Below are 143,489 nucleotides of genomic sequence, written 5' to 3'. Positions count from 1 at the left end.
TCCCCTTCCCCCACTCTCACCCTCCCTGGCTCTCACCTACCCCCTCCGGGGAAAGCCAGACAGACGGTTACCAGACAGACGGTTACCAGCACGACTTCCTGCTGGCCCTCAGGAGATGTAGCCTGAGCAGTTCTTCCTTTTTTAAAAAAAATTTTTTTTTATTTGGCTGCCCTGGGGCTGAGTTGCAGCATGTGAGATCTTGTTCCCTGAGCAAGGATTGAACCCAGGCCCCCCTGCCCTGGGAGCACAGTCTTATCCACCGGTCCACCAGGGAAGTCCCCAGTTTTTCCTATTGTCCGATAAATTCCCTGGCTGTTTCAGTTCTCTCTCTTGCCGGGAACTGCTTTGAATGGAGTTACTGAGGGAACTCAAGGGCCATAAGCAATCTCTTCCTCCCACCCACTCTCCCGTGCCAAGGTTGGGGTTGTGGACACAGCCTTTTTCTCACTGAAGTCTGTTTCCAGGGGGCAGTGAGGAGAGGTGTCCCATGCCCCAAGAAAAAACAAAAGCATGGAGAGGGGATAGGGCTCAACCGAGGTCACACACCTAGGGACAGCACAGCCCCTGCCAGGTTCCTTTCTGGAGCCCATCTCTGCTGGCGGGAAGAAGTACCCGAGCATCACCAGGACGGGAAGGCGGTGTGTGTGAGGAACCCTGGGGAGGAGGCCATGTTTCAGAGACACGCAGCTGGCTGGTGGTCTGGACGAGGCAGACCCACAGGCTGAGAGGAAGGGCTCTGGAACATGGCCAGCCACCTTCCATTCAGCAGGCTCAGTCCCAGGTGTGTCTGCAGACCTTAAAGTACTCCAGAGTGGCCATCTGGACTTCTGGTTATCCATCCATCCATCAGGGAGGTGAAGCTGTACTGAGAAGGGTTATGGTGCTGGCAAGAGCCCTGAGTCTAGCCTGCCTGCCTGCCCCTGGTCCCTCTCCCTCACAAGCCAAATCAGCATGCCTAAAACGCTGAGACTGGAACCACTGCATTCAAGGAGATTGCCTCATGATGATGAAGACAGAGATCAGGGTGAAGCTTCTACTAGCCAAGCAAAGCCAAAGATGGCCAGCAAAGCTTAGCACTTGGGTGAGAGGCCAAGGACAGAGTCTCCCTAAAAGAAACTAATTCTGTTGAAACACACCTGGACTTTTAGCCCCCAGGATTTTGAGACAATACATTTCTCTATTTAAGCCACCCCGTTTGTGGTTCTTTGTTATGGCTGCCCCGGTAAACAAATATACCAGTGAATACCTCTCCATAGAGATCATTCAATATTCTGGCTTCTATTACCATAAGGTGAAGTCGCTCAGTCGTGCCTGACTCTTCGCTACCCCGTGGACTGTAACCTACTAGGCTTCTCCATCCATGGGATTCTCCAGGCAAGAATACTGGAGTGGATTGCCATGTCCTTCTCCAGGGGATCTTCCCGACCCGGGGATCAAACCTGGGTCTCCCGCATTGGAGGCAGACGCTTTAACCTCTGAGCCACCAGGGAAGCTAGTTTTATCTGTTCTTGCATTTCATGTAATCATACTGTCTGTATCATTTGTGCCTGGTTTCTTTTGCTCTCCAAAATGGGCCTAAGATCCACCTCCATCGTTGTATGTATCACTGGTTCATTCTCTTTTTTTACTGCTGTGTAGTTGTTCACTGTATACATTTTAATATATATTTATTATACAATTTGTTTATCCATTTTCTTTTTAATGGACCTTTGGGCTGTTTCCAGTTTGGGGTTAATAGGATAAAACTGCTATGAACATTCTTGTACAGATCTTTTTTGTGGCATATGTAGTGAGATTGTTTCTGCTGATTTTCTCTTGTTTTTTTGACAGTTAAACTGTGGTGTTAGAGAAGACTCTTGAGAGTTCTTTGGACTGCAAGGAGATCAAACCAGTCAGTCACAAATAAAGTCAATCCTGAATATTCACTGGAGGGACCTATGCTGAAGCTGAAGCTGCAATACTTTGGCCACCTGATGTGAAGAGCCGATTCATTGGAAAAGGCCCTGATCTGGGAAAGATTGAAGGTAGGAGGAGAAAGGGATGACAGAGGGTGAGATGGTTGGATGGCATCACAGACTCAATGGACATGAGTTTGAGCAAGCTCCAGGAGATGGTGATGGACAGGGAGTCCTGATGTGCTACAGTCCATGGGGTCACAAAGAGTCAGGCACAACTGAGTGACTGAACAACCTGTAGCTTAATCATGCTGCTGCTGCTAAGTCACTTCAGTCGTGTCCGACTCTGTGCGACCCCATAGACGGCAGCCCACCAGGCTCCCCCATCCCTGGGATTCTCCAGGCAAGAGCACTGGAGGTAGCTTAATCACAGAACACTGTTAATGAGAAGTTGTAGAGGCTCTGTATGATGTAAACTTGGTCTAGCAAGTATTTCTTTTTCTTCTAGAAGGCAGTTAGAGAAGAGAGATTGGGATCATCTGGGGCCAGGTTTCCACCTTCTTAAGACCTAGTCTAGTTTGGTTTGTCCTTAGTCCCCGTGTACTGTAGAGGGTCTCATTTGAAAGTCTGGGGGATTTTTTAGCAGGGTGCCCCTCTTCCCTGGTTGGACCTAACCTCCAAGTTTGGTCTCCCAGCACCAAGAGACAGCCACATCCTCTGCTGAGCCTCTTAGCCTTTGAGCTCTTGCATTTATTTGGTTCCTTGGTGTCTCATTCCTCCTGCTTTGAGACCAGCAGCCATCTTGAAGGTAGAACAGAATATGAGCTCACTTCTCTGCATGCTCTTTTATCCAGGTGCTTAGCTTGAGAATTCCATGGACTGCACAGTCCATGGGGTCACAAAGAGGCAGACATGACTGAGAGACTTTCACTTTCACTTGGCGTCTCAAGGGCTGAGTCCCAGTTTGTGCCTCTGTCTGGGGAGACCCTTGAGAATCTCGGTGGTCACTCTTTGCTCAGCCTGCAGGCCTGCATCACTTTCAAACCAGCAAATGTCTCACAAGGAAGAGGGGTAGCAAGTCAGACTTAAATAAATGGGCTTTCCTGGGACTTCCCTGGCAATCCAGGAGTTAGGACCTCCTTCCAATGCATGAGGTGTGGGTTCAATCATGGTTCGAGAGCTAAGATTCCACATGCATCATGGCCAAAAAGAAGAAAACAGCCAGAACATAAAACAGAAGCAGCATTGTAACAAATTCAATAAAGTCTTTAAAAATGGTCTGCATCAAAAATAAATCTTAAAAAAATTAAAGTAAATGGGCTTTTCTTTTCAGTGGGGTCCTGGCCCCTCAAGTCTAGCTGCCTTGTTGCTCTCCAATATCTTCTAACAAATCTTTTGAAAAACCTACCATTTATAATTGCTTTTAGTGGGAAGTTAGTCTGTCACCGCCTGTTTCATGGAGGCAGTTGAAATCTCGTCATTGATTATTTGTATCAGCTCCCATTCGTTGAGTTCGACTCTGTGTTCCAGGTACCATATCTAAGCTTTTTAATGCTTTTCAAAAAAGGAATCGTCAAAACAGACCATTGAGGTGGGTGCTATGGCTGTCCCCATTTCACAGGTGGAGAACCTGAGTCAGGAAAGGTGAAAAGATTTGTCCAGGATCAGGCAATTATAAAAAAGATACAGAACTTGAATCCGGATACAACTGACACCAAAGCCAACCTTTAACTGCTAGACAACCAGCCTCTCCAGTCTAGCCTTGAGGTTAAGAGCTGGCCTAGGGACTTCTTTGTCCACGAAGCCCTCCTAGAATACTCCAAGTGTCTCTCTCACCTCTGCTCTTCTATTGCAACGACTGTGTATGCCAAGATCTCCATGTGCTCCCACTGAGAATGTTGGCATCCTGGGTATCCTGAAGGTACAGTCCCTGAGGGTGGGCCTCACACACACGCTTGGCACAGCTGATGCTGATTGGACCTCAGAGAGGGAGAGCACATGGAGGAGATGGGACACAGGGAGATAGCTTGGTTCATTTCTGGGGCAGGTATAGCTCCCGTCTCTGGGGGAGCCCCAGTGGTTGTGTCACAGGCTGGGGTGGGCAGGGATGGATGAATGTTTTCAGAGCTCTCTGTTTTTCCTTCCTACTAATGAAGCAAACAACTTGCTGAGAATAGAGGGTGCAGGCTAGGAGTCCTGAATAGTACCCACAGAGACTTAGCCCCAGTGTGCGGCCTGCTGAAATCTCTGGGGCCACAAGGGTAACATGAGGAGGAAGTAAGCAGTGGGCCTGGGGGTCAAGGAGGCAGATTGGAGAGACACCCGCTGGCTGATAGGAGTGGCCCAGCCTACAACACTCACTTGTATAATCTCTAAGAATCCTCAGGATAGCCAGGGTTTGATGGGGAAAAAGTGAAAGGACGATGTTGTTTACTTGTTCTGGGACCTTGGACCCCTTGTTCGCCCCCTGTATAAGATGGGCACATGTCTCTTGCCAGCTTGGCTAGTCGGTGGGTACAGTGGAAGGAAGGCCACACTGGCAGACTAGGTAGAACTGCACCAACTGAAGGGTTACACTGTAGTAACACTGGGGCACTTGCAGGATGGCCAGGCCCCACAGTGCTGCACACACACCCATCTTGGTCTGGTCCAGGCTGCTCCCAAAGGCCAGCGGGACTGACTCCAGATGGGTGGACATGGGGGGGCCCTCCTGCTGTCCTACTGCGGGAGAGGCCGCCCGCTGTGAGCAGCCATTTTCTCCTTCCCTGGAGGCCCTCTCCTTCCCTGAAACACTCAACGGACCACCATGCCCCCCACAGCTCCCTTGGCCACCACCAGTCCAGCCACAGCGGCCCCCTCACAGCCTCCCACAAGCAGTGGGGATGCCCCTCACTGGCCATCTGTCCAAAAGGGCTCCCCTTTCTAACAGGTCTGGGATGCCTTCCCCCCCGCCACCCCACACCTGGCAGGGGAGAAGAGGAACTCAGCCGACACCCTGGAAACATTCTCAAGGTCCTCTGGCCTGCCGAGATGAAACCCAGGAGGGAACTCCGCGGCTTCTCCTAGCCACGGTCCCATGGGGTTTTCAACCTCTCAGCAGCGGGGTTGCACTTCTGCAACAGGAGATTACACTTCCAGTTTCTTTCCTAAAGGGAAAAAGGAAGAGAGCAACAGAGTTGATGTGCATGGTGACGTATATCACCTCCCCAAACCGCAGTTGTCATTGCCATCTCCAGGCCTGCCCCAGCCCAGACTCACATGCCTCCCACCCTCGGGGAGCTCACAGCTGCTGTCCCAGAGCTAGATGCACCCCGGGAAGTAAGGTAGGTGGAGATCAGAGGGGCTTGAACTTAAACTTGAGGGCGGCAGGACGGGGAGCAGGGCCCCTGCAGGCTCCTTGCCAGGCATATACCCCAGAATAACTGGAGATAAGAGAAGAGCTCTGCAAGGCCAGGGGGATTGCTATGGGCTCTGGGGTTCCCAGTGAAGCATAGTAAGGTCACAGGAACAGTGGTGAGCCCTTCTTTCCAAGGGACTCTCTTAGGGTCCCTAGGCCATGGGATTGGTTCCTAGAACTGAACCCCAAGTTTCTGGCCAGGCCTGAGGACTTGGACATCCAGCTTAGCTGTTCTTGTACTTATATAAATGAAAGTAAATAGGGCCGGTGTACACACACCTGAGAGAGAGGCTTTCTGCAGGAATTCTGGGGCCAGACGGAGGATGTGAATGGGTGTGTGGGGGCGGTGTGTGTATGCATGAGGGAAAATGGGGTGTCCTAAGGCCTCACCACTCACTGTCAGATTGAGAGGCTCTCACCATTACTTCACCAAAAGATACGGGGTCCTCCAGAGTTTGTAGGGGATTGAAGCCTGTCCCACAGCCTTTAAGGACCAGACTCTCACATGGGGTTGCTCTGGACTTGATTTCACATGATTTTCACGTGTGTGAGCCTCTTCTCATTTAGCTATTTGGCAAATGTGCCTCCAGACACTTGCTGTGGCCCGGTCCTGTCTGTGCTGGGCAGTGGGACTCGGGGCGTGGAGGCAATTCTACCCTCAGGAGGTCTCAGGGACAACAGAGAAGATGGGACAAGGACCCACATCACTGAAACACAATGGAAAGGGGGCAGCCCTGGGGGGAGTCTCCTTGTTGTGAGGGTCAGAGTGTAGGCAGAGGAAAAGAGCTTCATGGGAGAGGTCACATATGACCCAGGCCTTTAAAGATAAGCAGTTTGGGATGGAAGATGCGTTTTCAGGAAAGAAAGTACTGTAAGCAAAAGCCTGGAGCTGGAAAAAGCATACAGTTAGCTACTCAGATCCACTCAGCCCTCAGTTCCTGCAGAAGGTGGTGGCAGGACCTGGGCCATCTGGGGTTGGTACACATTCCAGGGAGTTTATGTTCCTCAGCTCCGTGGGGGAACAGAGCCTCCCTGCATGTTCCAGTTAGATTCTGAACGACAAATTTCTGGCAATGAAGTTGCTGGGGCAAGGGACATGTACATTGCACGCGGGCAGATATGGCCAGTCGACCTCCAGGGAGCCGCTATCAGTTCTGAGAGAGATCTCAGCTCTTGCCAAGTGCATCCTCAGGACCCGTCTTCTGCCCCAGACTGAGGAGCAGATGTTCACAGCATTAGCATCCATAGGAGCACTTGGAATGTGCTTGTTGCTGTTGTTCAGTCACTCAGTCCTGTCCCAACTCTTTGAGATCTCATGGACTGCAGCACATCAGGCTTCCCTGAGCCTGCTTAAACTCACATCCATTGACTCAGTGATGCCATCCAACCATCTCATCCTCTGGAATGTGCTAGGTGTTTTGTTCTTCCTTGGTGTGTCCAGGCAGCCTTTCCCATCTCCCAGGAGCAGGCAGAGCTTCCCTCTTCTGGTCCCTCCTTAATGCTGGGAACTAGAAGCCCCTTCTCCTTTTGCAGCTGGGTACTCCTGTTGATCTGCTCATTCTAGCAGCTGGTCAGTGCCTGGCTCAGAGGAGGGCTCGGCAAGCGTTTGTCATGTGACTGTCAGATGCAAGGAAAATGGATCCTATCTTCCATCCTTCCTTTCCCAGGAAGCCAGGCAAATTGTCCCCAAATGCCAATATGTCACCAAAACCCCACCACAGTGGCTGGTGTGCCTTGGACTTTGCAAGGACAAGGATGCGCATACCTATGTTATGTTAAAGAGAACTAAAATTTAGAGAGTGAGCGGCATGCCCCACTAACTCACAGAGTGTGTTATGGATGAAGTTGAGGCTAGAAACAGTGGGCCTGAGCTTCACCAGCTCTGGCCATGGCTGCAGCCTGGCTGGAGCAGAGTGACCACATCCACGCTCAGTGCCGGGCTCTGCTTGGCTGGAGGTGACTGGGGACCCCTGAGGGCGGCAAGCAAGTCTGGGCTCAAGGAGTCACAGAGGGAGTGACTGCCACCGCTCAGGCCTGTGCCTCTGTGTTCCATCTTTTCCAGGCTCCTGTCCATGGAGAGGCCCCTCACAGTCCTTCGGGTGAGCCTGCACCACCCCACGCCAGGCTCTGCCACCTTTGCTTATGTCCCTCCTCAGGTGGAGCACGACGCCAGCCCACTGCTTGTGGGCAGGGGACCGGACGCCCACCTCCGGCTGCAGCTCCCGCGCCTCTCCCGCCAGCACCTGTCACTGGAGCCCTACCTGGAGAAGGGCGGCGCCCGGCTGGCCTTCAGCTTGAAGGTCCTGAGCCGCAAGGGCAGCGTGTGGGTCAACGGGCTGACGCTGAGGTTCCTGGAGCAGGTGCCCCTGGGTGCCGTCAACAGAGTGGCCTTCTCTGGCATCCAGATGGTGGTCCGCATCGAGGGAGGCACCTCCCTGGAGGCCTTTGTCTGCTGCTTCCATCTCAGCCCCTCGCCTCTGATTTATAGGCTCCGCGCCGAGGAGACGGACGAACGGGAAAGCGTGCCCCAGGAGCAGCCTCCTCCAGGTTCCGGGCAGGGGGCTCCAGATCACCTGGGGTTTCTCCACAGCCCTCTCCAGCCCAGCCCTGGAGGAGCGCCAGAAATACCTCTCCAGAGGGAGCCCCTAGATGGTGCGCTCAGCTAGCCCCGCCGGCCACCCTGGGGCACGCCTCGGCTGAAACGGGACTTGAAATATTCAAGCTACATCATGCCAGGTTGACAGGCCAGGCCCGCATAATAATGAACCGATTCTGCAAACATGAATGGCGGGGGGTGAAGGGAGCGCCCTCCACAGCCACAGCTATGCGAGGTAACAGGAACTTTATATACTTTTAAAGGCCCTGAGGGATTCTGGGAGCCTCCCTCAGTGTTTCCCCACATTTCCCCCTCTCCTCTGACTAGGAGTTACTTTATGTCGCTAATTTTGTGTGCCGTTTAAGAGTTGGAGTTTGAGGTTGCACCAGGAATGCAGGGACACATGTAACAATTACGTTTGTGGTAGCTCGGGGTTACCTTGGGCTTTCAAATACCCACAGGCTCTCGGGGCTTAGGGAAGCCTGTGTTTAATAAACTGCAAGTATTTCATTAAGCTGGCATGCCCAACAGGATTCCCTGATCCCCTAGATGGGCCGCATGCAGCCACGTCGTCACGCAGAGGTGGGGGCGGGAAACAGAGAAGAGGTGTAAGAGGAAATTGGAGAGGTGGGGGCCCACATCTCTGGAAAGGACGAAGGTAGAGTCCAGGGTTTCCTGGGGATGGAGAGCTGGGGGCTGGGCCTGCGTGGGAATTCACCGTCGCCATAACCGCCTCATCCTCACGGTCCCTCACTCTCACCTGAGGATGGAAGTCTTGGAGAGCTAGAGAGCAGAGGCCTCCAGGGGAAGGCAGCTTCCCGCAGCAGTGGGCTCCTCCAGGACTAACGCTGTGAGGCGGGGTGGGAGGCTGCGGTAGGATGCAGTGCAGCGGTTATTTCACTCCCCGGCGGCTCATGTGCCCAGGCGGGTGGACTAGCAGGGGATCAAGCATGGGCTCATTTTCTCAGCAAATGTTGGGAAGCAAGTGCTGGGGAGCAGAGCATAAGCAGCCACACTCCATGCCATCCTGGGGACAGGGAGTGTGGTTTAGAAACCATGTTCACCTGTGTAATAAAAGGAGGGGCCTCAGAGTCAGATGGTTGCCATCAGCCTAGACCCTGCTCTGTGATACCCAAGGCCCTGAAGCTGCCCATTGGCTGGCTCACATTCCAAGTCTGTAACCACCTTCAACAAGGTTTTCAACATTCTCCACTTCCTGCCCAAGAAGAGAGATCCTTTTGTACCCAGGCTGCAAGGAATTTCCATTATACTGCCAGGTGTGACATCATCTCCTTGGGAAAGATAGCAGTGGGCAGGACCCAGGCTGCTCTGACTTGAGAAGATTCTATTCTACAGGGGGTGAGGCAGAAAGACTCAAGTCACAGCCACAAGGCAGGAGAGGATGAGTGATGTAAGAGAAAGGGGCTGTCCAAAGCTGTGAATGGCCCAGGGGGCTCCCAAAGCAGTCTTTCACTCAGTCACTCATCAGACTTTGACCAAGCCCCCACCTTGTGTCAGATGCTGTGCAAAGCCCCAGGAACCAGCAGTGAACAGGCTGACCAAGCCCCTGCCCTCAAGGAGTTTACAGGGGACTCAGGAATGTCATGCATTCTGGAGTTAACGCACTGTAGGCAATGCTAGAGACATCGTGTTTTCTCTCTCCTCACACGGGTTATTAACCTCAGCTCTGCTCTTAAGTGGCCGTGTCTGGTGACCACTTGCTATGTGCTCAGCACTCTGCTAGGTGCTATGTGCATTCCCCCATTCAATCTTCACAACATCCAGAAAGACAACAGTGTTAGCCACACTGTACAAATGAGGGAACTGAGGCTCAGAAAGGTGAAGTATCTTGCTCAACATCACACCACTCGCAAGCTATGTGATCTCAGGCAAGTAACTTAGCCTACTTTTGTCTCTCCATTTATCCTGGAAAACGGGTAAGATGATAGCACCTCCCTGCTGGAGCCATTGCTAGGGTGTTAGGAGGTGGCATACATAAGGCCTTTAGGGCAGCACCGGGCACACAGTGGGTGCTCAGTAAGCGTTAGCTTCTATTGTGAGACCTGAGAGAGGGCAACGTAGGTCCTGACCCAAGGGCTCACTTAGATAGGTATATGGAGTGAGAGAAGTTTATGAGCTAGGCAGACTGACTCCAGAGCCAAAGGACTTATCCATATTCTGTGATTCCCTAGTGAAAAATTTTGTCTTAGCCATGGACTAGTGGGCAGTCAGGAGCGGGTTTAATATCATAAATGTTGGCACCAGAAGTCCCACTCTTTGGAGTTTGTAGAATGGGAAACACAAGGGTCAAGGCTGGTGAGCAGCAGAAGCCATGTGTGGTGTGGTTGGATGAAGCCCACTGTTTCGGAACCGCCTTTATTTTTCACACAACAATCCCTCCGGAGACCAAAGTGTCCCTCAAACTATGCATTAGGGAGCAGCAGCCCCTCTCGTGCAGCACTGAGAAGCCACTGCCTAGAGACTGAACATCAGAGGTGGAAGAAGAGCAGACGCTGGCGGGTGGCTCCCCGGAGTCCCCAGGGTGCAGCTACCCTGCTCCACCAAGGAACCTTTGCTGAACACGGAGAGTCCTCTGCCCTCCAGGAAGATGTGAACCCCTTGCAGCTGGGGGCCTAGGAGAGGGAGCAGCCTGCCTCCTCCCTTCAGGAGTTTCTGAACTGGGGTGAAGTCCGTGAGGCCCTCTGGGCCCCAGTACGGACAACACAGTGGGCCGGAGGAGGGCAAGACCAGAGACAGGGTGGAAGGGAGCCAAGAAACACGCAGCTTGTTGTTTTCAGACCCCACCTGTTCGTGGAGTCCCTTCCAGAAACTCACTGCCTGCCTCCTAGCATGTTTCCAAGGCAGCAAAGCTCCACTCCGTGCAAGCCTCCATTTTTCTTGGGTAGAAACCATTTCAATCACCAGAGCCCGACACTCACCCCTTTCTCATCTAGGTGTCTAGTCTAGCTATCTCATCTAGCTAGTTAGAGCCGTCAGGTTGGCTTCAGGCCCTGGTCCATGAACGTGATACCCCTTTTCTTTGCTGCTCAGACTGAGCAGGGTGGTGAGTCCCTCTCAACAGTGTGCTCTGCATTCTCTCATCTTTCATATACAGGGCAGCCCATGTGGCTCAGAGGCGGGCATGAGCGCGCACACACACACACACACACACACACACATTCACACTGCGCTAGGTCCAAGCTGGGGCTCTGCAGTCAGGCTGTTGTCTGGGTGAGAATTCTTTCTCCACACTTACTACCTCTGTGATCTTGGACAAATGACTGAATTACCTGGTACCTCAGTTTCTTTTTCTGTAAAATGGGGAAAATGAGGGCTCCGAGAAGGTAAAATGAGGCACAGCATATGAAGCACCTAGTGCAGTGTCTGGCGCACAGGAAGTGCTCGGCAGGATGGCTTTCATTGTTGGATCTAGTGAAATGAATGGAATGCATGTAGAACCATGGACTCAGCTTGCACACACACACATCTGCCCCTAAGTGCTACATCAATTATATTCAGGTGTATCCCAGAGTGCTGCAATTCTCTAAGACATCTGGAAATTTAGAAATAATTCCTTGTGCCCTTCCAGGCACTGTAACCCCTACATTCCTCTGCTTTTCCAAAAATGAGAGTCTCCTCAACCCATCTGTTAGTCACTGCACCGCCTCGAGGAGGGATGACACAAGAGGAAGACACAAGAAGTCTCCATAAACAGCCCCGGTGTGGGGCTCCGAGGCACGAAGAAGCCCGGGAAGCTGTCGTGGCAGCAAATGCAGCAGACAGTGTGGGCCTGGCCGTGGCCCAGCACGGCCATGCTCTCCCTGCAGCAGAGTGCTGTGCCCACGGAGTCCATACCTCTCTCCTGTGAGAGCCCAAGCTCTGTACAGACAAGAACCCTGGGTTGTTGCTGCTGATTTCCTGATGGCCATCACAGAGCTGGGCAGGGAGGTGTGGGCAGACAGGCAGACGTGGTCAGGAAAGCAGTCACCTTGAGCCTCTCAGGGCCAGTGAGGGCAGGACCAAGGCCTGCAGTGGGTAGGGCTGGGGCAAGAAGGCCACCAAGCTGAGAGCAGACAGTAAGTCTCACCTGCTAGGCTGGTGAGAGAGACCCTCTGGCTGGGACAGGACAAGGCTGGTTCTTCTGCCTATTCTTGAGCCTCTGTGCCCAAACTTAACCCAGACTCTGGGTTTTTGGAACTGTGTGTGATGACTACAGAGAAGGTTGACTGATTTGACAGGACCCCACATCACCAGCAGACAGCTCTCATCCAGCGCTTCCTGTCCAAAACAGGGGCACGTAGGTGCCCCCAGGAGACACCCTGGGTGGGCACCCAACCACAGCACCATAGCAGGCAGGGGTTGGGCTAGCTGGATTGAGTCTGGGCCTGGGGTCCACACAGACCTCCTCTCCCAAACATACACTAGGAAACATGGCCTCCCTGAAGCAAGACTCCTCACAGGCCAGATTGTGTCATAAAGAGATTCCCTGTAGTGTGTGTGTGTGTGTGTGTGTGTGTGTGTGTGTTGCTCAGTCGTGCCCTACTCTTTGTGACCTCATGGACTCTAGTCTGCCAGGCTCCTCTGTCCATCGAGAGTCTCCAGGCAAGAATACTGGAGTGGGTTGCCAGTTCCTTCTTCAGGGGATCTTCCTGATCCAGGGATGGAACCCAGGTCTCCCATATTGCAGGCATATTCTTTACCATCTGAGTCAGGGAAGATCTCTCCCTTCTGGAGGCATCTACGTTGTCAAGGGAAGGATTGGGGAGGGCAGGGTTTCCCAGTGGTAACCTTACCCATTAAAGGCCAATCAAGGAAACAGCTCCTTTCCCTTCCATTGGATGATGACTTTGTAAATGTGTGAAGTAAGACAGGGACAGGGGGCTAGGCCAAGTTTGCCACGTGACCAGAGAGAGTTGAAACAGGACCTGAGAATGGCTTCTTCCCGCAGCAGCCCACTGAGTGGGCAGGCTGTCCTGTAGGCAGCAAAGAGACGTGCAGAAGCAAGTAAGCTCCATGCCTCAGAAATGGCTCGTTGTCACCTCCATGACCTTTGGCGGTGCTGATGCTGCTGTCAGGTTAGCTGGGCTCTGAATCACTGAGGCTCCTCTACCTGCTCAGCGCTCACCCCATGCCCCAGGCAGGCACCAACCATACCAGGCTCCCAAGCCAGGCAAGGCTTTGGGGCGTGGAGTAAACTAAGCTGGCTCCTCCACCTTAAGGAGGAGACTTCGAAGTTAATAAACTCTGTTCACATTGCAGGTTGTGGTCCCTCTTACCTTGAAAGTGAACTCACAGGCAGATTAAAGTGAAATAAAATCTACCATTTGAGTTCCATTCTCAGCTGATTGGAAACATGCATTACCTCCCCGTGACCGGTCCGTGAGAAGGGAAGTTATTATCTTTCTTTAGAGTCTGTAAACTCTTTATGGCTGAGGCAGCTTTAATCCTGCAGTTGGGGGGTGGGGGGAGTGATCCGGGAATAAATTGCTCTCATTTACCTTTGTTTTCCAATCATACGCTCCAGTGGGAACAAAACATCCTAAGTGAATGGATGGGGGGAGCCAGGTGATCCTTGACAGAAGAGTTTAATTATTTTCTTCTTTACTCACATGAGTTGAAAGGGCTTTATATCGCCATTTGGCAAGGGGGGCTTGAGCCACAAAAATGTGTGTTCCCGCAGCAATGTCAGCACAATCAAGCTGTTCCTATCTCTGCCTCCATTTCCCCATGATGCCTGCTTGTTTAAGGGGCTCCGTGCCAGTCACTGGGGAGCAAGAAAGAAGAGGTCTGAGAAAGGGCACTTATGAGTCAAAATCAAACCACAATCCGGAAAGGAGGGAGAAACCGTGGGATCTGGAGTTGTGGAGGGGTCTTTCCTTCCCCCTCTGTTGTTCCTCTGATCCCCTCGGTGTTACCTGACACAGAGCTTACATAGAGCAGGTACTGGGCAGCGCCATCAGGATGCCCTGGATCTGAGCCAAGCACTCCAACAGCTGCAAGGAACCCCAGCTGGGCTGTCTGCCTCACTTTCCTTCAAAGATGTGGGGGCAGGGGGTAGGGGGTGGGGAATCTTCAGAATAAAGCAGAGACAGGGGCCTTTGGAGAGAAAGCTCAGCAAGGCAGCCATACACGGGGTTTCCGTAATTGCTTCTCTGAGGGACGAGGATGCTGTGATATCATTCTTTCATTCATCGGCCTCTTGCTCACACGGGCTGGGAAGATGGTCCCTTATGTTCACCTTGCTTGCAGGGGAGGTGGGGAGAGAGTGCCAGGGAGGGTATCAGTCAGGATCCAGACAAGAAAAAAAACAAAACAAAACACTCTTGAGTGTTTAAAAAAATTGAATCAGGACGTTGGGCACACGGGGAGTGGAATGGCAGAAATGCCACATGGGCACTGCAGTTCAGAGATCAAGAGGAACAGGAAGTGCTACTGCTGCTAGCCCCCATCCTGGGGCTGCATGGTCACTTGCAAGAGACCGTGTTGCCAGAGAGGGTGCTGTGCAGCACAGAGCTAGGACTGCCTGAGAAGCTGGGGACTTGGAGACAGAAATTGTCCAGAGGAAGCTGAAGCCCCCGCCAGACACTCTTCCCCAGGGTGCCCAGAGAAAGTGCAAAACATGCGGGCTCCTCCCTCTCCTATGGGAGACCGGAGGCTAATGAGTAGCCTAGGATTTGCAGCCTGCAGGGCCCACTTCACTGCAGGACAGAGCAGAGGAGGGAAGGGGGAACAAGAAAGCTCACTCAAGGAGTGTGCCCATTGCACTTCCCTCAGCCCCCCACCCTGAAGCCCTAGTGAAAGTGAGAGTGTTAGTCGCTCAGTCGTGTCCAGCTCTTTGCAATCCCATGGACTATAGCCCACCAGGCTCCTCTGTTAGAAGAATTCTCCAGGCAAGAATACTGGAGTGGGTAACCATTCCCTTCTCCAGGGGGATCTTCCCAACCCAGGGATCGAATGTGGGTCTCCCCCAATGCAGGCAGATTCTTTACTATGTGAGCCACCAGGGAAGCCCTGGAGCCCTAGGGTGGCCACCAAAAATGGAGAGGAGACGGGGGTGGGAGCACAGCCCAGAGGGCTCCCAGGGACGTCTTGAAGGCAACTGAAAAATACAAATCCCCCTCCACCACTGTCACCCCAACGTGTGTGACCTTCAGAGTCTGCAAGAAAGGAAGGTGAAGGGCACAAAGGACATGTCCAGGACAACTGATGTGGCCTGGCTTGGACCACGCAGTCCTGCCGGGGTATCTGCTTTGACATGCCCCCTCCTCTCCCACCTGAGAGGCAGGGCAGTAGAGGAGGGTCCAGACCCCCACTGTCCTCCACTTACAGACCCTGAAACTGCCTTCCTCCCCCAGGTCATTTTCCTTCATGTATAACATGGAGACACTATTAGTACCTACTCATCTCTGTGAAGACTGAAACACAGTCTGTACAATATCTCATATCTTCCTTGGAAATGCTCAGTAAATGCCAGCCATTTCTTTTTTTTATTTTTTTATTTTTTTTATTTTTATTTTTCAGCCATTTCTTATTCAACATGAACCACCACCGATCCCTAAACATTCTTCCCTCCCAAAATCCTCCTTGACTTTTCTCTACAAAAAGCCAGCTCCCTCCCAGTTCCAAGACAGTGTTGGGACACTCAGAGGGGATTTCCAGGTGTGATCCACTGAACAAAAGGTATTTCCTCAGCTGGGCACATGTGTACTTGCTGTGTGCTCTGTATTATGCCGGCACCACCCCCAGCAGAGCCCGGACAGCAACTGTCTGCAGATCAAACAGCCATCTGGCACACAGTAGGTCCTTGGTAAGTGTCTATAGACGTCAAGAATTTGCCTGGGGTAAAAGCAGACTTTTAGGGAAAATGAAGCTTTGAGAAACAGGTCAAACTACAACAAAGATGCTGGTTAAAAGGTTAACATGCATTTTAACAACTAATTGATCAGAATGAGAAGAGTCCAACAGGTTTTTCTGTTTCTAGAAGCGTCCGTGGTGCAACGAGACCACTAAGCCTTTTGCTTCCCGGAAAACATACACATGCAGTGCAGGGCTCCCACGCTGGAGCTCTGACCCAGGAACCCTGGAAGTGGGCAAGCGGGACGCTTGACGCTGGAGGCTTCCAGAACCGGTGCTAGGCCGCATTACTGAGGAACACATGGTCCCCCGTGGCACTCGCTGGAGGCTAGAGAGGGAAGCTAGTCACCAGGGGGCTTCATCTTTCGGTTTTACATTCCTCTTCCCCTAGGTCTGCGGTTGCTGCGCAGACTTCAAGCTGCATCATCAGGAAAGCCTCCTGTGGTCTGACTTCTCCTTCCCCAACACACACACACACACACACACACGCACACACACACGAACGCACGCACGCATGCACACATACTCGCACGCACAAGCCTGCCTCTGGGCTTTGTCAAGCGCTTCAGGTAATGTGTTGGTTAGAAAACTGAGGGATAATGATGAGCTGTGAGTTTTGCTCCTTTCAGTTAAAGAAAGAGAAAATACCTTCAAGTCTCAGCATGCTTTACAAACCAGAGTGGATGTTTTGGCTCAGTTCAGGAGAAATTCAGAAGCCAAGGGGATCTCATAAGAGGAATGGTAGGGGATATTCGGAAAAGACCAGAGTGTTCTGGATAACGAAATGCTGTACACCCTGGACACAAGGTCCTGGGAATGCTGAAGAGCTAAGTCTGATGGAGAAAGCAGTGGGTTGAGAGGAGGACTTTCATTGTGGCTGTGAGAGTCACCAAAAGCTCCACACGCCTCACTTTGCCAATCTCAACAATCGGGGATGTGCTGGTTAATGTTCAACAACCGGCTCTCTGAGTGGTTCATGAAGTCTGGGTGTAGTGTTGACTGATCTCTGATTTCCATGATGTACATTCTCCAACTGTGGTCAGTTTCAAGGTATCAAGATGACATCACTGAACTTGGATTTGGAAAGAGATGCACAGTGAGCACACTCTTTCATAGCATTTCCATCATACAGATACAATTTACAAGAGCATATAATAAAATACAGCAAAATAATTAGCAAGCTGTGAGTTTTGATTATTTATTAACTTTGTATATAATATGGTTTATTTAACTGTGAGTTCATACAATCGAATTTTTAACAGTGTCTTGTTTAACAATGATTTCTTAGAAGACAGCATGAGACAGCTCCAGCACACCATTGTATGAAAAAAGTGCCAGTCTCTTGTGCTTAACTGTGTGCCAGAGACACAAAATAACTGACGTGAAAACGCCTTGGAAATAAAGATGCTACTGTACAGAAGCTGTAGAGGGGTTAGAGTAACTATCCTAACAAAGTCGTACAATGCTTTGGTACTTAAAAGCATGAATGTTTGAAAACAAAACAAAGAAAAAAAGGTAACATAGAGCTAGATGCTTCTACTATAGCTACACCCACAGACATATCAAGAAAAAATCAGCAAAATGCAGTTTGTAAAGTCAGGTTAAAAAATACAAAAGCAAAACTTTAATATCTGTTCATTGATTTAAAATGTGTAGTTTCACATGAAAAGATGCTCAACCTCACTCATTACCAGAGAAATGCAAATCAAAACCATAGTGAGGCACCATTTCACGCCAGTCAGAATGGCTGCGATCCAAAAATCTACAAGCAATAAATGCTGGAGAGGGTGTGGAGAAACGGGAACCCTCTTACACTGTTGGTGGGAATGTAAACTAGTACAGCCACTATGGAGAACAGTGTGGAGATTCCTTAAAAAACTGGAAATAGAACTGCCTTATGACCCAGCAATCCCACTGCTGGGGGATACACACCGAGGAAACCAGAATTGGAAGAGACACGTGTACCCCAATGTTCATCCCAGCACTGTTTATAATAGCCAGGACATGGAAGCACCCTAGATGTCCATCAGCAAACGAATGGATAAGAAAGCTGTGGTACATATACACAATGGAGTATTACTCAGCCATTAAAAAGAATTCATTTGAATCAGTCCTAATGAGGTGGATGAAACTGGAGCCGATTATACAGAGTGAAGTAAGCCAGAAAGAAAAACACCAATACAGTATACTAACGCATATATATGGAATTTAGAAAGATGGCAATGATGACCCTGTATGCGAGACAGCAAAAGAGACACAGATGTATAGAACAGCCTTTTGGACTCTGTGGGAGAGGGAAAGAGTGGGATGATTTGGGAGAATGGCATTGAAACATATATAATATCATATATGAAATGAATCACCAGTCCAGGTTCGATGCAGGATACTGGATGCTTGGGGCTGGTGCACTGGGACGACCCAGAGGGATGGTATGGGGAGGGAGTAGGGAGGGGGGTTCAAGATGGGGAACACGTGTATACCTGTGGCAGATTAATGTTGATGTATGGCAAAACCAATACAATATTGTAAAGTAATTAACATCCAATTAAAATAAATAAATTTATATTTAAAAAAAAATTTAAAATGTGTAGTTTCTGTACAGCACTGTTGGATCCTGTATGAGAGTCAAAGAAATAATCTAAACAGAAAGAATGAAGGATTTAGATACAGCCACCCCCCCCAAAAAAAAAGTGAATATGTGTTTAGATTTAAAACATTAGATATTCAAAATAACCTTATGAAGATGTTAAACCATTCTGTGCAACAGATGAAGAAACCAAGGCTGAGAGAGGAGATGCAAGCCCAAGTGACTTCAGCTGGTCAGTGAGGGAGCCAGCATCTGATTTCTAGATCCTTACTCTTCTCCCCACCCCCTTCCTCCATGTACACTCACTAAGGGGCACCCGATCTGCTCCGGTCAAGCTCAGGTTGCAGAGCCCCGTTGTCAATGCCCATCTCGCAGATGTCATCAGATATGGTTCACAACTCGAATTCTTGTGCTGGGGCTTTGCAACAGGGGTGATAAGTAGGAGACCAGGCTCAGTTCTTTCCTGGGAGCTCTTTAAGAGTCTGGGGTGGTGACGGATTGCCTGGCATTTAGAGGAAGGAAAGCACAGCTCTCTGGGCCCCACCCCATTTCTCATCCCCTTTAGACAAAGGATACTGGAGTCTCTGGTTTACTGATCAACAGAGGGGTTTCCCACTCAGTCTCTGAGCTGTAGGCAAACTCCAAGGCCTGCTGGATGCTGACAGTGGGGCATGCCTGGTTGGTCCCCTAGGCAGTGTGTGAGCATTACTCAGCAGCCCCTTGGGAGGCTCCAGACAGGCCACCCATCAACCCAGAGCAATAAGCAGTGGTTTCTAGATGGCATCAAGACCTCCAAACTCATATGTGGCTAGAAACCTGTCCCTACAAAATCCTCCAGTGCATCATGAGTCTCTCCCACCTCTCACCTTCTCCCAGCTTGACTACCACGTCTATGGCTTTTGGGTAGGAGAAAATCAGGTTATTTTGAATATGGCCCCATTGCCCAGGCCATATCCCCTCAATCCTGTGTCATTCCAAATTTTCTGACATGTAGGTTTGGTATGCTTGGCCCTTTTAAACATCACGCTTTATGGCCTTTTGCAGTGTAATTTTGTTCCTGTCCTGCCATTCAATTTGAATTAAATATCAAACAGATGTGAGTCATTTTTTTGCTCTTTATAAAGAAAAAGTTTAATATTAGGGAGCATGCCCTCCTATATGATCAGGAAAGCCATTCGGAGAAATAAGCCCCTTCAAATTAAAAAAGAATCACATTGGTTAACGTTAAGATGCTTTCAAGTGATACATTTCGAAGTGCTAAGGGAAGGTGTTTCCAGCAAGCTATAAAGCAGCCAGGAGAAAGGAGGAGAAGATATACGGCCCCAGGCTGATGGGGAAATTGGAGCTCAGAGAGGGGGCAACCCCACCGGGGCAGGAAGCCCTAAGCTTGGAGATGAGGTTCACAGATGATGGTGGGGGAGGCCATCTTCCCCAAAGGCCTGGGGGGTGGGTATGCTCTCTGCAGCCTGTGTGGTCAGCGTGGGAAGGGAGTCAGGAGGAGCTCTATTCTGCTCAGAGAGCCGACCTGACCTGGGTACCCACTCCCCATCCACACATACTTGCACCAGCTTGGCACATCTCCCCTCACCAGCTGTGCCAGGGATGGGCTTATACATTTGAGCATGCTGAATGGTGTAATCCCTTTGTTCTTACTACAGTCTTCTTGGATAGTGTGGTCTTTGGCCTCTTGCGGGTCTTGGATACCTCTGAAAATGCAGAGAAAGCTGTGGCTCCTCTTCGGACACAGAAACCTACATAAAGCTCCATACAGTCACAGAGGCCTATGGTCCCTGATTAAGACCCTCCATCCCCCAAGACGGTCAAAGTATATGGCATTTTATTGTTATCACCAAGACCCTCAGCCCACAGGACCTAGGCCCTTTTCTAACAGAGAACAGGAAACTATGTTCCTGAGTACCTACACGCCCAGCACCATGCAGGAGCTTGGCATGCAATGTGAGAGCTGGTCAGTCTCCAACCCCCTCTGGTTTCTTGGCAACACTCACGCCTGGAGTTCAGCATTATTGGACATGCCGCCATTCATGGCCATGAGCCAGGGCTTCTCCAGCGCCGGCTCAGGCTAAAGTGATTCCATGTGGTCCTTTGACTCACTGCACCTAAAAGGCAGTTCTCCAACTACAGCCGCTGACTACAAATGACATTTCCATGTGGTGGGGAGAGGGGCCAGAAGGCCTCTGACTCCAGCTAGTTCTGGACATTTTGGATCCTGAGACGAGGCTCTGCACACCCAAGGTTCCCCTCTAGGGATGATGTGCAAATGCCCAGAGACCCTGCTTCATGGGGAGCGGGAGGCCCTGCTGATGAGAAACAGAACCGACACTTTCCTAGAATTCCACAGACAAAAGAGAAGGTTCAGTGAAGGGATTTAGAGCAAAGAAAAGCCTAGACTCTGGAGTCAGATAGCCAACATCTGGATCTCAGCTCTACCACTTACTACCTCTCCCAGCCTCAGTTTCTTCCATCTGTAAAGCAGAAATACCTGTCTCCTAAGGTGTTTGGGAGGAGGAAATGGGTGGAGGCAGCACTTAGCATGATACTTGACCTACAGCAAGTGTTCAACATTTGGAAGTTATCTTTTTTTGCCTTTCTTTCCAAGATGACAAGCCTCCTATCTGATGGCGCTTGTGGGGTCTGAGGTCTGGAAGGTAGGTCAGAGCCAAGCTTACTGCCTGCAGTAACCATCCTGATAACCACAAGGTGCAGGAGATGCAAAGGGAGGGGTTGTGAATTACTGTCTCGTAATTCCTGTCTGTTGGGTGGGGTGGGGTGGGGAAGAAGAGGTGGGAGGGAGAGGGGAGGAAAGCTGCAGAAATATTTACAAGTGGTTTTAGAAGAGGAATTGAAATTCACAAACCGTTGCTGCTATTCCAACCATTATTTTGCATCCAAGGCAATTCAATAAGAATGAACTTAGGTCCATTAAGAAAGCCTGGAGGGATACAGAGGTGCAACAGAGAAAGGGTGAGGGACCCAGGACCACAGCCAGATTCTAGAAGGGCTCTGAGCTCAGACAACCAGAACTGGACTGGTCAGGTTTCTGCTGGGAGGATGAAGCTGTGACTTGAACTATGGGGAGCCTGTTGAGAGAGAGAGACGCCCACCCTCTGTACCTTGCAGCTCACCAGGCAGGGGCCAGAAGATAAGGCAGGGAGCTCTTAGTTTAGGCTCCCTCCACCTTCCAATCCTCTTGGTCCCACCCAGCAGCCATTCATTTATGCTTCACTCAAAACAACAAGGTCCTTTCCATAATGCTACCCAGACGGGGAACGCGGAAAAGCAATGAAAATGCAGTTCCCCACCCTATCGCTAGGGGCAGCCGCGCGTCGGTCGGAATCTTGAGGACCGGGCCCAGGACCCTGTCTAAGCGACAGGGGCAGGGGGTGTATGTAGGGATCTTGGGCAGTGAAAGGAGGCTGACTGATGAGGGCTCAGCCCCATTTCCCTTAGGACTTCCTGCCTAACCCTGGAAGTTCACGCGGGTGGCCACACACATTCTCATGAGCCTGCTTTTTGTGTTCTCTGCCCCAGCTGCAGGCTTTTCTCCAGCCTTTGTGATCACATACTTTGTGTTCTGGACTTCTGACGTAGGCTCTCATACTAGAAGAAACTCGGTAACGTAGACACATTCATATCTATCTCTGTTCTCATTCAATTTTCATTTTTATTATGCATTTAAATATTGAATGACTTAAATATATTTAAATAAGCAATTACTCACATCTCCCTTCAGTCTTCTTCATACCTGTCATGCATTTTCCCACAGTCATAATTAGCGGTGTAGACTTGCTTTCTTCAGTTATTTCCTGAGCATTTGACTTGGTTTCATACTCGTCATACTGATCTTATTGGCTGTTCATTAATGACATACCTCAGTGTATAACCAGTGATGGGCATTTTCATTGGTTACATTTGTGTATGTGTGCTTAATTATTGTTGTTCGGTTGCTAAATCATGTCCAACTCTTTGCAACCCTACTAATTACAGCAGGCCAGACTTCCCAGTCCTTCACTGTCTCCTTGAGTTTGCTCAAATTCATGTCCACTGAGTCAGTGATGCCATCCAACCATCTCATCCTCTGTCATCCCCTTCTCCTCCTGCCCTCAATCCTTCCCAGCATCAAGATTTTTCCAATGAGTTGCATCTTTGCATCAGGTGGCCAAAGTATTGGACCTTCAGCATCAGTCCTTCCAGTAAATATTCAGGGTTGATTTCCTTTAGGATTGACTGCTTTGACCTCCTTGCTGTCCAAGGGATGCTCAAGCATCTTCTCCAACACCGCAATTCAAAAGCATCAATTCTTCGGTGCTCAGTCTTCTTTATGGCCCAACTCTCACATCCATATATGACTACTGGAAAGATCACAGCTTTGACTACATGGACCTTTGTTGGCAAAATGATATCTCTGCTTTTTAATATGCTATCTAGTTTTGTCATAGCTTTACTTTCAAGGAACAAGTGTCTTTTAATTTCGTGACTTAAGATAATACTCTAAACTATTTATAAAATAATTTTCCTTTTGAATGATTCCCTTGGACAAGTTCCCAGGGGCTAGAGCCCAGTTGAGAGTGGTGTGAATATTCTGTGTGCTAGTTACCCACTGTGGGCCCAATGTTCTATGAATGGCCTCTTATTTATCCATGTGCCAACCCAGCAGAAGACCCTGGGTCTTATTCCTCATTTTACAGTTGTGAAAACTGAGGTGCAGGGTGGGTATCTCCCGTGTCATTTCCCAGCATGTGCTTTCCTCCCCGCTGGGGCACTCTGAGTTTAACAGGAGCCCTGAGTGCCTTTACCCAGGGTGATGAATGAGTAATGGTGGAAGTGTCCAGATGGCAGAATGGAGATAATTATGGGATGAAGAACACCACTTCTTCAGCCTCTGAAAGAAGCCTGCAGATGGCTGTGTCTGACCAAGCCCAAGGCCGCCCTCCTCAATTCCTCCAGGGACCCTTTAAGCAAGGGAAGGCATGCTTTTTGGATCTCTAAGCCCTTCAGAAGATGTGAAAATGGGGGCAGGTCAGCCACATGAAGTGCTGGCTACAATGTGTAAACACCACCTCAGGGCGCTGCTAATCTCCCAGGTCAGGGCCTGGTGCCACCAGCCACCCACTGCAGGCACAGGGGCCGGGGTGGCTCTCACCAAGGTGCCGATGCGATCTCATGGCAGTGGCAGGAAGTCTTTGGGCCCTTAGGATGAGTTGGGGACCCATTTGTGGATAGCTCTGTCTGCCCTGTGGCCCTGATCATCCTGCCCAGCCTTCTCTAGATGCGAAGCTGCCACAGCTGCCGCACCACAGAGGCCCCCGGGCTCACGCAGGCATCCCTGGCCCCCAGTTGTGCCCCTGGGTGAGGTGCATGGGGCTAACCAGAAACACCTGTGTACATGGAATTTCCTGCCCCAGTTCAGCCTTCATTTCCTCCGCCAGTAAAAACCCAAGGCGTGCAAAGGTGAAAGAAACCAGCCAGTCAATCACCCAGACGACGGCCACCAGGGCCGCAGAGACGGGACTGTCTAAATTAAATTTTAATTTCCACCCGATGGCCTGGCCGGGACAGCCATGATTCAAACTGCGTAACGGCCACCGCAGCCAGGCACATCCCCACACGGGGCCTTGAGAGAATTAGCCTCACCCCTGGGCCAGTGGACAGGGGCATCTGCCATGGCCATCAGGGTGTGGAATGAGACCCCGAGAAGAGAAGCACCCCCTTTCCCCTCAACCTCATCATGCAGCTGCAAGGCCTGTCCAGCTGGTTAGCTGCTCACTGCCCCAGGCTGTTTGAATTATTAGGTGCTGGAGAGATCAGAGCCCACTGGTGACTGGGGGACATTTACTAAGAAAACATCAAAGCCAGGGGCGGCCGGGTCCAAAGTGTAGGGTAATGGTCAGAGCCCAAGGGTCTGTGCTCTGTCCTGGCCCAGCGGGTTTAGGTGAGGAGAGAGTCGTAAAAATGCCTCCGTTTTTCCCAAGAACGTTTTTCCAGAGATTCCTGCTGGTTGGAGGAGGTAGGGCTTGAAGCAAGAGATATTGCGCTACCTGTTGTATGATTAAACCCACGGAAGCAGCATCAGAGATAATGGCTCGCCTGACATGATAGCTGGCTGGGACCAGGCTGCCAGACTGAATCCATCACTGGAGATGGAGTCACGACTCCCCTCTTCCCACGTCAGCCAGCGATGAAAAAGGTAGGGGAGCGGCCTTGATGGGGTGATCCTGGGGTCCACACAGACCTGAGCTCAAAGCCCGGACTGGGCTCTTACACAAGCTAACTTCTCTCCATTTCAGCCTCATGGTGATGAAATGGGAACTCATGATAGCCCCACCTTTATATGGCTGGTGTGAGAAAGTGCTCATGGGGTGCTTGATGCTGAGGACTGTGACAAGCCAGGCAGCCAGATGAGGCTGCTTTTGCCAGGAAACTTCTGATTTTCTGCTGATGGCATGTCAGCCATGGTCACTTCAGGAACAGAGGTGAAGACTCTCCCTTCAGGAGGCCCTGGCCCCATCCTGGACACCCACGGCCCCACTTCCTGCCATCTTCAGTCTTGTGCAAGAGACACACGCCCCCTTCCCACCCACCCTGTCTTACTGGTTTCTTCTTCAAGGAATTCAGACACCAATACATGTCATCGGTGATGGCAAGTGAGCCAGGGTCTGGTGGGACTGTCAGAGATCCATCCAAGACCTGGAGAAGCAACTGGGGAGAGAACTTTCAGGGGAGTGGGCTGGGGGCTGGAAGACATGACCAACTTCCTAGAAGAAGCACTGTAGAGCCCTCACCAGGAAGTGAAAGCATTCAGATTTTTAACAACGTCCATCTGCCATCTTTTAACAAATAGCTTTATGATTTAAAATCTCTATATGCTCATTATAATATACTATAACTAGACTCCATAATGTGGGTGAATCTCACCAACAATGTTGAGCAAAAGCAGCTAAACAGGAAAACAGGTCACACTGCATGCAAAACCATCTCTATAAGGTTTTAAAATAGGAAATGGAATCTGTGGTGTTTAAATCAGGAAGCAGGTCATCTTTGAGAGCAGTGGTGACCGGACGGGAAGACAGGGGGACTTCTGAAGGGCTGCTGACGTTCCATTTCTTGAGCTGAGTGCTGGTTACACAGGTGTATTCACTTAGTGACAATCCACCAAGCCATACGCTTGTGATTTGGGCACTTTTCTGTGTGTCTTTTGTTATATTCCATAATAAATTTCATTAAAATAAATTGCCAGGTCCATGGCAAAACTGTGTTAAAAACTAATATAAAGCATTCATGTTCAGTGTAGAAAAGGTTGTGGAAACTTGGAAAAGATCCCTCATCCTACCATCCTAAGTTGCTTCCGCTTATCTTTTAGTCTGTTTCCTTCCCACCTCTTGCCATGTATGATGCATGTGTATTGTATATATTTAGTATTATTTTTTATCTTAAAAGTACAGATGCGACTTTTGTTTTCTCAATATGGTACTGTAAGGACTTGCGGACATGTCCTTAATGACTCTTGAAAGCTATCCTATGACTCTGTACATGCCACCAAATGGACATACTATCCTTTAACCGAGTGATTCTCAAAAAACCGAGTGATTTTGCCCCTCCCTTGGGGAGTATTTTGCAATGTTTGTGGACATTTTTGGCTGTCACCAATTGTGGTGAGTGGTGGCTACTGGCATCTAGTGGGAAGAGGCTAGGGATGCTGTTAAACATCCCATGATGCCCAAGATAGTGCCCACAACAGAGAATTATCTAACCTCAAATGTCAATAGTGCTGAGGTTGAGAATCCATGTAGGTGATAGTAATTAAGTAATAATAAGTTATTAATAAGGCTGTTGTGCACCTCTGATTATGTCCTTTGCATCAGTTTCTGTGAGAGAAACTCCATATTATAACCACTTTGAAGAGCTGGATATGTACTGCTAGTCCGTCCTCCAGAAGGGAGTTTTTGTTTATCCACACCATCCTGATTCTTCCCAGGCCTCAGCCTTTAAGAGGCTCATGGACCTCCCATCCCTAATGATATACTTCTTTGCCAGGACTCCCTCTCTCACCATGGCCCATTTTCTGGTGCCTTCTCAACAGAGTTTCCTGAAAGAGCTGTCCATATCCCTCATCCTTCTCTCCACCCAGTGCTCAGGGCACCACAAAAGGACTCCCCACTCCCATTATTCCACTGAGACTATCCTCAGGGTTACTGCAGGCCCCTTGAACCAAATGTCCAGGTTGGTTTTTGATGCTTGGTCACCTGACCCTCAGACACCTAGGCCACAGGCACCTCTCCCCCATCTCTCTTAGAAGATTGCCTAAGAGTTCCGTGCCTGCCACCTCTCAGGACTGGTCCTTCCCTGGGCTCAGACCCCGTCCTTTCTCACCTAGAAACACAAGAGATGATCCCAGCCCAGCCTGCTCTCCTGAATTTCACACCCGTATTTTTAACCAAAACAATGCAGCTTGGCCTCTCTCCCAAGCCAGGACACTTGAGCCTTTCAAACTTCACCTTCTCTAGTGACCTTTCTGAAACAAAGTCACAAATGTAATATGTGGGCCTGATTGGAATCCTGAATCACACAAATCAACCTTAAAACAAAAACATTTTGGGGACCATCTTAGCAATTTGAATATGAACTTCATATTTGATATTAAGAAACTACTGTTAATTGTGTGAGATGTGATAAGGCAGTGTAGATGTATTAAAAAAAAACTAAAGTTCAATTTCAGTATGGGTTCATGGGAGGTTCATTATACTCTTCACTTCTTACAAGATTTTTCAAACATTAAAAAAAAAAAAAACCACTGCAAATCTGACCACATGGCTCTCTTGCTCAGAGTATTCTGTTATTCTCCACTGCTTAGAAGATACAGTCCGGACTAAAATGTCATACCAGCACTCAGAACCTTGTCTTGTATTCTTCTCCAGCCTGCACTACTCCAGAAAGGCTCTTCTGCTCAGTCTGGCAAAAGCCAGGAGCAGGGGATGATTTGGGTTCCAACCATCTCCTGGAGTTGTGAAAGCTGTCTTCTTTCACACCAATATTCCTGCTGCTGGAAGTTACACTGCACAGTGAATTGGCCATTGAAATAACATAAAAGATAAAATAATGAAAATAAAAGACGACATTAAAAGAGACATAATGAAACGTGAAAATTAATAACAAAGATTTTAAAAGATTTTATTGTGGGAAATGAAAATACAACTATTTGAATACATTTAAAATGTGTGTGCGAGTGTGCTAAGTCGCTTCAGTAGTGTCTGACTCTTCGCGACCCCATGGACTGTAGCCCTCCAGGCTCCTCTGTCCATCAGATTCTCCAGGCAAGAGTAATGGAGTGGGTTGCCATGCCCTCCTCCAGGGGATCTTCCCGACCCAGGAGTGGAACACAGCCTCTCTTCTCCTGCATTGTCGCTAGGTTCTTTACCACTAGCGCCACCTAGATAGGCCAAAATGTGTGTAGGTTTATGATTACAGTTGTACCTGGGTGTATCTTAGAGATCGTCCTTTCTCAAAGTTGATCACTAAGGGCTCAGGATCTAATGTCAGATGTATGCAATTCTTTACAATATGAAATAATCTGCCATAAACCTCTTCAAGTTTCCCTGGAAACAAATAGGTAAGAGTTTCTGCAATTTCTCAACCAATATGTGTAGCCCATATAACTGATAGTACTATTGGACTATATTTAAATGCTTCATCACATGTACAGTCTTTATGTTTCACCAAATCACCTAAGGCAAATTCTGTGCTAGTACCAAAATTCTGTCTACATCATGTTGAAGTGAAAGTCCCTTAGTCATGCCCAACTCTTTGTGACCCCGTGGACTGTAGCCTGCCAGGCTCCTCTGTCCATGGAACTCTCCAAGCAAGAATACTGGAGTGGGTAGCCCTTCCCTTCTCCAGGGGATCTTCACAACCCAGGTCTCCCCATTGCAGGCAGATTCTTTACTATCTGAGCCACCAGGGAAGTCCCTCCATCAAGTTGCTGCTGCTGCTGCTGCTGCTAAGTCACTTCAGTCGTGTTCGACTCTGTGCAACCCCATAGACGGCAGCCCACCAGGTTCCCTCGTCCCTGGGATTCTCCAGGCAAGAACACTGGAGTGGGTTGCCAGTTCCTTCTCCAATGCATGCAAGTGAAAAGTGAAAGTGAAGTCGCTCAGTCGTGTCCGACCCTCAGCGACCCGATGGACTGCAGCCCACCAGGCTCCTCCATCCATGGGATTTTCCAGGCAAGAGTACTGGAGTGGGGTGCCATTTCCATCAAGTTACCTACTATCAAATAGCAAAATTTTCCCCCACCATTTTCAAGAAACTTATACCAAATCATGTAACCGTTTATGAGGGGGTAGGGAGGTAGGAAGTGCTCCATTCTTCTTTTGCCCCCAACTTCTAATATCGCAAGAGAGGGAATGCCCTGACTGTCCAATAGTTAAGACTCGGTCCTTCCACAGCACGGGGCCTGGGGTCAGTCCCTCATGGGGGTACTAGGATCCCACATGCTGAGTCCCACAACCAAAAAAATTTGCATGATAAATTTGATAAAGATGGTATTAGGAAACAGTTAATCTAAATTAGCCAAAAGAATCAATTATCAGTGCTCTGGAAGACCGTTATGAATGACAAGCGGCCTCATATATACACTACCTTTTACGACATTGAAACCAGTCACTTAGTTGACCTTACTTACTTTACGGCAGAAGTGCCTAACGGCCAACCGGTGCGGTAAAATTTCTCACGCGAAAGAGTTTACCGCAAAGGTAACCAGACGCGGGTCAGATTCTAGGAACTGAGAGTACGGTTAAAAAGACACATCTTGGGACGTAACCTGGACTTATTGACTCAAGTCTGTGAGTGGATTTCAGGAATATGCATTTCAGCAAGCTCTTCAGGTAATTCTTAAAGCAAAACTGTGGTAAATATATGTAACATAAAATATGCATTTAAACCATTTAAAAATAATTTTATTTATTCACTTTTGGTCACACTCGGTCTTGTTGCTGCAGGGGCGTTTCTCTAGTTGTGGCGAGATGGGAGCGACCCATGGCGGTGGCTTTTCTGTTGCCGAGTGGGCTCTAGGGTGCACACAGCCTGCAGTAGTTGCGGCACGTGGACTCAGTAGTTGCAGCTCCCCGGGCTGTAGGGCACAGGCTCAGTAGTTGTGGTGCACCCACTTAGTTGCTCCTAGGCATGTGGGATCCTCCCAGGCCAGAAATGGAACCTGTGTCTCCCACGTTGGTAGGTGGATTTTTTACTACTGAGTCACTAGGGAAGCCCAACATTTATACCATTTCTAAATGAATAATCCTGTACACGCATTAATCACATCAACACTGTTGTGTAGTCATCACCATCTGTTTCCAAAACTTCTCTATCACCCCAAATGGAAGTTCTGTAGTCATTAAGCGATGACTCCCCAAACTTCTGGTAATCTTCTCTAATCTACTCTCTGTCTCTATGAGTTAGCCTTTTCTAGATCATGTAAGTGAGATCATACAATATGTGTCCTTTTGTGTATGACTTGTTTCACTTAATGTAAGTATTTTCAGTTTCATCCACAGTGTAGCATGTATCATAACTTCATTCCTTTGAATGACTGAATAATATTCCATCTCATGGATGTATCACATGCTGTTTTCCCATTCATTTTTCTATTGATTGACAAACACTCCACCTTTTGGCTATTGTGAATAATGCTTCTATGAACTTTGGTCTTTGAGTATCTGTTCAAGTCCCTGTTTTCATATTTTTTGGTGTATATACCTAGTAGTGGAATTGTTGGGTCATAGATGATTCTATGTTTAACTTTTTGAGGAAAGAGTATTTTCTACCACGTTTCATTTTACATTCCCATGCACAACGGTTCCATCCCCGGCCTCACCAACACTTGTTATTTTCCATGTGTGTGTTTTTTTAAATTCTAAGCATCCTGGTAGATGTGAAGTAGTACCTCATTGTGGTTTTCTTCTGATAATTCTCATACATACTAAAGTTGGAGACCTCTACTGTTTAAAAAGGAGACAGAACTTTCAACAGAGAGAGAGAGGACTCAGGTAAAGGGAAGGGAATCTTTGTCAGTTTTTCAAAGAGTGAGTTTTCTTCTTTGTTGTTTTAAACAAACACTGGTTCCTAGTGCTGAGTTCAGTGTCCCATCAACAGCACCTCATAGTCCTGAAGCAGCTTTGAAGAGTTTGGGAGTTGGGAGGGAGGGCATGAGATCTTCTAAGAAGACTGGGCAGACAGTGACTGACCTGGGAACAGAGGTGCAGGATTAGTGGCGATGAAGCCCTGCAGTCGGGGACCCACTCTCGTGAAGCTCTTACCAGTAGAAGGGACAGAATCTGATCTTCTCTCCTGAGTCTAATGTTTTGTATGTTGTCTTTGAAGGATAACTATGCCTTTTTAGGAAGAGCTACAATGAGAAACCTATATGCAGGTCAGGAAGCAACAGTTAGAACTGGACATGGAACAACAGACTGGTTCCAAATAGGAAAAGGAGTACGTCAAGGCTGTATATTGTCACCCTGCTTATTTAACTTATATGCAGAGTACATCATGAGAAACACTGGGCTGGAAGAAGCACAATCTGGAATCAAGATTGCTGGGAGAAATATCAGTCGCCTCAGATATGCAGATGACACCACCCTTATGACAGAAAGTGAAGAGGAACTAAAAAGCCTCTTGATGAAAGTGAAAGAGGAGAGTGAAAAAGTTGGCTTAAAGCTCAACATTCAGAAAACGAAGATCATGGCATCTGGTTCCATCACTTCATGGGAAATAGATGGGGAAACAGTGGAAACAGTGTCAGACTTTATTTTTTGGGCTCCAAAATCACTGCAGATGGTGACTGCAGCCATGAAATTAAAAGACGCTTACTCCTTAGAAGAAAAGTTATGACCAACCTAGATAGCATATTCAAAAGCAGAGACATTACTTTGCCAACAAAGGTCCGTCTAGTCAAGGCTATGGTTTTTCCAGTGGTCATGTATGGATGTGAGAGTTGGACTGTGAAGAAAGCTGAGCACCGAAGAATTGATGCTTTTGAACTGTGGTGTTGGAGAAGACTCTTGAGAGTCCCTTGGACTGCAAGGAGATCCAACCAGTCCATTCTGAAGGAGATCAGTCCTGGGTGTTCATTGGAAGGACTGATGCTGAAGCTGAAACTCCAGTACTTTGGCCATCTCATGTGAAGAGTTGACTCATTGGAAAAGACCCTGATGCTGGGAGGGATTGAGGGCAGGAGGAGAAGGGGACGACAGAGGATGAGATGGCTGGATGGCATCACTGACTCGATGGACATGAGCTTGCGTGAACTCTGGGAGTTGGTGATAGGGAGGCCTGGCATGCTGTGATTCATGGGGTCTCAAAGAGTCAGACATGACTGAGTGACTGAACTGACTGACAATGAGAATAGTCTTTGCTCATAGCTCAGTCGGTGAAGAATCTACCTCAGTGCAGGAGACCCAGGTTCGATTCCTGGGTCAGGAAGATCCCCTGGAGAAGGAAATGGCAACCCATTCCAGTATTCTTGCCTGGAGAATCCCATGGACAGAGGAACCTGGCAGGTAACAGTCCATGGGGTCACAAGAGTTGGACATGACTTAGCAACTAAACCACCACCACCATAATGAGAATTAACAGTGGGAAGAGTGTCATCCAGCTTTTTAATAAAAAGCTGTAACAAACATGTGAGACAGAGATGGTGAGAATAGCTCCTCTGCCTTCCCACCAGCAGTGTCTGTGGAACAGTGCTTGGTGGGCAAGATATCAGGCTCTGGATCCATTTTGAGAGATGTCCAATCAGAGAATTTTTCTTGTATTCCAGGACTTTAGTCCAGGCTGCATGAAAATCTATCTGGAGGTAGGGGATCCTCCCCCATGACCCCTTATCACCCTCACTGAGAAGCTGCTGCCTATCAGCTATGGGGGTTCTGAGTGTCTGGGAAGCATTGGATGGGCTGCAGAGCTAACCCCTGTGTCCCCATTGAGGCTGCCTTCTCCCAAATGCCAAATCCTGCCAGAAAAAAACAGTCATTTCAGGTGGAATTTTGCTTCTTGGGCTACACCGGGCCAATTAGCATAGCAGGGCTTTGTGGGTAAGCACACTCTCAATGGGACTTGTAAGAGCCGCAGTCAGGAGATCAAATAACCCCCTTGCTCTCTGTGCAGCAGGCCTGGACTCCATCAGAAGGACACGCCCAGCCAGCCAAGACGTAACTTTGGTGCAGACAGCAGGGCAATGAGGCAAGCAATAAAAAGGCCTAATCTCTTAAGGCAACATGAATTGTTGGCGAGAACATAAGGGGAAAGCAACATTAGCCAAGGATCATTTTCCTCTTGTTATAGATGCCTGCTGACTGCTTGGAAAAAAAAAGGGGGGGGGGAGTTGTGGGGGGTGGGGTATGTGTGTGTTAAATCCTGCTAACATCAGTGGGCGGCAAGATGCAATTTACAGAACTGGTTTCCCCCAAATTTTAACACCTACACAGTTTTATTATAATAAGTATCAGTGACTACTGTTGACTGAGTACTCCTTCTGTGACAGGTATTTTCTATTTAATAGCTTGCCTAATCCTTGTGATCCTAAAAAATTAGCAGTATCATCATCCTATGTCAAGTTCAGTGCAAGAAATAAGTTCTAGGTATTTTGAGCAAAGGGGGATTTTTGTATCAGAAATCAAGTGCCAATAAGATCATGGTAAGAGCTGCATATGCGAAGGGGTGATAAAAGCTGTATCTATAAGGACCTACTACATGGCTGAGACATCAGGAAGCTGCTATAGCTGCTAACATGGCTACTGTCACATGACTTCTCCCAGCCTGAAGCTGATGACCCCCTTTTTTGACTGCCTCTAGACTCACAACAGCCAAGCATGCCTTGGCAGAGGAATTGGTTCCTTCCTTCAGCTCCAAACCTCCCATGAGAACCACCAACTAGTGGGACTTACTTCCCATCCATAACTTTAGCTGCAGGGGAGCCTGGGGAACTTTCCAGGCTCTCCAAGGAAGGAGGGTTGAATTAACAATAAGTGTGCCTCACCTTCTCATTTTTAAGGAGGTTAAGTCACTTGTACACTTCTAAGTCACTTGTACAAGGTCACATAGATAGTGGGTAGTGAAGCCATTATTTAAGCCCAAGATTGCAAGACCTGGAAGCCTGTTTTTTCTCACTGCTTTCTGGGGAACATAGGAGAAAAAACACTCTACATGTTCTAAGCATTCTTATTAATTATAATTACATCAGTGGTTATTATCAGATCTCAGATTAAATTGCAAGAAGATTATTATGGATAAAATGACTCTGGCAATCATGAGAAATGAATTGTTCCAGTACCAGGGGAGAGATAGTTCAGAGGGGGTGGTAAGAGAAAATAAAGGTGACTATTCTGGACTTTGCTGCAGAATAAACCTATATCCTCCTACATCTCTGTTCCAGGCTACAGGTTTCTGACCCTTTATCATGAGGGAAGAGTGATAGCACCCTTGTTGGAGGGATAGCGTGGAAGGGCAGTTCTCCCAACTAACACTTACTAGCGTGTAGATTCCAGGTACGATGCCAAGCATATTTACAGAGATTAGGCTCATGTCACCTGCACAAGAACTTTTAAGGCAGGTGACTGTATCCTTTGAATTTCATAGATAAGGACATTGAGTCTCAGGGAGAGTAAATCCTCATCCAAGGTCGCATAGTCAGTCTGTGGTAAAGTCGGAGTCGCACCCAAGTCTGTCTAAGTCCATATTCTGAAATCCTTAGCCCCAGGCTATTCCGTGGAGAAGGAAATGGCAACCCACTCCAATATTCTTGCCTGGAAAATTTCATGGACAGAGGAGCCTGGTGGGCCCCAGTCCTTGGGGTCGCAAAGAGTCGGACACAGCTGAGCAACTGAGCACACACAGGCTATGTGTACACTTCCTGGACCCTCCAAGATCACCCCTCACAGTACACACAGAACTGAATTAAGGCAAAAACAACTTGAACACCAGCTGGGTGGACACCGTTTGTAACAGAGCAGTGGTGACCTGCTCCCAGGAGGTCAATCTGGAGAACTCAGTGGAGGTGGCTTCCATCAGGTCTGGGGACAGCTTGGGACTTGAGCATCTCTCTATCCCAGGGGTTCCTTTGTGATCTGTCATATATTGCCCCCGCCACCCCGCATCTCGTGGGGTTTGTGGTAAGTCTTAAAACCTCATTGTTTCAGTTTGAGAGACCTTCATGACTTGCTAGTCAAGCCTTTCATTGTACACATGGAGAAAGAGACAGGCAGGGGAAGTGACCTGGCAAAGGTAATTCTCATGGCTAGAATCAAGGGGAGGGCAGAACCTAGGCTGCTTCATCTTCTTCTCAACTTTGGAGCTAATATTTAATGGAGGAGGCATCATAGCCCAAACTCAGTGCTGCTAGAATTCCTTCATCACAGAAATCCTCCCCAACCCTTACTTGTTAGCTTCTGAGATCGTGGTCATGTTCATTTTTTATTTCTTGATCTGGATGATTGTCACATGTCTGTACTGACCCTGTGAAAATTCACCGAGCTGGTTACTTATGGGCTCTTTTCTTTTTTTAATATTATATAAATGTCAATGAAAAAGTTTAGTTAAAAAATAATGTGGGCTGATTTGCAACAAACATGGATGAACCTAGAGAGTATTATGCTTAGTGAAATAAGTCAGATGGAGGAAGACGAATATTGTGTGGTCACTTAACATGTGGAATCTAAAAGACAAAACAAAAAACCCAAAATAAGTGAACTAACCAAACCAAGTGAAAACAACACACAGATACAGAGAATAGAGTAGTGCTTACCAGAGGAACAGGGGCGAGGGAAGGGAGAGAGATGGTTAAAGGGAATCAGCTTTATAGTGATGGATGGAAACTAAATTTTTGGAGATAAGTACACTGTAGTGTATATGAAGTAAAAATATGGTGTTGTACACATGAAACTTACGTAATATTATAAACCAATGTTACCTTAATAGAAAATGAAATAATGTTGGCTGATTAGACTTCATATAGGACCGGGAAAATATCCCATGTTTTAATTTAGAAGTATTTTCCTTCCAGTCTTAAAAGCCTGAACAAACCATTTCCAGTGCTGCTGTTAATTCAGGGTTTTTGAAAACTGAGGAGTGAAAAAGCCAAGAAGGTTTAGGGGCTCTTTGGCAAAAGCAAAGACATTGGTTTTACTTTTTCTTCAGAAGGCAGAAAAACAAAACACATACACATACAAGTGAGGCCTGTGGCAAGCACTGAGCTATACTTCCTAGCCTCCCTTGCAGGTGGGGGCAGTCACGTGACTAGATTCTGGCCAGTAGAATACCCAGAGTAGGTTGAAGTGATGGATACAGATTCCTTGTTTGACCCATAAACCCTCCCATGTACAACCCTTGATTACTTTCTGTGTCTACTGGCTAATTGAAGAGTTCTCTGAAGAGGACTTATTTTTCTGTAAGACAGGAGTCCAGGTCCCTGTGACATAATGTGGAGGAAGGCCATGTAGAAAAGTCACCTGATCAGGTAAACCGATGATGGACATTGCACAAGCAAGAAATAAATTTTGTTGTGTAAAGTGTTGAAATGCATAGCTTACTTAGTTAGTCTAAATAATGCAAGAATCATTCTGAAATTAGACAAATTCTGGTCTCCAGATCACCCCTATTTTCACAACATAGAGCCATCTCTGAAGAATTTTTAAAAATTTGAGAAGCCAAAGTGGCCTCTTGCCTGTTACCAATTGACTTTTAATTCAGAAACAGTTGTAATAGGTACTATTTACCAGATTCCCAGATGAGTTAGGGCAAGAGAGCAAAGAGATAAGATTCATTGTAAGATAAGAGGCAGTCCTCTCTCTTTTTTTTTTAATTGTTCTGCCATCTCCTTTGTTGACAAAGTTCTCAGAACAGCAGCATTCTGGATACGTTCACTGCAGGGCTAACAGTTCTGTACCACCAGAGGGCAATACTATATAATAGCTGGTGTGTGTATAGTAGCTGAGTCCTTGTGAAATGGAGAAATGAAGTCAATATTTATGAAAAAAGTCAAGCTGACACGAGGATTGGGAGAGGTCTCTGGATGATGGGGTGGGGGGTAGTCAGGAAAGCTTCCTTGAGATACATGCCTCCACCTCCATCTCCCTTGCAGTTGTTCCAAGGACTAGCTCTGTATTTTTCTCTCATATCTAAAAATTCTCCAACTGAAAGATCCAGCTGCATGATGTAAGGAAAAATTGTGCTGAAACTACCTTCCACCAAGTATACAAACATACAGAGCTGTTAGAAAACAGGCATTGAGGGGAAAAAACAGAAATAAAAGGAGAAGCACATGAGAGGACAAAGTCCCATTTTGTTTTCTCTTGGGCTGGGGGCCTGCAAGAGTTTATAAGGAAACAGCAGTTTCTCTAGCAATACCCTGTGGTTTCCTATTAAAATCCAAGGCTGTGAGTTCTGCTTCCTGGAATGGGTAGTTGTGTGGGGGGCCAGCTTTTTTCCAGACCAAGCTTCTGGCTGAAAAAAACTAGAAAAGGAGACAGATAGATGTATGTATGTGTGTGTGTGTGTATATATATATATATAATATTTTAAACTGTTTGATGGCATTAAAGAGCAACAAAAGATTTCCAGAAGCAAGATCTCAAAGAGAAGGGGAAGCCAGGAATCTGAGCCTAGTATTTGGCATCCCTTTTCTCCTTGAGATGTTTGCCAGTTGGGACTTTTTGACTGAAGTACTGATGAGAAAGCATAGAATTGTTGATAGCCTCTCACCAGGTTGCAGGAACAAAAGCTGGACTCAGACCTGCCAGTCAGGAGAAGATATGATGAACAGCCCAGGTTTTCAGTGGGGATTTCAAAAATCTGCTACCTAGAACAAGAAGGTCTTAGCCCAGATTTTCTAGAAGACAGAGCCAGAGGCAAAAACTGGCATGCTGTCACTTTGCTAGGAAACACACTTGCAGGGGAAGCTGGAGTGAGGAAGAAAGGGAGTGAGTCAGAGAAAGGAGAACATGTGTAAAGGAGGGTATACTGAACTCTACAAAACACCAGTTCTCAAAACTCCCAAAGTTGTCCACAAAAAGGAAAATTTGATACTGTCAATGACTAGATAAGATGTGATGACTAAATGTAGTATTCTGGAACAGAAAAGGAACATTAGGAAAAAACGAATGGGAACCAAATAAAGTGTGAAGTGTTGTTAATAGTGACGTACCAGTGTTGGTTCTTTAATTGTTACAGATATGCCTCAGTAATATAAATTGTTATCAACAGGGCATAGTGGGAGCAAGGTATACAGAACTGTCTGTACTATCATTGCCACTTTTCTGTAAATTTAAAACTATTCTAAAATACAATTTTATTTTTAAAAAAGTAAACAGGTTAAACCAAATGAATTTTTCTCTATTGAAAACATGAATAATAATAATGACTTGTGGGATTATAAACAATAATTTAACATCACTTGTCATTAAACTATATACACATTAAATACTAATAAACACATAATTATATTACATACATAATTAAAGCACAGCAGTAGCTCAAAGGCAAAAGGATGGGGATACACAGAGTTAAGATATCTTAAAATTCTTGTATTGCCTGGAAAATTGTTGAAATATTTATTTATGTTAAATTTTAATAAATCGTAAGACATGTTGCGAGGAGATCCAACCAGTCCATTCTAAAGGAGATTAGTCCTGGGTGTTCTTTGGAAGGAATGATGCTAAAGCTGAAACTCCAGTATTTTGGCCACCTCATGTGAAGAGTTGATTCATTGGAAAAGATTCTGATGCTGGGAGGGATTGGGGCAGGAGGAGAAGGGGACGACAGAGGATGAGATGGCTGGATGGCGTCACCAACTCGATGGACAAGAGTTTGGGTGAACTGCAGGAGTTGGTGATGGACAGGGAGGTCTGGTGTGCTGCGATTCATGGGGTTGCAAAGAGTCGGACACGACTGAGCGACTGAACTGAACTGAACCACTTCTCTACAGTGAAAGATTGAGAACACAGTTGACCCTTGAGCAACATCGTTTGAAATGTGTGGGTTCACACACACACACACACACACACACACACATATACTATAGTATGAATTTAACACATATATATACACATTCCCTGATTGTTCAGTTGGTAAAGAATCCGCTTGCACTTCAGGAGACCCCAGTTCGATCCCTGGGTTGGGAAGAGCCCCTGGAGAAGGGAAAGGCTATCCACTTCAGTATTCTTGGGCTTCCCTTGTGGCTCAGCTGGTAAAGAATCCGCCTGCAATGCAGAAGACCTGGGTTCGATTCCTGGGTTGGGGAGATCCCCTGGAGAAGGGAAAGGCTACCCACTCCAGTATTCTGGCCTAGAGAATTCCATGGACTGTATAGTCCCTGGGGTCTCAAAGAGTCTGACACGACTGAGCGACTTTCACTTCAGTTCACTTCATACTACAATACTATACAGTTTGTTATTGGTTGAATCCAAGGATGTAAGACTGGATATGGAGGACTGACTGTAAAATTATACTAGGATTTCTGCTTCTGTGCAGTCAGTGCTCCTAACCCTCTGGTTGTTCAGGGGTTGACTGTACATTATTTTCAAGTGTATATGAACATTTGCCAAAATTGAACATATGTTGAGCCATAAAGCACATTTCAAAGAACTGAAATCATACAGAAGATATTTTCTAACCACAGTAGAATTAAGCTAAAAATCTTACGCAATCTTACGCAAATTTTAAGCAGTAAACTTACTAGAAAATACTCAAATGTTTGGAAGTTAAACAATATACTTCTAAATAAATCTTGGGTCAGAAGAATGTCACAAGGGAGAGGAGAAACTAACTGAATCATAATGAAAATACAACATACTAAAACTCATGAGCTGCAGACTGAATGTTTGTGTCTCCTCAGAGTTCATGGGTTGAAGCCCTAATCCCCAGTGTGATGGTATTGGAGGCAGGGCCTTTGGGAGGTAATTAAGATTTAGATGAGGTGACATGGAGTTCTCATGGTGAGAGTGGTACCCTTAGAAGAAGAGGAAGAGACAAGACCCCTCTCTGTTTTCACCACATGGGGATACAGAAGGAAGGTGTATAGACCAAGAAAAGGGCCCTCTCCAGGCTTTAAATCTCTTCACACCTTGACCTTGGAATCTCAGTCTCCAAAACTTGAGAAAATACAGTTTGTTACTTAAGCCATCCAGGCTATAGATTTTGATATGGAATGGCTAAGATATGGGATATAGTAAACCTGGACCTAGAAGGAAATTGTTAACCCAGAATGCCTAGAAGAGGAAAGATCATCTGTCACCACGAAGTTAGAATATCAACAGCATATTCAGCACTAAGAGGTCCACTTCCAGATGCATGAAGTAGTTTGTGGCAAGGCAGTGCTCCCAGTTAAAAAAACAAAAACCTGGAAACACAGACAACTTATAAAGAAATCATATTCAAAAGCTTTAGAGAACTATAGAGGCAATAGAGGTAAAAGGATATAAGATTTCATTGAGGGGAGAAATTTTTACCAAATGAGTTCAGAATCCACATTATTTTCAAGAGACATGTATGTGGTCAATTCATTTTCAGTAAAGATGCCAAATCAAACCTGTGGGGAAAGAGAAGTCTTTTCATCAAACAGTGTTAGAACAACTAAATATCCATATGAGATCAAATGAAACTTTACCTCCCTACCTCACACTATATATAAGATTTAATTTGCCATGGATCATAAACCTAAATGTAACAGCTATAACTATAAAATAGTAAGGAAAATATCTTCATGATATGAGGCTAGGCAGAGACTTCTCAGAACTATAACTATATTTATATAACTATAAAATAAATCATTGATTGAGTGCAGTTTATCAAAAGCAAAAACGTCTGTTCATCAAAAGACACCAGGAAGAAAATAAGCAAGTCGCAGACTGGAAGAAAATATTTACAAGATAACTTGGAAAGAACTTATATTCAGAAAACATAAAAACTCCTACAAGTTGATAATTTAAAGGAAAAACAACCCCATAAAAATAAGTGAGAGGCTCAACAGGCATTTCACAAAGGAAGATATTTGAATGGCCAATAAGTTTGTGAAAAAGTACTCAACATTATAAGGCATTAGAAAAGTGGCAAGAATGTAGAGCTACCCAATCTCTCTTGTCACTAGTAGGAACATGAAGGAATACGGCCATTTTGTGAAAAACTCTGGCAATTTCTTAGCAAGTTAAATATGCACTTAAACACTTGGACCTAGCAGTTCCAATCCTAGTTATTTATCCAAGAGATAAAAAAACATACATTCATAAACCAACTTGTACAAGAATATGCCACATGTCTTTATTCACAATAACCAAAAATTGGTAAAAAAAAAAAAAAAACCCTCAAAACCAAATATTCATCAACAGGAGAGTGGATAAATCATGATTTATTTATACAGTGTGGGGATATTCAACAATAAAAACAATCAATGGACACAGCAACATGGATTGATATCCTAAGCAAAAACAATTGAAGGCAAAAGAGACATACTCTCTAATTTCACTTTTATGAAGTTGATTGCAGCCATGAAATAAAAAGACGCTTACTCCTTAGAAGGAAAGTTATGACCAACCTAGATAGCATATTCAAAAGTAGAGACATTACTTTGCTGACTAAGGTCCATCTAGTCAAGGCTATGGTTTTTCCAGTGGTCATGTATGGATGTGAGAGTTGGACTGTGAAGAAGGCTGAGCACCGAAGAATTGATCCTTTTGAACTGTGGTGTTGGAGAAGACTCTTGAGAGTCCCTTGGACTGCAAGGAGATCCAACCAGTCCATTCTGAAGGAGATCAGCCCTGGGATTTCTTTGGAAGGACTGATACTGAAGCTGAAACTCCAGTTTCATGTGAAGAGTTGACTCATTGGAAAAGACTTTGATGCTGGGAGGGATTGGGGGCAGGAGGAGAAGGGGACGACAAAGGATGAGATGGCTGGATGGCATCATTGATTTGATGGACATGAATCTGAGTGAACTCCGGGAGATGGTGATGGACAGGGAGGCCTGGCATGCTGCGATTCATGGGGTTGCAAAGAGTTGGACACGACTGAGCGACTGAACTGAACTGAACTGAAAACAGTCAAAACCAATACGAAGAAAAACATCAAAACAATGGTTGCCTCCAGAGGTAGAGATTAACTGGAAAGGGACTCAAGGGAATTTTCAAAGGTGATGAAAACATTCTGTATCATGGTAAAGGAAGCAATTAAGTGATGTATGTACTTGTCAGAATTGCACAGTAAAATGTGTGCACTTTTATGCATGTATATTTTACCTTAAAAGAGCTGTTAAAAATCACCATCAGGTTGGGGAGTGTGGGAGTATAGACAATGACAGAATTTAATTGCTGTAGATAAATGATGAATATACTGGAGTTAATTGTATGTTCCTGCTTACTTTGTAAATGTATGACTTTTTGCATAATATGATTTATTAATGAAAATGAAATAAAGATTTTAAGATATTAAGGAAAAAAATGAGAGAATTAGTTGTCAGCAAGTCTTTATTAAAAGAAAAAAACTAATGTTTTTTAAAGAAATGAAAAGGAATCTATAAAATAATAAATATATGTATAACTGTAGGAAAGTAGGAAGTCAAGAGATACCTGGAGTAACAGGCAAATTTGGACTTGGAATACAAAACGAAGCAGGTCAAAGGCTAACAGAGTTTTGCCAAGAGAATGCACTGGTCATAGCAAACACCCTCTTCCAACAATACAAGAGAAGAATCTACACATGGGCTTCACCAGATGGTCACTACCAAAATCAGATTGATTATATTCTTTGCAGCCAAAGATGGAGATGCTCTATACAGTCAGCAAAAACAAGACCGGGAGCTGACTGTGGCTCAGATCATGAATTCCTTGTTGCCAAATTCAGACTTAAATTGAAGAAAGTAGGGAAAACTACTAGACCATTCAGGTGTGACCTAAATCAAATCACTTATGATTATACAGTGGAAATGACCAATAGATTCAAAGGATTAGATTTGATAGACAGAGTACCTGAAGAACTATGGCCAGAGGTTCATGATATTGTACAAGAGGCAGGGATCAGAATGGTTGTCTGAGGAGGCCTTACACATAGCTGAGAAAAGAAGAGAAGCGAAAGGCAAAGGAGAAAAGGAAAGATATACACATTTGAATGAAGAGTACCAAAGAATACAAAGAGAGATAAGAAAGCCTTTCTCAGTGATCAATGCAAAGAAATAGAGGAAAATAATAGAATGGGAAAGACTAGAGATCTCTCCAAGAAAATTAGAGATACCAAGGGAACATGTCATGCAAAGATGGGCACAATAAAGGACAGAAATGGTATTGAACCTAACAGAAGCAGAAGATATTAAGAAGAGGTGGCAAGAATACACAGAAGAACTGTACAAAAAAGATCTTCATGACCCAGATAATCATGATGGTGTGATCACTCATCTAGAGCCAGACATCCTGGAATGTGAAGTCAAGTGGGCCTTAGGAAGCATCACTATGAACAAAGCTAGTGGAGGTGATGGAATGCCAGTTGAGCTATTTCAAATCCTAAAAGATGATGCTGTGAAAGTGCTGCACTCAATATGCCAGCAAATTTGGAAAACTCAGCAGTGGCTACAGGACTGGAAAAGGACAGTTTTCATTCCAATCCCAAAGAGAGGCAATGCCAAAGAATGTTCAAACTGCTGCATGATTGCACTCATTTCACATGCTAGCAAAGCAATGCTCAAAATTCTCCAAGCCAGGCTTCAACAGTACGTAAACCTTGAACTTCCAGATGTTCAAGCTGGATTAGAAAAGGCAGAGGAACCATAGACCAAATTGCCAGCATCCACTGGATCATGGAAAAAGCAAGAGAGTTGCAGAAAAGCACCTCAGTTCAGTTCAGTTCAGTTCACTTGCTCAGTCATGTCCAACTCTTTGCAACCCCATGAATCACAGCACGCCAGGCCTCCCTGTCCATCACCAACTCCCGGAGTTCACTAAGATTCATGTCCTTTGAATCAGTGATGCCATCCAGCCATCTCATCCTCTGTCGTCCCCTTCTCCTCCTGCCCCCAATCCCTCCCAGCATCAAAGTCTTTTCCAATGAGTCAACTCTTCGCATGAGGTGGCCAAAGTATTGGAGTTTCAGCTTTAGCATCATTCCTTCCAAACAAATCCCAGGGCTGAACTTCAGAATGGACTGGTTGGGTCTCCTTGCAGTCCAAGAGATTCTCAAGAGTCTTCTCCAACACCACAGTTCAAAAGGATCAATTCTTCGGTGCTCAGCCTTCTTCACAGTCCAACTCTCACATCCATACATGACCACAGGAAAAACCATAGCCTTGACTAGATGGACCTTAATCGGCAAAGTAATGTCTCTACTTTTGAATATGCTATCTAGGTTGGTCATAACTTTCCTTCCAAGGAGTAAGCGTCTTTTAATTTCATGGCTGCAGTCACCATCTGCAGTGATTTTGGAGCCCCCCAAAATAAAGTCTGACACTGTCTCCACTGTTTCCCCATCTATTTCCCATGAAGTGATGGGACCACATGCCATGATCTTTGTTTTGTGAATGTTGAGCTTTAAGCCAACTTTTTCACTCTCCTCTTTCACTTTCATCAAGAGGCTCTTTAGCTTCTCTTCACTTTCTGCCATAAGGGTGGTGTCATCTGCATATCTGAGGTCATTGATATTTCTCCCGGCAATCTTGATTCCAGCTTGTGTTTCTTCCAGTCCAGTGTTTCTCATGATGTACTCTGCACATAAGTTAAATAAGCAGGGTGACAATATACAGCCTTGACGTACTCCTTTTCCTATTTGGAACCAGTCTGTTGTTCCATGTCCAATTCTAACTGTTGCTTCCTGACCTGCATACAGATTTCTCAAGAGGCAGGTCAGGTGGCCTGGTATTCCCATCTCTTTCAGAATTTTCCACAGTTTATTGTGATCCACACAGTCAAAGGCTTTGGCATAGTCAATAAAGCAGAAATAGATGTTTTCCTGGAACTCTGTTTCTTTTTCCATGATCCAACGGATGTTGGCAATTTGATCTCTGGTTCCTCTGCCTTTTCTAAAACCAGCTTGAACATCAGGAAGTTCACGGTTTTCCAAGCCTGGCTTGGAGAATTTTGAGCATTACTTTACTAGCATGTGAAATGAATGCAATTGTGTGATAGTTTGAGCATTCTCTGGTATTGCCTTTCTTTGGGATTGGAATGAAAACTGACCTTTTCCAGTCCTGTGGCCACTGCTGATTTTTCCAAATTTGCTGGCATATTCAGTGCAGCACTTTCACAGCATCATCTTTCAGAATTTGAAATAGTTCAACTGGAATTCCATCACCTCCACTAGCTTTGTTTGTAGTGATGCTTCCTAAGGCCCACTTGACTTCACATTCCATAATGTCTAGCTCCAGATGAGTGATCACACCATCGTGATTATCCAGGTCATGAAGATCTTTTTTGTACACTTCTTCTGTGTATTCTTGCCACCTCTTCTTAATATCTTCTGCTTCTGTTAGGTCCATACCATTTCTGTCCTTTATTGTGCCCATCTTTGCATGAAATGTTCCCTTGGTATCTCTGATTTTCTTGAAAAGATCTCTAGTCTTTCCCATTCGGTTCTTTTCCTCTATTTCTTTGCATTGATCACTGAGGAAGGCTTTCTTATCTCTCTTTGCTATTCTTTGGAACTCTGCATTCAGATACTTATATCTTTCCTTTTCTCCTTTGCTTTTCACCTCTCTTCTTTTCGCAGCTATTTGTAAGGCCTCCCCAGACAGCCATTTTGCTTTTTTGCATTTCTTTTCCATGGGGATGGTCTTGATCCCTGTCTCCTGTACAGTGTCACAAACCTCATTCCATAGTTCATCACGCACTCTGTTTATCAGATCTAGGCCCTTAATCTATTTCTCACTTCCACTGTATAATCATAAGGGATTTGATTGAGGTCATACCTGAATGGTCTAGTGGTTTTCCCTACTTTCTTCCATTTAAGCCTGAATTTGGTAATAAGGAGTTTATGATCTGAACCACAGTCAGCTCCTGGTCTTGTTTTTGTTGACTGTAGAGTTTCTCCATCTTTGTCTGCAAAGAATATAATCAGTCTGATTTCAGTGTTAACCATCTGGTGATGTCCATGTATAGATTCTTCTCTTGTATTGTTGGAAGCGGGTGTTTGCTGTGACCAGTGCATTTTCTTGGCAAAACTCTATTAACCTTTGCCCTGCTTCATTCCATATTCCAAGGCCAAATATGTCTGTTACTCCATTTGTTTCGTGACTTCCTACTTTTGCATTCCAGTCCCCTATAATGAAAAGGATATCTTTTTTGGGGGTGTTAGTTCTAAAAGGTCTTGTAGGTGTTCATAGAACCGTTCAACTTCTTCAGCGTTACTGGTTGGGGCATAGACTTGGATTATCATGATATTGAATGGTTTGCCTTGGAGACGAACAGAAATCATTGTGTCGTTTTTGAGACTGCATCCAAGTACTGCATTTTGGACTCTTGTTGACCATGATGGCAACTCCATTTCTTCTGAGGGATTCCTGCCCACAGTAGTAGATATAATGGTCATCTGAGTTAAATTTACTCATTCCAGTCCATTATAGTTCGCTGATTCCTAGAATGTCGATGTTCACTCTTGCCATCTGTTGTTTGACCACTTCCAATTTGCCTTGATTCATGGACCTGACATTCCAGGTTCCCACGCAATATTGCTCTTTACAGCATCGGACCTTGCTTCTATCACCAGTCACATCCACAGCTGGGTATTGTTTTTGCTTTGGCTCCATCCCTTCATTCTTTCTAGAATTATTTCTCCACTGATCTCCAGTAGCATATTGGGCACCTACTGACCTGGGGAGTTCCTCTTTCAGTATCCTATCATTTTGCCTTTTCATACTGTTCATGTGGTTCTCAAGGCAGGAATACTGAAGTGGCTCGCCATTCCTTTCTCCAGTGGACCACATTCTGTCAGACCTCTCCACCATGACCTGGCCATCTTGGGTTGCCCCGCAGGCATGACTTATTTCATAGAGTTAGACAAGGCTGTGGTCCTAGTGTGATTAGATTGACTAGTTTTCTGTGAGTATCGTTTCAGTGTGTTTGCCCTCTGATGCCGTCTTGTAACACCTACCATCTTACTTGGGTTTCTCTTAGCTTGGGCGTGGGGTATCTCTTCACAGCTGCTCCAGCAAAGCACAGCCGCTGCTCCTTACCTTGGATGAGGGGTATCTCCTCACCGCCACCCTTCCTGACCTTCAACGTGGATAGCTCCTCTAGGCCCTACTGCTGCTCTATTGACTGTGCCAAAGCCTTTGACTGTGTGGATCACAATAAACTGTGGAAAATTCTGAAAGAGATGGAATACCAGACCATCTGACCTGCCTCCTGAGAAATCTGTATGCAAGTCAAGAAGCAACAGTTAGAACTGGACATGGAACAACAGAGTGGTTCCAAATTGGGAAAGGAGTAGGTCAAGCATATTGTCACCCTGCTTATTTAACTTATATGCACAGTACATCATGCAAAACACTGGGGCGGATGAAGCAGAAGCTGGAATCAAGATTGCCAGGAGAAATATCAATCACCTCAGATATGCAGATGACACCACCCTTATGGCAGAAAGCAAAGAAGAAATAAAGAGCCTCTTGATGAAAGTGAAAGAGGAGAGTGAAAAAGTAAGCTTTAAACTCAACATTCAGAAAACTAAGATCATGGCATCTGGTCCCATCACTTCATGGCAAATAGATGGGGAAACAGTGACAGACTTTATTTTGGGGGGCTCCAAAATCACTGCAGATGGTGACTACAGCCATGAAATTAAAATACGCTTGCTCCTTGGAAGACAAGTTATGACCAACCTAGACAGCATATTAAAAATCAAAGACATTACTTTGCCAACAAAGGTCCATCTAGTCAAAGCTATGGTTTTTCCAGTGGTCATGTATGGATGTGTGAGTTGGACTATAAAGAAAGTTGACCGCCGAAGAAATGATGCTTTTGAACTGTGATGTTGGGGAAGACTCTTGAGAGTCCCTTGGACTACGAGGAGATCCAACCAGTCCATCCTAAAGGAAATCAGTCCTGAAGATTCATTGGAAGGACTGATGCTGAAGCTGAAATTCCAATACTTTGGGCACCTGATGTGAGGAATTGACTGATTTGAAGAGACCCTGATGCTGGGATAGATTGAAGACAGGAGGAGAAGGGGACAGCAGAGGATGAGATGGTTGGATGGCACCACCAACCCAATGTACATGAGTTTGAGTAAACTCTGAGAGTTGGTGATGGACAGGGAGGCCTGGTGTGCTGCAGTCCATGGGGTTGCAAAGAGTCGGACATGACTAAGCGACTGAACTGAACTGAATATATACATATATTGTTGTTCAGCCACTAAGTAGTGTCCAACTCTTTGCGACACCATGGAATGCAGCATGCCAGGCTTCCCTGTCCCTCACTGTCATGTCCATTGAGGAGGATTGTCCATAATCCCCAATCCCTCCCAGCGTCAGAGTCTTTTCCAATGAGTCAACTCTTCGCATGAGGTGGCCAAAGTATTGGAGTTTCAGCTTTGGCATCATTCCTTCCAAAGAACGCCAAGGGCTAATCTCCTTTAGAATGGACTGGTTGGATCTCCTTGCAGTCCAAGGGACTCTCAAGAGTCTTCTCCAACATCACAGTTCAAAAGCATCAATTCTTTGGTGCTCAACTTTCTTCACAGTCCAACTCTCACATCCATACATGACCACTGGAAAAACCGTAGCCTTGACTAGACGGACCTTTGTTGGCAAAGTAATGTCTTTGATTTTTAATATGCTATCTAAGTTGGTCATAACTTTCCTTCCAAGGAGCAAGCGTATTTTAATTTAATGGCTGCAGTTACCATCTGCAGTGATTTTTGGAGCCCAGAAAAATAAAGTCAGCCACTGTTTCCACTGTTTCCCCATCTATTTCCCATGAAGTGACGGGACCACATGCCACGATCTTAGTTTTGTGAATGTTGAGCTTTAAGCCAACTTTTTCACTCTCCTCTTTCACTTTCATCAAGAGGCTCTTTAGTTCTTCTTCTGCCATAAGGGTGGTGTCATCTGCATATCTGAGGTTATTGATATTTCTCCCGGCAATCTTGATTCCAGCTTGTGTTTCCTCCAGTCCAGCATTTCTCATGGTCTACTCTGCATATAAGTTAGATAAGCAGGGTGACAATATACAGCCTTGACGTACTCCTTTCCTATTTGGAACCAGTCTGTTTTTCCATGTCCAGTTCTAACTGTTGCTTCCTGAACTGCATACAGATTTCTCAAGAGGCAGGTCAGGTGGTCTGGTATTCCCATCTCTTTCAGAATTTTCCACAGTTTATTGTGATCCACACAGTCAAAGGTTTGGCATAGTCAATAAAGCAGAAATAGATGTTTTCCTGGAACTCTCTTGCTTTTTCGTTGGTCCAGCAGATGTTGGCAATTTGATCTCTGGTTGCTCTGCCTTTTCTAAAACCAGCTTGAATATCTGGAAGTTCACGGTTCATGTATTGCTGAAGCCTGGCTTGGAGAGTTTTAAGCATCACTTTACTAGCATGTGAGATGAGTGCAATTGTGTGAATACCGGAGTGGGTTGCCATTTCCTTCTCCAGGGTATCTTCCTGGCCCAGGGATCGAACCTGCATCTGCTGCATTGGCCAGCGGATTCTTTACCACTGATTCACCATGGAAAGTTGATTGCTTCTTTGCCATCTGCATTCAGTATGATTATAGTATTCATTTGGAGCACAATTGAGTTCGTTGGTATTAGTTTGATTTCAGTTTTAGAAATGTTCTCCTTGTTCATTCTAATAAATAATAATTTTAGTTTTTGAGTATATAGAACTCTAACATACTTCCAAAAGCCAAAAGTGTGCAAAATATACTCAGAGAAATTTTATCCATCACCCTTGCTTTCTACCCATTATCCCTTATAGGTAAATATGTTCTTTGTTTTCTGGTTTATCCCTTCTGTGTTTTCTATGTGGGCTTCCCAGGTGACTGAGTGGTAAATGCTTTGCATGCCAATGCAAGAGACATGGGTTTGATCCCTGGGTGGGGAAGATCCCCTGCAGAAGGAAAGGGCAACCCACTCCAGCATTCTTGCCTGGGAAATCCCATGGACAGAGGAGTCTGACGGGCTACAGTCCATGGGGTTGCAAAAGAGTTGGACACGACTAAGTCGGCATGCATGCTCATTTCTATTTGTAGAGATATATGTATGTTTTTTTTTTCCTTTAACTGTTTTACTTTATTTTGGCTATGCTGGGTCTTCATTGCTGTGTGGGCTTTTCTCCAGTTGTAGTGAGCAGAGTCTAAGCTCTAGTTGTGGTGTGCGCTCTCACTGCAGTGGCCTCTCTCGTTGCAGAGCAGGGGCTCAGCAGTTGTGGTGCGGGCTTAGTTGCTCTGCAGCATGTGGAACCTTCCTGGGCCCGGGACTGAGTCCATGTCTCCTGCACTGGCAGGTGGATTCTTTACCACTGAGCCACGAGGGAAGCCCCCATGTATGTTTTCTTTGTTTTCCTTCTTTCTTATACAAAATGTAGCACACTATGTATGCTCCTTTGCTCTTTGTTTTATTCATTTAACAATATCTCCTGGAAATCACCCCATGATCAGTTCATAGAGATCTTCATCCTTAATTTGTACAGTGTGTAGTGTATACTATGTATATGTATCAGTTGATTCAACCAATCTTAAGTATCTGCTTGGATACTTAGATATTATTCAATATTTTGCAATTAGAAATAATGAAGCAGTGAAAAATCTCATGAGCAGGCATTTTTGTATCACTGGGGTGCATTTTCAGGGTAAATTCTAAAAGCAGAATTGCTTGGTTAAGGGTAAATGCAGAGATACTTTTATTAAATATTGTAAAATTCCCTTCACAGGTCTGTAATAGTTTGTATATCTACCAGGAATGTATGAGAGCCTGTTTCCTACAGCTGTGCCAACAGAATGCAGTTTCAAGCTTTTGAACTTTTGTTAGTCTGATAAGTGAGAAATATCTAGGTGTATATTTATTTATAGTTTTCTTGTGAGTGAAAATGAACACCTTTTCATATTTTAAGCACCATTTAAAAGTTATTCGTTTTCGGTTGGGCTAGATCTTCACTGCTGCGCACGAGCTTTCTGCAGTTGCAGTGAGCAGAGACTGCTCCAGTGGCGCACGAGCTTCTCATTGCAGCGTCTTCTCGTCTCGCAGAGCACACGCTTAGGGGATGTGGGCTCCAGTAGTTGCAACACATGGGCTTAGTTGCCCCACAGCGTGTGGAATCTTCCCAGACCAGGGACTGAACCCAAGTTCCCTGCCTTGTCAGGTGCATTCTTAACCACTGGACTACCAGAGAAGTCTAAGCACCATTTTTATTTCTTTTTGTTAATTGATTGTATCATTTGAGCATTTTTCAAGAGAATTTTAAATCTTCTCCCCCAGTTTTCCGAAGACACATTTATATGACTACTATGGACAGGGAGGCCTGGCATGCTGTGATTCATGGGGTCGCAAAGAGTTGGACATGACTGAGTGACTAAACTGAACTGAACTGATGGACTGAATTTTGTCTTCCCCCCGCCCCCAAATTCATATTGAGGCTCTAAGCCTCCTATGTGACTATATTTTGAGGTAAGGCCTTTAGAAGGTAATTAAGTTTAAATGAGGTCATAAGGATGGGGCTTTAATCCAACGGGATTAGGGTCCTTATACAGGAGACACCAGAGTAACTTCTCTCTCTCTCTCTCTCTCTCTCTCTCTCCCCCTCCCTCCCTCCCTCTCTCTCTCTCTCTCTCTCTCTCTCTCTCTCCCCCTCTCTCTCTCTCTCTCTCTCCCTCTCTCCTTCCCTCCCTCCCTCCCTCCCTCCCTCCCTGAATACGTGCACAGAGGAAAATTCATGTGAAAGCAAGTGGCCATGTGACCTGGAAGAGAGCTTTTATCAGAAACTGACCTGTACCAAACCTTGATCTTGGACTTCCCGGTTTCCAGAACTGAGAGAATTATTGAAGTCACCCAGTTTATGGTATTTTGCTATGGCAGCCTAAGGAGATTAAGATAAGGATAATAACTTACATGTGTTATATTTTGCCAGTATTTTCTTCTAGTTTGTCATTTGTTTTCTGACTTTATTATGGTGGTGTTCTTTTCCCATGCAATGTTCTGTTTTGTTTTTAATGTAGTCGAAAGATGAGTATCACATTGGGTTGGCCAAAAAGTTCATTTGGGTTTTTCCATCAGATGTTACAGAAAAAACTGAAAGACCTCTTTTGCCAACCCAGTAATAACCTTTTCAGATAATTATAGATACTGTTCTCTCATTCTACATCCAAACTCAACAAATGGTAGTTTCTTAAAGGTAGTGATATTAAAACATATCACTGGACTTTTCATCCTCTGTGCCATTAAACCCATTGGTTTTTCTTTCACTTTGGATGGATTTTTTTAAACCAATGCATAATGTTGTAACATCATACATTAGTCATTTGGAAAATATTAGTTCACTAAGTTGTACTATATTATATATCTCTAAGATAATTAAGATTTTCCCCAATGTTAACAGATTTTTATAATACAGAAAATTATGTTACTTAATACCATCAGCGAAATTATCAGAAAGGTTCTAAAGTTTCGGGAAGTTGTCAGCTGTTAAGCTCATGGTGGCAGACACAAGCTTTCAAAATTTTTAAATCTGCTCATTTAAAGACACTTAATTCTTAAGTGAAACTGTGTGTGTGTGTTAAAGAATTCTATGACTGCTAACAGTTTGGGACACTGCCTTGATTTGTGCTAAGACATGGTCTTACCCACCAGTGCTTTTTGTACTATTAGTGCAAATGTCAACACAGTGAAAAAGGCAAATAAGGCCTTAGTATTATTATAAACGTAGTCTTGACACACAGACCCCATTAAAGAGTCTCAGGGACCCCCCAAGGTCTCTGAGCACCACTGCTCTTCAGGTAGCATGAATTTTTCAAACCATATTTTCAATCCAGCTCTAACCTCGGGGTGGGTGGGAGAATATTTAAATCTTGAGTTGTCTGTAGGTCAGGAAAAAGGTAATACAGCCCCTCCTACACCACAGGATGGTTTTCCTTGATGCCTTTGTTACTTTCAATCAAGGGTAAATATTCACCTGTACTTCTCTTAGAGAAAGGCATTAACTGCTTAACAAAGACAGGAGGGCGTGGGGATTGTTGAGAACAGGGATAAGAGTCAGATGTTGCCGCTAATTACAGATCAAAGCGAGACAACTTATCTCTGAAGTAATCAAGTAAGGAAGAAAGGCTCCAATGGAAGAGACGGTGGTGCATCTGTTCCGTGGAAAAGGGTGCATCTGTTTGCTTGTGGAGGCAGAGGGTGGTGGAGAGCAGTTTCTTTCTTTTCTGGGATTGCTACATGTGCCCGTGCACATCCACACCCACACACCCACACCCACCCCTTGGCTTGATCAGAAGCTTGGGAACTAGCTAGAGACCTCTCCCTGCCCACAAATAAGGTCACAAATAAGGTCAAGCTAAACCAGGGAAATGGTGACACCCCACCATTTGACTCTCAGATCATCAAAGGTCTTGGAGAACAGTCAGGGTGGGGCTAAGAGGTGCTGGGAAAATGCAGGAATGCTCAGTCCTGCCCATTGCCAGCCCAGTCCCAGGATCTCTGGAGGGCCACTTGGCTACCTGCATTAAAGCTTTTAAACTGTGGATCTTTGATCCAGCAGTTCCACTTCTAAGAATTAACCTTCAGCCGTCAGATGTGCACTAAGATGTATTGCTAAGGACCTGCATCAGGTTTTTCTAATAGAATGCAAAACTGCCTGAAAGAAAAACAGTAACAAGAGCAATAACCAATAATAATTGGTTAACTAAGTGATGGTACAGCCCAGGATGTTTGGAATAGTGGTTCCCAAAATGGGGTCTGCTGATCGCTGAAAGTCACTGTGACCCTTTGCAGGGGTTCACAAAATTCAAACTTTTCGTGATAATGTTAAGACAATATTTAGCTTTTCCATTGTCTTAGTGTTTGCACCAGTGGTGCAAAAACAATTGTGGGTAAAACTGCTGATGACTTAGCACATATCAGCAATGACACCAAACTGTACTAATAATCATTTTATCCTTTATTGCCAAGCACTGCCAGAAAAAAAAAAAAAAAACCAAAACAGTAGTTAATTTAAGAATGTCCCTGATAGAGCAATTGTTGTTTAGTCACTCAGTCATGTATGACTCTTTGAGACCCCATGGACTGCAGCCCTCCAGACTCCTCTGTCCGTGGGGATTCTCTAGGCAAGAATGCTGGAGTGGGTTGCCGTTTCCTTCTCCACAATAAAGCAGTAAAAATTACTAATTTTATTGATCTCGACCCTTCAGGACATACTTTACATTTTAAAATGTTCTCTGTGACCGCATGAGAAATATATGTGAATTACTTCCTGGGTCGGGAAGATCCCCTGCAGAAGGAAATGGCAACCCACTCCAGTACTGTTGCCTGGAGAATCCCATGGAGGGAGGAGCCTGGTAGGCTATAGTCCACGGGATTGCAAAGAGTCGGACTCGGCTGAGCGACTTCACTTTCACCCACTCCAGTATTCTTGGGCTTCCCTTGTGGCTTAGCTGATAAAGAATCCGCCTGCAATACGGGAGACCTGGGGTTCAAACCCTGGGTTGGGAAGATCCCCTGGAGAAGGGAAAGGCTACCCACTACAATATTCTGGCCTAGAGAATTCCAGTCCATGGGGTCGAAAAGAGTAGGACATGGCTGAACCACTTTCACTTTTCACGGTCGGCTATTTAACAAACTAGGATGGTTGCCTTAAGGAAGAGCATTTGTGTGATTGAGTTGTGGGCTAAACTAGCTGCTTTTTTCGAGAAACACCATTTTACTTGAAACGACGATGGACAGTAGGGCTATGTTAATATTTTCATGGGCTCCAGGCACTTTTGTCTTTGCAGGCCCCCTCCTTTATAAAAAGATATAAAGATTCTATTTTACAACTGTGTTGGCATAGGGACAAATATATGAATGTTGTATATTAAAATATTTTATTTGATCTAAAAGAAGTGAATTTCATTTTCTTCTTCTGATTTTAAAGAAATGGGAACACTTTCATGGTCCCATAAAGTCATGTGGGCCTTGGCTCTATTCCTTATGGCTAAGGTGAGCCTGCCTGACAGATGAACTGTGATTGAACTGTTCAGACTCTGGTGTGTACCAGGCTGGAATCCCCACTAGACACAGTTGTATATTTCATGCTAATATACTTGTCTTTACACCACTGCTGGAGGATTTTTGTTTTTATTTTTTATTTTTTAATTTTTTTTAATATATTGTTGCTGTTGTTTATTTTTTATTTTTTTTTAATTTTTATTTTTACTTTATTTTACTTTACAATACTATATTGGTTTTGCCATACATTGACATGAATCCACCACGGGTGTACATGCGTTCCCAAACATGAACCCCCCTCCCACCTCCCTCCCCATAACATCTCTCTGGGTCATCACCGTGCACCAGCCCCAAGCATGCTGTATCCTGCGTCGGACATAGACTGGCAATTCGATTCTTACATGATAGTATACATGTTACAATGCCATTCTCCCAAATCATCCCACCCTCTCCCCCTCCCTCTGAGTCCAAAAGTCTGTTATACACATCTGTGTCTCTTTTACTGTCTTGCATACAGGGTCGTTGTTGCCATCTATGAGCCCAAGAAGGTAAGAATGCCTGAGGCCCAGGAAAGTCACAATGCAGCCCTGAGAACATGGTGGACGTTTTCTTGAAAAGGAATGAAATGAACTTGTCACTTCAAGAAAAGTAACGGTGATGTTATGTTGCCAATGATAAATTTAAACTTTCAACCAAAAATTACAGTATTGGGAAATTTTTATCTGCCACCATGAACTTGGAAACTTCTCAGTACTTAAAAACCTCTGCTGATATCCAGGATATCAGAAATGTGGTTTTCTGATTATACCATGAAAGGAGTTCACATTTGGAAGATTAGGAGATCTGTATAACTCAGTGAACCACTATTTTCCAAAACCCAGGAGACCTACCGAGGAACATACACTCGCGTGACACAAACCAATGAGTGAGTATATCAAATCATGCACTGCTAAAAGGTCCATCAAAATAATGGATAAAAATTAAGATAGATTATAAATCCATTAAAAATAATAAAAATATAGATTAATGGATGTTACCAAATCAGTTGGTCTCAGATTCTATATTGTTATTAACCTTTAAGAAACTACTACTTTTGGGGTATTGGAGTAGTATAAAATAAGAATATCCAAAATTATCTGAAAAGGTTATTAAAATCCTCTATTTTCCCCAAATACATATCTGTATTTTTTATATAGACTGTAGTTTTTCATATACTTAAAACAATAGATAGCAATTACTGAATACAGAAGACATGAAAATCTAGCTATCTTCTGTTAAAACAGACATTAAAGAAATGTGCAAAGTTGGAAGACAGTGATACTCTTCTCACTAAAATTTGGTTGTTTGGAAAATATAGTCATTTTTCATACAAATACATTGTTTAGCATGAACTTGTTTACAGATTAACATTTAAAAATGAATAAGTTAATATTTAAGATTTTTGTTTTAATTTCTAATAGAGCAAATATTGACAGATGCAACCCATGTAAAACTGCTCTTTGCAGTCCTCAGTAATTTAAGAGAGTAAAGGTGTTTTCAATTTCAAATACTTTGAGAACTGCTATTGTAGAATACCTACAACAGGTTAAATGTTTATAAAGGACAATTAAGTTTAAAAAGCAGGTGAAGAGTCCTAAATGCAATAGAAACACAAATACATTTACTATTAAGTAGATAAGGACTTCCCTGGTGGTTCAGACGGTAAAGCGTCTCTCTACAGTGCAGGAGACCCGGGTTCGAACCCTGGGTTGGGAAGATCCCCTGGAGAAGGAAATGCCAATCCACTCCAGTACTATTGCCTGGAAAATCCCATGGACAGAGGAGCCTGGCAGGCTGCAGTCTATGGGGTCCCAAAGAGTCGGATACGACTGAGCGACTTCACTTCACTTTAGATATGGTTACAAAGACTGAAAAGGAAGCAGTGGCTTTCTTCTAGGTATACTTAACGGTGATTTTTATGCTTTCGTGCATTTTTGTTTTCCAAGTTTTACATAGTGAGCATGCATTTATTTTACAATTGTAAGGAAAAAAATCTGATGGAACCCTCTGAACCTGACTAGGGGAGAGGGCATGCCACCGACATGGAAAAACAGGACAAACAAATTAGAGGGAAGAGAAAAGGGGTGTGGAGCTTTTGGGAGAGAGGAAGGGAGAGGGCATCTTGAACTTCTCCCAGGGACAATATTCCCAGTGAGTTCTGTAAGTGGCACACTGTGGAGGGATGAGGGGCATGAGGATAGCACCAAGGTCAGCTCTGGAGGGGTAAGGACTCTAACCCAAGGACAGTGGTGCATGACTGTGGGGACAAGAAGACCCACTCTGAACTCCGGGGGCAGGGGTGGCGGCACGAGGAGGATGGATACTGGGTGTGGAGGAAGGGCACCCCTAGAAGGGCTTTATTCAGGACTGAGTCATGAAAACTCAGGTCCTGGATGAACCTGGATTTGAACCCCAGTGCCAGCCTACCCCGGAGAAGGCAATGGCACCCCACTCCAGTACTCTTGCCTGGAAAATCCCATGGGCAGAGGAGCCTGGTAGGCTGCAGTCCATGGGGTCGCTAAGAGTCGGACACGACTGAGCAACTTCGCTTTCCCTTTTCACTTTCATGCATTAGAGAAGGAAATGGCAACCCACTCCAGTGTTCTTGCCTGGAGAATCCCAGGGACGGGGGAGCCTGGTGGGCTGCCGTCTGTGGGGTCGCACAGAGTCGGACACGACTGAAGCGACTTAGCAGCAGCAGCCAGCCTACCCACTCTCTGATCCCCAGGATGTTTCATAGCTTTCCAAATCTATAGTGCCTTCATCTGTAAAATGGGGATAGAAATGTCCCACAAATAGTGTGCCTGCTGGGGCTGTTGTGAAACAGAAATGGTGGGATATATCTGATTTGACACGTGGTGAATGTGCAATCAGCCCTGGGATTTCTTTGGAAGGAATGATGCTAAAGCTGAAGCTCCAGTACTTTGGACACCTCAAGCGAAGAGTTGACTCATTGGAAGACTCTGATGCTGGGAGAGATTGGGGGCAGGAGGAGAAGGGGACGACCCAGGATGAGATGGCTGGATGGCATCACGGACTCGATGGACGTGAGTCTGAGTGAACTCCGGGAGATGGTGATGGACAGGGAGGCCTGGCGTGCTGCAATTCATGGGGTCGCAAAGAGTCGGACACGACTGAGTAACTGAACTGAACTGAACTGAACTGAATGTGCAATAGGATGGAAAGAAAAACCAGTCTTGTAGGCTTGACCCACTTCCAGGTCACCAGGGAAACCAACTTAGAGACCAAAGCTGGGGTCGAGGTGAACGAATTACTTCTTGGTCCACTAGTGTTGCAGATCTCTAAGACAATCTTGCTGTGTGTTTGGCCTTCATCATCACTTAAGGACCTGGGGAAGAGGAAGCCTCAGGTCTGTGCGCGACTAGGGCACCAGCAGACTGTAGGTGTCTCCCCCTCTCCGCACATGCCTGGGCTTTCAACAGCCCGGTTGGTCTCTTCAGTTAAGGTTTCCAGGAGTACTGGACTGCTTACATTTCAGACCAGAACCTAGGCAGCGTGGCAGTGCACCTAGAGGGTTTTTGGTCCACAGCAGGCATTCAGCAAGTGTTTGTTGAATGACTTACTGAGTCTGGCATCCTCCTGACTCACTGTGGCCCACAGAAGCCTCACCTGGTAGCTGGCCCTGGTAGAACTGAGGGACCTCCCCAGGGAGAAGGGAAGCACAGAGCAAAGGTGGGTGGTGGTGTCTCTGTCCCTCTTCTGAGACCTCTCTGCAGCTTCCATGGGGAAATCCTCACACATCCTTAATGCTTTGTTTTTAGACCCGAAGAATCATCATTTCTCAGTTTCATCTCCTGTAATTCTTTCACTCATTCCACAACAACCTCACACTTTAAAAGTTGAGATATTATTGACATTATAACATTGTGTGAGTTTAAGGTGTACAACCTGTTGATTTGTTACACTTATATACTGCTATATGATTACATAGAGTACCTCTATCATGTTACACATTATCTTTTCTTGTGAACACACTCATTGTACTTTGATTTCAGAGATGCTTCTGTCTGCCTCATTTGCTGTTCCTGTGCTTAGGATATCCCCCCACCCCAATCCCCCAGATATCCACTTGGCTTGCTGCCTCAATTCTTTGGGCTTCCCTCATAGCTCAGTTTGTAAAGAATCCACTTGCAATGCAGGAGACCCCCCAGTTTGATTCCTGGGTTGGGAAGATCCCCTGGGGAAGGGAAAGGCTACCAGCTCCAGTATTCCAACCTGGAGAACTCCATGGACTGTATAGTCTGTGGGGTCGCAAAGAGTCAGACACGACTGAGTGAATTTCACTTTCACTCAATTCCTTAAATGTCTCCTTATCCATGAGGCCTTTTCTAAAATTTGAAGCCCCATCCCAACTTATACCTCTATCCCTCTTCCTTGCTTTGTCATCAAGCCCAAGCTCATATTGCTTGCTACATGACAGGCCAGTAAATCGAGAGATGAGTTGTTGGGAGAAAGAATGGCGACTTATTTAGAAAGCCAGAAAACCAAGAAGATGGGGGACTCTTGCCTCCAGAGAACCATCTTGCCTGAGTTAGAATTCAGGCTTCTTTTATACTAAAAGGGAAGGGAGTAAAGTCAAACATTTCCTGGTTCTAGTCAGCCTGGAAAGAGGATGTGTTAATTTCTTCCAAGAAGCCATTCACAGGTGGGCCTGGTCAGGATATTTCCCTTGAGTTAAATCTTAGACAGAGTTACCAGAAATGGGCCATTTTGTATAATTTAAGCTTATAGGCAACACTCCTTTAGTGATTAACTTGTAATAGAATACAAAAGATTCTTGCCAGTTACAGCTTTATTTTTCTGTATTGCATTTACACCATCTGATACATCACCTCTTTTGCCTATTATCTTTCTTTACCAGCTAGACTGCAAACTTCTGGAGCTCAGGGATTTTTGCCTGTTCTATTCACTGCTTCATCTTCATCACCCAAATTGGTGCATGGCACAAAGTATGACCACAGAAGTTAACTGAGTTAATGAATGAATGGCATGTATTGGACACTGCTTTGCAGACTTTTGAAGTAGAGTGTAAAGCATCGTGGTGAAGGGAGGAGGTTACCACCACTGCTACTGGGGCAACCTGAGGGAAGGGAGTGGTCATTAATGACTCATAATCTTCCACCACCAACTCAGCAGTCTCAGAACAACTCTGCAGGGTCTGTATTGTTATCTAAATTTGGTTCAGCTGGGTCTAATGCCTCCCCCCTCCCCCTTCGGTAGATGGAGGGGAGAGGAGGAGGAGCCGGAGGGCTCTTACGTTAGAACTTGGGATGGGTCACTAAGGTCTTAAGGCCAAAAACCAATTTAGAAATACAAGTTGGGTTTTGCAGCGGGCCCCTCTTTCTGCTTGTCTCAGTCAAAACTAAATTAATTTTTAAAAATAAAGGGAAAGGGAAAATAATTAAAAAGCAAACAAAAATGTGTGTGATGATAAGAGAATCACTGTTTAGTAAATCTCAACTTGGGTCCAAGAGTGAACATTTGCTGAATCTAAGTAAACGGCTTCCATGCAACAAAGCAAATCAATCCAGACTTCTAGGGGTCACTGGGAAGAACTCCAGGGGAGCCGGATGCGCAGCAGTTGGTCGTGGGGAAGACCAGGCTTGATAAGGGCTTGGGTCCAAAGACAGCGGGAGGTTCTGAGGTGCGAGGGAGGTTTGCATTGGTTGGGGAGGGAAAAATCCTTGCTTATAACATTAATTTTGCCTCCGTCCCTGCGTTAATGAGAAGGCTTCTAGAGATCGGCAGGAAAAGCCCCCCCCCCGCCTCGCCCGCCCCAGTAGGCGCTCAATAAGCGTTCCTCTAGTCGCACAGGCTGGGACGCGCGCTGGAGAAGCGCCTCTACCCAGGGTCCCGACCTTTCACAGGACTTAGCTCAGGGCGAGTCCCCAGCTCGGGCGGGACCCTGCGTGTGGCGTCCAGGCCAGGTGACAGAGGACCAGAGCTGGGGCCGCCGTGCGGCCGGGAAACTAACCCACCGACGTCCAGGAGGTACAGCACGGAGGGCCCCCGCGCGCGCGCGCGGCTGCTGGCTTGGGGTCAAGGCTGGGGCGCCCAGGTGGCGCGGGAGGGGTGGCCGGACGCGCGCGGACGGGATGGGATGTGACGAGCGGCGCGCTGTGCATTGTGGGAATCCCGGGGCCGCGGCGACTGGTTCCAGTTCACTCGGCAGCGGAGCCGGGCGGAGGGGGCGAGCGCGGGTCGCGCAGGCGGGAAGCGAGGAGGTGGGCGGGCGGGCCAGCGAGGAGCGCGGAGAGAAAAGGCGCGAGCGGCCGAGAGGGCACAGGCCGGACACCTTGCTGCTGCTGCCGCCGCCGAGCCGCCCCGTAAGTGCCGCCTGGGCCCCCTCGCCGCGCCGCGTCCCCGCCGCCCGGGTCCGGCTGCCCTGCTCTTCCGGCCGAGGGTGCATGGGAGCGGCCGGGCCTGGCGGGCACCTGGCGGCGCACGGCCGACTCGGGCAGCTGGGTTCAACGCGGCCCACGCCGGGGCCTCGCGCGCGCACGGCGTCCTCCCAGGCCCTGCCCGGGCCGCGCGGGATCCTCTTTGGTTTTGTTCAAAAAGCAAACCCGGAAGCCAACTTGTCCTAGAACCGCGTCCTCCTGCCCGCGCCTGGGCGCTTTTGTGAGCAGGAGACAGCCCCGGCTCGTGCCCCGGTGACCCGTCCTGCAGCGGGCGGGCTGGACTCGAGGCCGGGGGAGGCGTCGCGGCGGGAGCCGGTCGGCCTGGGCCTGGGCGCCCGGGAGCTGTTGTGCGCGGAGTTGTACTTGGTGAGGCGCCCGCCTGCTCGCGAGTTGCCGGCCCAGGGCACAATAAGTGGGGCTCGAGCCCCAGGTGGCGGTGGTGTAGGCGTCTGGGTGGTGTGCTGGGAGAGTGGGATGGGGGTTTGGGGGGTAGTTGCAAGACTGGAACCAAGGCGGGGTGGGGAGGGGTTTGTCCAGGGACTGGCTGGGGAGGGGCCACAGGAACCCCCGCTGCCCTCTCATTTTTATGAACAGCCTTTTGTTTGCTTTGTGGTTGGGAGGTGGTGTTTGTTTTTTGTTTGTTTGTTTGTTTGTTTGTTTTTTTCCCAAGGTAACTCCAGAAGGCTGTAGGCTCTTCCAGTGGAGAAGGCCAGGAGGGAAGTCTTTCGCTGGGGGGTGGGGTGGAAAGAGGAGGTGAGTGCGCAGGATGCTGCTGGTCATGTCGCCTGACAACAGGTGTGCGGGATGGCGCGTCCCACCTGCACTACGGCAGGGACCACAGATCACTCAGGAAGGATCTTGTCAGTAGATTGCTTGAAACGTTGTTTTAGACAAGATGTTAGGGAAAGATACTTTCCCGAGTGTGGAAGTAAGAGACACAGAGCTGAGACAAGCCTTAAATTCAACAATTACAGTTACCACGAAGTCCTTGTAAGACTTTAATGATCGAATAAACAGCGTATAAGAATAGACAATTAGAGGGGCGCTCCTGCTAGCTTCTCTCTTTCTTCTACCTATGTGGTTTGAGGTTTCATCATTAAAGAGGGGGAAAGTGCTTTGTTCCAAGATTTCCTGCTCCAAGGACTCCGGAAATTTTGAACAGTTTTAAATTAAAATGAGTGGGAGACTCTATTTGTGAATTAGATGGAATCCACCTACTCCGGGCCACCTTTAGATTACTGGTCTGCTTTCAGAGGAGTTATTAGCTCTGAAATGGACCCTTCTTTGCTGCACCTGGAATTAATACATGTACACTACTAACCAAAGCTGGGCAATGGCATCTCAGTCTTGCACAAGAGGCTCCCCAATGAACAGAGATGTATTTTTCAACCTATTTTTCCTTCTTCCTCTTTTCCTAAATCCTCAAGACTTTAAAATCTTATTTACTGTATTTTTAGGAGGAGAGTAGGAAATCTTTCCACTTTGTTACTGTTTTGATCTCTTACCATTGTTAATACTGATCCTTAGATAAAGGTATTTAGAAGGAGGGAGGGGGTTAAATAAGTGAAAATTGTTTGAGGCAGAGCCTTTAGAATGAGGATGGGATGGCTTACGTTTTATTAAACTTTGAGTTGTCTAGACCATCACACATGACATTCTATACTCCATACAACTATAAGTCACTGGCTTGGTCTATCCCAGTGGGCCAGGGTCAGAGAGTGGTATATCTCAGGCTGCCATTTTTTCTGGTCCTCCAGATAGCAGATCTCTGGAAGACCCTTTCACCTCTTATTTCAAAGAGAGGCTTGGACTACATACATGACTTTTGGGACCCACTTCTAATATCTTCTAAGTTAATGCTACCCCAAGCCATTTAAAGGAGGTTTACTTAAATAAAAGCCCAAACTGACAGCCCAACTTGACAAAACCCAACAAGAATCTATATGTGGTATTCATCAGAATGGCAGCAGCTTCTAGTTCTCTTTGGATTGTGCCCTTGGATTTGTGTCAGATTTTTCAGAGCCCTGTTCTTGGCACATGGGCTGGGAAAGGGCAGAGGTCAATGGGGCCCATGTCTGTCTTATGGGTCCTTCCCGAGTTCTGTAGGTTTAGAAATACGTTGGGCCCCACCTCAGCTCTTATGTGTGAGTCCAAGTGATTAGCTCTTCATTCCAGAGAATTGTATAGCTTGTTAGCTTGGATCAAGCCTGCCAGATCAGTGCCTTGCGGTCTTCAGGGAATATTTCTTGGGAATCAAGTTTCGGGGGGCTCAGGCACTGGGGACAGAACTGGATGAAGAAAATGTCCAGTTTTGCCACGTCCCCCTACCTCCTAGGAGGGGAGGGGGCTGGAGCTTGAGTCAATCACCAGTGGCCAGTAATTTGGTCAGTCATGAAGTGAAGTTAAGTGAAGTTGCTCAGTCGTGTCCGACTCTTTGTAACCCCGTGGACTGTAGCCCACCAGGCTCCTCCGTCCATGGGATTCACCACGCAAGACTACTGGAGTGGGTTGCCATTTCCTTCTCCAGGGGATCTTCCCAACCCAGGGATTGAACCCAGATCTCCCACATTGCAGGCAGATGCTTTAACCTCTGAGCCACCAGGGAAGCATGGAATCTCTGTAAAACCCCCAAAGGACAAGGTTCAGAGAGCATCCAGGTTGATAGACAAGTGGAGATTTAGAGAGAGTGGCATACTTGGAGAGGGCGTGGAAGCTCCATGCCCTTCCCTGGACCGCCCTATGTATGTATCTCTTCCATCTGACTGTTCCCAAGTTATATCCTTTTGTTAATAAACTGATATGTAGTTTAAAAAAAAATGTTGAGTTCTTACCCTTGGGAAGCTGACAGGAGGAGCAGAAGGCAGGCAAGTGGCCATTGCAAGGTCAGTGCAGGAAGCCACAGTAGCTCTCATAGCAGCTCCCAGGACAGTAACCTAGCCAGGGGCAAGCCCTTACTAGGCACAGAAAAACCAAGTAAGAGTTGGCTGGGCAAAGGAGGGCAGGTGGGGACAAGTGTTTGAGACCTGGCCCACATGTGCAAAGTCTGAGAACAATAAGAATAGAGTTCATATGGGGGAACTGCCAGAGGCTCAAGATGTCGTGATTCTAGAGGGAAACTAGTAAAGCCAGAGGGCCAAACAGACCAAATCACAGAGGGGGATCCTGATCAGAAACACACTGAGGGATTTAAACTTCTTCCTAAGAACAGTAATAAGCCTGCGAAGGCTCTGGATAGGAGGAAGATGCCTTTTATCTGTTCAACAAACATTGAATAGTTTCTAGATGCTAAGCCTGACCAGGGTCTTGCCCTACTGCAGCTCACATTTTCCTCTGATGGCCTTCCATTGGGGTGACTGTCTCCTAGTTGGCACAGCCTTTAACAGGGAGAGGAGGTTTGAAAGAAAATTTCCTTGCGAAGGAGGCAGGGAGTGCCATACTAACTGTTGAAATGTAGTGCTGGTTCCTTGAGTGTTGCTCAGGATGCATACCACAGAGTGGATTTGCAGAGGTGAACATTTTAATCCCAGGCTGCCTTCCTGCTAACCGTTCCTACTTGTAGTAAATAACACTCTTCATTTTGGCTTTTGTTTTTTTCCCACCACTAAAATCCTGACACATGAGAAGAGTAAAATCTGCTGGAACAAAGTGTTTGGTTATGGTTTATTTATTATCTCAGTTTGTCCTTTTCTTCTTGTTTGCAATCCCTTGGTTCACTGAGGATGGACCGTAAGTTCTTTAATCATCCCTTTCATTTTATGGTATAGTGTTTTATGAATGGAGAGAGATGTTTTTCGTGATTGGCCAAAGTACCAGAGCAAGTCTCTGTTCTGAGCCAATCAGAGTGAATCTTGTGAACCCCACCTCTGGGAGTGATAGTTGTGTAGTATATCCACATGCCTCTGGGGGCATGACAGCAGTGTCACCGTTAATCATTTGGTATGATGGGAATAAACGGAAGAGAATGCTGTAAACAGGATTAGTGTCCTGCACTTCAGAATTAAGTGTCTCAGGTTTGTCTTCGTGATTGGAGTTGATGGGAAGGTGACAAATGCATGTGGACATGTGGGCACTTATCCAGTGGCTGGGAATGGATGGGATAGTCCTCACCCTGTCAGTGACCTGAGCGCTGATAGCTCAGATTCTTCCATCCTCGGGGGCCAGAGATAGGGCTGTCTGACCAGCAGCCCCCCAGCAGTTCTAATCAATATTTTGTTCAAGATCAATAGGCACATATTCATTGCTTAGATAATAAAAGACTTTACCATTGACCATTCCAGTGGTTTCGTGAGTGCCCTGATTATTTGAGAGTTTTCTAGGCGGCAGCTTTGACAGAGGTCAGGAACATAAGTCTTTTCCGCTGGTCTGTGTTACTGTGCTTGTCTTAACGGCAGAAAGGGAGATTGCTGGAATCATAGGATGGTCACCGAAGGTCTCTGCATGCTCATACCTCAGCCATCAGGGAAATGGTGGTGGTCCGTTCTTGGGAATCCCCAGGGTAGCCCTTACAAGCTTCCTGAATTTTATGGGTCTGGGCTCCCACATGAATGGTCCCAGAGAAGCTCCCAGATTGGTGTCTCACTTGCCACATCTGAGTCTTGTGGTCCTTGCAAATGCTGCCCTCATTTTTGTCAAGAGAGCCCCCAGCCACTGTAACTTATCAGTTACCACCCAGCTAGCACTTGAGGGCCTTTCAGGAACCAGGCAGGATGGTAGGTTCTAAGAGATACAGTCAGTGAGCAGAGTGGCCTGGTCCATCCCATCAAGACAGGCAAGAACAGAGGCAGTGGTGATACAGTGTAACAAGTGCTAGGAGTGGGGTAGGTGGCTTTAGAATATTTGTATAAGTTGGATCTAGAGTGACAGTCAGGGAAGGGCTGGAAACTGCTTGTAGAGAGCCTTTTACATAAGACTGAAAAGCAATTGCACGTATTTCAATGGTGGCTGAGGTTCATTGAAAGGGACTTCTCACTGGACTCAGGGGCCACTGCAGGAATGTCTACTGAGTGAATAGAGTGATTCAGCCTGGTGGAGCCCTCATTTGCTGGTATAGGGAAGATGGGCCAGAGTTTGTTGGGTCTTGTTGTACAAAGCCAGAGTCTGGGCATGGGGCTGCTCCACACTAGACTAGAACTGGGGGCCACATTGCTCAGCCACTGCAGAGAGGCAGAGCAGGGAGCTCCTTGATAAATCTCCATCATCAGAGAAACGTTGGATCCACTAGGCAGGGTCGCCCCCGACTGAGGGCAGAAGAGTGTTCCACACTGAGTGAGCGGCATGTCCCGAAGGGCGGAAGTGGGGATGAAGGTGGTTTGCGGCACACGGAGGAGCCGGCTGTGCTGCCCTGTTGGCGAGGAGAACAGCAGTGTGGCAGGCTGACCCTTTGCCCTCCTTGCCTCTGTTGCCCCTTCCCTTTGTTTTCGTGTCTGTCTTATTCACAGGATCCTCACAGCCAGGCATCTCATTTGTCCTGTGCTTTGAGGACAGATCACGTTGTCACGTCTTGATCATTGAGGGGCTTGATGTCAAAGATGTGCTTCTCACTGAGCCTGGCTCTTCTCTGTAGAGGCCCCTCCGCCCCTGTATCTGCGTGAACTTTGGGTTTCTGCAAACAAGGTTCATGTCTATTGTGACTGATTTATAGTTGGAGGAGTTGCAGAGATAAAGACCACAGAGATCCCTTCAGGATCAACCACAAAATCTTCATTTCCTGACCTGATAACCGTCAAGCCTAATGTTCAGTAATGAACAGATGCCAGGGTTGCCTGAAGACCTATCATTGTCTTCAAAGCATGTGGGACCCTCCGCAGGGCTGAGGGCTTCTGGTTTGCTGAATGGGGTGCTCTCCTGGCTGATGAATCCAGGAAGGAAGGACACAGTTTTGTCAGTTTGGCAGGGTACTGTTGCTGTTTGTCCTGTGAACAAGGTCAGTGCCCCAATGAGAAGCTGAATGCATGGGAAGCCGCTTTCTGCATCACAAAGGACTGTCCACCTCTCAGAAAAGGCTCGATGCAGGATATGGGTCAAAGTGGGCTTTGACTGGTCACTCAGACCCTGGCTTCAGGGTCAGCTCTCCAGTTGGTTTGTCAGGTTACAGAGACTGGCTGTTTCCTCTTTTCTTTGTAGGAAATAGCTGGAGGACATTTTCCAACCTCTCTTGCAGTAGGGGTGGCCATGTGACCATGCTCTACTTGGTGGGTCATGATCAGGAGTGGTGTGCTCCACTTCCAGACCTGGCCTCTGAAAGCCCCCAGGTATTTTCCTCCATGACCCTTTACCTCCAGTGGTAACCCCAAATTGTGCATTGAAGGGTGGGAGGAGTCTGGATCCATGGATCATCCTGCAGAGAAACCCCAGTCACGGACTTTCCCCAAGTGAGAAATAAGACGTAGGGGCTTATTTGTTACAGCAGCTGACCTAGGATATATAGGCTCTCAGTGGTGGAACTATGACTTGAATTGGGTTAGTCTGACTTTGGCACTCAAGTTATTAATCACAGTGCCCAGCGGCCACTTCTGTCACAGTTACTCTTCCCTCCCTGCCTCCCCATGCTGGTGCTTGGCCATAACCGACCTTGTCTCCTAGACTTCTGAAGAGCAGGATGGACCTGCCACACTCATGGATTTACCTGGAGTTTGCACCACTACAAGGCGATTTTCCAAATGATGTTTTTAAAATCACCACACATTATTGGATATCATGAAGCTGCGTGGCTCAGTTAGAATTCTTTCATAGCTGTGGCTACAGCTTGGGGATTTACTGCTAGAAGTGCAGCAAGAACGTGAGGAGGGGCAAGGAACAGAACTTTCTCAGGGCAGCCTTGGGGAGGGAATGAAGACTCAGGGCTGTTTTATCAGAGAAGGAGTCTGATTCTGAATGAGACCTGAAGATGGCTCTGGCGTTTAAGCACAGATGTTTAAGGTCTTTCTTGGAACCGGGGGACCTGCAGATGACTGCAGCTCCTGGCATGGAGTAGCTCCCAGGTGAGTCGAGCTAGGGAGGCAGGCACACATAGAGGTGCCAGGGTATGTACTGTGGGAATACAGAGCAGTGAACAATCCAGTCCACGGTCGGGACCGAGAAGAGAGGTTGTGTGAGCGTCAGTTCAGGTTTGGCAAGAGGACAAAAGGGTGTTTCAGGCAGGAGAAGCAGCATGTGTAAAAACATTCTGGACATGGCTTCACAGGTCAGGAAGTCAAGGGCAACTTGGGCATCTGAGGCCAGACAGGGGTGATGGGAAGCAGTGCTGAAGAAGTAAAGGATGCTGTTTGTGGCTGGCTTGGGGAGCTGGAGAACCAGCAAAGTGGCAGAGGTCCTCTGGCATCCATGGAGAGAGACTAGTGGTGTGGAGAACAGGCACGGAACAGGAGCTGAACCAAGGCAGGGAGGGCAAAGAGAAGGGAAGAGGCTTGTGAAGTTATGGAAGTGGGTTCAGCGAAGCCTGGCTAATGACTGGGAGCTGTGGAGGTGGGCAGAGGAACAGGGACAGACTGGCTGCTGACTGGTAGCTTGATGCATGATGTTGCCACCGCTGGGGCTGAGAAACCCACAGGAGTTCACAAGGGACTTAAAAGCAGGCCCTGCCGAGGGCAGTCAGAACAGAGCCCTGGGGCTCGGCAGCCAGGTGTGCGCTGGGATAGGGACCCGGGAGTCACCAGCTTGTTGACTAAAGACTCTTGGCTTGAGTCAGAGAGATCCCCAGGAACGTTACTTTTGAAGACGAGGTGTGTCAGGTCCCCGGGTGCTAGTGGCTCCTGTCTGGGACAGGACATTGTCCGAGTCCCACAAAGTCAGCCCTAAACATACCCAGGCAGGTCCACCCAGAGACGGAGCTGGAGTCTGTGCACCAGGAAGAACAGGGCTGAGCTGCATAAACCATCCCTGGTCACTGGCCTCTCCTGCTGGAAGAGGGGAAAACTCTCGCTCCAAAGGTCTGGGGTAGGTCTGTGAAACATATTTGTATTAAAGCCAAAGACTGCTGGGAGCTCAGATACAACTCTTCCCTACAAACACATGCACACACAAGTACAAATACCATTTCCTGCTCAGAGTGAGCGTGGGCACCTGTTTGCCAAGAATGTTTCAAGACAGAGCTCATTACAGAAGAAGTGGAGCCAACTATTTGTTTCAGAAAAACCAGACCCTTCTGGGACTCTTTAGCAATCAATGATCAATTAAGACTTGGTACCTCCCTTGACAGGGTGAAATACAGGGTTCTCATCACACAGGCCTTGAGCCCCCTTAATTCTGGTGGGCCTGTCAGCGTACCCAGAAATTCTGCCTTCTGCTGTTTTGGCCATCTCCGTCAGGCAGACCATCCAGGCTGGTCTTGCGGGTCATACTGATGTTAGGTATGGACCATGTATATCTTGAATGTAGGGTCAGGTGTCAGGAGCAAGGACTCCTAACTCTGTGACTTCCGTCGTCACAGAGATAGGGACTGTTAGAGCCAGAGGAGCCCACACACTGTGGAGCTTGGCCTCAGTTTACCAGTAAATGGGAGACCTGACCACTTGGTTCAGTGGTGTGAGCATCTGTGTCTTCTAGGGAAGTCTTGTCTGGTGCCCTGGAACAGGCTGAGGCCTCTCACAGCCCCTTCCGCAGCACCCTGCACTGGCCTTTCACAGTTCCCATTTGAATGATGAGGGTTATGTAGTATTTCTCTTGCCCACCAGCTCTGGGAGAACAGGGGCCCCACCTGCCTTGTGCATTGTCGTCTCCATCCCAGGCGTGATTCCTGAAGTGGATGCATGAATGACTCGATGCTCTTAGTAAGCGTCTGTGACCTTGCGGTGTGGTGCTGCGCCGGGACTGCAGTCAGGGGCAGCGCTGTGAGGCCTAGCGGTGAGACGAGAGAGACAGGGCGGGGAGCGTGTGTGTGTGCACGTCAGTGCCGTGGTATGAAGCACATAGGAACCCAGAGGATGGAGCACGCGGGAGGGTTGGCAGAAGGCAGAAAGCGCGAAGGATAAAGGAGGTCCTGGCTAAAGGGCATGACTGCTGTGGAGGAGGACATTTGGGGGTACTCCCCGTGTTTGCGTTTAGACCTCAGGAAGCACAGGTAAAGCTTGATGGGTGTGGCAGGCCTAGATTTCTAGGGCATTGCATGACAGGCCAAAGTTTCTGATTGCATCTTGGGAATTGTGGCAGCAGGGAAAACTTAAGAACAGTACCACAGCATATTCAGATTTGTGTGCACGGAGACAGCTCAGCCAGTGGAGAGCAGATGGATTAGAGTGTGGCCTGCGGTGGGAAGACCTTTTCAGGACCAAATGTGTGATTATTTGGTTAAGATAGTGGTGACCTGGATCCCCACAAGAGGTATGGGGCATTTTGGATGGTGAGTGGGTCGGGGAAGGAAGGAAGGACTTTCTTCTCTGAGGACAGGCCTGACTAGCAGTCAGGAAGTGCTCAGAAGGCCTTATATTCCAACCTGGCTGCCCACTTAACTCCTGTGAGCAGTTCTTGCCTCTCACAGATAAAGGACTGCAAGGGAGAGAGGCTGCTCTCATCAAAGAACCTAACTGTCTGACTTAACATCTTCATTGTAGAGGCAGGTGACATAGTTTTCTTTTTGTCAAGTGTTCAGCAAATTTATCAGTGCTGGTCTCCAGTGTATGAAAATACAATTATTAAGCAAGCGTATAGATCTCAGCCAAGAAACCCCATTTTCTTTTACATCATGTGGCATAAAGGCAAGGCACTTAAGAGCAGTCATTGTCAGAGTAACGTTTAAATGGAAGTGGCTGATAAAATTGATGTCATGGTATAAAATGTGAAAAGCTAAGCCATTCTTTTTTCCAGGGCTGAAGCACATGGATGGAATGAAGAAACTGGGCTCGCAGGGCTCCGTGACTGTAGGTGGTGGCATCTGCCGGCACAGCCCGTTTCTTCCACGGCCCTGAGGGTGTGCGGAAAGGGGAGATGTCCCCAGTAATCCTGACCCAAGCGTTCTCTTGCCTCCACAGTGTACTTGCTGATCCATCTCCAGGGCCACCGCCATGTCCAGCCGGGGTGGGAAGAAGAAGTCCACCAAAACCTCCCGGTCCGCCAAGGCGGGAGTCATCTTCCCCGTGGGCCGGATGCTGCGGTACATCAAGAAAGGCCACCCCAAGTACCGGATTGGAGTGGGGGCGCCCGTGTACATGGCCGCCGTCCTGGAGTACCTGACAGGTGAGTGTGCCTGAGTCGCTGTGGACACACAGCTTCCAAGGAGTGGGAGGGCCTTGCTCGTCCATTTTGAAAATGTGCAGACCTGTGGAAAAGTTACGAGAACAGTGCGTGAACACTTTCACCTAGAGGCACCGTCTGTGAACACGTTGCCCCGTTTGCTCTCTCTCTCTCCGCTCTGTGTGTGTGGGTGCACATGCATGCACGTGTGCACGTTTATTTTTGCCTGTTACCTGTTTGATTGTCACCTGTTATAATGATGTCTGCTTTGAAATTCCCTCAGTTGTCCCAGTAACGTGCTTTATGACTTTGTTCTATTTTCTTTCGTGACCCAGGATCCATTTTAGGGTCATACATTGCATTTGTCTGTCAGGTTTCTTTAGGTTTATTTTTTAAAAATTCTCTAGCTTTTCAAAAAAATCTCTGATGACATGGATGTTTTTGGAGGGCATAGGCTAGATATTTCGCAGAATGCCCTTGAATCTGTGATGGCCTCAGGCTTGGATTCAGGTTAAATGTTTTGGCAGGAGAATTCCATGTTGAGAATTCCATGTTGAGAATTCCATGTTGAGTCCTTCTCTGGCATGGCGTCCGGAGGCACCTGACCTTTCCCTTTCCCAGTCTTGGAATCAGCCATCCCTCTGGGGCGAGGTGGCAGGGTCGGGGGAGGGGCAGAATCCTTGGTCCTTTTCCCAGATAAAATGTTGTTGGTCTTATTGGTGACTCCATAGCAACTGTGGGAGGTCATCTGGGCAGGATTCACGCCCACTGCCCCCCAACAACCCTGGCCGCCATTTTTAGTATTGAGGAAACCAACCTCAGGGCATACACAGATTTGCCACATATAACCAGGAAGTACTTGCAAAGGGACACATCCTGCTGTCCTTTTGTAATGCTTTTACCAGTTTTTTCTCCATACATCATCAGGGCAAGTGGCAGATGAGGGCAGCTCTAGAGAGAAGGAGAGACTGGCTCAGCAAGACGAGGCTGGGTTGCTTCCTGCTCTCCCAGGGCTCTTGATAAGACAAGACCAAGGCTTCCCCTCACAACCATGAGGGTTCTAGAGTTTTTGTGTTCTGTAAAAGTGTCTAGGCATAAAAAGTAATTGGGGTTCTAGTTGTGAGGCCTTTGCACATATTTGGAACTTGGACCCTGTGCTTGTCTGAGACTCATAGGTTGCATGCCTGGTAGCATGACATAGGCATGGTTCTTCTCACTATGCAGATGAGGAAACAGAAGCCCAGAACATAAGTGTCACACCCAGGAAAACCACATGTAATGCTGGCAGTTAGCCAGGGAGACCAGGGGAGAACTCGCTAGGTAGGACCCAGAGGAGACTTTTAAGGTCTGGCCTGGCAGTTTACATGCTGTGTGACCCAGAGAGAGTCGTTTAACCTCTCCGGATCCCAATTTCCTTTCAACTCATTTGGAGACAACAGTCCCTGCTTCACCAACTCCAGGCGGCTGTGAGATCCAAAGGGACTTTGTTTGAGCACAGTGGGGAAAGCTGACATGATGTGTAAATCCAGCCAACCTGTGTTTCTTGGTTCCCGAGTCCTGTGATGCGCCTGGCACAGGCATGACACTGGGATGGCCACACACGTTCATTAGGTCAGGTACCGCAGCAGCTTCATTTCTTCCATCAAGCTTCCTCTTGTTAGTTAGCAGGGCACTGGTGGGGGGGTACCGCTGCTCCATCATGTTTGAGGCAACAACTGTCTGTGCTGCACAGAAAGTCTGTTATGTTTTCCTTGTCTACGTCTGGTTGGCTCTGAAACTGAGTGCAGCCCACATGAGGGCCAGGTCAGCAGGTTTGTTCTCATGGGGGCCGGGCACCTTGACCATGAACCCCCCCAACTGTGCCCATCTCTGACTGTCATGGGTGCAGCAGTGGTCCCAAAGTGGGGTGGGAATGATCAGGGCAGTCCAGTGCTAGAGCTGGGCAAGTCACTCAAGGCAAATCCTTACTCTGGTGTTAGCCATGTTAACCCCTGTGTATTAAAAAGTAATACATATTTTGAAATTTTACCAAGTCCTTCCAGAAGAGCTATAGTTAGCTGAATCTGAGCCATCTTCTCTGTCTACACACAGTGTTGAGTCATTGGAGTGACCACTGCCCAGGGCCCTGACTTGTCATCTGGTCTGTGTGATGGGGGCTTTGGGGGATGTCCTGAGCCCTCGACGCTATACTCAATCACTGCTAGTCACTTGTGTCCGGTTGTCTGATGGGCAGGAGCTGAGTTTCAGGGCCGCATCAGTGGAGCATTGCTGCACTCCACCATCTGGACTCTGCTGCGCCCCGCCCCCCCATGACTGCCCTCAGGAGGTGATCCGCCCTGAGCCCCTCGGGCTGGGCTGTGGGAGCCCATCTGCCTGCTCAGAACTTGGGCTTTGGTCCCTGAGAGAGAAGCGGAGGTGGCCCAGGTCTCTTTCTGCTCTGTTGTTTGCTCCTGTTTCACAGAAGACCCTTTCCCAGACATTGCACGTGCTTACATGTGCTAGCTCCAGAGCACAGGAGTGGCTGGGGCAGAAATCGTCTCTGCTCCATGGAGCTCATGCTCTAGTCTGAAAGGAAGAGCCAGCCAACCCAGATGGCTCCTGACTGTGCCAAGGTCTGTGGAGGCTGTAAGTAGGCCAAGGAGCCCCAGTGCCTGGGGGCCTGGAGGTGAACGGACCCAGGAGAGTTTTATTTGAGGAGGAGACATAATCAGCTGAGACCTGGACAGGGAGATGGTGCCAACCAGCCCTGTGAGGGATAGGAAAGAGCTCTGCCACCTTCAGAATGTACCCACTGGGTGCCAGCCTCTTCCCAGAGTTGGGAAATGCTAATGTGACTTCGGGCTCAGACACTGTACTCCAATACACGGCATCTGAGCAAAGTGCCACCCATTCCACAGGTCCTCAGGAGAGCTGCATTGTGTCCAGTGCTGAGAATCAAGCCAGAGCAAGACCTCCCCCGACCCTCAGAAGCTTTGTCCAGAGGCAGGTACAAACCAGGAAAAGGCGGTGACGATGCAGGAACACACGTGCTGAGATCAGGCTTCAGGAAACTTTTCCTGGAGGATGTGTATTAGCCTGCTCACCAGAGCCGCCCTGCTTGTCTGGTTGTCACCTGAAGGCTCCCCTGGAGGATTTGTCTCCTTCTCTGACAGGTGGCACACAGTTGTAGGCATGGTGATGGGGTGCCACCCAGTGCTCTTCTGACGTGGCTGGACCAGGCCTCCTGTCAGAACACCCTGGTGGAGAGTTGAGGAGGGGTCTGGATGCTCGGGTGCCTGAGCTGCAGGGCCCACCTGGGACCAAGTAGCTCTGGAGCAGGGAGCTGACATCTCCGGCCAGCCTGCGGCACCACTTGGGATGCCATGCTGTCCAGTAGAATCTGGTAGGGGCAGCGGAACCAGGTGGTCAAGAGTATGGACCTTGGTGTCAGAGCTGCTGTTTCCTCATTATGGCCTAGGCAGCTCACTCACATCCCTAAGCTGTGAAATCTATTATCTGTGAAATGGGGGTTACAGTAAGAGGCACAGACTTACTATGAGGTGGGAATGAGAGGATGCACGCAAAGTTCTTGTTTGTATCTGCACAGTGTTAACCTGGTGACGTTAGGGCGACAGCAGAGAGGAGGTAATCCTGCTCTGGCTGCTGAGGTGACTGAGGGTGCCTGCTTGCCTTGGGGATGCTGGTGGGGCTGTCTTCACCAAGCACCTGCAGAATGTCCTGGCTGTTACAACCTACTCCCTCTGGTTTATTTCAAGCTGCCATCTAACTCCTCTTCCTAAAGCTGGCTTAGACAGCAAATGATCTGCCTGCCAATACAGGAGACTCAAGCTCGATCCCTGGGTCAGGAAGATCCCCCAGAGGAGGGAATTGCAACCTACTCCAGTATTCTTGCCTGGAGAATCCCATGGACAGAGGAGCCTGGAGGGCTACAGTCCATGGGGTGGCAAAGAGTTGGACACAACTGAGCAGCTAGCACACGCACACACCCCTAAAGCCGGACCCACCCTCAACACCAGGGGCCCTGTTACCAGACTCTTACTTTGCCTGGTGTCAAAAGCTACTTGTGTCTTGAGCTCTTGGCACACTCATGAAAACCTTGAGGGGCTTTCTGGTTAACTGGGAGTTGAGCATGCCCAGCCCTGGGCCTGGGTTAGGCTGGAGCTGAGGCCAGACCAGCATGAGAGCATCAGGACAGACGGCAGCCCTGCAGACCCGGGGCCATCAGAGCCCAGATAGACCATCCCCTGTGAAGAGCATGTCTTCAGGGGTGAGGGACCACGTAGTACTCCTCCTCATGGTCTGCTCCAGGCTGGGGTGGTTGTGGGAGGAGGATGGGGCCTGTGTTTTCTCTGAAACTTGAAGCTGGCATCTGTTTCTCCTCTTGGGTACAGAGCCCAATTATCTGCCAAACTTAAAAGGAAGAGGCAACATCTGGAACAGGCTTGAGTCTGGCTACCAGACAGCTCCTTCCCCAGCTCTCTGTGTGCCTGGCTCTGCAGCCCTGCTGACTCTTCCCAGAGCTCCTCCTGAGGAATGTTATGCTATCTGCTGGGCTTCCTGGTGCCCCAAGACAGTCCATTCTCCATCCCAGGGCCCTTGACCTTCCAGCCAAGTGGTGATAGTAGCCCCAACTCTCAGGTTGCTGTGAAGATCGGTACTGCATCTTATGAATTTGGCCACCATTCTTAGTCAACACTCAATAAATTATAGATAAAAAGAAGTATTATCATGGGGAAACTGAGGTAGTTTCTTTGAGGCATTGTCTTTGCTCCTGTATTACTGTGGTACTTTTTTCCTTAAGTGATATTTGGAGGAACTTCAATTTAGTTCAGCTCAGAAAGCCTCTTTGGAGTCTCTTCCCTGTGCCCAGCACAGGCCTGCTCAGTGCTGGGAGGTTTCAGTTAAGTTCAGTTGTTCAGTCGTGTCCGACTGTTTGTGACCCGATGAATCGCAGCACGCCAGGCCTCCCTATCCATCACCAACTCCCGGAGTTCACTCAGACTCACGTCCATTGAGTCAGTGATGCCATGCAGCCATCTCATCCTCTGTTGTCCCCTTCTCCTCCTGCCCCCAATGCCTCCCAGCATCAGTCTTTTCCAGTGAGTCAAGTCTTCACATGAGGTGGCCAAAGTACTGGAGTTTCAGCTTTAGCATCATTCCTTCCAAAGAAATCCCAGGGCTGATCTCCTTCAGAATGGACTGGTTGGATCTCCTTGCAGTCCAAGGGACTCTCCAGAGTCTTCTCCAACACCACAGTTCAAAAGCATCAATTCTTCGGTGCTCAGCTTTCTTCACAGTCCAACTCTCACATCCATGCAGGACCACTGGAAAAACCATAGCCTTGACTAGACGGACCTTTGTTGCTGTGCGGGTGCAGGAGGGCCTAGAGGAGCTATTCCACGTTCAAGGTCAGGAGGGGTGGCGGTGAGGAGATACCCTTGTCCGAGGTAAGGAGCAGCGGCTGCGCTTTGCTGGAGCAGCTGTGAAGAGATACCCCACGCCCAAGCTAAGAGAAACCCAAGTAAGATGGTAGGTGTTGCAAGAGGGCATCAGAGGGCAGATATACTGAAACCATACTCACAGAAAACTAGTCAATCTAATCACATTAGGACCACAGCCTTGTCTAACTCAATGAAACTAAGCCATGCCCATGGGGCAACCCAAGACGGGCAGGTCATGGTGGAGAGGTCTGACAGAATGTGTCCACTGGAGAAGGGAATGGCAAACCACTTCAGCATTCTTGCCTGAGAACCCCATGAACAGTATGAAAAGGCAAAATGATAGGATACTGAAAGAGGAACTCCCCAGGTCAGTAGGTGCCCAATATGCTACTGGAGATCAGTGGAGAAATAACTCCAGAAAGAATGAAGGGATGGAACCAAAGCAAAAACAATACTCAGCTGTGGATGTGACTGGTGATAGAAGCAAGATCTAATGCTGTAAAGAGCAATATTGCATAGGAACCTGAGATGTCAGGTCCATGAATCAAAGCAAACTGGAAGTGGTCAAACAATAGATGACAAAAGTGAATGTCGGCATTCTAGGAATCAGCGAACTAAAATGGACTGGAATGGGTGAATTTAACTCAGATGACCATTACATCTACTACTGCGGGCAGGAATCCCTCAGAAGAAATGGAGTAGCCATCATGGTCAACAAAAGAGTCTGAAATGCAGTACTTGGATGCAATCTCAAAAACGACACAATGATTTCTGTTTGTCTCCAAGGCAAACCATTCAGTATCACGATAATCCAAGTCTATGCCCCAACCAGTAATGCTGAAGTAGCTGAAGGTGAATGGTTCTATGAAGACCTACAAGACCTTTTAGAACTAACACCCAAAAAAGATATCCTTTTCATTATAGGGGACTGGAATGCAAAAGTAGGAAGTCAAGAAACACCTGGAGTAACAGGCAAATTTGGCCTTGGAATATGAAATGAAGCAGGGCAAAGGTTAATAGAGTTTTGCCAAGAAAATGCACTGGTCATAGCAAACACCCTCTTCGAACAACACAAGAGAAGACTTTACACATGGACATCACCAGATGGTCAACACTGAAATCAGATTGATTATATTCTTTGCAGCCAAAGATGGAGAAGCTCTATACAGTCAGCAAGAACAAGACTGGGAGCTGACTGTGGCCCAGATTATGAACTCCTTATACCAAATTCAGGCTTAAATGGAAGAAAGTAGGGAAAACCACTAGACCATTCAGGTATGACCTAAATCAAATTCCTTATGATTATACAGTGGAAGTGAGAAATAGATTTAAGGGCCTAGATCTGATAGATAGACTGCCTGATGAACTATGGACGGAGGTTCATGACATTGTACTGGAGACAGGGATCAAGACCATCCCCATGGGAAAGAAATGCAAAAAAGCAAAATGGCTGTCTGGGGAGGCCTTACAAATGGCTGGGAGGTTTAGGAGATGTGAAATAGGAACATGTGACGTGATTTTTGCCCTTGGGAAAGTTGATGTTGGGAACACACAAGTCCATAGACCACTAAGGGAATAGGGCAAAGTCTAAGGGACAAGTGGAAAGCACTGGAGCCCTACAGTGGGGGTGGTAGGGGGATGAAAAGCGTATGTGGAAGAGTAGCAAGCAAGCATGCTCTGACTAGATGGGCGCAGAGCACCCTGGGTCAGCGTTGCTCAAACTGTGTTCAGCAGAACCCAGGCATTTGGTGAAATGCAAGAGGCAGTCCATCAAAACATAGGGCTCTGCGTGAAACTGGGAGATGGCTGTATTCACATCCCCTGTTTTGAGATGGATATGTGAATTTCACCTTTTGTTGAGTTCCTCAGTAAAGGAACTGGTTTTAGTTTGGGAACCACTGGGAAACAGCTTTCTTTACTGCAGAACTTTTGGGAGCCTTTAACATGGGTGTTCTCGTGAATCCCCAAGGGGAGGAACTTAGACATATAGTGGTTCTCAAGCTTTTATCAGAGAGCCTTTCAAGAAACAGCTATACTGTAAACGCCTTGCATGGTGCAGTGTGGGGACATTTGTGGTTTAGGGTGTGAAATGGCACCATGAGGAATGCCAGCTTGTCTAATAGAGCTAGGTCTGCCGCCTCCATACAGGGCTCAACACCCTAGAAGGTGCTTCAGCATTTGTCCATGAGGCTGTGGCCTGGGGAAGCTGTGCACTTACTCGGCTAAGCTGAACCGCTCACTTGCTGACTTGGGGAGGGCCCACCACTCTTCAGGGCTGTGCTCATCACTGAGGTGCCAGATGAGAGTCCTTGCCCACTGGGCTTACCCTGGAGGGAAGTGCCTTTGGAGTTGCTCACCCAACTCCTGAGAGGACAGACCTGGTTCCTGGTCATCAAATCCAAAAGGATGTGTGATGACATCTTATTTTGGGCGGGGGAGTCTAGAGACTGCTACATAGCCTGAGCACACAGCTGCCAACCTGCCTCCTAGGATGTAAACTTGTTTGCAAAAATCAAATCTATTCTCAGTTGATTTCTTGACAGTAAGGAGGATGGGAATTCACATCTCAAGACTGAATGTCGACACTTTTTAATAAGTGTAGACCCTCTCAAGTTGATCACTATCAGAGATCTGTTGATTTGGATACCCTGCTCTGGTCTGTTTAAAAACCTGCGGTCATAGAATTATATTTCCACCTCTTATAGGATAAAGCCATGCCTACAATTTTTTTTTCTGTCATGTTTGGCTCTAATCTACAGAACAATGAAGACATCCAGGTTTGCATATTCTTCACCTACCAGTCCTTTTCCATTTCCCCATTCCCTGCCCCTGCCCACACCCTGTGTTTCAGACCTCAGTCTTTTCAGGGTCAGGTCCTGACCTGGGGAACAAGCAGGGTTCACCAGGGGACCCTTATGGCCACTCTGCAGACTGGATGTTTCCTAGCCCTTGTGCCTGACTACATCCAGTAGTAAAACCCCGGGGAAAAGGGATGGTGGTTAAAGATACACCTCTGCCTGGTGTTAGCTAGTAAAGTGATCATCCGCGTCCCAAGTTTTCAGTTTGTTTGCTTCTGATCTATAACTCAGGTCAGCTGTTGCCTATCCCTTTGGTGTTATCATTGTCTGCACTCCATCCCTGCCCCCTTCTCTTGTAGGTATGACAGGGAAAGGCCTCCTCTGTCAGCAGTGTGTCCGGTTACACAGATATTCATTTCAACAAACATCCATCACACTTGGCATTTCTGGCCTGGGAAAGAAAGGATCCGACAAGCCTGGAAGATTAGGGTAGGAAGAGCCTGCCATTGGCTCTGTCACTTACCTGGCCTTTTTTACTGCTTTCCTATCCGGAACAGCCAAGTGTGTCCTGTACTCACACAGCTAAAAATAGGGCAGGGAGAACAGGACAGGCTGGCTCTGTGATGCTCGCAGCCCTCTGAATGGCTGTGTCTCTTGCTTGCTTGCATGGCCACGCAACCTTAGACTTACGCTTCTGGCCAGGACCCAGCTCACGCTTCTTGCTAGAGACTTCATGTTCTCCTGAGGCTCCCAGAACCCCATAGGGCTCACTGTTCTGCAAAGCCTGTCAGCAGATGAAAGCGGGGTCTCGGGGGGACTGGATTTTAATAAGCCAGAGGGTTACAACTAGAAAAAAATCGGAAATACAGAAGTTGAAACCCCAGTATGCTGGATACCCAGTGTGTGCAGACTATATTTAAATGTATGTTCCCTTTTCCAGTTATGTGAGTAATTTATGTTTGAAAATTTAAGAAGCGAAAACTCATCATCTCAGTGCCTAGAGATAGCAGCTGGCACCGAATGCCTTTTGTGTATATGTGTACATGCATGAAAGAGAGTTAGCGTTTAGTCTGTTTTTATTGACATCTGCTCTTGATCACTGTACCTGATCATATGAAGCAGATCATGCAGCATTAAGCGGGGAGCTGCATTGGCAGTCCTAGATTCCATGGGGGATGAACCTTCAGAAGGTGCTTGGAGAAGCAGCAGTTTAGCATTTGCCATTTCCCTGGTGACTTGTCAGATGGCCAGCCTGTTAGCAGACCCAGGTGAGTCGGACCTCGGGGCCGAGGCCAGGCATGGACAGCACTGAGGAGTGGGGCGCCCCAGCACCCCACTTCTCCGTCCGCGGCTTGGAGGTGGCAGCGCAGCTTGAGGACGCGCTTCTCCCAGGGCCTCCTGAGTCTGCTGTGGAGACCAAAAACTGGATTTTTATCTGGTCCTTCACCCAGTCCTCCTAAGGAGGCCGTGAGGTTGTCCAGAAGAGTGTAAGTGTGATCTGGGCACCCTTCACAAAACAATGGCCCCCTGCTCTCCCAGCCCTATGGGTTAGACCAGAGAAAGGAAAGGTCTCAGTTGCTTTCTTTGACAAACATTTTCTCCTGCTCTGTGACTTATCTTATTCTCTCAACACTGTCTTTCACAGAGCAGAAGGGGTTTTTTTTCTCTTTTTTTTTTTAAATTAAAAAAACCCTTTCAATTCTTTCATGCATTGTACCTTTGGTGTTGTATCTACAAAGTCATCACCGAACCCGAGATTATCTAGATTTTTCTCCTATGTTATCTGCTAGGAGTTTTATAGTTTTGCATTTTACATGCAGGTCTCTGACCCCTTTTCTGTTAATTTTTGCAGAGTGTTAGGTCTGTGTCTGGATTCAGTTTTTTGCATATGGATGTGCAATTGTTCCACCACCATTTGTTGAAAACGTCTGCTTTCTTGAAGATAAGCTGCGTGGCCTAGTAAACCTCAGTGGTCAAGGAGTCTCGCTGTTACTCCATGATTTCTCTTTGAAGGGTGGTATGCAGCCTTTCATTTCTGTCATTGGGGTCTGCATGTACTTAGATGAGCTCTCATGAGGGGTTCTGTTTTTGCCTAGGCTAGTAGGAAGGCTCAAAGCGCTACAAAACTGATTCTGGGTGTGGGCAAGGGGAAGTGTGTGAGCCGAAATGTGCATGCCTCTCTCACTCCCGGCCTTCTGTCTGGGTTCCCTTTCCATGCATCCTTTAGAACTTCACTGACTAAGGTCTTCTGCTGGTAAATTTTCTCTGATTTTGAACATGTCTTTATATCTTACCCATAAAGTTTTTAGCTGTTATTTCTTCAGTGTCTCTAGTCTCTCCTTATGGAATGCAGATTAACGATTTGTGAGTGTTTTTTCTAAGCTCCGTATCTGTTTAACTTGCTCATATTTTTCATTTCTGTCTTTTCCGATTACTTTCTGGATAATTACTTCAGGTCTGTCTTGTAAAACTATCTCCCACTTTACTAACTCTCTTCAGCTGTGTCTTATCTGCTATTTAATTCAGTCACTGAATTTTTAATTTGTTTTGTTATTTTTTAGTCTAGAAGTTCTCTTTGGTTCTTTTGTGAATATACTTGGTCATTCCTCACGATATCTTGTTTTCTCTTCATTTTCAAATTTTTCTTTATATTTTACACATAGTTCTTATGTATTTATCTGAATAATTTTTTTCCCTGAGCTTTATTAAGGAATAATTGACAAATGTAATCATATACATTTAAAATGTACAAAGTGATGACTTAATATGAGTGAAATGATTAGCCATTTTATCTGAATAATTTTAGTATCAGAAATTTTTATGAGCCTGTTTTTGCTGGATTTTGAGTTATTGTTCAGAGTGTCTACCTCTCTCCAAGGCTGCAAAGGAATTCCCTCATGCTCTTGCCTAGTACTTTTTATGGTTTAATTTTTTACATTTTCACTTTGACCTATTTGGAATTTTTCCTGATATAGTGTGGGAGAGGAATCAACTTAATTTTATTTCATATGTTTACCCATTTATCTCAACACAATTAATTGAGTATTCCAGCTTTTCCTCAATGATCTAAGAGGCTGCTTTTATCTTACATGAAATTTCTATATATACATAGGGCTATTTCTGGACTTTCTTTTCTGTTTCAATGGTATGTTTATCTTGTTATGCATTTTATAAGATGTTTCTCATATCTGGCAGGTTTTTCACTGTTTTTATTTTTATAGAAAGTAATTATTTTCTTTGAGCTTCCCTGCCAACTCAGTTGGTAAAGAATCCACCTGCAGTGCAGGAGACGCTGTTCGATTCCTGGGTGGGGAAGATCCCTGGAGAAGGAATAGGCTACCCACTCCAGTATTCTTGGGCTTCCGTGGTGCCTCAGATGGTAAAGAATCTGCCTGCAATGTGGAGACCTGGGTTTGATCGCTGGGTTGGGAAGATCCCCTAGGGAAGGGAATGGCTACCCACTTCAGAATTCTGGCCTGGAGAATTCCACGGACAGAGGAGGCTGGCGGGCTACGGTCCAGGGGATCACAGAGTGTCAGCCATGACTGAGTGACTAAGCACGCAGCACATTGTTTTCTTTAATAAGGAATATATACCAGTGATAAAAATCGTGTCCCCAAAAGGCATACAGTGAGACGTGCGTTTCTTTTCCTGCTGTTCTGCACACCCAGTTTCCCTCCCAGGAAACAATCAGTATTGCCAGTTTCTTATGTATGCTATATATGTTTAAAAATATTTTCCTCCCCTTTTCAAGATAAACCTAGAAAATGCAATGCCAAAAAATAATAGGTGCCTGTGAGATGCAGAGATTGACATGTATACGTGTATCTGAGCCCAAATCTGAGGGTGTCTCATCTGCCTCTAACCTGCCCCAGCATCCCTGTTCCATCCCACTCCCCACTCTCCTGAGCCAACCTCGAAGCCTGCCTGGATCCTGGGCCATCCAGGGGCTGCCTCCCCTGGGATGACAGCTTTGTAGTTCACACTGCAAGCCAGGGATCCTGAGTGTTTGTTCTAATCCATGAAACCAGGCCAGTGCCTCAGAGAGTGTCCCTGCACTTCTATCCTGCATCACCCTCTGAATGCTGCAGTGCTTGCTCAGTGGTTTAGTAATTCATCTGTAATGACCTATTTGTGAAAGAGTTACCAAGCTCTGACCAGGTACAAGATTCTGAGCTGGGTGCTGGAGTGGTGGTGGAGTCCGAAGAATCACTGTTGATTTCAACAGATGTGTGTTGACTGTCTGACAGGCCAGACATTGCAGAAGACTTATTAGTGACCCCCAGAGCTGGGACTGTGCCTTTCTCACCCCTCTCTCATCATTGTATACTCTGCTGCTCAGCCCTTGGATTTTTGTTGAAGGGGGAAGAAGACCAGTTAGGGGAAGGATAAGTTTCTGGAGGGGAAGGGATGGTGCTAATGGCAGATGCTACCAGGAAATTGGTAAGAATGAGAGCTGAACTAGACCCCTGGAGTTTTTAATGATGGGTAATTAGGATTAACCTCAGGGCATCATGGCCCAGCCCAGCCTGAGGATAGGCCAGTGGCAGAGCAGCTGTTGGTGGCAAAAGGAAGGCACTGGGGGCATTTCAAGAGTTGATCTCTCACTCCCGCCAGAAAAGGATGTCTCAGCTGTACCTCGCCTTGCAGAGGGAGCCAGGAGCTCTGGTTAAAGTGGCAGTATCCCAGGAGGGGTGCTCAAAGTATACATACCCCCGGGTCCCCCTGTGTATGAACATCAAGAATGGCTTTAAAGGAACTACTGACTGAGAGGAGGAAGTGGGTAAGAATTCCACAAATATCTCTTGTCTCAATATCTTCCCATTAAAATTATCAGCAACTAATAAAACATATTTATAGCCCTCTTACTTTCTTTCCCTGTCTCAAGGCTTCTGTGTCTAGTCAATCCAGAATAAAATACTATAGAGCAAAAAGCCACTCCTCAGAGCTATAAATCAGTTCTAGCAAGTCAACAAACGCAAAGGGGCAGTAACCACAGGCGGCCTCCCTCCATCTCCTGGCCTGTCTCTCCCCACCACCCCCTCCAGTTCTGGTGCCCAAGATGATGACATACATTCTCCTCGGGTTTGCCAGGCTCAGCCAGCCTACGGTCTGACCTGCCCCCAGCTTCCCTCCTTCCCTCTCTCTCCCATCATCTTCCACACTACCTTCTTCCTTTTCAGACAAGTGTCCTCCATCTAGTGGCCAGAAAGCGTTATGTTCCCTGGTACTTCGAGAGGCCTGTGGGGTCTCCTGGGGGACCTGTATCGAATGGCCTTGATAGAAGACTTTTCTATGTGTCCTCCTTAGAGAAGGAGGCTCCATCTCTGCCAGAGCCCACGTTTCTTGCCTGCAGAACTGTGAGAACCATGTGGAAATCCAGGGTCTCTGGAAAAGGTTAGCTTTCAGTTTCCCTTGCCACCAGTGTCCTGATTGATGCTCCCTGTGGTAATTGGTAGCTGAGGTAGTCTTTGGTTAACAGCTCTCTGTTGGCTCTGTAAATCTGTATGTTGACCGCCAAAAATCAGTGTCTGCTGTTCATTCAGAAAATGCCAGTCCTTAACTCTAGTAGCATTGTTTTCTTTGCCCTTCCACCTCTGCCCCAGGCCCTGGCAGTCTCCCTCCCAGATTAAAATTGTGGCTTGTCAAAATAAGAGTTTGGAGGCACAGAGGGCAGTGCTTTGAGTGCAGGCAAAGGCAGGGCACTTTAGGTAATAAAATACCTGCCATACATGGAGCGTTTACTATGTGTCAGGCATTGGCTAAGTGCTTTACATCGAGTAACTCACTAAATCCTCAAACCAACTATTTTGCTTAGGAGGAAATTGAGGCTCCGGGAGTTTGAAGTACTTCTCGAAGGTCACTGAGCACAGTAACTCATCTCTAGCAGAGCATTTCTGTAGGCTGTCAATGGAACTGAAACCTTAGTTGTTAAAAGGAGAGTGATGGACTTGGGACCACTTGGTCCACTTTGCCTCTCCTCTGGCTTCAGCGGATGTCTCCAGAAGATGGGATATGCCCAGTCCTCCACGCTGGTTCTGGTCCTCATAGCCCAGCTAGGGAGGCAGGCCCTTTGCTGGGCTATGAGGATAGGAGCCAGCGTGGAGGACTGGGCGTATGAGTGATAGAGGGCATGTGGTGTGGCTGTGCCAGGCGGGAGACAACCCCATGGCCTGGGATGGGCGACGAGGACAGGGGTCCTAAAGGATGAACCTGGAAGGACAAGTAGTCCCTGACAGGAAGGAGGAAAGTTAAAGGCTGGTGGGAACGAAGTGCATGAGCACAAGAGGGGTGATGGTCGTTGGCGTGACGGGTGCTGGGCTTTAGGGAAGGGGCAGTCTGATCAGTGTGGGAGGAGCTGCCTATAGCAGCAGCAGGATGCAGAGGTCCTCGGGGAGAAGCTTGCAGATGGCCAGAGGTGGTCTGATGGCTGCAGTGAGGAGAGCAGAGGGCAGTGCCCAGTCGGTATGCGGTGGCTATAGTGCTTAGCAGCACCGAGAGTGGACGGAGAGCCAAGTGAGCCAGAAAGCTTATTCCTGATGTCCCTTCATTGTCCTCTTAGTGAACGAGAGGTGGAATCCTGGGTGACGGAGCTTAGACAAGTCCTTAGACCAGTGGCCCTCAGCGTTGGGAATCCGTTTGGACAGATAGAGCTGGGGCAGGGCTATTAAAGGTGACCCCAGGCCCCTTCTGGGGGACCTCTCCTACTATGATACCCTTGCTGCTGTGTCACTTCAGTCGTGTCCGACTCTGTGCGACCCCATAGACGGCAGCCCACCAGGCTACCCCGTCCCTGGGATTCTCCAGGCGAGAACACTGGAGTGGGCTGCCATTGCCTTCTCCAGTGCATGAAAGTGAAAAGTGAAAGTGAAGTCGCTCAGTCCTGTCCGACTCTTAGTGACCCCATGAACTGCAGCCTGCCAGGCTCCTCCGTCTGTGGGATTTTCCAGGCAAGAGTACTGTTATATGGCTCTAAAAAGTCGTTTATGAAAGAACCTAAGAAGTCTCATGTGCTCAGATTTTTCTTTTTTTTTAACCCAGAAGCATGATGAAGCATGCCAGGACAGATGCCAAGGCAGGGGGTGCTGATGACACGCAGTTGCCAAGGCCAGTGGGGCGGCATCTGGCATAGTCGCTTCTTCTCATTCATGCTATGTTTTCAATTTATTTTTTACATTTTGAAAAGGTAAATTGCACACAAGATAAGCTCAGTCAGCGCCCAAGTGGGTAGAGCAAAATGTCTCCCTCAGACCTGGTCGCCAACTCCACTCCCAGGCAGCAAAGCTGTGCCATGGCTCCTGAATGGCGTGTGTAAGCATGGGCGACAGGCATCGCCGGTGATGGGCATGCGCCTCCCCACGGGGTGGCAGCTCCAAGGCCCCGCTCTGCTCCACTTTAGAAGTCTGTCAGGGTTCTTTAAATGAGTTTCCTCTTTACATTACACTCTTCAAATCTTTTCATTTCAGCAGACATCTACTGATTGTTCACCCCTTTTTGAGATAAATTAAGAACAAATGGCTATGATTTTCCATATCAAAAACAAACATACATATTAACCATCTCCTTGTAAATGAATTTCAAGTCCTTGAAAGCAGTGAGCCGTGCGGAGAGGGCCCTGCCCGGCTGTCGGCCAGGCCCTTGGTTAGAGCGGGTTCCTCTGGCCTTCCCCAGCCACCTTGGCCTCCCGCCTTCCTCCTGGGCCTCAACTTGTGCTGCCTCAGCAGCTGGCTCTGCTCCTGCCCCGCCACGCCACCCCCTGCCGGGTCAGACAAGAGCCCCAGACCCCATCCCTAGGCAGAGGCTGCCTGTGGGGCCGCCCTGGGTGCTGCGTAATATCAAGGCAAGTCTGGCAGCACTGAGGTTAAGCAGGTTCAAGTGCATTTTTCAAACATATGTAAACTGTTAAGTGTAACAGCAAAGGGTAAACTATCAGGGGAGGAAACACCAGGTTTTCCATATTGCATCTCTCCTCCTCCTCTCAGTTCTCACGTACATCCCATCTATCCACCTAGCCAGACAAGCCAGTTATTTTGATAGAGGAAATCGAGGAAAAGAAAGTTTTCTTCTCCTAGAAATCAAGCCTGCTATACTCTATTAAGAGATAAAAGTGTGTGGTTGTGGCGTCAGTATTTGGAGTTGACTTTTACCAAGCGTTCTAGGCATGTAATTTGGTAACTCATTAATCCTCACAAGCCTAGAGGTGATCTCACCCCCCGTTTATAGAATGGGAAACTGAGGCATGGGTGTTTCTTGGTAAATCTCACAGCTTAGGGCAGGAGCTGGGATTCGCACCCAGGTTGTCTGACAGCATGCCCCTGCTTAACCATGGTGCTGTGTGGGACTGTAGCCACCACTGAAGATGGACCCAGGAGGTGAGCTCACGCAGACCCTCCAGTGATCTGGGGAAGGAAGAGGAAGACTTCCCTGAAAGGCAAAATACTCAAGCACCAGACTGGGTTGGCGGGTTAGATGATGGTAATATTTGCCAAGAATCATAATCTTTTTCTTGTTAATGTGTATAATGCAAAATTACTAATTATTTATTTTAAAATGTGTAAAAGAATTAGCTTACTTGAGAATCTTGATATTAAGCTGCATTTCTTTCTTACTGGGACACTTTGTGGGGAAGGTGGGATACTGGCCTACGTGCTGCCACCTGGACCCTGAGGAGGGGGGTCTGTCATGTGGGCATAACAGCAATGGCTGAGTTTGTGTGAGACTCAGAATATCTGCGTAAAAGTGACAGAATGGCTCATTGCTGCAAAATACCTTGTCTTCTGCCCAGAACACAGCACCCCTAGTTACTGCTATTCTGGGCAGAAGACAAGGTATTTTATTTTCCCTGTGGAGTCACTGGTTCCTTGGAGGCCCCCGGGACCAGCAGAGTGGAGAGCTTTGCTGTGGCCCACAGGCGAGGCCCTGGCGCTCCAGGCTGATGGCTCAGTGGGCTTCAGTTCCTGCCACTCATCACCCGAAGAGGTGGATTCTGGGCTGCCGAGGGAATTGGAGGAAACTGGTGCAGTCAAGATGCAGGAAACACGTAGCAGTCAGTCTCCGATTGGGGTTGATTGGGTTAAGGCCTTCCAGAATAGTGTAAAACAGCTCTGAACTCAGTGAACTGCTGATGGCAGCCTGATGACTGGAAGGAAATGCAGCAAACAGATTCCTTGTCATGCTGTTGGCTTCATAGCACATATCTGTGTTCTCCCTGGGATTACGTGAACATTTGCTTTTCTTTGATTTCTGGTTGTTCTTTTCAATATTTCTTTTGTGAGAGAAGACTCTTCAAACAGTTCTGTAGGAGCCCCCGACTCTTTCCTTTGCGAGAGTTGTGTTTAGAGTTTGGCGCAGCCTTCATGCATCACCTGTTAGTTGTTAGGGGTCTAATTCTGCAAACCATGACTTCATCTCCCCGAAGGAAGATAGACACAATGCTTCAGTACAGCAGATAGGACTACATGCAAGACGCTTGGAGAAGAAGAAAAAAGACACTAAGCCTTTGGTCTCTGGGTGAACTTGGAAAGTAGGTCTGTCAGAGGCATTCACGTTCAGACAGCTGGGCTGTAGCTGAGAAGGCTGCCAGACAGTGCTGTTACTCAAGGCTGTGGGCATCTCGCCAAGTGGCCCAAAATGATCGCATTCCTCGTGGACCAGGGTATGGTGGGCCCAGGGGTGCCTCTGCCCTGCTTGCTGCTCTGAGGAGAGAACAAGGTCGCATCACTAGGCATGTGATGGAGCCAGTGGCTCACCACTGGCCAGGGACTGGCCAGGAGTTGGAGCCAGAGATGCTCAGGTGTTTTACCAATTAGATCGTAAAGAGATCTTAGAACAGAAAACTGGCACACGAGTTGGCTAGTGTCACTCATCATTTGACCTCACCCCTTTGCAGTGTCTGTCACTGCAGAACTTCACCAAACTGAGAGTCCTCTCAGAGGTGACCCCCCAGGCTCTGAGGCCCAAACCTGTCCCAGCGTTGGTCATTGGCGACAAAGTTAGACTGTCATTGGTCAGGAAGTCTTGGCTTGCAGGGGTGCAGACCCTGGTCAGGGGTCTGTTTCTTTTCCTGCTAACCACTCTTTGCTGATTTCTTACAGACTCCATTTGTTTCGGTTACAGTCTCTGCTCTGTGGCTCCTGAAACTCCCTCCGAGGCAGGATCCAAGCACAGAGCACTGCAAACCGTGGAGAAAAGAATTTTCATCTGTAAACGTGGTGCTTGTCTAGTTCTCTTTCTCAGAATCCCTTTTCTCTCAAAATAGAGACAAAAAAAAAGACACACAAAACCTTCCAAACTACAAGATTAATCAAGTGCAGCAAACCCTCCCTGGTAGGAAGGCATGGGTTCCATTCAAGTCCTGATAGAGCTGAAGCTGGCTCTGGCCTGGCCCAGGAGGGGCCCATCCCCCTGGGCAGTGGGTACAGTGGCAGGAACGCAGGCGTAGCCCTGAGCCTAGGGCTTCCGCAAATGTGTCCTTGCTATCATTTGCAAAGCCGAGGATCACTTAACTAGGAAGGAAACTTAATCAGGAAATCTCCTTTAGTGGCGTGTGCCCTGCCCCAAATCCTGAGCACTCAGCACCCTCTCTCCCGCCCTTCTGCAAACATGCCCTGGAGAGCAGATGGGAGCTGATCCATCTTGTTGAGTTGCTGGCATTTTGCACCTCTCCTCCCCCGCTGCAGCAGGCAGCCCTCTCTTAGCCAGGAAAGCCCTTTACAGTTGCCATTTCTAAAACTGGACTGAGGATGAAAGAGGAGAACATATTACTGAATCCTTGGCAAGGGGCGAGTTTGTTCTCTGGGTTCCTGCTTCTTTCTGGTCGCTTGTCAACTGCCCCAGCCCTCTGCCTGCCGCAGTGCAGGAGTAGGGTGGAGCCAGGAACACACTTCTCATAAAAGGTGTGTCTCTGAGGTGCTCCATCTTGTATGTCCCTTGACGAAGGAGTTGCTATGGTAACTATCCATCTGGAAAACATGCAGGAGTAAACAGAAGATAAAGCTCTGGCTCAATCAGCCAAAATGTGAACCTCTGCCCTTCTTTGTTACCCCATATGATGCTGCTCCCTCCCTCCCGACGGGGCTGAGGGTCCACTCTTTGAAGATAAGGAGTGGGAGGGCCAGCTATCTTGGTCTTCACAGATCAAAAGCGAGCTGGAGTTTTGCAAAAAGAAAGGGGGTTTCTGGGTCCTTGGTGAAGAGGCAGAGGAATGACAAAGGAGGGACACTTCAGCCCAGCTATTTCCAAGGCGCTAGATACTCCTCGCCCCACTCCACACACCTCCCCAACCCCTCCATGTGCATCTCATCGTCACTCCCAGATGGATCCTGTCTGCCATCCCTGAGTCCATGCTGAATTAGCAGTTGTCACCGTTTAGTTGCTCAGCCACGTCCAACTCTTTGCAACACTATGGACTGTAACCCGCCACGCTCCTCTGTTCATGGATTTCCCAGGCAAGAACACTGGAGTGGGTTGCTGTTTCCTTCTCCAGGGGATTGTCCCAACCCAAGGATTGAACCCACGTCTCCGGCGTTGCAGACGGATTCTTTACCATTGAGCCACCGGGGAAGCCTTGAATTAGCAGTCAGCACAATCCTTGAAATATCACAAGTGGAAAGACTTGGCCCATTGGAGATTTTCGACATAATGGGAGAGTGTAGGGGTGTGTGGGGGGTGTGAAATCAGTGGCAGTTCAGAGGATTTCCTGGAGAATTGGTCGTATTTCTCATCTGCGGGTGCCGCTTAGTGGGAAGCGCACTGCTTCTCGTGCTTGTGCTCCGCACGGCCTGTCCCTCGCCCAGATGCTGGAACGTGCTGGAGTTCTGCACTTCATCGTCACCGCCTTCCCCACAGGAAAAAAGCTAGAGTAGTGATGCCAAAAATAAATGACCACATCCCTCTTCCCCTACCCCCACCAACGGCCACTGTTCCTTCTCTTGGGGAGAGCCTGCACCGGTACTCTGGGCAGGAAGAGGAAACAGGCCACCTCCACTTTCCCGAGAAACCGTAATTTCAAACGACCTTCTTACCGCAGGGATGGGCTTAGGGCACTATGGTGGGTTTCTCTTTGTCTCTTTTTTAATGAGGGCCTGGTAACGGATTCTTAGCACATCATGGGGACAAAGTTGTAATCCCCCAGCCCCCTTCTGTATATTCCTGCTGTAGAGAGTGATGGCCCCATGTTTCCTGTGGCCCCACAGTGGAGAAAGGCTGGGGAGGTGGGGGGGTGGGAGAGGTCAGGAAGCCAGCCAAGCGGGCTGCAGCCTAGTGGTGCCAGCAGCCCCTCTCCAGCCTTCCTGCCACATGGGCTGGCTGTGGCTGGCTCCCCTTCCTGTGCCCTGACTCCCAGGGTCTGGGCTCCTGCTTGGCTTCCTCCAGGCGGGGAGTTAGACAATAGTGTTGTAGGTATACTGCCTCCTCCATGAACGGGGGCGAGTGGAGTCCAAGCTGGGCTCATTTCTGCAGCTGTACATCAGGTCACTTAAGCTTCCCAAGCACTCTTTCTTGCTTGGTCATGATAGGGTCATCTCCTCTGGGCTTCGGCACACACAGCCAACCGTCAGTTACAGGGAAGCTTCGGTAAAATTGACGGGATCCTGGTACTCAGACTGTTTGGGGGACAGCCCTGTTGAAGCTACTGGATGAGGGCGGGAGATGTATTGACTATATCACCTTCCTCCCTGGGCCTCGCTCTAGTGACTTGCAGGTGTGCCTTTCAAGCACATGCACGTAAGGATCCCTATGACCTGGGAGCATCAAGCAGGCAGAGCCTCAAGTGTCCCTGGTGTCCACTTTTCATCAGTGCAGCGATTATTGAATTCCTGCCTTGGATTGAGGGGAACCCTCCTGATCCAGCTATGGGTAGCCAAGCAGCTGTTCAGTTTGACACACGGACTCATTTTTGCATTGGGTTCAGCTGTAACAGTAGTTTAACACTGTAAACCATGTAGGTTTAGTCACTAAGTTGTGTCCGACTCTTGCGACCCCATGGACTATAGCCCATTAGGCTCCTCTGTCCATGGGATTCTCCAGGCAAGAATACTAGAGTGGGTTGCCATTTCCTTCCCCAGGGTAAACCATGTAATATTGTAAATTTTAAATATGTGATTTTAATGTAGCTAGAATTTTTTTCCTGCAATTATTTTATAATGATGCCAAGTTTTAACTTTGCTGGACAAGTCTAGTGTTTACAACATAACTTTGAATATTATAAATCCTTTAGTACTAGGAAGAGGCCAGACTTGAGTTGAGCCCAGAAGGGTGGGCTAGATGGATGTTGCAGGCAGGGCTGTGGTGTGGACAGAATTGCAAAAGTGGGGATGTAAGATACATTTGGGGACAGTCTGCATTTCTCATTAAGAAAATGAGACGAAAGTAATGAGGTTGACAGTTCACAAAGAGAGCTAGGCCACCAAGGAGGGGAAAGAATCTCTTCCTGAAGGGCATTTCCTCATTTCTCCCATCTTTGGTGCTTTTGTCTTATCTGCTGAGACCTTGTCCCCAAAGACTGGTCAGTAACCTCTAACTTAGCACCAACTATAGGTCAGGCTCATCTCCTTCTGGGTTCTTAATTATTTTGTGGAAAATGTCAAATACACAGTATGTTGAGAGAGGAACTCTGACGTCTTACTCTCTCACAGGTGTTAACGTTAACACCTGTTACATCACCACATTTGTTTTCCTCTGTAGACTCTTCCAGAATTATTTGAGTAAATTGCAGATACCAGGGCCCTTCACCCCTAAATACTTCAGCATGTATCTCCTAAGGACAAGATGCTCCCTTCAGAGTGGTAATACTGTTATCACACCCAGGAAAATCAGTGACTCCTTTGTGTCTACTATCCAGCCTACACTCAGATCTCTCAGTTGTCTCCAGAATGACTTCTATAAATTTTTTTGCAATCAGGATCCCAGTGAGTATTGACACTTTGTATCTGGCTGTTGTGTCTGTGTAGCCTCTTTTAATCTTCTACACCCCACCTCTTTTCTTTTATGTTTTTATGATGTTGACTTTGTAAAGGGTGCAGTCATATCCTTCCAGTTTTGAATCTGAGTGTGCAGGCGTTCAACATTGATTCTGTTAACAGAAATGTACTGAGTAACATGCCACCTCCCCCTGATGTCCCAGAAACCCCTGCTTGACTCCTCGCTCAGAGGCCACAGTTCTGGCCCCAGGGGGTTGCTGCTGATGATATCTGGCATGCTGACTGTGGGCAGCCCTGTTCTGGGAAGAGAGTTCAAATCTGAGCTCTACCACTTCTCACTGAGGGCCTTTAGCTGGTAGTCCTTTCTCCTCTCCAAACCTCAGTTTTGCATGTCTGTAACAAAGGGGTTGGGCCAGGGGTCTCGCTTATCCCCCTCAGCTTTGCCTCTCAACACCATTGTGACTTGCCACCAAGTGTTTCCAGGCAGACTGCCTGCAGCTTCGTGGCTCAGGCGTCAGGACACTGCTGCCTGCTCCCCTTCCCGCCACTGAGAACAGGGGATTTGGGAGGGTGCACACAACTCTCTGATGCTATAATGTGACCATACGCCCTTCCTCTCCTCTCCCCAAAGCGGAGATTCTGGAGCTGGCTGGCAACGCGGCAAGAGACAACAAGAAGGGCAGGGTCACGCCCCGGCACATCCTGCTGGCTGTGGCCAACGATGAAGAGCTGAATCAGGTATGGGCTCTCCTCTGCCTCCCCAACCCAAACACCCCAGCAGGCAGTCTTGCGGCCTAAGAGCTGTCTATCCGGAGGGAGGGTGGTGTTTGGCTGGCTGTCGAGGGTGTGGACTGCTTGTGACTATTAGCCACTTCCCTGCCCTCCCCCCACCCACCCCGTGGCAATTTTTCCCTACGACTTTATTGGTTGGGGGTAGGGGGAATAAAGAAAGATATTTGACTCTCCTGGAAGAAAGATGGTTTGGAAACTCCACCCAAGTGAAGGAGTCTGAAGCCTGCTCCCTGTGTAGTGAGCCAGGGTCCTGTTAGCATCCTTGTAGATGCCACAGAGGAGAGCGCTCTGCCAGCCAAGAGCAGGAGCATGGGTGGGAGGACTGACTTCTTAAAGGTCATGGACGGGGTGGTCCGGCTCACCGTCTGCTCATTTGGTTTTCCTGCAAGCTGCTAAAAGGAGTCACCATAGCCAGTGGGGGTGTGTTACCAAACATCCATCCAGAGTTGCTAGCGAAGAAACGAGGATCCAAAGGGAAGTTGGAAGCCATCATCACACCACCCCCAGCCAAAAAGGCCAAGTCTCCGTCCCAGAAGAAGCCCGTGTCTAAGAAAACAGGGGGCAAGAAAGGGGCCCGGAAATCCAAGGTGAGTATGTGATTTGGCAGGGATGTGTGAGGTGTGGGGCCAGGCAGGTGCAGGTAGGTGGGGTCACAAGGGTGCCCCTTCCTGCTGAAGGCTCATTCCCCTCCTGGGTTGGGGGCCTGTGGAAACAAATGGAGCTGACGACAGCTAGTCCAGCTCAAGTGGCCAGAGTCTGGATGCAGGTGGGAAACTAGATTTCCCTGGGCAGAGGTGATGTGGGGAGGTGCCGGGGCATAGAGACCCAGGCTGGAAGGGGCCAGTGCCTGCCCTTCGAGGAGATGCCCACGCCTGTGGGGGGAGGGCACCTGTGTGTGCAGGGGCTTCCCTGTGCGAGCAGCTATCAAGCCCTGCCCAGAGGTGCCGGCTGCAACACTGGCCGTTGGCACGCCCGAACTGTCGTTGTGTTGCCATGGCTTCGTGTCCTCTTCCGAGCCTGTTGTAGCAGGAATGGTTCAGACAGTCAGCTCTTTGAAATGATTGCCTTGTTAGGAGGAAAATGGATGCGTTGTCTGGGTGCCTCCTGCCGGACCCAGTTTGAACTGAGACTAGGCCATAGGTGCTGATCTTGTGGGGAGCGAAACCTCCTCGTGAGTGTGACCTAGTGTCTTACGGAGTAGGGCAGGCCGACTGATCCCAAGCCAGGATCTAGCTCATCCACCCTCGGGAGGCCCACGCCTATAACTGGTTGTGCTCAGCCATCTGAGACTCCGGGGTAACTGGGACACATGTTCTCTGTTCCTCCTGGCTGGGCTCTGCCTCTCAGCTGTTGTCACAGACCCCAGGACCAGCAAGCTAGGACCAGTGCTGCTCTGTGTTTAGTGAAATGGAATCTGAAGGCTGCCCTGTCCTGTGGTGTCCTCGCAGGAATCATCCTTCCGGCCCCCCAGCCAGACTAAGGAAATTCTTTGTGGCGGAAGGTGGCTTCCTCTTTTGTAAGTCACATCCCTTGGAAATGCCATGAGGGGTCTAATGCAGTGTCAGCGTCAGGACGTTTTTCCTAGAGCCCTCACCGCAGGGAGATGGTGAGACACCTTCCCAGGACAGGTCCAGGAGCCCTGACCCGGAGCCACACACCAGCCCACGCTCCCAGCATGTCCCCTCCTCCAGGCATGTCCAGAGACCAGGCAGGCCTTCACCAAATGGAGGGGCACCTTCTGAGACCTGTAACCTCCCACCCACACTGTTTGTGGACTCTTTAGCTAAGGTATTAAGAGGCTATATTTTTTGTTCACCCTTCTGTATGTAGACAGTCACTTCCCTCATTCCCTCAGTTCAGTTACTCAGTCGTGTCCGACTCTTTGCGACCCCATGGACTGCAAAAATGCTGGGCTTCCCTGTCCATCACCAACTCCTGGAGCTTGCTCAAACTCATGTCCATTGAGTCGGTGATGCCATCTCATCCTCTGCCATCCCCTTCTGCCTTTAGTCTTCAAACACTTCCCTGAAAACTACAAAATTTAAATTCTTCTTGCCCACAGAGCCTCTCAACCCCACCCCACCCCACCCACCAGCCTCAGAATCACTCCCACTTCTTTGAGAGAGAAACCTAATACTGGAGAGTGTCCTGTAAGTTATTTCCAGACACTGCATTCCACCTAGCTCACAAGTCCTGGAGGAGGTTTGGGGCAGGCTAGGGACAGGCAGGGGATTTCACAGAATACTGTTACTCATTCCTGCTAACTATAAAATTAGCAGATTGAACAGGTTTTTTTTTTCCCCTTACAACATTTGCATTTGTGGGGAGGGGCAGGACAGGGCAAAGCCAGGGCATCCTGGCTTTTTTAAATGTTGAAAAATAAAACGGAGATGCCAAGTCCATCATCTCTTGACTGTGGGCCTCAGGGAGCTGGCTGCCCGCAGAGCAGGGGCCAGCAGGGGCAGAACTGCGTCCCTGCACGTAGCCTTTCTGTGCCATGGCCAGGGTGTGGCCTTGCTCACGTGGGCCTCTGCTGCTTGAGGTTTGAGCGCCTCTTCAACGCCAGTGTGCCTGGCGATCCTGGGTTGAACCTCACTCCCAGCGCCCCCAGTCTTCTGTCGTAGTTTTTGCCTCATGACTTTATGAACTTCATGACTTACCAAACATTGGGAATGCTTTTTCTTTCTTTTTGGATTCGAAATACAGAGGGCATGTATGTGTGTGTCTTTAGCTTCTAGTAGCTATATTTGGAACTCGGTGTTTCTAATAACCATATGCCAATAATCACTTGAACACTCAACTTCTCCCTTGATTACAAAAGCAGGAAGTCTGTTATGGTGGTCTGTTTTTCTTCTACACAATAAAACACATTGTCTGCTTACTGTACCAGTATTTGGCTAACATTAAACCCTGGGGGAAGCTGAAATTGGAACCGTGAACAGCTAATTTTCAAAACATTTGTTTAATGTAAATTGTGGTGTCAGCTCCCAGAAACAGCAGAGAACCCTGCATCTCCAGGTTTAAGTGGAATGTTCTGAAAATAACCTTTCCAGAGACATGCAAAAAAAGCCTTAGTTACATGCTAAAGCACTTGTAGTGAAAGGGAGTTGGTATTTTTCAAGTGTCAACACTTGAATTCCAAATCATAATTTTTCCCCCAATTCTATGTAATTGGAAGGTTTTGAAAGTCTCCAGTTGTGACAGCTGAGTCAGCTATAGTGGAAACTGTTAGAGAAGGCGACACAACCCACTGGGTGCTGGGCGTCCAGGGCCCTTGCAAGTGCCTTGGGGTTTCTCCTAATTGGGTGGCCTCAAGCGAGTCTATGCCTCAGCTTACCCACCCTAGTGAAACAATGGGTTCCATTTCAGCCCTACAGTTTAGTGACTTTAATGAGTATTTGTGTGGGTAGTGTGTGTGAGTTTGGATAGTATGAAAGAGTATGTGGTAATAAAATCTCACTCACACCACAGTCCTCCCACTTCTCCCCAGAGCAGAGTTCTCATGCACCCTTTGAGAAAGTCTAAGCACATGAAAGCATATGGATATATAAAGCCTTCCTGATACTACTAGCTTTAAATATATATATATATACACACACACACAAATATATATATACACACACACACATACATCTTTCAGTTCAGTCGCTCAGTTGTGTCTGACTCTTTGTGACCCCATGAACAGGATGTTTGTGACCCAGCATGACAGGCCTCCCTGTCCATCACCAACTCCTGGAGTTCACCCAAACCCATGTCCATTGAGTTGGTGATGCCATCCAGCCATCTCATCCTCTGTCGTCCCCTTCTCCTCCTGCCCCCAACCCCTCCCAGCATCAGGGTCTTTTCCAATGAGTCAACTCTTCACATGAGGTGGCCAAAGTACTGGAGTTTCAGCTTTAGCATCATTCCTTCCAAACAAATCCCAGGGCTGATCTCCTTCAGAATGGACTGGTTGGATCTCCTTGCAGTCCAAGGGACTCTCAAGAGTCTTCTCTAACACCACAGTTCAAAAGCATCAATTCTTCAGCACTCAGCTTTCTTCACAGTCCAACTCTCACATCCATACATGACTACTGGAAAAACTATAGCCTTGACTAGATGGACCTTTGTTGGCAAAGTAATGTCTCTGCTTTTCAATATGCTATCTAGGTTGGTCATAACTTTCCTTCCAAGGAGTAAGCGTCTTTTAATTTCATGGCTGCAGTCACCATCTGCAGTGATTTTGGAGCCCCCCAAAATAAAGTCTGACACCATTTCCATTGTTTCCCCATCTATTTCTCATGAAGTGATGGGACCAGATACCATGATCTTTGTTTTCTGAATGTTGAGTTTTAAGCCAGCTTTTTCACTCTCCTCTTTCACTTTCATCAAGAAGCTCCTTAGTTCCTCTTCACTTTCTGCCATAAGGGTGGTGTCATCTGCATATCTGAGGTAATTGATATTTCTCCCAGCAATCTTGATTCCAGCTTGTGCTTCTTCCAGCCCAGCGTTTCTCATGATATACTCTGCATATAAGTTAAATAAGCAGGGTGACAATATACAGCCTTGACGTACTCCTTTTCCTGTTTGGAACCAGTCTGTTGTTCCATGTCCAGTTTTAACTGTTGCTTCCTGACCTGCAGGTTTCTCAAGAGGCAGGTCAGGTGGTCTGGTATTTCCATCTCTTTCAGAATTTTCCACAGTTTATTGTGATCCACACAGTCAAAGGCTTTGGCATAGTCCATAAAGCAGAAATAGATGTTTTTCTGGAACTCTTGCTTTTTCCATGATCCAGCGGATGTTGGCAATTTGATCTCTGGTTCCTCTGCCTTTTCTAAAACCGGCTTGAACATCAGGAAGTTCACAGTTCACGTATTGTTAAAGCCTGGCTTGGAGAATTTTGAGCATTACTTTACTAGCGTGTGAGATGAGTGCAGTTGTGCAGTAGTTTGAGTATTCTTTGGCATTGCCTTTCTTTGGGATTGGAATGAAAACTCACTTTTTCCAGTCCTACAGCCATTGCTGAGTTTTCCAAATTTGCTGGCATATTGAGTGCAGCACTTTCACAACGTCATCTTTTAGGATTTGAAATGGCTCAACTGGAATTCCATCACCTCCACTAGCTTTGTTCGTAGTGATGCTTTCTAAAGCCCACTTGAGTTCACATTCCAGGATGTCTGGCTCTAGGTGAGTGATCACACCATCATGATTATCTGGGTCATGAAGATCTTTTTTGTACATTTCTGTGTATTCTTGCCACCTCTTCTTAATATCTTCTGCTTCTGTTAGGTCCATACCATTTCTGTCCTTTATCAAGCCTGTCTTTGTATGAAATGTTCCCTTGGTATCTCTAATTTTCTTGAAAAGATCTCTAGTCTTTCTCATTCTGTTGTTTTCCTCTATTTTGCATTGATCGCTGAGGAAGGCTTTCTTATCTCTTCTGCTATTCTGTGGAACTCTGCATTCAGACGCTTATATCCTCCTTTTCTCCTTTGCTTTTCGCCTCTCTTCTTTTATGAATCTTATTCCCCAATGACTTGGCAGTGTGGCTTCAGTGGTTGCTGGTGCCAGCTTTGTATTCCAGTTCTGATAGTTCCTGGCTGTGTGACTTTGGAAAGTTTATATCTCTAGCATCTCAGTTTCCTCATCTGTAAAGTGGAGGTATGTCACAGGGTGGTTGGGAAGCTTAAAAGGGAATCCACGTGGAATGCTTGCAGCAGTGTCTGGCACACGTCAACTGTTTCTCTTACTCCCCTGGCAGTTCTGGTTCATCTTGGCATGTGAGCTGCTTTCGTATCTCATGGTGTGACCCCAGTTACTGATACTGTAAACAGAACCAGCGTACCCAGTTCTCTGTGGACTGTTCCTTGTGTCCATTCTGAGAAACCGCGCCATAGTGACCATCACTGTGCCTGGGTCTCTGTGTGCAAGTGCATCTGTAGGAGAAAGGCCTCCAAGTGGACTTGCTGAAGGAGACAGTGTGTTTTTAACCTTGATGGCTATTACTCACATATACAGCATATTATCCCATTAAGAAATTTTGAAAGTTGCCTTATTGTTTTCCCGTTTGACACTTGAGTAGTTGAAGGAAGATGCACGCGTGCGATCCGTGTTTTCTCGTCGGCCTGTGCTTGCTCCCCTTCTTGGTAGTGAGGGTATAGCACCTCGGTGCTCAGTGAGCTCTGGTCTGGTGAGGGAGGCAGAGTCATTACAGAAGTGGGGTGGGCAGCGAGTGGCTCTCTGCCCATGGTGAAGTGGAGTGACAGTAGGGCAGCATCGCCTTACATAGGTGGTCGGGGGAGGCTTCTCTGGGAAGGCAACGTTGAAGGAGAAGGTGTCTAGGCATTCCAGTGACAGAGAAGAGAGCTCCTGGCACAGGGTGGGAGCACACCTGACTCCTCCCAGAGAGAAGGGGGCAGGCCTTCGTGCGAGGTCCCCAGCACATCATAGAAACCTGGGGACCAAAGATTCAAAGGAAACTATGCCTAAATCTTCTAGGTTGAGACCCCTTGACACAAGGCTTGCCAAGATTTACAGGATAAGCTTTAGGGCATCACCAAGAAGATAATTTTTGCCAAAAATTCTGATAAAAAGTTATCTCACCTCAGATTTTTCAAATATATATCCATGCTACCGCCTCAACTGAACTCCACCCTCATGTGTGAATCACTCTCCTTGATCAAGAAAATACACTTGCTCCTTTTTGCCTGGCAGAAAGCCCAAGATGATTTTGGGAGAGTGCCTCTTTCTTTTTTGAGAAATATTTTAAACTGCAAATGAGGGATGAATGTTCTGGTAAGGGATTCCAAAGAAAAGGATGGGTTCTTTTTTGAAGATGCCATCCTTGCAAAATTTTGCTGACTTTTTAATGAAATCTCCAGAGATTCAAACATCAGAGCAGATGAGACTTGGCCGAGATCATTAAGATCTTTTTTTGGTACAGTTCTGTGTATTCCTGCCACCTCTTCTGAATATCTTCTGCTTCTGTTAGGTCCATACCATTTCTGTCCTTTATTGTGCCCATCTTTGCATGAAGTGTTCCCTTGGTAGCTCTAATTTTCTTGAACAGATCTCAGTGTTTCCCATTCTATTGTTTTCCTCTATTTCTTTGCATTGTTCGCTTAAGATTGCTTTCTTATCTCCCTTGCTATTCTTTGGGACTCTGTATTCAGATGGGTATCTCTTTCCTTTTCTCCTTTGCCTTTCACTTTTCTTTTCTCAGCTATTTGTATAGTTAGTATTCATCGTCTCATATACAAAAAAGAAGCTTTTTCTCCTTGTGATAACAACTCTCAGAACCTGCTCTCAACAAATTTCCTGTGTCTCATACAGCAGTGTTAACCATGGTCTTCATGTTGGATATTACATTCCTAGTACTTACCTGATAACTGGAAATTTGTACCTTTTGACCACTTTCCTCCAATCCCTTCTGCCTGAACCCTCTGTCCTTAGAAACAGATCTGATCTTTTTTCCCTGTGAGTTTGGTTTTCCTGTTACTGTTTTTTAAGATTCCACATACAAGAGAGATTATACGGTATATATGGCATTTTAATTTCTCTGACTTACTTTACTAAGCAGTGCTGTCAAGGTCCATCCATTTTGTCATGAATGGCAGAATTTCCTTCATTTTTATGACTGATTAATACTCCTTTTTGTTTACATAGGGGAGTGTGTGTCATACTTTATCCATTCTTCCATTGATGGCCATTCTGGTTGTTGCCGTATTTCTGTACCTTGGCTATTACACGTAATGCTGCATTGAACATGGAGTGCATATATCCTGTTGCAGACAGATTCTTTACCAGCTGAGCCACCAGAGAAGCCTGAGAATACTGGAGTGGGTAGCCGATCCTTCTCCAGCGGATCTTCCTGACCCAGCAATCAAACCCATTTCTCCTACATTTCAGGCGGATTCTTTACCAGCTGAGCTACCAGAGAAGCCCTTATATCCCTTTGGGTTGGTGTTTTTGTTTCCTTTGGATGAATTTTCAGAAATGGAACTGCTGAATCATGTGGTAGTTCTATTTTTAATTTTTTGAGGAACCTCCACAATGCTTTCCATAGTGGCTGCTCCAATTTATGTTCCCATCAACAGTGAACCAGGGTTCCTATTTCTCTACATCCTCACCGACACTTGTTATTTCCTGTCATTTTGATAATAGCCACTCTAACAGGTGTGAGGTGCTATTTCATTATGGTTTTGATTTGCATTTCCCTCATTTCCAACATTAGTGATGTTGGCCATTTGTATGTCTTCTTTGGAAAAGTGCTCTCGAGTTTTTAGCTCTTGTGTTGTCAGAGTTTTTATAAAGGTCCATAGGTTGCCTTTTCATTTTGTCAATTGTTTCTTTTGCTGTGTAGAAACCTTTTAGTTTAATATAGACCTACTTATTTATTTTTGCTTTTGTTGCCTTTTCTTCTGGCATCAACTCCAAAATCATTGCCAATACAAATATCAAAGTGCTTACTGTCTGTTTTCCGCATGGAGTTTTATGGTTTCAGCTCGTATGTTCAAGTTTTTAGTCTATCGTGAGTTGATTTTTGTGTATAGTGTAAGATAGTGGTGCAGTTTTATTCTTTTCCATTGCTTGTTGAATTTCCTCAACAGTATTTATTGAAGACACTGTCCTTTCTCCATTGTATATTCTTGGCTCCTTCGCTGTGCATTAGTTGACCATAGATGCCTGTGTTTGTTTCTGGGCTTGTTATTCTGTTCCATTGTCTGACTTTGTGCCAGTATCATACTGTTTTCATTACTACAGCTTTCCTAGGTAGTTTGAAATGTGAGAACATGAGGCCTCCAGATTTGTTGTTCTTTTTCAAGACTGCTTTGGACAGTTGAGGATCTTTCATGGTTCCACACAGATTTTAAGATTGTTGTATTTCTTTTTAAAATACCATTGGAATCTTTTTCACATTTTACTGTTTTCTTTTTTTTAATTGAAGTATTATTGATTTATAATGTTAATTTCTGCTGTAAAGCACTGTGATTCAGTTACACACACACACGTTTATATATGTATTTTTTTTTAATTAAGAGCACATTTTTATCTTTTAAATTTTATATTGAAGTATATTTGATTTACATTGTTGTATTAGTTTTAGGTGTACAGCAAAGTGATTTTTGTTATTCACATACCTGTTCTTTTATTTTTTTAATTGGGGTATAGTTGCTTTACAATTTTGTGTTCGTTTTGCTGTACAACAAAGTGAACAAGCTGTGTATACATATATCCCTTCCCTCTTAGACCTCCATCTCTCCCCCACACCCCATCTATCTAGGTTACCACAGAGCACTGAGCTGAGTTCCCTGCTTGGTCATTCTGACTGATGTGAAGTGATAGCTCATCGTGGTTTTGATCTGCACTTTCTGTAATAATTGGTTATGTTGAGCATCTTTTCATGTGCCTTTTGGCCATCTGTATGGGCTTTCTAGTGGCTCAGTGGTTAAAAAAAAAAAACAAAAAACTTTGCCTACAATGCAGGAGTTTGCCTGCCAAGCAGGAAACATGGGTTCAATCTCTAGGTCAGGAAGATCACCTGGAAAAGGAAACAGCAACCTACTTCAGTATTCTTGCCTGGGAAATCCTATGGACAGAGGAGCCTGGCAGACTACAGTCCATGGGGTCACAAAAGAGTTGGCTATGACTCAGTGACTAATGGCACCCCACTGCAGTCCTCTTGCCTGGAGAATCCCATGGACAGAGGAGCCTGGTGGGCTGCAGTCCCTGGGGTCGCGAAGAGTTCGACATGACTGAGTGACTTCACTTTCACTTTTCACTTTCATGCAGTGGAGAAGGAAAGGGCAGCCCACTCGTGTTCTTGCCTGGAGAATCCCAGGGACGGGGGAGCCTGGTGGGCTGCCGTCTATGGGGTGGCACAGAGTCGGACACGACTGAAGCGACTTAGCAGCAGCAGCAGCAGCAGTGACTAAACGACAATAGTTGTCTTCTTTGGAGAAATGTCTGTTTAGGTTCTTCTGCCCGTTTTTTGATTGGGTTGTTTTTTTGTTATTGAGCTTCATGAGCTGTTTATATATTTTGGAAGTTAATCTTTTGTCAGTTGCTTCATTTCCAAATATTTTCTTCCATTCTGAAGGTTGTCTTTTTGTCTCATCTATGGTTATCTTTGTGCAAAAAGCTTTTACATTTAATTAGGTCCCATTTGTTTAGTTTTGTCTTTATTTTCGTTAGGAGGTGGGTAGAGAAAAAATCTGCTGTGATTTATGTGAAAGAGTGTTCTGCCTGTGTTTTCCTGTAGCAGTTTTATAGTGCCAGGTCTCATGTCTAGGTCTTCAGTTCATTTGGAGTTTATTTTTGTGTATGGTGTTTTTGTTGTTGTTCAGTCTCTCAGTTGTGTCTGACTCTTTGCAACCCCATGGACTTCCTGCCGCACGCCAGGCTTCCTTTTCCTTCACCATCTCCCAGAGTTTGTTGAAATTCATGTCTGTTGAGTTGATGATGCAATCCAACCATCTCATCTTCCATTGTCCCCTTCTTATGCCTTCAGTCTTTCCCAGCATGAGGGTCTTTTCCAGTGAGTCGGCTCTTCACATCAGGTGGCCAAAGTACTGGAGCTTCAGCTTCACCATCAGTCTTTCCAGTGACTATTCAGAGCTGATTTCCTTTAGGATTGGCTGGTTTGTTTTACTTGCTGTCCAAGGGACTCTTAAGAGTCTTCTGCAGCATCACGATTTGAAAGCATCAATTCTTTGACATTCAGTATGGTGTTAGAGAATGTTCTCATTTCATTCTTTTACATATAGCTGTCCAGTTTTCCTAGCACTGCTTATTGAAGAGACTGTCTTTTCTCCATTGTATATTCTTGCCTCCTTTGTCATAGATTAAGTGTGTGGCTTTATCTCTGAGCTTTCTAGTCTGTTCCATTGGTCTGTATTTCTGGTTTTGTGTCAGCATCACACTGTCTTGATGACTTTGCTTTATGCTATTGTCTGAAGTCAAGGAGCCTGATTCCCCCAGCTCCATTTTTCTTTCTCAAGCTTGCTTTGGCTATTTGGGATGTTTTCTGTTTCCATACAAATTATAAAATATTTTGCTCTAATTCTGTGAAAAATGCCATTGGTAATTTGATAGGGCTTGCATTGAACCTGTAGATTGCTTTGGTAGTATAGTCATTTTTGTAATATCGATTCTTCCAATCCGAGAATATGAACTATCTCACTATCAGTTTTGGGTCATCTTTAATTTCTTTCATCAGTGTTTTATAGTTTTCTGAGTACAAGTTTTTACCTCCTTTGGTAGGTTTATTCCTAGGTATTTTATTCTTTTTGTTGTAATGATAAATGGGATTGTTGCCTTAATTTCTCTTTATGATCTTTTATTGTTAGTGTATAAGAACAAAACATTTCTGTGCATTGATTTTGTATTCTGCAACTTTACCAAGTACATTGATTAGCTGTAGTAGTTTCCTGGTGGCATCTTTAGGATTTTCTATGTATACTATCATGTCATTGGCAAACAATGACAGTTTTACTTCTCTTTCAATTTGAATTCCTTTTATTTCTTTTTCTTCTCTGATTGCTGTGGCTAGGGCTTCCAGAACCATGTCAAATAACAGTGGTGAGAGTGGACACCTTTGCCTTGTTCCTGCTCTCAGAGGAAACGGTTCCAGTTTTTCACGGTTGGGAATGTCTGCTGTGAGCTTGTGTGTGGCCTGTATTATGCTGAAGTAGGTTTCCTCTAGGCCCACTTTCTCGAGATTTTTTTTTTTTTAAAGTCATAAATGGGTGTTGAACTTTGTCAAAAGCTTTTTCCGCACCTATTGAGATCATATAGTTTTAATTCTTCAGTTTGTTAATGTAGTATGTCACAGTGATTGATTTGCAGATATTGACAAATCCTTGCATCTCTGGGATAAATCCCACCTAATCATGGCATATGATCCTTTTGATGTATTGTTGGGTTGGTTTGCTAGTATTTTGTTGAGGATTTTTACATCTATATTCAGTGATATTGGCCTGTAATTTTCTTTTTCTGCTATATCTTTATCTGGTTTTTGGTATCAGGGTGATGGTAGCCTTGTAAAGTGAGTTTGGGAGTGTTGCTTCCTCTGCAGTTTTTTGGAAGAATTTGAGGAGGATGGGTGTTAATTGTCCTCTAAATTTTTAATAAAATTCACCTGTGAAGCCATGTGGTCCTAGACTTGTGTTTGTAAGGAGTTTTTAAGTCATAGTTTCAATTTCAGTACTTGTAATCGGTCTGTTCATAGTTTCTATTTCTTCTTGGTCCAGTCTTGGGAGATTGTACCTTTCTAAGAATTGTCCATTTCTTCTAGATTGTTTATTTTCACTGGCATATAGTTGCTTGCAATAGTCTCTTATGATTTTTTATATTTCTGTAGTGTTTGTTGTAGCTTCTTTTTCATTTTTATTGATTTGAGTCTTCTCCCTTTCTTTCTTGATGAGTATGTCTAAAGGTTGGGATTTGATAATATCACAAAAGCACCTCTCCTACCATCTTGTTGTGGCTTCTTTTCTTTGAAAATACCTTTTTTTTGGTGCCTTCTAGTATCTTTTGTCACTGGTTGCTCAACAGTTAGTTTTGATTCTGATGTTTTCATGAGAGGAGGTGACCATAGGCTCTTCTATTCCGCCATCTTGCAGAGATCTCTCTCCATTGGAATTTTGATAGGGATTGTAATGGATCTGTCAATTACTTTGGGTAGTATAAACATTTTAATGGTATTAATTTTTCCAATCCTTGAGCATAGAATATCTTTCCATTTATTTGTGTTTAATTTCTTGCATCAATGTCTTATAGTTTTCACTGTGCAGGACTTTCACCTTCTTGTTTAAGTATAATCCTTGGCATTTTATTCCTTTAAATGTTGTAAATTGTTTTCTTAGTTTCTGTTGATGATAATTTCATTATCAGTGTATGTTTTGAAACACCACATAAAACCGTGTATTGATTTTTTTGTCCTGCAACTTTACCGAATTCATTTATTTCTAACTTTAGAGGTTTTTTTGTGTATAATATGTCATGTTCAAATAGTGACAATTTTCTTTCTTTCTTTCTGAGTTGGATACCTTTTCTTTTTCTTGCCTGGTTGCTGTGGCCAGAACTTCCAATACTACATTGAGTAAAAGTGTCAAGAGTGTCCATCCTTGTCTTGTTCCTAATCTTAGAGGAAAAGCTGTCAGCTTTTCACCACTGAATCTGATATTAGCTATGGGCTTGGCATATATGGTCTTTATTATGTTGGGGTATGCTTCTTCTGTACTTACTTTGCTGAGGGTTTTTCATCACAAATAGATGTTGAAGTTTTTCAATTGCTTTTTCTGTATCTATTGATATGATCATGAGTTTCATCCTTCATTTGTTGATATGGTGTATCACACTGATGGATTTGCAGATGTTGGACCATCTTTCTATCCCTGAAGTAAGCTCTACTTGATCATGGTGTATTATCTTTTTAATGTATTGTTGAATTCAATTTGCTAATATTTTGGTGAGCATTTCTGATCTGTGTACATTAGGGGTATTGGCATTTAATTTTCTTTTGGTGTCCTTGTCCTGTTTTGGTAGGATAATGCTGGCCTTGTAAAATAAGTTTGTGAGTGTTTCCGACTCTTCTGTATTTTGTAAGAGTTTGAGAAAGATTCGTATTAATCCTTCTTTAAATCTTTGGTAGAATTCACCAACGAAGCTGCCTGATCCTGGACTTTTGTTTATTGGGAGGTTTTTAATTACTGATTTGACCTCTTCAGTAGTAATTGGGTCTGTTCAGACTATCTGTCTCTTCACAATACACTCTTGGTAGGTTGTATGTTTCTAGGAATTTATCCATTTCTAGGTGTTTTTTTAAAAATTTCTCTTGGTTTTCTTCCTATTGGTTGTTCAGTAACATGTTGCTTAACCTTCACATATTTGTGATTTTTTTTCAGTTTCCTTCCTATAATTGATTTCTGGTTTTATACCATTGTGGTCAAAAAAAGATACTTTATGATTTCTTACATTTATTAACACTTGTTTTGTGGCCATTCATGTGGTCTATCCTGGAGAATGTTATATGTGTACTTGAGAGGGAGTGTGTATTCTGTTGCTTTGGGTAGAATATTCTATATGTATCTTTTAAATCCATCTGGTTTAATATGTTTTTTAAGGCCAGTGTTTTCTTACTGATTTTCTGTAAGGAAGATCTGTCCGTTGATGAAAATGGGGTATAAAGTCTCCTATTGTAATTGTGTTGCTGTCTATTTCTTCCTTTAGGTCTGTTAATATTTGTTTTATATACTTAACTTGCTCCTATGTTTGGTGCATAAATATTTACAAATATTATATCTTCTTGTTGGTTTGACTTGTTTATCATTATGCAGTGTCATTCATTTTCATGGCAATCATTTTTTTTCTGCTTTTTGAAAAAATTTATTTATTTTAACTGGAGGCTAATTACAATATTGTGGTTTTTGCCATATATCAACATGAATCAGCCACGGGTATATATGTGTCCCACCATCCTAACCCACCCCCTAACCCACCCCCACCCCACCCCTCTGGGGTGTTCCCAGAGCACCAACTTTGGGTGCCCTGCTTCATGCATCGAATTGGCACTGGTCATCTCTACATACGGTAATATACATGTTTCAGTGCTATTCTCTTGTATCGTCCCACCCTTGCCTTCTCCCACATAGTCCAAAAGTCTGTTCTTCACAACTGTGTCTCTCTTGCTGTCTTGCATATAGGATCGTCATTACCATCTTTCTAAATTCCATATATATGTGTTAATATACTGTATTGGTGTTTCTCTTTCTGACTGACTTCACTCTGTACAATAAGCTCCAGTTTCATCCACCGTATTATATCTGACTACAATGTGTTCTTTTTTTATAGCTGAGTAGTATTCCATTGTGTATATGTACCACTACTTCCTTATCCATTTGTCTGCAGATGGACATCTAGGTTGCTTCCATGTCCTGGCTATTATAAACAGTGCCGCAGTGAACATTGGAGTACATGTGTCTCTTTCAATTCTGGTTTTCTCGGTGTGTATGCCCAGCAGTGGGATTGCTGGGTCATATGGCAGTTCTGTTTCCAGTTTTCTAAGAAATCACCACACTGTTCTCCATAGTGGCTGTACTAGTTTGCATTCCCACCATCAGCATAAGAGGGTTCCTTGCTTTCCACACCCTCTCCAGCATGCATTGTTTGTAGACTTTTTGATAGCATCCATTCTGGCGTGAGATGGTACCTCATCGTGGTTTTGATTTGCATTTCTCTGATAATGAGTGATGTTGAGCATCTTTTCATGTGTTTATGAGCCATCTGTATGTCTTTGGAGAAATGTCTGTTTAGTTCTTTGGCCTACTCTTTGATTGGGTTGTTTATTTTTCTAGTATTGAACTGCATGAATTGCTTGTATATTTTGGTGATTAAGTCTTTGTCAGTTGTTTCATTTGGTATTGTTTTCTCCCATTCCGAAGGCTGCCTTTTCACTTTGCTTATAGTTTCCTTTGTTGTACAGACGCTTTTAAGTTTAATTAGGTCCCATTTGTTTATTTTTGTTTTTATTTCCATTACTCTGGGAGGTGGATCATAAAGGATCTTGCTGTGATTTATGTCAGAGAGTGTTCTGCCTATGTTTTCCTCTAAGAGTCTTACAGTTGCTGTCTTACATTTAGATCTTTAATCCATTTTGAGTTTATTTTTGTATATGGTGTTAGAAAGTGATCTGGTTTCATTCTTTTACAGGTGGTTGACCAGTTTTCCCAGCACCACTTGATAAAGAGATTGTCTTTTCTCCATTGTTTATTTTTGCCTCCTTTGTCAAAGATAAGGTGTCCATAGGTACATGGATTTATCTCTGGGCTTTCTGTTTTGCTCCATTGATCTATATTTCTGTCTTTGTGCCAGTACCATACTGTCTTGATGACTGTGGCTTTGTAGTATAGTCTGAAGTCAGGCAGGTTGATTCCTCCAGTTCCATTCTTCTTTCTCAAGATTGCTTGGCTATTTGAGGTTTTTTGTATTTCCATACAAATTTTGAAATTATTTGTTCTAGTTCTGTAAAAAATACCATTGGTAGTAAGAGAGTCATTTCCTAGGCAGGTTGATAAGAAGTCTAGGGGTCCCCAAGGAGAGAGGGGTCTGGAATTCTCAAGGAGGAAGAAAGGACACGCTTTCTTTGTCCCTCTACATTCCTTAGGATTATATAACAATAATGTATCCTGCTTGAAGACTAGTCTCTGTAAAAAACCTTCTGGCTAATCCTGTTACCTTAAGGTGTAAATTATGGGAGTAGGTCTAGTGAGGTCTTTACAACCTCCAGACATTCTTTTGATTCACTGTAATAACTAATTAGAGAATATATAACTCCATGGCTAACACTAGCAAGGGGGTACTCTTTGTGCCCCCTTCTGGTACCTATGTCAGAAGCTTTCTCTGTCCTTTCAGTTCATTTCAGTTAAGTTGCTCAGTCGTGTCCGACTCTTTGCAACCCCATGAATCGCAGCACGCCAGGCCTCCCTGTCCATCACCAACTCCCGGAGTTCACTCAGACTCACGTCCATCGAGTCAGTGATGCCATCCAGCCATCTCGTCCTCTGTCGTCCCCTTCTCCTCCTGCCCCCAATGCCTCCCAGCATCAGAGTCTTTTAACTTTATTACACAAAAGCTCTGAGCAATCAAGCCTCGTTTCTGGCCCTGGATTAATTTCTTCTCCTCCGGAGGCCAAGAATCCCGGCGTCTTTGCGTGGTTCAGCAACAACCTTTCAGTAGCTTGATAGGGATTGTGTTGAATCTATAGATTGCTTTGGGTAGTATACTCATTTTCACTATATTGATTTTTCCAATCCATGAACATGGTATATTTCTCCATCTATTTGTGTCATCTTTGATTTCTTTCATCAGTGTTTTATATTTTTCAATATATAGGTCTTTTGTTTCTTTGGGTAAATGTATTCTTCATTGCAGTGGTGAATGGGATTGTTTCTTTTGATTTTCTGTAAGGAAGATCTGTCCATTGATGAAAGTGAGGTATAAAGTCTCCTATTATAATTGTGTTGCTGTCTGTTTCTTCCTTTAGGTCTGTTAATATTTGTTTTATAAACTTATTTGCTCCTATGTTGGGTGTATAAATATTTACACATATTATATCCTCTTGTTGGGTTGACTTGTTTATCATTATGCAGTGTCATTCATTGTCTGTTGTTGTTTTAAAGTCTGTTTTGTCCCATAGAAGTATAGCTACCTTAGCTTTCTATTGATTTTTATTTGCATGGAAAATGTTTTTCCATCCCTTTACTTTCAGTCTGTGTATATTCCTACATCCGAAATGGGTCTCTTGTAGGCAGCACATCGATGGGTGTTATGTATTCATCCACTCAGCCACTCATTGTCTTTTGATTGTAGAATTGAGTACATTTACATTTAAAGTAACTATTGATAGGTATGTACTTATTCTCATTTTAATTGTTTTTGTCTGTTTTGTGCTCCCTCTGTTCTTTATTTTCATGCTTTCTTCCTTTGTGGTTTGATGATTTTCTTTAGTAGTATGCTTACATTTCTTTCTTTTTGCATATCTACTATTGGCTTATTCTTTACCTTGAGGCTTATGTATAACAACATAACAGTCTATTTAAAATTAATAATAAGTTTGATCCCATTCAGAAGCTCTACATTTTACTCTTCCCTCCATTTTACATTTTTTTTGCTTGTGTGTGCTTGCATGCGTGCTAAGTTGCTTCAGTCGTGTCCAACTCTTTGCCACCCTGTGGACTCTGTCCATGCCAGGTTCCTCTGTCCATGGGAGTCTTCAGGCAACAATACTGGAGTGGGTTGTCATGCCCTCTTCTGGGGATCTTCCCAACCCAGGGGTAGAACCCACGTCTCTTGTGTCTCCTGCATTGGCAGGCAGGTTCTTTTCCACTAGCACCATCTGGTCCTTAACTAATTATTGTAGTTAGTTATTTTTAGTACTTTAATCTAATTTTCCTGTTGGTAAATTAGTGCCCTTTCCATTGAGTTTAAAGAAGTCTTTATTATTTCTTGTAAGGTGAGTTTAGTGGTGATGAACTCCTTTAGCTTTTGCTTGTCTGGAGAACTGTTATCTTTATTCTTCACTTCTCAAGTAGAGCTTTGCTGGGTAGAGTATTCTTGGTGGGAAGTTTTTTTTAACTTTTAGCACTTAGAAAAATCAAGGCATTTCCTTCTTGCCTGCAAAGCTTTTGCTGAAAAATCTGCTGGTAATTTTATGGGTTTTTTTGGGTAACAAGTTGTTTTTTCTTGCTGTTTTAAAGATTCTCTCCTTATCTTTAACTTTTGCCACTTTAACTATAATGTATCTTGGCATGGATTTCTTTGCATTCATCTTACTTGGAACTCTCTCAGGTTCCCAGCAGGATTTTCTTTTTTATGGCTAAATTATATTCCATTGTAAGTATGTGTTTGCGCATGTATGTGTATCACATTTTCCTTATCTGTTTATTTGTTGATGGGTGCTTAACATTGTTCCCATGTCTTGGCTATTGTAAATAATGCTCCAGTGAACATGGGGTGCAGCTATCTCCTCATATGTTTTCATTTCCTTTGAATACATTCCCAGAAGTAGAATTGCTATAGCACATGGTAGTTCTATTTTTTATTTCTTGAAGGATCTTTATATTTTTTCCATAGTGGCTGGACCAATTTACAGTATGGGGCAGCAGCTTTAGTGCAGATGACCACATGCAGATGAATGCTTGCTGAAAATTACCAGTTTTATCACAGGCTAAGCTTTGTAACCTGACTGCATAGGCAGCTGCTGGCTTGTATGAGGGGCACAGGGAGCCATTCAGGCCCCTCCTCCCAGTAAAACCAGCTCCAATTCCCAGATGCCTGAAATTCTATCATTTAGGGCTTTCTAACCTCTTAAAATTCATGTATCCTTGGACAGAAGCAATAAATCTATGTCTGTTTATCAACTGCACTCCATTCCCAAGTATTTACTGAATATCTCCTGTATGAATGGTGTTCACTGGGTAGAGTATTGGCTTTAACAGTTTTTTGCTTGCATACTTCCTAAAGCAGTTTTGAAAATCTTCATATCTCATACATCTAAAATTTGACAACTAAACTTCTCATACTAATAAATTTATATATAAAGGGCATAATTTTGATATATAATAAATATTGAAATTTAAAAAGAAAGCTCTTTCATTGCTCATTTAAATGTATCCAAGTAAATCTAATTACTGTGATGGTTTGATATACCATAAAATACACAAGCAGGCTCTTTTTTTTAACAGTTGGAAAATCTACATCATTTTTCTTCTTTGAGCCCTTGTTTCCCTTCCCTTTCCCCAGAAAATTTTATCCTAACATAGTACATTTTTCTTTGCTTGTACTGTGTTAGTGATTTGCACAACAAAAATAATTAACATAAATTTAAATTCATTAAAAAAAATTTCCTGTGATCATAAAAGCACTAAATGTTATGGTTTACACAGGATTGGATAGTTATCATCTTTATTAATAATACACAATTGATCAAGCTGATAAATACTTGACCCATTTTAACTATTGAGAAAGTAAAAGTTTTTGAAGCTGTATCATGTCATAGGATTCAAGGAGATAGTTTTTTCAATTAACTCAAGTACCCTAAGATGAACGTTGCTTATTGTAAAAATGAATCATCATCCTATATTTTTATACTTTTAGGTACAGTGCCTGGAAAGTCTTGCTCACAAAAATAATTAAATGGGAATGGAAAGGATTTTGTTATAGCAACATCACTCAATCCTCTGAACTCTTTCTGAGTTACACGCCAACAATCACATAGTAATCTGTCATCAATTTGTTTTAATAAATGTTTTATTTTAGAATTGTTTTAGATTTATAGAAGTTACAAAGCGTGTGTAGAGAATTTCTGAATATCCCTCACCTAGCTTCACTGTTGTTAACATCTTCCATAACCCTGGTACATTCATCACAACTGAAACTGGCACTGGTACACTACTATTAACTAAACTCCATCAATCCTTTCTTTAATGATGAGTCAGCTGCTAACTCAGTTTGGTATTTCTTCAGTTTTGTTGAAAGCACAGAATTAGAAACATCTGACTTGTGAAAGGATTTGTCATCCAGCCTTTGCCTTTCTTGTTTCCTGGAAAGTATATCAAAAAAGGCTTTACTAAGACTTACTGTGTAATTGTTGATTATACGTGTTTCTCTTTTACTTGTCAAATTTGATACACTCAAATTGTTAGGAAATCCAGAATAGTGATAATTTTAATAGATCTTTGCTAATACCATGTGTCTTAAGATAAATGTATTAAGATATCTTAATTTGCTAATACCATGTGTATTAAGATAAAATGCTTTCTGTCTTATTTATATAAACACCTTGGAGCATCAAATTTAGTTCATTTTATAGAAAATGTTCCAGGTTAGCCATGTAACCTAAATGGCAAACCAGTCCTTATTTTTAAAGCACTTAGTAAAACTAGACCTTACTTTTCAATGTCAGTAAAAATGTTAATATGTTAATGAATTTGAGTATTAAAAGGGCAAATGGATAGGGCACGGGCCTTGCCCTGAATTTACTGTCCAGATCCTTCTTTCAGGAAGGCATAGCCACTTATATTTCTCACCCCCTACTTTCTTGATTTGCTCCCATTAGACCATCCTTCAGGAGTGATGTCCTTTTTGATAACAATTGGGGGAAGAAAAAAAGTGAGATACCTAAACAAAAATTGCCATTGTGCTCACCGTCCTCACTCAACAATATATCTGAATATAAAATAAATCCCCAAATGAGCCAAAATATCCATTTCTAATACACGCCTCATCCTTAAGAGAAATGAAAGACTGAGAAAGGCACGCATCCCTACTGGAAGGGTGGTGTGCCACACAATATCCACTCTTGGGAACTGAGAAGTGGTTGTGAGGGGAGGCCCAGCATGAAGCCTTGATTGCTGCTTAGACCACTCTTAGGACTGATCCATTTCAGGAAGAGGTAAAGACTTTAGGAAGCTGAGGATCTGGAGAGTAATTAAACCTCTCTACACAACATACCCTTGCAAGGCTCTTAGAAACCCCAGGAGAGTACATCCTTCACTGTGAATGATGCCAGAAAGAGGCCCAGGAGCCTACCAAGATTCACGCCCACTGCTGGGGGTTGGGGCATTTCAAGGGGGCAGATCAGCTCACCAACAGCCCCTGTATGGAGGCTTCTCCAAGGCGAGTCTTAGTGAAAGAAAGTGGGAGAATCTTACCTCTTGAGCTGGGGAGGCTTGGAGGGTGATGGTCCTTGGTCTGCTTTTCTGGCTCTTTGAGAACTAAGTACCCAGAGCAGTTTGTTTTTTCCTCTCAGATATGAATACTGTACAGGCATCTAGAAAGTGAAGACCCTGAATTAAGAGACATTTGCTTAGTCTACAGTTATACAAGTGTTTCTGTTGTAAATTATCACTGTGAAGTTTTGCCTTTAAGTAGCTTTTTTTTTTTTTTAAGACTCTAAAGTGATGAAAATACAATTTAGCACTGTGTGGAATTCTTGGACTTGAAAATAGGCCTGCAGCCCCCAAATGCTGAGAGCTGGTAGTGATTTAGTTTCCTGTTTTCTCTTGAGTATTATGGGCAAGGCTTTCTTTTCACCTGTCTGTTAGAAAAGCCCAGATTCACGTGGCCTCCACCTGTGCGGGCCGCATACTGACTCTTCTATTTGTGTAAGAAGAAGCAGGGAGAAGTCAGCAAAGCCGCCAGCGCCGACAGCACGACCGAGGGCACACCCGCCGACGGCTTCACTGTGCTCTCTACCAAGAGCCTCTTCCTTGGCCAGAAGGTAGGCCAGCGCTCTCCCCAGTCTGCTCACGTGCCCTGGGACTGATGGGTGCCTCTCCCAGCAGAAAAGCTGCCTGGGGACCACTCCTGGCCTCGTGGGCTGGCGGAGAGAGTAGGGGCGGGCAGCTTTAGGAAAGAACTCTCGGGGAGGGCTGGGCCAGGTGCTGAGGGGAGATTGGCAGGTGGGGAGAGGAGATAATGGTGGTGTAGAAGAGGGACAGGAGCTCCTATGGGGTTGGAGACACCCTGGGCTCAGTCTGTGGAAGGAGCTGCGTACGTGGGAGGACCTGGTCATCCTATAATCCTGACCAGAAAGTCAAAACCAGGGCCTGGAAAGAGAAAGATGTAGCTGGCAGCCCAGGCATTCTGGTGAATACTGGAGGTGGAGCCTTGATCCAGGGGCTGGGATTGTTGCTAGACACACCGTGCCAGCTGAGGAGTCCTCAAGCCAGTTGTTTGTTTGTTTTAACCATGGGCAGTATGTTTTCAGCTGCCCCAGTGGTGCAAATTTGCCAGGACACTACATGGTTTTGTAACAGATGATTCACTTTTGTTGAAAATAAAAATGATGCAAAGGCTTTTAAGACCGCAGAAGGAGGGTTAATATTTCTCTGTTAACACCAAAAAAGGGGGTGGAGAGACAGTGGGAATTATTTGGCTGATTTTTATTTTTTTACCCTACATTAAAAAGTATTAAAGGCATGGATCTGAACTTCCACATAAATTGCATTTAGTCTGAATGTGGTGAACACTTGGTCCTGAAGCTGCATCATTTTTAAAAGCTCACCGTCAGTTTGCTTTTGCATCTCAGTGACACAGTCCCCCTGCTCACTTCATTGCAAGCCTCCTCCTCCCCTCCCGCTTCCCGTCACTGATTGCACTCAGGCTCTCATGACGCAATTCCTGTGGTGGACTCTGTGTTCCAGCAAATAACCATTACAGTGTACATTTTATAACCATTGTCTTCTGTATTTTGTATGCATTTTTCAAAGGGAAAATATAAGCAGCACTAGTTGTCATCTTAAGGTCTGGGGCTTTGAAAGTTTTTTTGTGTAAAATATTTTTTATTGATAAAATTTCAGCACAGCAGTGAAAGCAACCACCTGGGTTTACTTTCACCCTTTAACCTGTCCTTTGGGTAATATATTGAAAGTTAATGTGACCTGTCACCCAAATTGCTTTCGTTTGAACTAAAGTGTGAAAAAGCTCTGCAATTTAAGGACTAGCTCCAGTGTGCTTTAGATCCCAAATGCTATTAGCCGGGACTTGGAAGCCTGTTAAACAGGTACAACCGTGCAGCCCAGGAGCCACCCTCTCCCTCACTCCTTCCCTTGCCCCACCCTTGGGTGCCTCTCCCTCCCCTGTGTTCTTCTTGCTCTCTCCTGCTGTTTACTCCAAAACCTGCCTCAGATCGGAACTCCTCGCACCCCCGTGCAGGATCCCTACAGTGGCAGTGCTCGGCCATACGGCGCCTGTGTACACATAGAAGCGCTCTTCTTGGCCGTGGGATCAGCGCCTCAGGTGCTACATATGAGGCCTGGGAGGGAGCCAGCAAAGGCTGCAGATTCATGGCTAGCACTGCTGTGACCAGGCAGCGCCACCTGCTCCGTGCTGGGTTCAGTCTGCCCACTGACCTCAGGGTCAGCACCACAGGCAGGAAAGTACTGGAAAGTACAAATCCAGTGAACACTGACTACACCCGACTTAGGTTGGAAGGGGAAGTCCAAAATGTTGTAGAGAGGCACTGATACTCTAGAGTAATTTACAGGTGTGTTATCTAATCCTATATAGGAAATACAGGAAAATGGAAGCAGTGGGCTCGACAGTAAAGCTAACGTGGCTGTTCGATATCTTGACTTTTGGAGGAAAAGCCTGAAAGGATGGGCTGAGCTGGAGCCCAGTGTAACATGGTCAGCTGTGAGAGAAGGGGCTGAGTGCAGAGCCGGAAGAAACACTCACCTTCTTTCCCATCCAGCTTCATGACCCCGGATACACACATCCAGGATGAGCTACCCCAGACCCAGTCCTGTAGGCACCCTTTAGCAGAGTAAACTGTGTCTCCCCGAAAGTGCTGTCACAGAATAAATCAACATCTCAAGTCAGCCGGGGCACCCTGTTAGAAAATAGTGTCCTTGGAACCCTGAGCCCCTGCAGCATGAGAAAGGGAGTAAATAGTCACAGTTGGCAGCATTACTTTGAAGCAACACTTCCTGGCCCTCTTGTTAGTTTCTGCTGTTGGGTGAAAGTCATGGCATTCAGTGCAGAAGGGGCCTGAGCTGTCAGACTGACACACGGGAGTTTCCACACAAAGCACATTTTAAAATGTCATTAGTACAGGCATTAATTTTGACTTGGATGTTTGGAAATGTTTCAGAAAGGGTACTTCACAGTGATGGCTGTATGGTACCCTATGTTCTACGAGTCTTGTTTGCCACCTGTGACCGTGACACCAGTGCTAGAGCAGTGCAGGCAAGCTGAGGTCAGAAAGGTGATACTGTGCTCACTACAGTCCTGCAAGGCACAGTTGCTGAGCTCCTCACAGGAGAAGCTGGCCCAGGGCTTAGGAGCCGGGGCTCTAATTGTTGATGATGATGTATTTCACATACAGCTGTCTCAGGAGTAGTCACTCTCATTATTCTTTGATTTTACCCAGTGTTCACACACATTGTTGAATTGTTTTCAAAAGGGAAACGGTGCTGCGAATCCAAGTTGACTAGATGTGTTTGCTTTGTGATTCAGTGGAGATTCTCAGCGTCTTTTCAGAGATTTTAAAAGCTTTATGTTCAAAAGCAGTACTTCCAAGGTGCATTATAAATCTTCGTCAGTGGTAGTAAGTGATGTAGACTTCCCTGGATGAGTCAGTGTTACTAGAAGCAGCTGGGAGGCGGTGTCAGGAGGGCGTGCGTGTGTCCTCCCCGCCCCCACCGTGCACTATCAGGATTGCAGCCAGACCCCTGTAGGCTGCTCGAGGCAGGGGTAGGCACCAGGGGTTTTCTTCCTCAGATCCAGACACCCAGGTCCCGGGGGCTAGGGAATAGTGAAGAGAGAGAGGGCTCTTGAAGCAGCAACATGGAGGAAAGGCCCACCACCCCCTTCCACCCTACGGCAGACAGTTGGCTTCTGAGACAGTTTAGGACACGGGCAGTCCCATGCTTTTCCTCCAGCAGTGTCCTGAGTCCTTATCCTCGGGTGGCACATTCTAGCCTGAAATGCACCAGATGCCATCACGAGGCCTGAGCCTCTGGGGGATTCAGACCAGGCATACTTGTAGGCTGGGCAGCATAGCACAGAGGAGGAAACCCCTTCACCTGAGAGGCCGGGGTGGGAGTGGTTCCTGAAGCAGGCCACGGGGACACGTTGTACTCTGTGAGGAGGTGGAGACAGTTCTGTGGAGGACCTCTGCCTCTCCATCCACCTTAGTTGAAGTGGACCCTGGGGACAGGAGAAGAGCTCCATTTTATGTGGTGGATACAGGGAAAGAAGTCTTCCTTGTCCATTGTAAGAGAATGAGAGAGACAAAGCTTGGACTATGCCAGGCTATACTCAGTGAGTCACTCAGATAATCTTTAATACTGTTATTCTCTAAAATTGAATTTTTGATCACATATGTTTAAAAAAAAAGACTGTACTGCTTCCTTTAGCCAAGGAGGTCATGTCAAGATATCCCAGATGCCCTTCTAGTAGCCCCAAGCCACCAGCTCCTTCCTCAGCACAGGCAGGCCACTTCCCAGCCAGCTCCAGGATGACCAGGTCACCGCTGCGCCACCCCAGGTCCCTTCCAGGACAAGGGCAGTTCCTGAGCTCTGACCTCGCCAAATTCCTGCTTTCAGGGAAGCGGTTTGTACATCTCATTACAGAGTTGTGTCTGGATGTTTGATCAGTCCCAGCACTGTTTGTGGGCCTAGAGAGACCCGAGCACTGTCTTATGCATTGGATGGCCCTCTCTCTGCCATCCAAGGAGAGCTTACACCCTAACGAGTTCACATCGGAAGTAGACAACAAGGACTGACTAGGCGTAACTCCTCGAGGGAAGACTGGGGACCGTAGACATCAGAGGCTGGCTTCAGCAGAGCCCAGTGACCTGGGCATCATCAGGTCCCCGTGGTGGAGGAGAGCCTGAAGGGACCCTTGGCTCAGTACTCTTCCCCCAGCCCCACAGCCAGGTGGGACCCCCTTTCTGCTGTATACCTGGCAATGCTCTTTGGTCACTTTCTCCAGTGGCCAGTAGTCTTCACAGATACTTTAAATTCACCATTCTGGGATTTAAAACTTAGTTTTCCATCTTTCTCAATATTAAGACAAGGAAGTAGTCACCTTACTCACATTCCAAAATCATTAACAAGCCTCCCCGCTCCCAGAAAATCAGACTCAACTTGGGAATGTTCACAGTGCCCCAGACATCTGATTTCCCAGCCCACAAACACCCCTGCTCTGCCATATGCTTCAGACAGCTGTGCACCCCTTTGGGTGAGAGGCCCAAGTGGATTTGACCCTGGGTGGGTCTTGAGGGGGGCGGTCCTGGGACCTCCTACTACTGGACATCTGTTCTGGGCCTGCCAGGCCTGTTGGCATATGTCCTCTGCACGTCCAGACCCTTTCCAGGCATGTGCATGCACGGCCTCTACTTGTCCTCCTGTCCAGGGGAGCTTCTGTCCTTGCTCATGATCAGAGGATCAGATCACTGTCAGCTTCTGCACCTGGTCCAGCGTGCCCAAGCGAAGGTAATTGCCCATGTACCTTTCCAGGGTGCCTGAAGCAATCTGTCCTCTCCCCTCCCCATTCCTCTCCCCTCCCCATGCCTCTCCCCCACACAAACACAGACTGGGCCTCCCCCAAGCACAAACATTTTTAATAGCATTACTGTTTTGTGGCTCAGCCCCTCACCCTGAGGACTTCTGCTGAGCCTGGCACCTGGCAGAACAGAGCTGGGAAGTCAAGGCTCAGATGTGGCTGAGAGTGAAGGTGCACTTGACTAGCTAGGGCTTCTCCATGCTAGGGGCAGTGGCTGACAGGCAGGATTCTGTGATTCCAAGAGGGGGACTGCTTCCACTCAGAGGGAAGGTGAGCCCAGAGAGAACTCGGAATTCTCTTTGCAACCTCTCCCTCACTTCAGCAAGGCCCTGAAGCCCTATGGTTTCCCCAGAACAGCCCTCCCCCTAAAGAGCAGGGGGCGGTTCTCCCCAGGCAGAGGCAGAGGCAGAGAGAATCTACCAGGGTCTCCCCGGCTAGTTGAACCAGAGCCCATGGAAATAGCTGATTTTCCACTGGGGCATTTCTGAATACAAATCCAGAAGCATCTATACAATTGGGGAAAAAAACAGCATGAATTTTAAAGACTTAAACATGTATGACTTTAAAACCAAAAAAAAAAAAAAAAAATCTAGATGTCTTTAAAGCGTATTCACCCATAACACCAAGTGGACTGTTTCCCCCGCCCCCGTCTCTTTCTCCTTTCCATTCCTCCCGCTAGAACCTCCTGCTGCTTCACACAATGTGAGTTTTTATTTTCGGTGGAGGGAGCAGGGAATATTGGCTTAATTTGAGCTTTTGTAAACAGCATTTGCTTGATGTCATATGCAATACGTACATGATATGTAATCAAACCCTTTGCCTTGTCCTGAAGCTTCACTTGCCTTACTCTGAGATCACACCCCACCCACACCCCTTCCCCTTGAGCACAACCATGAGTATCCTCACCCCGATGCCATCCCTTCTGTGCCTCTGTCCTGGCACCAGGGCCCACATGTGCTTCTGAGCACATCACTGTGTGAGGTCACCTCAGTGGGCATCCTCCAGCTGCAGGAATGTCAGGGCCTTCGATCACCCTGCAGAGCTGGGAATCATACCGCAGAAAGTCTGAAGTGGAGAGAACGTGGGCCTCTTCTCCCTTTGAGCCCTAACTAAAGATGAAGCCTCCCTTCGCTGTGGCGGGGCCTAGCCAGGGTCCTTCCCTGGCCATAAGACCAGTTCATTTCCACAACTTTTAGTCTAAGCAGGTCCCTGTTTTGAGAATCTGCCTATTGCTTTTGGGAATCAGAAATGGGGGGTAATATTTCTATTGCTTATAGAATGTCAGGGTTTGGTTTGTTTAGTTTTGTTTGCACAAAATGTCTGGCCCCAGAAATTCAGTCACTTGGCGCTCGTGGCCAGGAGCATCCCAACCGAGGGTCCGCACATGGCCCTTTCCTGGGGGGTGAAGGCCTGCCCCGCAGGGCCCAGTGGGTGTGGTCAGCTCTCCTAGCCAGGCTTGCAGTTTGTCTTGGTCAGCAGCTCCTCTGGGGGCCGCTTGGGCATGGCTCTCTGTGCAGCTGGTTGGAATTTCTGTCACTGAAGAACAGCCATCTTCCCTGGGAGAGATTGAGCACTCTGCTACAGGCCCTTGGGCCTGAGAGCAGGAAGGGGAGTCCTAGGCCAGCTCAACTGCCCTGCACCTCTGACAGCCAGTCAAGATCATAGATTCCTCTCAGAGTGAGGGTTGCTATGGCAGCAGAATAGCAGCAGGGAGGCAGGACGTGCAGTGGCAATTTACGAGGCCTCGGCTGGTGGGGTATTCATAAAAGCCACTCAAGGAAAGCACTCTACCCACTGCGCCTCAGAGGGGCCTCACCAACAAGTGAGCACAGTTTAAAACACTGTCTTGATGGAGAACTGCTGTGTCTCTTCCTGGGTTTGGCCAGATCTTCAGCATCACATAACTAACAGGCATGTAAAATTAGATGTTACTAAATAACAGACCATTCTTGCTCCTCACCACCCCCAAGCAGGACACGGGAGCCACTTAGCCAGTGTTCACAGTGACATGAAGAGCCTAAGAGACCCATGGCCACTTGGAAGAGAATGGCAGAGCTGCTAGGGGTTTGCCCAGACCAGCTAGGACTTCTGCAGCATCCCAGTGCTCAAAAAAGAGGACAGCTCCGTATACCCCCCGACCCTACCCCAGCCCTGAGGAGTTGCCTCTGGGTCCTGACAGCTGCTGTACCTTGGCACCCAGATCACAAGTTCTTTTAAACGAAGGTAGATCCCCCAGTCTGACTTGCCTTAGGCTTCCCTTTGGCCCCAGGCATCACCAGACAGGTTCTGGACCTTCAGCCTAGCTTGCTTCTTTTTAGCATCCTGAGTGGCATTTGAGTCTTTTGTTTGAAATGGATTCATTTTAGCCAGTGAGTCCCTCTTCCCCTTTGTGCCCAGTGCACCTGGAATATCCCCTGCCCTTCATCTATATCCCAAGGCTCCCATCTCTGTGACTTCCCAGCTGTCCTGTTATTTCCCACCTCATGCTTTTCTTTTCAGCTGAACCTTATTCACAGTGAAATCAGTAATTTAGCCGGCTTTGAGGTGGAGGCCATAATCAATCCTACCAATGCTGACATTGACCTTAAAGATGACCTAGGTAATTGGGGATGGGGTTTGGCACCATCAGCTGTCAGTTGAAAAGTTATGGAACCCAGAATTTAGGTTCTTCATCTTCTCAAATTACAGATGGTCAAACTAAATTCCCAAAACTGAGATTAATATTTGAGAGTAGACACTGAATGTCTACTTACTGTAAGCCCTTCCAACTGGGAATGATGTGATTATGTTTTGTTAAGCCCTATTGGCTGCTTTCCCCTTCATTATAAATATATTGCTATCTAAATTCTCTTCCATAATGATCACACTGACTGCTGGTTACTTTGGGGGGGATTTTTTAAAACTGTGGTTTTTTTGTTTTTTTTTTTTTATTTTTTTTTAAGAATTGAAACATCTCAGGTAACTACAAAATGAGTTTCTCCATTTAAGCCTTAATTAGAAATGACAGTTAAACAAAGCATGAAAACACTTGAGAAAGGAGACGGTTAAGCTGCACATCAGTATATTATTAGGTTGTCTTTCATCCACCAGCAAATTGGATTCCCCCAAATTTACCACGTACTGCCACTTCAACTTTTTCTACAACTGAAAACAGTATATGACTGGGTGCCACCTTCATGAATTATTTGTTGAGTATGATATTAGAGAGAAGGCACTCATTCTTTTTCTGAGTGAGTTCCTCCAGAGGAAATCTATGCCGGAGCTGTGAAGTCCCTGTCCAGGAGGGTGGACGGTTCAGGACAAGCTGAGAGGTAGCCCTCAGGAGTCCCACTCTGTGGTCTCACCTTCGCAGAGAGGAACCGTCTGCTCAGGGCACAATGAAGGCTTCTATCTCCTTAGCTGTGAGCCTTGCGGGGGCAGCAGCCACCCACCAAGGCAGCCATATATCTGATACTGACTTAGGTATGTTTTATGTGCCTTTAGCTCTCATTTTTGGCCACCTTTGTAAGATGGCAGATTTCCTTCCTGGGAGAGACGCCCATGCCAGGCTGGACCTACACAAACTGGGTGCAGTAATGGGCTGAAGACATGAAAACTGGGACTCAAAAATGCCCTGCTTGAACTTGTTTTCCAATTGCCTTAAACAGATACTTTCTTTTTTTAGGGGTGGGGTGGGGAAAGCCCACAAGCTAGAAAAGGCGAGGATTAATCTATTCACAGTATACATAAAAACAAGATTAGAATAAGAGGTAGGCCTAGAAAAATTACACCTCTAAGGGGAAGAATAAAGGCATTCCTCTGAGCACACCTATACTGTTTTCTCCGTTTTCAAGAAATGTCCCTTGAAGGTAGACAAAATGATGAACTTCACAGGAATAAAAATCAAACCCTAAACGGTGACTGCTGCCGAGAAAATGGAGAAACTTGTTGTTTTGGTTGGCCTGATAGTCCACATTAAAAACAAACAAACAGATGCCATGTTTTAGTAGCCTTCTCAGTGGGATGCCAGTCTTACAGGCTTTTGCGAAGTGAAACGGGGCATTCGTTGTTCTTTCTTTTAACCTTTGGAAATGATCTCGTGTGTGTTTCTCTTTTTTTTGGACCTGTCATTCAAATGTTTAATTTAAACATGTCACATTTGATATCCCTCCCCCTCCTTCGCTCACCCCCACCCACACGTGCGCACACCTCGTGGACTGACTGCCCTTTGGCTCGTATGTTGGAATCGACCAGGTAGGCCAGCCCTGCCACTGGGGCCTTAGTAAATGTGCCTGTGCGTGGGTCTCGGTCCAACACAGTTGATATACATTTGTTTACCTGTTATAGTTGCAAGTTGTACAGGCTGACATTGCCTCGATCGACAGTGATGCTGTCGTTCACCCGACAAACACTGACTTCTACACCGGTGGTGAAGTAGGTAATGCCTAGCCGGGTGCTGCCGAGTGTGTGTGTGCATGGTCAGTCGGCCGCTGCAGACAGCTTGATCCTTTGACAGCTATGCAGGGCTGCATTCATTTCACACTTCCAGCTGTCCTGACCTTCCCCAGGTCTCCCATTCCCGGGTCGTGAATGCGAGAAGTACAGCTAACTGTCAGCCAGGTTGCATCATGCCGCTCCCAGCTGGGCCCACTTCTGGTTTGGAAACTGGTTCAGCAACATCGTGTCCTCGCTTGCTTCCTGAGGCACAGCTTTGTTGGAGACTGGTTTCACGTGTGATCTGAAGCTGCCAGGGGGATGCAACCCAATGGGCTGCGTGGCATCCATGACCGCTTCTGTGCCCTTCTATGGACCAGACATGCAGGAACGCCTGTGCACAGGTCTGTGTCAGAAGCACACTCGTTCCTGACAGTGGCCTTCAACCTTAAGTGCATGCTGGGGGAACTTGACAACCCTCTCCCACACTTGTGTTCTCAGACCTTAAGTGCACGAAGGTCCCCTCATTCTGATGTCGTGTTTCTAGACACTCTTGAGAAACACTCTCCTGGACCCAGAGAGCCCCTTCCTCGCCCCAGCAGCTGACCCACATGGTGGCATCTGGCACTGAGTAGCTGGCATCTGGCCCTAAGTAGCTGTGGGTGGGACAAGGCAGAGTGAGCACACAGGGCTCCAAGAGTCCGTGGCTGCAGACTGGCATAGACAGTGCCCTGCTGTAGCAGTGTGTTGAGGGGCTTCTGTAATGTGGATGTGAAGGCATCCAGGTGTGATGGTAAAACAGCGCAGGTTTGGAGCTAGGTAGAAGAATCCTGAATCCTAACCTTACCATCTACCAGATTCGGGGCCTTGGCAAGTCACCTAATTCCTCCTCAGTGCCTTGGTTTCCCTATCCATAAAACAGTGTTAACAATGAGAATTGTGTTGAATTATGTCAAATCATGTAAGCAAAGCACCCTGCTTCACGTCTGGCTCGTGATAGGGGCTTACTGTGGTCGTCTTGCTCTCAGGTGCACGTATGATTTTTACAGTAGCCGTGCTGATCCTGAGAGCAGCATGTCTGAGTGTAGATTCCAACACCAGCTTCCAAAAAGAATTGGCTACATTTCTATTAAGGACAGAAGTGAAGTCATCTTGAAGGATGAGGCTGTAGGGATCTGCCTGAGTGTCCCAGACACTAGAAGCACAGCAGCTTAGCAGTCTGTAGCTGTCCAACTCTGCTCAGTGTCAGTCACAAAGCCCGCTGTTCACAGTCTGCCCCAGCCACTGGGATTTGGGCTGATTGCTCTCCTGGGCATTTTGGATTTTGGATAAGGATGGAAAGACAAACTGGATGGAAAGTCGGGATTTGCCAAACCTGCTAGGCCCAAATGAAATCAGGCTGTAGGCAATTAAAATAAACTCCCCTTTCTCAAGATTTTGGAGGAGTTTAAGAGCTCCTAAGTCAGGCAGCTTAAGCGAAAGATACTTCCTTTCTTAACCAAGTGAAAACTTGATGGGAGGGAAGTACTGATTTTGAGGAAAATAAATAAACGAACAGCTAAGGGCTTATCTTTTCAGCCAGGATTGGCTAAAGCCTGGGTTCATCCTGCCATCCTGGACTTTGGGTGAAATGGAAATTATGAAACTTGCTGGGCAAAAAAATCTTGCCCAGAGGAAAGAAAGGAAGGGCCAGCCTGCTGCTGCTTGGGAAGTCTTTCCTCAGGATTAGCCACACCAGGAGGTGGAGCTGGAGGCTTTGAGGCCAGCAGGGGCCAGCTGGGGTAACAGGCAGAGCCAACTATCCCCATCCCACAAGAGCCCAGTCCTTCATAAACCATGAATGGAACTGGCCTCCTTGGAATAATGGCAGTGCTAGTGCTTTTCTCTCTGACACACATGCCCTTAACTCACGTGCACAGGGCAGGGGACAGCCTCGGTGACATGCGATTAACCTGGGTCTGAGAGCTCTGCCAAGGCTACTTGGCACATCACTCACAGACACTATCAAAACAGGTCCAGACAGCCCGACTGGCCAAGGAGCAAGATTGTGCCAGGACTAGAACGCAGGGCTTCCAAAGCCCACCTCTGTGCTTTTTCTCTGAACCAGTCCAAACTAGAACTGAACCCAGATCTCTTACAATACCAAAATAATGGTCAACCAGATTCACACATGGTCTCAATTGGTTCCAGCTCCCACTTTGATGTGTGAGAGGGGAAAAGAGGAAGCGAGGACGTAATCACTCCACTTCTCATATTTGGTGTGAATTCCCGAGTCCCGAGACCGCTGGAAGAAGGAATGCGAGTGCAGGAATGCTTAGCCCCAGTGATTAACTTTTACCCATCAAAAAGTTCTTTCTAACAGTGAAATAGACCACAGGCTGAGCCTGACGTTTGTCCAAGCCTAAATTTTTGCTTAGGCTGTTTTGAACACTGATACTTATGCCTGCTTTCTAAGCATGAAATAATGTTCTTGTTCTCATGGGAGTAACACATGTTTATGCTTGGGGGCAAATAAGCCAATTGCTTTATGATTAACCCTGAAGTTAAGCCTAAAAAGCAAGAGTCTTACATTAAGAGTGTTGACAATACAGTTGAAATGGGCCTGTTTCTTGTTAAAAAGTACACGTGTGTCTACATGAACATGTGCATACATATGTGTGTGTAGGAGTCAAGTCCTGACCGGGTTGATTGCCTGCAATCTAGGATTCAATTTTTAAGTTTGGGAAATGCATTAAGTGTAATTTAACGTGCAAATTTCACTTCTAATTAAAGCAAGATTTAATTATAAGTAAAAATTTTAAAGTAAACACTCTTCCTAAGATAAAACACCTTTAATTATAAATCAGCCCATTTTCTTAATATTTTCTATTTCAGAAAGGTGTTGGTCGTATCAATACAGCACTGATTTTACTTTATCTTCCAAATTTCTCATTCCTCCTAAAGAGTAGGTAGTCTAGAGAATGCGTCCTGAAATAGTCCTGCCTAGAGCATGTTCGTATCCATCCCTCAAGCTGGAGGATGGATGAGGAGGGAAGGCCAGACCAGGTGTAGCTGGTCAGCAGTGTTTGGGATCCAGCGACTTTAGATTCATTTCTCTCAGTTGCATGGATGTTTCGGATAATCCTATAGCTGTGTCTCACTCACCTGGGTTGTAGCCTCAAACTCTGCACTTCCCAGTGGTGGAAGCATGAGGCCCAAGCCTGCCCCCCTAAGCCCATTGGCCACTGTCCCGGATGCTGAACTTTGTCACAAACACCGGAGGCCGCTGCCGCTGTCAGTGAAAGTCTCTGAAGCGGGTGGATGTGTTTTACTTCTGCACACCTCTGCCATTTAAAGCCCACTTCACTGCTTTCCAAGACAGGTGAAGGCTTGTGGGCAGTCCAGGCTCACAAGGAGGGGCACTGGATCCCACCTCAGGGATCCCACAATAATCTCTGTCTGAAAGCCAGGCCTTCCCCTAGCTGAGAGCTCCTCGTGGGTGATGGCCTGGTGCTCACATTCATTCAGGCCCCCAGACTTTGTAGAGTGGGCGGCTTATAGGCGGTGCTTGCCAGTAGCCCTTGTGCTGACTTATTTGTGACAGTGCCCAGGCCATCTGCTTTTCCTTCTAGACACTTCCTGGGGTTACTTCACCCCTCCACAATAACATGCTAATGAGGCAGGTTTCTCTAAGATAATCAGACCTAGTCATTCCAGGGTGAATCCAAAGAGAATCTGGGCTGGTGCATCCCAGTGCACCCTGACTGACCCATAACAGAATGTGCCGGGGGCACCTGGAATTTTCCATTACAAACGGTGAATCTTAAGGGGAGTATTTTATCCTCTTGTGAGGAATGTACTTTAAAATGTGCACAACTGAGGAAGCAGAGCTTAGGGAAGACCGAGACCCCGTGCTGGCCAAACTTAAAAGGATGATCCTGATTGCTGCTACCTAGTGAGACATTTAACCCACAGACCTTATTATAGGTGTTGATAATCATATTTGGGAACTTGGCTTTCATAGGCGGAGTTGATTACTTAGTAAGTACCCTAATTTAAGAAGAAATGTTCCCAAAATCCCATTTGATTTTTAAAATCTGGTCCTGAACAGATATCCCTCTTTCCAAGCTTTGATATAAGTTCATCTTTAAGCTCTGTTTCTGATGTTGCCCTCCTTTACCTGAAACAATTCTGAATCATTAGTGTGATTAAGGAAATACTGTCTGAGGCCATTTTTTTTTTTTTTAATTCACATATGACACCAAAGCTGCAAAATAGAAACTAAGCATGGTAGTAGAGCTAGTCCAAAGGTGGCCAAATCGGAATGCTTTCTTCTGGGCCTGCTGCCAAGAGGAGAGCTAGCTGCCTGATGGGAGCCTGGTGTGCTTCTTCTAAAACCTCCTTATTTGGGGGTTCTCCCCAGAGACAGAGAAGAAAATCCAGGGGGAGGCATCAGCCTTGGAAGCCAGCACCATCTGGTTTCTCACGCTGATGGAAAGCATGCGAGACAGGCGTGCTTGCAGAGAACAGGCGTCTCTTTCACATCTCTGGCACGTCCAGGATCACCGCAAGTCACCCCCACGTGAAGGGGCAGCAAAGGTGGCCCAGTGGGCAGCCGTGCAGAGCGGTGACTGGCTGATAGTGAATCTCTTCTAAATTTCATTTCTGACTCAGCCACAGCTTTGTTCCTATCTTGCAGCTGCCTGGGAATTTAGCTGGTCAGATCATTTTTAGTATGTAATCATCTGACATGCTAAGTGTCTGTGTGTGCCCTGGGACCCAGGGATGGCAATCTGACCTCACCCTGTTCTTGTCTAGGAAACACGCTAGAGAAGAAAGGTGGCAAGGAGTTTGTGGAAGCTGTCCTGGAACTCCGGAAAAAGAATGGGCCCTTGGAAGTAGCCGGAGGTGAAGAGGGGCGCACCCTGCTTATCTGGGAGTGGTACATGCTGTATCACGGAAACCATTTTACAGGACAGATTAGAATTCAGAGGTGTTTGGGTGTCTCCAAGATGAAGGCAGAAGAAAGCCTGGTAGACTTTTTATCACACACTAATTGTCAAGGGAGTTAAGGGTTGTGAAAATTGCCTTTCTAAAGTTTTTTCCTTATTACTTAAAATAGCTTCTAAATGTTTGATGTCTAGTCCTCAAATTTTAAGCAGATACAGAAGCCAAACTTGGCAAATCTGAGATCCGAGAATTATAGTGATACTGAGCCATCTGCGAAATTGCTGATGAGAGATGCAAATGAATCGTTTCCATTCAGTCAGCCATCTGTGTTTTTAATGGGAGTAATATAAATACACATCTCTCATTTGCCAATTACACCTTTCCTGATAAGAGGGGTAAGAAAATGAAGTGTGAGATGAGGAGAATTACTGCTGAGAACTCAAGGCAGGGCACTACTCAACGTTGCCAGCCTGGACTAGGGGATTTTAGGTGGACACAGGGTTTCCTGAGCACCAGAGAGTCAGGACAGGGGGCAAGGCTGGCTCACCCACCAGCTGTGTGAGAACAGACCATTCCCTTCCTTTCTCTCTGGGCTCGTTTCCTCTTCTTTCTAGATGGTTCCCCAGTGCCCATTCCACATCCTATTTATGATTTTTAAAATGAATCTTTTAAATATGGGCATCAGTGGTTCCTAGGTCACAACCACACAGGCTTCTCTGAGGGTCCCCTGGGCCTTACGCCTCCTTCCCCAGTGCCTGCACATGACCTCTCATCCTGGGCTAGTCATGGGTCCCAGCGGGAATAAGAAGGTGGCATTGCATTTGACCTCTGCTCTGCCAGTTCAGTTCAGTTTTGCCCACAAAGGGCAAGGCACTGCAGAGAGTTTGTGGGGGCACAGTTACCAGGCTCTTGCAGGAAGTTGCCCTTGGAACTGCCCACACTGAACAGGGAGGACACACACAGCATAAAGCACCCAGCCAGGGGCTCCTGGCCTTTCCTCAGCCCCCTCCTGGCAACTCTCTGTGCCAGCCTGGTGTCCTCCATTGGTACTTCAGTTCAAGCCCGTTTGGTGGCCCTCAGCGTGAGGTGTGATGAGAGGGGGCCCTGATGCTGCCACATACCATCTTAGCTGGCGACAGAGGAGCCACAGCTGGTGCCAACCCATTAGACTTAGCACAACTAAAGGTACGTTTGCTTATTTCAAAAACAAGAACACATTTTGTTCTTTAAGATCCATTGTAGAAAATGTTTTAAAGTATTTTTAAGTATGAAGGAAATAGATAATCACTGCTTATGAACACAGGTTTTGTCTTTTCCAAGCATGGTTTAGCAGTTACTTCTCACGTGGGCAGACTTGTGAATTAAGTCCCACAGTGTCAATCAAGCCCGCAGTTCTTGAACTAGTCGGCAGAGCCAGGACTCAAAGTCAGACCTGTGACTTTGGGTTCAGACTGTTGCTACTGCACCATGAGACACTTCTCACAAATCCCTCTTCTCTGGATTCTGCTGGTCAAATAGCAGACCCAGTAACAACCAAGACCCCGTCACAAATTGGGTTTAGGGAACATTTGATCAAAAAGGTTTGGGTGTCTTAGTGGAACAGTGGGTAGAGATGTGAGTGTGCTCCTGTACAGAAATCTGGCAGGCAGCATTCATCAGACGCCTTGGTTCTAGAACCGCCTTCTTTGTGCTGCAGCTTGTGGGATAGGAATCCTGGAACGTGCTCTGGGAGCCATGGGCTGACCTGTCACATTTCCTGATGGGAGCAGACCCAAGACCATTGTCTTTAGATCTGACCCAGGGCAGAGAGTGAGAACACACCTGGAAAGGCAGGTCTTTAGCTGGAAAGAGGCGTCTTCTGGGAGAGGAAAAGAGTAAGATGGAAAATACTTCCATCCTAAAAACACCGTCCAGTTAATTCTGTCAAAACGAGCAGGATGGGTCAGTCAGGGAGACGACTAGAGCAGCAGACATGCTATTTAGATTACTTTCCCAATAGGTTTATTCTGAGCTGTGTCTGAGAGATTTATAGATGCATCATAATTAAATGCATGTGAATTCACTTGAGGAAAAGGCAGTTGGAGACCCCAGAAGGCAATTAATTGGAGGCAACAAACATTGACACATTTGGTCAAGTTAGATGGTTAAGGCTCTGCTTCCTGGGAGGGTAGGGAGAGGGTTTACTGTGACCTTGGCTAAAGTTCCTGGTGGTGATGGTCCTCACGCCAGCTTCCCAGGGGTGGGGGTGGGCATCCCCCTTACCGAGGGAGGAGGCTCTGGGGCCACGCAGTCTGGGGGGATGTGCTGGAGAGTGGTCCTTGTGCTTTGTGCAGGAACCCCACTCACTGCTCCTCTCTCGTCCCCTGCAGCTGCTGTCAGCGCAGGCCATGGCCTGCCGGCCAAGTTTGTGATCCACTGTAACAGTCCCGTCTGGGGTGCAGACAAGTGTGAGGAACTTCTGGAAAAGACGGTGAAGAACTGCTTGGCGCTGGCGGATGACAAGAAGCTGAAGTCCATTGCCTTTCCATCCATCGGTAGCGGCAGGTAAGGGCATGTGGCGCTCTCCCCGGAGTGTGGGCCATACTTGAAGAGAGCTCTGTGCACACGGTCAGCTGAGGCTGCGTCCAGCACTCTAGGCAAAGCCCTCTGCCCCTTACCTGTGGATTCCCAAGCGGTCTCCAGCCCCCTCTCTACCTGTGTCTCACTGCCCTGCTCATGAGGTGGATCTGAGTGGGCAGGTACGTTAAACAGGGCTGTCCCCTCTTCCCAGCCCTGAAATCTCCCCAGGGAGACTTACAGAGGTTGTGGGGAGCAGTACAACTGCCCCTAAGACAGACCCAGAACCCAGAGGGGCAGCCCTGGAAGGGTGTAGTTGTTGAACCTCTAACGGGGCGGGTAGGACTCAGCCACAAGCCCCCAATTGCCCCCACCCCAGATGTCAGCACATAGCCCATAAGGTCCCTGCCTGTCAGCAGCACTGCGCTCGGGCTTGGGCCTGGCTAACCAGCCGAGTGATAGCAGGCAGACGAACCCCACCTTTGGCTCTAACCCCCTACCCTGTAAAGGAAACGTGATCGTCCCCCCATCCTGCAGCATCTCAGGACCGCTCAGACATTAAAGTGCTCTCTGAAAAGAGCATGCTTTGAGAACTCTGCCATGAAGAAGGTGGGGTGGCTGCCTCTGAGGCTGTGTCTCACTGTCCGTCACATCTCCAGGCTCCTCCCTCAGGCCTCTAGAAGCCTCACCCTCTGGACAGAGCACAGTAGCAAGTGGAAAGTGGCCTTCAGAGCTGCTACAGCCCAGGGCACTGTGTCGGCAGGTGGCTGTCCCTGAGGCGTCCTGTGCACATGGAGAGCCTTCCAGGGTCTCTGCCATCAGTGCCTCCCAGTACTTGAGGAAGGCGGGCTGTGCAGTATAGCATGGGTCCAGCACACTGACACCCCATGACACGGCCAGCTACATTGTCCTCCTGGGCCAGAACCATTCCTTGTGCATATAGAAAGCTGCTCTTCTCAAAGTGCTCCCCTTCCAAACCCACGAGGAGGACAGAGAGTGGACTTTGCTGGTTTTAACCTTGTGCACACCTTGTAATGCTGCTTCCCTGAACAGTGCCATCACTGAGGGTCCCACAGCCCAAGTGCCAGAGCTGGTCCTGGGACGTCTGCTTGAGCAGAGCTTAGCCGCTATACGCAAAAGGCCTTGCCTGTAGGCAGATGGGCACCGTGCGCCAGGGCTTCCCGGGGTCACGGTAGTCACACCAGAGGAGCCGATACGGGAAAACTCTTCCTCTGGAGCCTCTGCCTCTCCCCATCCCCCTTCAGCAAGGACAGAAGGGGCATCCCCCTCCTGGAGCTTAGCTATGGGTGCCACGCCTCCCCTCTGGCCCTGCAGTTCTGGGCAGTGGGAGGGGCCTCTTCTGGGGCTTACTTGTGAAGCTGGTGTGTGGGAGGAGAGACCCTGCACAGAGGACAAGTGAAAGTGCACGCCACCCCAGCCTCAAGTTCCCATTCCCACCCTGCCCTGTGCTCTAGCCCCTTCACCTCCAAGTGCAGGTAAGTCCAGAATGGACGCCATTGTTGTTTGGGATTGCCGTCTGTCTAGTTGCCATATATCTTCATTCTGTTTTCTTCTGCCAGAAGCAAAACTTGACCATCATTTTAAAAGCCAATACCATGTAAATGCATATTGAAAAGAAAGCAAAGCCGACAGAGCTAGAGCGTCTGACAGCCCTTTCGGTTGGTTCTAAGAGCACCTGGCAGACACGCACCCTCCATAAAGCAGTCAGCAAGCACCCAGCAGGGTGAATCTCCCCAGGGACTGACCCTACTCAGTCCCAGAGTCCTTGCGAGATTTTTTTTTTTTTTTTAACAACGTGCTCTTGAATCTGAGCATAATTAGCCAGCTTCCTGCCTCTCCCACTTTCCCATCCTCCCACAGAAATTCTGTTATTTGGCATCGCTCTGCTGTGTGACCTTTGGGAAGTGAATCACCCTTTCTGTCCCTGGCCTGCCTTATCAGCTAGTGAGGCTAAGGGACTACCCTTCCTCACAGACAGTTCTAAGGCACAGTTAATTAGCATTTCGGATACACTTTGATCTACTCTGATGAAAGGTGCTTCCGAGGAAAGAAGCAATAGAGGAGTCTTTATTGGAGGTAATAATTTCACGCTCTTTCATATGACTATTGGGAAATTTTTAATTGAAGCATAAAAGTCATACCCATAAAAAGAGCATCTGTTATTACAAACTTATTTACATTTTTCATGGAGTAAAATGTTTTAAAAAATAATCAGTTGAAAGCTTTTAAGAGGGCAGAATGCCAAAGCCAAGCACATGTCCATTGCCGCCTGGCCCCACATCTGTGGGGCAGACCTTGCCCCACAGAGCTGTGTAAACAGCTGCCCTCCCTTTCATGAGCAGAGAATGGGATTACACCAGAGCTGGCCAGTAAATCACAGTGGGGTTTAGGAGGGGAAATAAAACAGCTTGTTTGTGGCATCCAGTGTCTCCAGCATAAAAGCCATGCTGGAATGAAAACAATATAAACGCAAACATGTTGGTGGAGGGCTGTGGGATCACTTTCTCTCAGCCAAGGCCCAGTGTCACGGGCGTGTGGAGGCTGACCACAGCCCTGCACTGCCTTCCTCCAGCCCCCAAGAGTAGGAGCCAATCCTAGAGCCCACTGAAGGTAAATGAGACCCCCACAGTGTAACCCCGGGCTCGGGAAACCGCCTCTGGCCCTCCTGTCCTTGGGCATCCTGCTCACAGTATTTATGGATCCCCCCGACTTCTCCTGTTCTGTTTGACATTAGGGGACGACCCCTCTTCGGAGGGGCAGTATTTGGGGAATAGCTAGTGTGGGGCTTTGATTAAACTCCCCTTAGATTTATGAGCCTAAAAAGGAAAGCCAGTTTGTTTTCTTCAAACTACCATTTATGGCTGTTCATTGAGTTTCAGGAGTGGTGCTAAACCTTCTATCTGCAGTATCCTCACAGCAGTCCCACAAGGTGAGCAGCACTGTTAATTCCACTCAAAGGCAAAGAAGGGGAAGCTTAGAGCGGTTAGGTCACTCACCAGAGGTCACATAGCATGTACTTGAAGAGCCAGCATTTCATCCAAGGCCCTTAGCTTCAGTGCTCTTGATATTAGGCACATGGAACCCCCACCTACTGTCTGGTCAGCCTTGCCAGAGGATCACACCACTCCTTGCGCACTCTCTGTGGGAGTAGACTTTAGAGAACCTTGGAAACACTGCTTGGAATTCCCTGACCTGCCCAGGCACAGCATCAGCCTCCCTGTTCCCTGGGCATGGGCCTTAGAAGACAAATACAAAGAACAGAGACAAATTCTCTTGGGGAGAATTGCCTATATGAGCCCTGAAGAGAAGGTAAGAGGCCTCTGGGGGGTTGTGGTGCCCTGGCCTCTCTCTGGCTTTGGAAGCATTGGATGCCAGTGCCTTCTGAATTTTGGCTTCACCCTCTCGTAACCCACCGCTCTCAGCTCGGACCCTGAGAGCCTGGTCTTTACCTCTGGATGGAGTTATTCAAAGCCAGCCAGAGCACAGGAAGGCCCAGGAGCACAATGTGAAGGAGACCTACTCCCAGCAGACAGGGTCCACATGGGGCGACAGACACTCTGCCTGCATCACCCAGGCTACCCTGCCCTATCCACCTTCCAAACAGCCGAGACAATTAAACAGGTGGCCTGGTCCAGTGTGAAAACCAGAGTCCATCCAGAAGCCACTTTTGTTCTTAGCCTTCAGGCTTGGACCTCTACTCTTGACCTCCAGAAAAGCCATCTGGGCTCTCCAGCTCCCAAGACGCAGCCTCTCCCCACAGGAATCTCTGGGTCCCTGGTCAGCCTCCTTGGCACTGCCCCTGGCCTGCAGTCATGCAGGCCTGCCTTACCCAGCCCTGGAGGCCAAGCTCACTGGAAGCAGGGACGCCTGGCAAAGCCCTAAATGAAGAGGGGCTCAGCCCAGCTGGAGGCAGGAAACCCTCTTCTGTGCCACGTGAACCTGAATCTCTGCTGTCCAGATGGGACAGTGGACAGGAAACCAGTGTGTACACACAGCCCCCAGCCATCACCGGGCAGGTGACCCGGGAGGTAGCCCATGGGGTCCACTTGCAGCAGCCACGGAGACTGAGGTCTCAGACACCTTCTTAGTCTGGGCAAGACAAGGCAATAAAAAAGGTCAAAGTGAAGATAAACTCTCTGAGGGGTGGGAAGCCCTTTCTCAGAAAGCAACTTAAGACGCTGAGCATAAGCACAACTGGCTGGGTCGGGGCCACATGGAACATGGGGGGCTCCCAGCTCTCGGGGAAGCCCGCCTGCGTCCCCATCATCAGCACCACACAGAACCTGCGTCCCAGTGGAAGCAGTGCTGGCAGGGTCGGCACGATTCAGACTGGGGTCTGACTGGAGTGGGAGCCCGTGTCCGCCCTCGCTCTCGAGGCAGCAGCGACCGGTCTCAGCCTGGAGGCAGACATAGCACGGTGGCGGTAGAACGGAGTGACAGGAGAGGAAGCCCCAGCCGAGCAGAGAGGCAGCGGTTGTTCCACCCAGGAGGGAGGCCAGCCAGCCCACAGGCCACGAGAGGGGTGCGACACGCAGACGTGAGCACCTCCCTCCAGACTGGTCGGTGCTGCACCAGGAGGGCCAGCGGAGCCCCTGCCCACACCACAGCCACTGCAGCAGTCAATGGCTGACGGCCGTCCAAGAGAACTGGGCGTCTGGACTACAGCTTTGTCAGCAGAGACAGCAGCAGTCACCCAGTCCCAGGCGTCACAGGGCCTGGGAGGCCATTTTCCACCATGTGTGCCTTTAGAGAGACCTTGTTCCCACTTTATAGACGACACTATTGATTGAGGGCTCTGGGTAGTGTCTTGTTCAATGTACACAGCCTCTCCAGGTAATAAATGCTTAATTACCTGCCTTATTCCACCAGGTGGGGAAACAGGCCCAGAGCCAGGGCCCAGACTCAAGTCCTGTGGGGCTCCAGGCTGCTGCATGCACACAGCTGCCCCTGTCTTAAGGGTGCAGGGCCCCACCTGTGAAAGCATCCACTTACACCTTCCATTCTGTTACAAATACTTCTAAGTGTGCCTACTAGAAATCGTTTAGAGGGCCTACCTGAAGACAAGAGGAAAGCTGCTGCCACCCCCACTCCTTCCTGGTGGCCTGTGTGGTCCAGAGGGGCCACAGTCCCGCAGCTGGGTCTCTTCTTCAGGCTGTGACTGCCTCGGACACAGGTCTAGGTTTGTCAGCAAGAGGTTTCCTGGGAACAGATCACATTCATAGTCACCCAACAGCAACCTTGCAGGACAAGCCAGATCAGCCTGTGCTCCCTTAACAGTGGGGCATACAGGCCTGGGCACTGCAGCTCTATGACCTTCGACCCCCTCCCTCTCTTCCCACTTGTAGGTTCTTAACCTCTGGGCCCACCCTACAAGCTCAGATTATTAAGTCCACCCTGACTGCGTGTAGAACAGTGGCTCTCAGAGCATGGTCCCTGGGCTCACCTCATCAGACTTCCTGGCTGGAGCCTGCAAACTGCATGTTGGCCACCCCTCCGTAATCGTGATGGAAGCTAAAGTGGAGAACTATCGACTGAGAGGAACAGGGACTAATGTCCCTTCAGTCAGAATCACACATCTTCCAGGGCAGAGGAATGGGAAGCTGGGGGAGAAGGTCTGTGTCAGAAAGTGCTGGGCCCAGCTGCAGTGGCTGGCCTGGTGGCGCCCCAGGGAGGCCCCGTCACAGCTCTGTACCACACCATCTCCCCTGGCTCGGGCAGAGCAGCCCCAGAGTGGCACGAGGGCAGCTCACGAAGCCTTGCCCAGAGCCAGCTCCAGCAGGGCACATGCCAGAGGAGGTGAGCTGCGACCACCAGGCCACACAACAGAGGCTCTCACCTCGGCCCAGCTCACCTGGGCAGGTGCAGGCAGGGACGCCCAGGAGCGCATCGCTAGTAGGGTGTCTGGGGCTGGTGGAGCCTGGTCTTGGGCTTCCAGTGCAGAGGCAACTCCTCCCAGTGCTGCCTGGCCCCTACCTAGCCAGGTGGTGTGTACAGGCCGAGCTCTGCCTGGTCAGAAGTCCCTGGAGTTCCTGGCCTGAGTGCAGGCTGCCCCCAGCAGTGGGTGGAGCTTTGCAGTCCTGCCGCCACCCCCTCTGCAACCCCACTCCTACCTGTCTGCCCAGCGGCAGCTGCCTCCTCAGGATCAGAACAAGTGGGATCGTTTTAATTGAGTTCTCCGGACAGCATCTGTATTTACAGCAGGAAAATAAACATTTGCTCTTGGTGAGATGCTTCAAGTGGGCCCTTATTCGGGTGACCCTGGGACCCTGTGCCTGCATGCTTGCCCCCAAAGTGGGCCTGGTCCCCCTTTCAAGAGTTGGGGGTGGGAAAGGAAGGGTAGCCCCTCCAGGGTGTGAGCTGGGTGCCCCACAGCACACTCACCAGAGAGAAGCGCCAAAACAGAAGGTCGGCTTTACGTCGTGCAGTCTCTCCAGCCTGCGTCTTGTCCTGGACAGCATGGCCTCTGTGCTTCTCGACTCCTGTGAGGAGAGTCAGGGCAGCTGAGACAGGCTTGTGAGAACAGCTTCTTGCCAGGCTGAGCCTGCAGCTCCCGGAGTGAGGATGAGAAACTTCTGCACCGTTCCCACCACCCTCCACCCCAGGCCGCTTGTTGGTCACCCCAACTTTGCTGGTGCACAGAGCCCCAGGGGGTCCTCAGGTGGAGGCTGCCTGTCCGGAGCACCTCTGCAGCTCCCCCTCAGCTTCTGAGCCTGGTCTGGTCACAGGCTTGTGTGTGCTGCCTGCTGGCAGGAGTGCCCTGTGCTTGGGGTAGGGGACCTGTGAGGGAGCCCCAACTCTGGGGTGCACCTACTACAGCCCGCAGGCTCCTCCACACAGACTGGGATCAGGCCTGGGGTGAGGCCCATGTCTTTCAAGAGTGAACTTCATTTCTGAAGCATTCAGGAGTTAGTAGGGGTCCATTATCAAGCTGAGTGAAGCCCTGTTTGATTGAAAGCAAGTTGCAAGAATGGTTTTCTCCTCGGCTCTGAAAGGCTCCGAGTGCTGACAAGAGATTAAGTGTGACCCTCCAAAAGAAGCTACGGTGGTGCACATCTCGCAGCGCTTGGCGAGTGAGCCGGGGAGAAATCCTGTACCTGACACACCTGAACGCCTCTCGCCTGGCAGCAGGCACACCATTCGAAGCAAAGTCGCAACCGAGACCGGCAAGTTGGCCCCACACTTCAAACTCCAAGGTCAGGTCGGATGGAAGACGGTAGACCTGCAGATGAACAAAGAAATCCCCATGGACTCTAGCCCCTCACTCTTGCCCTCAGTATCCTGAACTGTAAACTGGGGTCAGTAAGAGCTTGAATCCAGGGCCACTGGCTCCAAAGGCCATTTATCTCCCCTAGACTAAGCCTAGCGCCACAGTCCTGGATGCTGTGCCCAGGAACGGCCCGGGCACACACGGAGCAAAGAGTGCTTATCCTGTTAGTCCTGCTTTCAGATTCTTGCCCGAGTTCTGAGCCATGTGACGTTTACTTTAAATGGAATTGTATGTGAATTCAGGTCATTTTGGCCTGGAGACTTGGATGCTGTCGCTTGGGATGAAGAGCCTACTTGTCCCAGAGTTGTTCCCTCACACAGCTCCCTGACACTCAGGCCTACGGGGTGTCCAAGCTGGTGTGTGCTAGGAGGAGGATGCTCGGCACCCATGAAATCAGAAGGCCCATGGGGAGGGTGCAACCCTTTACCATGGACAAGACGGAGGCTGGTGCTTCCTGGAGAAGCTCCAGCCTCCATTACCCCTGAGACTGAGCCCCCCGGGGAGCTTTTGGGAACCTGAGCTGTATCTCAAGCCCCATGCTAGTCCCAGTGATATTGGGAAGAGAACTGTGAGTGTTCACACTGCCCACAAGAGATGGCACACACCCCACACGTTGTGAACCACAGACCCTGTCACCTGGCTAACTGCCTCTCAGAAAGTGTCATGTCATGCCCCCTGTTGGGAGCACACAGCGTATTCTCCTGTGGGACATAGTTCTCCACCTCCTCCTCCTCCCCCTGCCTGGTGGCACTGGGCTCTCACACCTGTGTCCAAGCAACCAGAGGTTGAGGGCCACTCATGAACCCTGACACAGCACCAGGCCACCGCAGCACAGGGAACTCGAGGGGCTCTTGGAGGGAGGTGGTGGCTGGGGAGGGTGGACCCGTGGCCGCCGTGGCCCCATAGTTGCTGAGCCCTCATTCTCTCTCTCGCAGGAACGGTTTTCCGAAGCAGACAGCAGCTCAGCTGATCCTGAAGGCCATCTCCAGTTACTTCGTGTCCACAATGTCCTCCTCCATCAAAACGGTGTATTTTGTGCTTTTTGACAGTGAGAGTATAGGCATATACGTGCAGGAAATGGCCAAGCTGGACGCCAACTAGGCTGAGGAACTGCAGGCCAGCCCGCACCATGCCCCCGCCTCCAGTTTGAAAGAAAGAAAAGGAAAAAAAAAATCCCCTCCACTCCTAATGGAAGGCGGGAACCCTTTCATTTTTTCTCCCCCGCCCCTCCCCGTTTTGCTCATCTAGGGAAAATAAGGTTTTGGTTTCCAGTTTAATTGTTTTGACCTTCTAAAATGTTTTTACGTTAGCACTGATAGTTGACATTACTGTTGTTAAGCACTGTTCCAGACCGTGTCTGACTTTAGTGTAACCTAGGAGATTTTATAGTTTTATTTTAATGGAATCCTGCCTGACGCAGAGCAGTGGGGAGAGCAGTGTCTTCTGCGTGGGGCAGAGTGCAGGAAGCCCGTTTGTAACCGTGTGTCGTGGTGCTTTATTGTACACCCAGTGGCGTTCTTTTTACTATAATGTTCTTTTTTCCTCCCCTCAAGAAGAAAAATCATGAATTTGCAGCAGACTTAATTTTTGTTTACTTTTTGTCTTAATGTTGGATTTGAAAAATGAAAGATTTAAAAGGCAGAATAGAATCTGTTGTCCTTAATTATATTTGCAATTTGGAATTTGTGTGAATTGATTTAGTAAAATGTTAAACTGTTCTGACTGGTGTGTTCCAAGTTACTGTGCCCTTGAGTCCTAAGTCGGTCTCTCTCATCACAGGAGTGGGGGACCCTGGGTGGGTCAGCCCACCCCGAGAAATACTACAGTGGCCACTGCACCCTGGGGTAGGGAGAGTAGCCTCAGACCCTGATGGTCTCTGGGGGCGGTTCGTATAAAGTCTCCTTTCATCCCGTGACACCGGGCAAGGGTGAGATCCCATTTCATGGATGAGAAAGCAGATGTTCCAACAGCCATGTGGGTGGCAGGTGGCAGGCTGGTCGTCCAGCCTGGATCTCTAGACTCTGAGCTCAGCTTTCTCCTGCCACCTCCTCCCTCCTGACCATCTCTCTGACTCATGGCTGGACCCAGAGCCCCTGGGCCACTTACTTGCCAGATGGAGTGACAGAAGCCTTGAGCCGTCAACCCGGGCCATGCTGATTCCTACAGGACGGGGTCCCTGTTACTGGGAGCTTTCCAAAGGCAAGGAAGGTGCTGTCACCAAGGCCCCCATCATGCCGTCAGCTTTGTACACGCCTTCCTACAGCTGTGGGTGTTTAGGGGTGATCCCTACCACACTAGAGTAGCAAAACTCTGGCTATCTCAACTTGTTAGCAAACTGCAGACACTCTGTGCTTCAGAAGGTACATTCACCTTAATCTAAATTTGCCTAAAAGGCACAAAGAAATGTGCCTGCTTCTAAAGCAGACTTTACCCAGGAGGAAATACATAGCACACTGCATATCTTGGATGAATGTAAAGGATCGTTTTTCCTTTCCAAACTGTGCCTAATGAAATAAAAATGGAATTCCTAAGCCATCACACAACCAGCCTTTTCAATGAAAAAGCAACACCACCACTTCTCACTCAAACCTGAAAGATTGTTTGGAATTTTCCTAAACATAAGGTGTTATTAAGACTTAAAAATTTTCCCCCAAGATCTTTACTGTGTCTAGATTACATATTCCTACTTATTAATTATATTTTGGCAAAAAGTTTTTTTTAAAGACAAATCTTGGGATTAACATATACACATTACTATATATAAAATAGATAATACAGGAAGACCTACTATATAGCACAGGGAACTATGCTCTAATAACCTAAATGGGAAAGTAATCTGAAAAAGAATACATGTGTAACTGAATCATTTTGCTGTACAGCTGAAACACACAACATTGCTAGTCGACTATAGTCCAATATAAAATAAAAATTTTTAATAAGAAAAAAAGATGTATATTAAAATGATACCACTCCATCAGTAATATCTGCACACATCTGCCTGGACAAACCATACTGAGTAGCCATTCACCCAAGAATGTTGTCTGTGCAGATGAAATCTGTGATGTGGACGCTGTGGCTTCCAGGAGCTGGTTATTTACTGTGTGTCAGGCACTGTGCTGAGTCTCTTACAGGTATCATTCATTCTGTCCCTGTGACAACCCTGAAGGGCAGGTCCTTTTGTTAGAGCCATGAGAACACAGACTGGGAGAGATTGAGTACCTTGTGATCACACTGCTAATAAGTGATAACCAGATTTAAACACAGAAATGCTGACCACCATAGCAAGGCCCAAGATGGCACACTAACCAGCAACAAAGAGAGGCCACTTGGCCTCGGTGCCATTTTCAACTCAGAGACGGAAACACAGATGGAACAGAGAGGTTTAGGTAGTTTCCAGGTAAATGGCATTTCCTTCACCTTGGAAAAGGAACACCTTAGAAACCAGTCCTGTGTTTATCAGAGATCGTCCACTAGATGTCACTCAAAGGATGGGAAGCCAAGAGGAAAGAGCTTCAGGTTTCTGCTCTTCGAGTGTGCACAAAAGAATAGACTGCATTCGTCAGGATTTGTGTGAATTATTTACCATAATCACCTAAGTGTTTCTAAACTTTTGATAATCCAGAGTGTGTTGTGCCCCTGAAATGTGGGCTCACTGAAGAAATTCTTTTCAGTGACACTGAGGGAA

At 46.9% G+C, this 143,489-nt stretch overlaps 2 protein-coding genes across 13 annotated transcripts; both read left to right on the top strand.

Annotated features, from left to right (window-relative positions):
- The first annotated feature begins 5,109 nt into the window (after nt 1-5,109).
- Nucleotides 5,110-8,407, top strand: TIFAB (TIFA inhibitor). The gene is made up of 2 exons (XM_069592886.1): nt 5,110-5,218; nt 7,355-8,407. The coding sequence occupies exons 1-2, from the start codon at nt 5,154-5,156 to the stop codon at nt 7,956-7,958; spliced, it is 669 nt and encodes a 222-aa protein (XP_069448987.1). The 5' UTR covers nt 5,110-5,153; the 3' UTR covers nt 7,959-8,407.
- A 51,715-nt stretch (nt 8,408-60,122) lies between these two features.
- On the top strand, nt 60,123-141,522 carry MACROH2A1 (macroH2A.1 histone). Of its 12 annotated transcripts, none has more exons than XM_069592105.1 (10): nt 60,633-60,876; nt 70,917-71,121; nt 93,908-94,014; nt 94,458-94,655; nt 115,721-115,828; nt 123,118-123,217; nt 129,829-129,918; nt 132,330-132,504; nt 135,417-135,466; nt 140,740-141,522. In XM_069592105.1, exons 2-10 carry the CDS (start codon nt 70,950-70,952, stop codon nt 140,772-140,774), a joined length of 1,035 nt encoding a protein of 344 aa, XP_069448206.1. In that variant the 5' UTR covers nt 60,633-60,876; nt 70,917-70,949; the 3' UTR covers nt 140,775-141,522. The 12 variants fall into 12 exon arrangements, with proteins under 12 accessions (XP_069448204.1, XP_069448200.1, XP_069448202.1 ...); XM_069592104.1 differs by having other exon boundaries at nt 60,649-60,876; nt 115,718-115,828; XM_069592107.1 differs by lacking the exon at nt 123,118-123,217 and adding an exon at nt 124,945-125,035 and having other exon boundaries at nt 60,667-60,876.
- Nucleotides 141,523-143,489: the final 1,967 nt, after the last annotated feature.

Source organism: Ovis canadensis, chromosome 5, assembly GCF_042477335.2.
Source record: "Ovis canadensis isolate MfBH-ARS-UI-01 breed Bighorn chromosome 5, ARS-UI_OviCan_v2, whole genome shotgun sequence".
Taxonomy (NCBI): domain Eukaryota; kingdom Metazoa; phylum Chordata; class Mammalia; order Artiodactyla; family Bovidae; genus Ovis; species Ovis canadensis.
This window is presented reverse-complemented; position numbering and strand designations above follow the sequence as displayed.

Bases quoted from the DNA above. Each gene is read 5' to 3' on its own strand.
- TIFAB (XM_069592886.1), top strand. From the start codon at position 5,154: ATGCCTCCCACCCTCGGGGAGCTCACAGCTGCTGTCCCAGAGCTAGAT. The intron at 5,219-7,354 runs GTAGGTGGAGAT...CATCTTTTCCAG, and splicing joins GATGCACCCCGGGAAGTAAG to GCTCCTGTCCATGGAGAGGC.
- MACROH2A1 (XM_069592097.1), top strand. From the start codon at position 70,950: ATGTCCAGCCGGGGTGGGAAGAAGAAGTCCACCAAAACCTCCCGGTCC. The intron at 71,122-93,907 runs GTGAGTGTGCCT...CTCTCCCCAAAG, and splicing joins CGTCCTGGAGTACCTGACAG to CGGAGATTCTGGAGCTGGCT. The intron at 123,218-129,828 runs GTAATTGGGGAT...GTTCTTGTCTAG, and splicing joins TGACCTTAAAGATGACCTAG to GAAACACGCTAGAGAAGAAA.